This window comes from Desmodus rotundus, chromosome 6 (genome assembly GCF_022682495.2).
Source record: "Desmodus rotundus isolate HL8 chromosome 6, HLdesRot8A.1, whole genome shotgun sequence".
Taxonomy (NCBI): domain Eukaryota; kingdom Metazoa; phylum Chordata; class Mammalia; order Chiroptera; family Phyllostomidae; genus Desmodus; species Desmodus rotundus.
The window spans coordinates 120,948,791-121,058,861 of NC_071392.1; the positions used below are offsets into that span (position 1 = coordinate 120,948,791).

The window sequence follows — 110,071 nt, forward strand, 5'->3', positions numbered from 1 at the left end:
AAATTTATTCTGTTTCTAACAAGTATGACTATATTCACTGCTGCAGTTATTCATTCCAACCTTAAATTCTTTCTCTTTACTCCCTGAGAATGAAAAAAAAGTCCCACAGAAATAATTAAATCTTTTTTACCATTCAGACTAAATATTGCACAAATATGTGTTCTTTTATAATTATTATCATAAAAGACATAGGACATAATACAATATCCAAATGACTCACGCCTGGTAGTATTGTGGTTACGTGTTATTCAGGAGTATATCGAGCTGTGTTTCTTGACTTTATCCTATTAGCCAATTTATTATTCAGGTGTTTAGGACACTGGGGAAAAAATGCTTATTTGAAACACAGTACCTCTTAACTTTGGGATAAAAAAAATCTGTATGTAGTCTAATTAGCTATAATCACTTACAGCAATTATTTTCATTGTTCTTTTGTTTCTTTTTTCTTTTTTTTGAACGCACCCTTTGGCATTATGAGTGCTTGGCCATTCCACTGTATTATCTTTAAGGACAAAGCCAGTTAAAAGGCCTTCTTCACTTCTTCAATTAAAATAATGATAGTTCAAGGTAAAAATTACTAACATGTTTTGAATAGTCATTTTCCTGGGTTAATAACAAGAGAGTGAGTAATATTACGGCTTTCTTTTGCCTTTCTTAATTATAGAGAAAAAGTCCGCCAAAAAAGAAAGAATATTGAAAACAACTCAAAAAACACAGAATGTGTTCTTATAACCCTGGCTACTCACTACAATCAAGTCAAGCTTTTAAAAATTTTGGTTTTTATAACAAGACCCTTTTAACTTCATAAGAGGCACCAACCTCTTATGACTCAATATCAAACAAGCTCTGTTGTTCTTGAAACTGTGTTTATTAGCATTACTCCAACCTGTTTCCAATTAATACCTCTTTAATTGATTCACATTTGGGCACAAAGAGAAAATTTACCCCCAGATTGCTATAAAAGTAGTTTTGTACACATTGTATCATCCTGGAAGAAAGAAAAAAGAATATTTCTTTTTCTTTCGCCTCCATGGTATCAACCAGCCTAACCATACCATCTTTCTGAACTCCAACCCAGCCCAGAAGGAGTGAGTGTAGGAGATGACACTGCAGCTTAGCCCAATATACACAATAGCTGACTCCTTCATGGAGTCACCCTCACCACAAACTTTACCTTGGAAATTACATCTGAAGTGGCCGGATCAATCAATCCTTTCAAGCCACATATGTTGAAATTGTAGTCTAACTCCATGGTAACCATAGCAATGTTTATTTCATTACTAACATTTATAATGAACATAAAAAAACTTTAGACGTACATGTTTGGCAGCAATAATGAAATTGCCTAACTCTGGTGGTGGTTGTTTCATTGGCTCCTGGGAGACCATAGCGAAATATAAAGAACAAATAACTATGTCCTCAGTCAGACTCCATCATGAAACTATGGCTTAATTGAGAGATTTCCATTTGCCTTAAAGTTAATTTTTGTCCCACTTTGTCACTGACCAATTGTTTGAATTTGAGTAAGAAAATCAATCAATCTGAGAAAGGATTTATTTAGGTATCTTTTACATGAATTTCATCAATAAAAAGTATAAATTTTTAGTCTATTTTAAAAGTGAAAGAAAAGAAAAATGTGTCCCTTGTCCATTTCCCCCTCTCCATCAATTTCATCCTTGATCTAAATACTGAAGCTTTTTAGAAAATTTCAGCGACTAAGTCTGAATCACTAATGAAGCTTCTGGCTGCCCACCCCGGACATTGGAATTTACAACAGCTCACCAAAGTGGCAGACTAATAATTAGCCAACAAATTTTGTTGAGAAGCTACTAGAGACAGAGTGCTACATACAATTGGTTAATATTAGAGCTTCAATGGGAAGCATTTGTGGGGCAAGTGGTTGGTAGTCCCCTGTATAAGTGGAAATATTATTAAACAGGGAAGCCCATGGCTCATGGATCAAAGAAGAGATGGGCAGAGTCCTCTTATAGAGGCAGAGTATTCCTCCATCGAAACCTGGATAGTAATGAGCAAGGTGGCGTTAGCACACTTAAGAAAAGTGTCTCACAAGAACAGCATTAGTGAGCCTTAGAAATTCAGAGCTATGACCTTGAGAGCCTGTCTCTAGAACAATTCAGATCCACAAGTACCCATTCAGAGTGATTCTCAAAATTAAAGGGAGAACTATTGGGCTACATTATAACCAACATTTAGTTCTTTTAACTAATTCCCCTTTTGCCATATCCACACCCACTAAACTACCTTCCTATTCAAAATTGACTTCCCATGCATCTGTCTCTATTAAGTGTGGAAAATTTGGTCCCACTCCAGAATGTAGGAATGTATTTTTCTGATTGGGATTGACAGCTCTTGATGCACTGATAAATTTCATTTCTTGAGCTTCTCAAAGTGTTGCAAGAAGGAGGGCGCCACCTACAATAAATTTCTTAGGCTAGTAACAGACTTTGCCAAGGAACACCACACATCACAACCAGCTTCTTTTTCCTCAAATCTCAACACAGTTATTCTTTCTGTTTGGCCTTCTCATTCTTGTGTTCCTTTTCCTCCTCCAATAAAGGGAATGAACTGATGCTGTTCTGAGTGTTAAGAATGATTGGGATTAGACAGATGTTAGAAGAGGAAATTTTACAGAGTGGTACGATTAACTTGGGTCGGGAGGGTCAGTAGACCAGTCCAGCCCATAAAAAGGAATAGTAATGCCAGGTGAGATGAGACTAGAAACTTAAGCTGGATCCAGATCAGGAAGGTTACTAAAGGGCATTAAGGCATCTGGTCCTAAACATTTGACTATGAGAGTTTTTGAGTTTATTGAAAGGTAGTAGCATAGGTAGATTTGAATATTAGGAAGATTTTGCCTGCTATATAGAATCCTACATGAGGGAGTTACACTGTAAACAATATTTAATGCAAAAGGTATATAAGTTCATACTTTGAACTTCAAAGATATCACACATTTCTCCTTGGTACATGGTGGTAAGACACTTGGAGGGAAATGACTAAGACATTTACTCACAAAGAGATAACTAGGAGGGGGAGGGGAAGGATGTGGGCCTATTCATGAGTAATGAATGGAGAAAGGAAAAGAGAATGGAGATCTGTCTCATTCACCCAGTACCTTTCCTCAGGGGCTGAGTTTGCCTTCCAAAATGACCAACAAGTCAACACTGGCATCAACTCATCCACCAGAGCAATGTCCAGGAAGCTACTGGAACCACAGAAGACTTTGAAACACATGAGTCTGGGTTTCAGTGTTATTCCCAAGAAATGCCTGCAGACTTCCTCCAACACCTCCCACTATGAGGAATGGAAACTAGGGTGACACATGGCAAGAAGAGACAAGTGGACACGCCAGCTGAATCATAACATCTGGTGGTGACTTTTCTGCTATCACAGGACCTGAGAGATGCTTGATAATCATTCCAAGAGTAGCTTTTTCTATAGGAGGGTACACCAGCCTCTGTATTCCAGGTGAGTAAGAAAGGTGTCTGTGTGAGTGTGAGAGAAAGGAAGTGTGTGTGTGCACATGCACACATTTGTGTTTTCAAAGCAGAGCATGAACACAAAATCGCATAACCCTCTGGTGTGATGGGTTCCCCTGAACTGTTTCAGTGATGCAGTCTGGCACTGGAGCCTTCATCTGAGCTGAGGTTCCCTCCCTCTCTTTTTTGCTTCAGCTCAGTGTTTTGCTTGAATCTGAGTCATAAGCTCCTTAAGCTGGCAGGAAGCGGACAGTCGGGCTGGCAGCTCCCTCTCCCCTAAACAGAGGGAGTGTCTTGGCTGACACCTAAGCAACCTTTTCCATCCCCAGATTCAGGAACAGACCCAATGAACATTAGCAGAATGGAAGGCTGGGCTACACTCACAGAGCAGGAGAAAGGAGAAACCATCCTAGAGAAATCCATTAGTTCAAACCATGGTTTAAAAAAAAATGGCTTTATGGAATTACCTCAGCCACTTTCCAGGCCCTTCAGATGTTTCGTGTTTATCCCCCAAAGCTGGCCTATAGTCATTCTCTAGTCTGGCCCCCACTCCAAAACCCAGGCCTTCTTTCTCCATCAAGTTTCTGTGTGCATCTTTCCCAGAGCCGTCTCCATCTTTCCCTCTATTTCCCCTAAACCACAGCTGCTCTCACAGCTAAGTTCACATTCTCAGGTTTGGCCCTTACTCATGGCAAAACAGAAATCCAAAGGAATCAAGGAACTGCCTCTTTCCTGCCCAATTCCACTGGAATTCCCTCTTTACTATGTAAGGAAGAATATAAATGTGATCACGGAGGGAGGAAACTCTGAGACGATATTGGTCCCTGACACACCGGCCCCAATCAGTTGTCAAATTCAGTCCAGCATGGGTCAATGACATGAGCAAAGAAGGACCCAGATCTGGGGGAGGCAGAAGAACTGGGGAGAAAAGTTTGGAATAGGAAGGCTGTCCAGTGATGGCTGCGATGATGGTTGACCCTGCATGCTATAGTTCAGGCAAAGGGAGTGTGGGGTCTGAACACCTGGATGGAGACAACCTGCCAAAAGAGCTACAGAGTGTTGAAAGGTAACGGCAGAATGTTGGAAACGGCCCCTAGCTCCTTCATAGTTTCTCCTTCAATCATCCTGGCTTCTTAGATTTAGGACTGAGCCTTGGCAGGTTTGTTTGCATGCAGACCCCAACTGCAAAAGTCTGTCTTGCCCCACACAGCTCTGACATTCTGTAGGCCCCTCTCCCAATGCCTCTGTCTCCCTCACGACCTCCCCCCTCCATTTGTCTCCCTGGCTCTCACCCACTGCACCTTCAGCCCCCTCACACCCCACTTCTGACACGTGGCAAGACTCCCAGGCCCAGGGCCCTGGCCCACTTTTCTACCCGATGTTCCTCTGTTTCTTCCTGTCTGCACCTTTGCCTGACGCCTTCTGATTGCTCAGGCCAGAGCTCAGCCGTCAGTCAAGTGCTTGACCTCCAGAAGGCAATCTTTGGCCATCCAGTTTAAGGAAAGGAAAAACAAAACAGAACAGAAAAAAATCCCTAAGATATTTGAAATAGGTTCTGTTTGGAAATTAAAACTGTGAATGCTGAGGGTATAAAATAATATCTCCCACTGTCCTGGAGAGAACTTTGCAAAGCAGCTAGTTTTCCTATATTAGAAATATATGCAATTTTGTTATGAATTGAGCTCTTTCTTTTCACAGACACTAGCTCTTTGTTTACTTCAGATATGAGCAGCTACACAGCTGCTCCCAGCTCAATATTTGCAGCATATTAGTTATGAGAGATAACATTGAATTATTAATATAAATAATGTGTTAATATTGCCCCACCTGTATGTGTAAGAGGTCTGGGAAAATAGTCTCCATACCTAGTTGAAAATGAGTTTCAGGACCAAATTTTCAGAAAGGAGACGTGGGCACACTCATAAGCACCAGGCTCAAGTAAGTTCACTCTTCCCTTTCCAATCGGTTCAAGCAAGATATGCCCTGCGATCTGTTTCCATGTGGCCATTCTGAACATTTGAATGCCACCATCCTGGAGACAAATCCATCTCAGAGTAACTCAGCCAAACTAGAGACTTCCATATTTGAGCCTCATAGACATTACCTGACAGCTTCGGCTTAGGAATCTAAAGAAATAGAAGCAAACAGTCATGGAGCAAAGAACTTAGTAAGAAAGTCTTACTGACTGGAAGTGGAAGACACAGCAAGAAAACTTCAGTCATTCAGAGAGTTGAGGAAAGACCATTCTAACAAAATGTGACTTACAGAAGAAAGAGGCCAATGAGAATCCCCTGACACTCTAAATTCTTATAATTCTATCTCTGAGGTACGTCACATGAAGCAGAATGAAGTATTTTCTAAAGTCCCATAATACAGAAACTATGAGTACTGATAAAACAGTGAGGACTAAAGGTTTTCTGACATCCTATGATGGACTACCTTATATATCTCTTTAAGGTCAAGTTCAGAAAACAGTCAAATGGACACAGTTCATGCAAAAATAAGAACAGTCAAAATAACCTAAATTCTTTTTGGGGGGTATTTTTTTTTAAACTCCTTGAAGGCATCAGAATCTCCAGTAATTCTCTAAGAAAAAAAAATCAATTTTTTGCCCTCATCCACTGACTTAAGCACGGAAGCCACTCCCAAACAACTTTCTTCAAAATAGCAAGAGCATATTCCCCTCTAAATTCTTATCTCCTCCAGACTCTTATTCCTACTTCCCCAGTTCACCACTTCATCACTCTGTTCTGACAACTGATTGACTACCTTTTGCTAATCCTGTCCCTTCTCTTCTCGGCGTCCAGGTCCTATTCCCCTACAGTCATGCTCTGCTCCTCCATTACAAATGCCTTCTAGAAGGACTAGTCAGACCTTCTCAGATGGCAGAACTGATGGCACCAGCGTCCTCCTTAGCAGGCAGGGGCTGTGAGAGCCTGGGCATGTCCAGATGAATAGTTCTTCTCCATTACAATGATAGCTTGTGCATGCTCTCAAGTGGGAATGATATAAAAATTTTGTAGTATGTGCCAAAGGCTTTCCAGATAGAAGTCCTAAATGTTGATGAGTATGAAGAACTATACGTGAAAATCAGCACACTGGAGCTAGATGCATCGAAGTGCCTGATTCTCATGCATATATTTCTTTCCCTTCCAGTGCTCTGCCCTTTTAACACCTTGGTCTCCCCAAACTTTCAGTTCTGTCTTCTCTATTCCAACAACCCACCAAGCTCTGCCTGGGTTCTCTGTCCCTGAATTGGAGAAAGACTCTCTTAAGGCAGTAAACTGAGACAATCATAGGCTCACCACCTTTGTTTTCTCTCAAGTATCATTGTTCTGCTTTACCTGATGGCTAATGCCTTAAAACTAAGTTTTTCATATTTTTTGTTTGACTTTTTGGTTATTTCTGGTAAGCACATAAATACGTTTCTTCTTACCCCATCTTAGCTGGAAGGGGAGACCCCATCAGCCATGAACATACAGAAACTCAGGCTGTATATGGTAAATCAATGGCTAAAGCTCCGCAGACTCAGACACATAACGCCCCTTTGCCACCAAAACCAGATCTCAAAAGAGATCCAAAATACCTCATTATGCTTTGTACTTTTAAAACACTATGACCGTTCCCAGGGTACATTATTTGTTACAACAGCCTTAGTTTCGTAAGGCTGCTTTAACAAATTACTGTAAGCATGGTGCCTTAAAAGAAGAGAAATTTATTCTCTCACAGTTCAGAGGCTAAAATTTCAAAATCAAAGTTCAATTTTTAGCTATCTTGAGAGCAAAAATAGAGTCTTCATTTTATTCTAAGCCACATCACCTAGCTTTGCAATTTGCTCCTAAAATAAGGTCTCTAGTGTTTACATAAAGTTTAATTTAATTGTGATTCTCAAGAGGTTTTTCTGTAAAAGTAATTTCAGGTACCATTTTTTATGTAGGGATTCCTAAAGATAGTGCCAGGCATGCAATTCCAATATGCCTATAGGTGACACCTGGCTCAGGAACAAAAAGTAATTTTTCCACTTATGCAAAAGTTACTAGAATGCCAAACTGGAGAGATTTTACTATTTTATGCACCACAGGAAAAGACAAAATGGTCTTTATAAATTATCCACTAATGCTAAGACAGCATCAATTATAAAATGCATCCCTGACTTCATAGATAATTAAAATGTGAAAGATATTTGTCTTAGCATCAAATATGTACACTGTAGGTATATATTTTGTAGGTGAGTAAATGTAGACACACTTACATACAATAGATAACCTCATAGGGTTGCCATTTAACCTGTCCAGAAAGTTCCCCCAGCTTTCCACACTATGAGATTCGCCTACCCCCTAACCCTCTCGCCTCCCCCCCCAGCCACACCACAACTCACTGACCCAATCTGGCTTGGCCAATCATATTTGAAATTTAAAACAGAAGTACCAGAGCCTGGAATCTTTGTAGCCAAGTCACATTAATGGCAATTGTCTGACATATGGTGGAGGGATGTCTCGTAACTTTCCTTTAACCTACGCTTTCCAAAGACTTGGGGATTTAATCCTGATTCAATACCGCAAAATACCCCAGCATCCTTCCAGTAAATTCTTTTTTGTGGCTTAAGTCAGCCAGAGTTTATTTTTGTGGCCTGAAACCAAAAGAACCTTAACTAATGCAATGCCCTAAGAACATTTTAGAAAGATATACAAGAAATTAACAGTAATTACCTATGAGAAATGAATGGGAACATGGATTCCGAGAGTGCAGAGGGGAACTTCCATTATCACCTTTTAAGATACCACACAATTGAACACTGTGTTATTACGGTTTACTTTAGTTGGATCTGGGATGTTCATTTCTCATCATGAGCCTGTGTCACCTGCATGCACTTTTTTTAGCTAGTGTTTTTTTCTTATCACTATACTTGAAATAATATGATACTAACTTTCTAACTTTTCACAGCTCATATTTACCACTACTTGATTCTAACCCCTCACTTCAGGGTTGTACAACCAAGCCTAGAATAGTAATGGCATGGCCAACCATTTCACAGCGATCAGAACCGTGAGTCGGTTGTTTTAGACCAGCCCGAGTATATTCTTAGCTCATTGAATGGTGAATAACGATTTTATTTTGGGGTATAGTGTATATTAATTGATCAAACATCTTTCTGTTAATCTATTTTAACTTCTTCCCTTCCACTTAACACTCCAAATTTACTCAGTTTGAGATTCTTAATGGTTAATAAACTATTTTGAAAAGAATATCAAGGTTAGATGGATTGGTTATTGAGTGTTTCACACTTGAATGTGAATTGTCTTAATCACGTTAAATATATTCAGACACTTGGAAAAAATCACTCACAGAAGGAGTTGGAAGTTCTGATGGAACTGTGATAAATTTAGAATATTAGAAGTTTCATAAAAAGTTTCTAACTCTCCCCTCCACCTTTCCCCACTATGACTACTTAAAAAAATTAATACTGTCAGAAAAATCTCACCCCCTAGAGAGGAAATTAGCACAAGTCAAGACAAATGGACCAAATTAGCCGTCTGTGGAAATAGCCCATCCTGGGAGGTGACCTGTAAATGCCTCGTCGATGGGAGCAAAGAGTCTCCAGTCCTGAGAGGGAGCAGGAAACCCAGACTGGCATGCAATTATATAAAGCAGAAAACAGCAGTTGTATTTTACCTTGCTTAGGATGATGTCATGGTACTTTAGCAACTGATTTTAAAATAAGAATCAGAGAGTAGGAATGTGTCAGTGTTTGTCCAGAACTGTCTTGAAAATCAGAGCACTCCCCAGAATCGGTCTGATTCTCCATGAGGGATCACAGGACTTCAGACACGGAGCAGGTGTTTCCTAGAGCCCTGAACTGCAGGGAAACAGGGTCACAAAGGAGGAGAGAGAGGAAGGAGAAAGGGAAATGTGGAGGGAGGGACACCTGAAGACAGGGAAGAGCAGAGGGAAAGGGAAAGCAGTAGAGGCGAAGAAAAGGGGCAGGGAAAGGGAAGCCTTCTTCTCTAAAAACAATCATAAATTTGCTCACTGGATGTGTTAAAATGTTGACTGGGTGGGGCAGTTGGACCCTTGCTCCTTTCCCCCCTGGTCTACTGAAATAGCATTTTAACAGATTTTCCTGATATGAATATACATTGTTTCAGAGTGAGATCTGAAATACTGAAGTTATTAGCTCTCCCTTGCTTAAAATTCAGGACTGTTTCTCTGCCTCCTTTAGCACACCGTGGTTTATCCGTTAAGTCTGCCTTTCCTGTCTCAGGAGCTTCACCTCCCAGCCACAGGCCTCCCCAGGGCCCCAGGTTTTTGTTGATACTTGCAGTTCCCATAAATATGCTTTGCTTTTTCACACCCTTGAGCCTTTTCATATTCTATTCCCTCTAGGTAGAATGGAAAGTTTGCTTTTGAACCTCCACCCATCACCTCTCTTTTTCTTGCTGGTGAGCTTTTTAACCAGCAAGACTCTGCTCAAACAGTATTTCTTCTGTGGAACCATGAATGCCCTTCCATAAGAGAATAATTCATTAAGATTCTCTTGGCATTCATCAAATGAACTCCAGTTATCTGAGTACATCCCTCCCCTCCATTTAATTTTCAGCTCCTAAAGAACAGACACCTTCTCATGTTCACCTGTGTCTCCCAGTCTCTAATACCTGCTCATAACAGACCCTGAAAAGCACTTGAATTAATGAAGGAAGCAATAAAAACTCTTGTTGGGGAAATTCATCCAAGACCTGGAAATGATTTTTAATTACTTCTTGGCTAATTTAAAATTCTGTAGGGATGGCTATTAAATTTGTAGGAAATTAATAACAATGTGAATGATTCCTGCTCATAGCAGCACAAATGAATGATATAAATCCCAGTACGGCAAATTCTCATTCGGACCTGTTTTAGCATCTTACTGGTTCGCTCATTTATTAATGAGTTAAATAAAATATTTGACATGCACTCATTTTCCATTTGTATGAGTCATGACTTCGCCTTTTTGAAAATTATATTTTAACACTATAGAAGAATATCTTCAGTTAATGTATCATGCATGAACTACCAAATAGCATAGGTTGAGTGTGTGTTAATAGAATTTAGGGAATGTTTTATATGAAACAGCTTAGCATAATAGTTGCAAGGCAATATGAAAGCAAAATGAATATATCTGTTAAAATAATAACACTAAATGAAAATACCAACAGAATAATACAATAGAGCCCTTTAAAGCAGATGGTTGCCCAACGTATATGCATATGTAATACAGACACATGTGCACGTACATGTGCTTAAAAGTAACAGATATACTGTAGCCATATATTTTCCATATAGCAATTCTGGGTTTATAGCTTTCTGCATCACAAGTATGTATCACACTCTATTAAACATGTGGTCATGAGGGCACAATGTTAACTGCGTTGCTTAACTGTTTTAATCACTATTACTCACCCTTGTCTGCTCTTTGCTTTTCCATCATTCTCCCTAACTAAAGCATATGTATCATCCCTTCCCTCCCCCCCACCAGACATGGTCCCACTCATCCAAGAGGAAACAGGAGCATTTGCCCATAAAGGCAGCTGAGGAGACCACTTCAAGCAACAATCTAATGGTCCATTAGTCATAGTCAACTGATGATCCATTAAATGACTGACCAGGTAACTGGGTCAACTGGTTCGAGGGAAGGGTTTACTAAGCCAATGAAGCATTTCAGTGGGCCACTCAAGAAGCCCTTCCCCACCCTACCCCAAACCCACACAACCAGAAGATGTATGTATTCAGTGGGGTTGTCCATTCCATCTCCTAGAATGGGAACAGCTCTCACTTTCCTAAACGCAAGCACCCCAGGGTCAGCCTTCATGCACCAAGACAGGCTGTAGCTCCAAGATCCATGTGGCTTATTGCCTGTGCAGATGTGCACACTTCAAAAGAAAGCTGGTACCCCTCCTTCCTAAGACTGAAGTTCAGATTCCCTCTAGGACAGGGCCATTGCCGTGTCACCAGCCTACTTTGCGGGTTAAAAAAAGAAAAGCACCACATCACTTCTTAAGATACATATTACGTATGATTAGAACTATATTCTATTTTTCTCTCTCTCTTAGCTGGCATTCCTTGGGAGTGGAAAAAAATCAAAGGCATTCTCATACAAAAGTCCACATTGAAGTACGTTTAAGGGCCAGATTAAAACTAACAAAAGGCAGGAAACAGGGAGTTAAGACCTTACCCAAGCCTGAACTCACCCTATTGTGCCTAGATACCAAGGGGTCAGGAAAGAACTTTCAGGTTCCGAATTAGCTGCTTCTGTTTCCTTTCACTGCTGAGATATTAAACTTCAAAAAATATTAAATGCACAAGAAATCCCCAAGCACCCATAACCCATACAGGGTGGTAATCTGTGCATATCTCTAGCTTTGAAAGGCATGTTTCAACCTTATACCTTTTCAAAATTAGAAAAACATCTGTTCCCTTTGGTAAATTCCCTTTCCTACATATCTGTTTTCTGGCTGCCCCAAGTCCTTTCCCTTCCACTAAAGAAATAAACAAGGAAAAGAAAAGATGCAAGGAGTAGGAAAAAGCGGGGATTTCTTATCAGATAATTACCAGCAACTTATTTATTTGTTTGTTTTCTTATGTCCAGGCTTAATTTTCTAATCCAGGGTTACCTCCAATAGCAGGTATGATTCTGATTTTCCCTGGTCATTTTTCATATATGCCCTCTTGGTAATAATTTTAGAATGTCTCCAGCTTATCTGGGGCAGGGTGTGGGGGACTCCATCTCCTTTACAAAGGTAGACTGTTGGGGACTGTCCCTGGTTTGCCTGGAGCTTCTTCACCCCGCTGCTGGGATGGACACTGCTCAGGGATGACTGTGAGTCAGTCATGTGAAACTGAGAACACATTTTGTATTTTGTACAGTGGTAAATCCTAGTTAGCCTTCCACGGTCAGTAACACTGCTGAGGAAATCAGTGGGAGTCGATGATACTCTAAGCACCACATACAGCAATGGACTTACTTGGAGAGACATATGCAATGTTCTAACAACTCGGGGTCCTGAAAACCTTCTCCTCGGCTGCTCCTCATGATGCCTGACTTGAGACAGATCTTCCACCAGTAGATTTGTCCAGGTAGGAGAAACTGTGGATGACTGAGGGTTCCTGCCCGTACAAATCTCACAGGTGACTTCCCAGAGCAAGCCTGAGCCTACCACAGGAGAGGGCAGGGGACCAGCTCTCCTTTCCCACCATCACTTCTATCAAGTTCTCTCCACTTTCAACCCTCAGAAGAAGTGAGCAAACCACCACTCTTCCTTGGGCTGATAACCACGAACCCCTTCTTTCTATTTACCAACAACAGGAGCAATATGGGGTAAAAATGGCAAACATTGGGCCAACCACAAAGTTTAAATAAGAAACTAGTCCCCCATCTCCCTCAGTGGGGTAAACATTTAAAATTGCTTCCTGCTTATAAACACACATCTTTCATTTTCACTTTAGTCTCATGAGAAGGAAGCTCAGGCACTGAGGAGAATGGGTGCATTAGTCTTTAAGAGATATAGCTCAGTACTTTCAGGAGGTGATAAAGACTACAAACAGGAAGTAGGTAAAGATATAGAGAGTGGTCAGGTGGTTTATCAGCCAAACTGGTTCAGTTTTGAGAGTGAAAAGGGGTGGATCAATGCTAACTGGATCCAAGAGGCTTAGACAAGAGGCTTAGGTGGGACAATTTCAGGCAGACACGGATGTCTCCCTTCGGGGAAAGTTATAAAGGTGTCTGGAGTCACTTTCGGGTATTTGTTTGGCAGTGAGGCAATAGAGAGACAGAGAATCTTGAGCCAGATAGGGCCTGGCTGAACCAAACTTTAGGAAGAGCCTTAGAGAATTCAGATGCAGAATAGGTTTGAGGAGCCCAAGGAAACAGGTGCATATTTAGGTTCTTACACAAGACCCATGAGAAGTAGTTAAAGTTCTAACTGGCTCATACCAATGGGATAAATATGAGATATAATTCATGTAAAATGAATATATTTCTGCAACCTATGAGACATGGGAAACTTCAAATAGGGTGAATCAGAGGTGATTTTTGTATATAACTGAATGATACCATTAGCAGCAGGTTAAGCACTGCGCACAAGTTCTTCAGCTAATAACCACGTGGCCTTCAGGTCTACCCAGTAGTGAAAAAATCACTATATTTCAATGTGATAAGGGGTCATGTACAGGAGACTCTGATATCATAAGAGTTGCCTCTTTTTTTGCACAAAGTGGTAAGACTATAAATCTGAATATGTCCCCTGAGCTTTGCTTATTCAATCTCTAGCTTTATTAACTTTGGCAAATACTTGTCCTTTTATGGGACTCAGTTACAGCTTTTAAACCTCTGAAATAGATACATTGTTTCATTACTAAGTACCTTGGTTTGTGCACCTCTCAGTCACAGAATGTCCTTCCCTTCTTGTCTACTGAGAAGTCCTTTGTCACACCTTGTGTTACTGCCTCTGTGAGGCTTTCCCTGAAAAGTGGCCACTGGGAGGGATAGTCTGTCCATTGGTCACTGTCTGTTTCCTCCTGTGGCAGACACGACTTCCCTCTTCCTAAACACCAAGGGGTAACCCTATAGCCTCGTTCAGTCCAATGACACAGAGCAGAAATCTGTTGAAATGAAGATCAGGACAAGCTTTTACTCTCTGGTCAAAAGGGGAAGCTGTCACACCCTTTTGTTCTTTCCCCTTCCTTCTTCAAACTGCCTTGAACACCATTATGATTTGGGGGATGAACAAGCCATCTTTTAACCATGGAGTTACCGATGAGGGAGTGAAAGCCAACACGCTTAGGCGGGAAGCATGGAAGATGTGATAAGTGGATCACTATACCAGCCTTGTATCTAAGTTTACCTTCCTATTATATAAGACAAAAAGGTTCCTACTTTCTAAGCCCCTCTGATCAAGTTTTTTCTTGTTTACAATCAAAAGCAAACAAGATTGACATACTTTCATCCATTAGCTATTGCTGATTAACAAACAACCCCACAAATCAACAGGTCAGCTAGGCCATCTTGCTGGTCTGTGCCAGGCTCTGGAGCACTGGCAGGCCTGCCTTTCTAGGACAGTCCCAGCTAGGAAAAAAACCATCCTTGACTTCATGTTATATTCCATCTTTCACCTGGCCAGCCTAGACTTTTGCACATGGGAGCAGCAGGGCTATGAGAGTCAGTGGAGCATGCAGGTCTCTAGCATATTCTGTCATTGACCAAAGCAAGTTACAAGGCCAGTCCAGACGGAAGGGGAGGAGTGGAGAACTGGAGCCATTCCTCACCAAATCTACCTTGCAATCATAGTGTGAGAGTTCAAGGGCTGGGATTGGGAGATCATTTGTAACTCCTCTATAGGAAGGTTTCCCTAAATTCATTTTTAGCCAAATGTTTGCTCTGCTTAATTCACAGGTCTGTTGAAAGAACCCTTTGTTTCTGACTCCACAGCGGATTAAAGAGGAGGCCCTTGAAGAGTCAAAGAAACAAATACTTTACCACAAAGTGAATTCCTGCTGGTATAATTAGATCTTTGGATACACACTTGCCAGGCGAGGTTTTTCACTCATCTTCAGGGATTCTGGAAGGAGGGAAAGAAGGAAATTGATTGGCAGAAGAACTTCAGTTCCCAGCTGATGTGTGAAAGTTGAGTTAACACAGAGTAGTCCCTATCTTCCCCCTCAAGTAAAGACCACTCACTACCAGCCAGAAATATGTTGTAGGTCAATCACATAGTTAGGAGCATATTCATCTTTGCCTGGAAAGAAGGCTTCCCACCTGATCTGTAAATATATAGGACCCCCCAGAACCATCTTAAACAAACTTCCCTACTTAGAAAACTTGTGAGATGATGTCCTTTTAAAGGAACATTTTTGACCTTGATCAAGTTGGGACTAGACACCCCTGTGTCCACTATCTCAAAAATATCAATGAACCCTCTACCCTTGATACATGATATGTGAAAGGCTGGCTAGATGCTTATTCACCAACGAATTTCCTCTTCTTGGGCACACAGCCAAACTGTATCCCTCTGATACCCTCCCTGTAAGTCATTCTTACCAATCGAATGTGAAGGCAGTACATCCCTTTTGGTTTAATGCAGGGGTCAGCAAACCATAGCCCACAAGCCAAAGATGGCTCACCACCTATCTTTGTAAATACAGATTTTTTGGAACAGAACCACTTCCATTCATTGACACACTGTTTGCAGCTGCTTTTATACTATAATGGCAGAACCAAATAGTTGTGACAGGTAGTATATGCCCCACAGAGCCTAAAATATGTACCATCTGATCCTTTACTGCAAAATTCTGCAAACTCTTGGTGTAAGGCATCTTAAGACAGAGTGCCTGTTCCACTTTCTGTTCTCCTTATATGCTGTCTAGAAGATGTCAGGGCAATTTTGAAGCCATGATTGGACTTTGCAGAGGTCCATCATGAAAAACCTCAGGTCTCTGACTGACTATATGAAGTAGAGACCACTGTCCAAAGCACCAGTCCATCTGTTCTCTTGGAACCCGCATTGAACCATGACACATGTAAAAATTAAAACTTTAGTATGTTAAGGTGCCGGGATCTGGGGCTTATATTTCACAGCATCCAACACTACTCAACTAATATAGATGGGGGGGCAGGAACCTGTGCAAGTAAAATATTACAAATTTTAATAACTCTAGCACAAAAAATAAAGTCATTTGTTCAAGGGCTATATCAAAGCTTGGAAGAAACAGGAGATGAGTTGAATTGGCGGAGAACCACCAGAGACCATTCCAGTGCTAACCCTCAGGTCTTCCCCATGCAAAGCAACCTGAGGAAAACTGGAGCTTCGAGCCTAAAAGAATATCTCCCTGATGGCTTGTCACTAATACCTGGCTGTCTGTTTTTCATTATTAAAGGCTGCCTAACTTTTGTTGAAATATGAACATCCCAGAGAAGAATATATCAAAAATCATCAGTTATTCCATAGTAAGAAGGACTTTATTATAACCTTTTAAAGGAAATCTAGATGAACAAGCCAAAAATACATTTTTTATGATCTCAGAGATAAATTGAATCCTAAACACCTGGAAGACAGAGCTATGAAAAGAAATGTAGGTGCATCTTGGGAAAATGGAAAGTTGCCTAACTTTGCCTTCCTTGTGGGTAAAGCATGACTTTGGACTCTGAGATATTATAAGCAGGTATCAGAAACCCACCAATCGCCTTGAACTCAGAGGCCAAACTGTTTTCCCTGCCCATAGTGTCCTTGTCCTTCACCTGCTTTGTCACCTCCTCTTCACCAGGAGTCACTTCCTCTGGGAATTCTTCCCTGGCCACTCCAGGTATATCCTTCTTTTGTCTTCTGCCACCCTGCAATTAATAGATGCCTCAGAAAAACATTAATTATACTACATTACAAGTATCATTTTAAACATCTCTCTCTCCTACCAGACATCCAGCTGGGGCCATTCCCTGGCATACTTTCGGGAATACAGAATATACTCAATACATATTTGTTGGATTAATGGGAAACTGTTTCCTAGGAGAGTGGGTCTCCATTATCTATTGAAAAATTAAAATCACTTGAGAAACACACAAACATGTGGATTCTCAAACCTATTGAATCAGAGTGTCCAGGGGTAAGGCCACAAAACTGTATTTTTCAATAGTGATCGTGGGGCATTGAGTTCTATGCTCCGGTCCTTCCAGCCAGGAAGTCTTCCAATCCCAGGAATCTACCTGACATATAGCACTTTTATTTGGCATTGCTGCCAGGTCCTCGTACCACAGAAGTGAGCTGGGGAACAACATTCAGTCAGTCATTCCTTCTGTCAGTCAGTTACTGAGTGCCTCCTACGTGTCCAGCACTATTCTAGGCTTTAGGGATACGGGAGGGCGTAAAACTGACAACACTCCCTACCCTCAAGGAATTTCTACTCTAGGAAGTTAGGGAGTGATGATAAGCAAGTACAGTTTATAATATGTTTATAGTAAGTGTCAGAGGGAGACATTAAATCAGGAAAGGAATAGGAAGTGGTTAGAGAAGAGTTCAGCTCTGTACAGAGCTGCCAAGGAAAGCCACAGTGAGAAGGTGATGTTGAGAAAACAGCTGAAGGCATGAGAATGAGAATGGCATCTGGGCAAGGAGCGCTCAGGGAAAACACAAAGTGAGTCAATCCCGAGGAAGGCCCATTGCCGCTCAGTTGGAGAAAGAGGCAGGAGGCCTTGACTGCAGAGAGGAACAGAGACACGAATCAGAATTCCCAGGTTAGAAGGTCCTGATTCATCATACACATCAAACGCATCAAATGCATCAAAAGGGTTTAGAGGCCACTGGAAGGCTTTGCCCTTCTGTGTGAGATGGAGCACCAAGGGAGGGTTCTGGGAAAAGGAGTGACAAGGTCTGAAGTACCTTTCAACAGCTTCATGGTGGCTACTATGCTAAGCTTAGAAGGAAGTGGGACAAGGGTTGAAAGGGAAATCTGTTAGAAAACTATTGTCCAAATTCAGGGTGTACCCAAATTCTAAATCTTTTTTCAAGGAAGAGCTGATAGGTTTAGCTCGTAGATCAGGAGAGTAAGAAAGGGGGGAGGTAAAGACAACTCCAAAGTTTGGGAGCTGAGAACTGAAAGGATGACCTTGCCATTTCCTGAGATAGAGAAGACAGGACGTTGAGCAGATTGGGGGGTGTGAGGGGCTATCAGCAGCTCAGTCTGGAATCTGCAAAATTATAATACCCAAGTGGAGATCAAAATGAAGCTAGAGGTCGTCAGTGCTCTCTGCATTTCTTCCTTGCTGATCTCTGGCTTGGACCTCCAATACCCAAATTCAAATCTCCATTTCCTAAGAAAAAGGATAATTACATATGTTTGTGAAATTGCTTTGTGAAACCATAAAGTACTATAAAGTGAATACTATTACTGTTTATACATGGAAATAACAGTATGATGCCATCAGTCCCAAGAAGGGCCTTTTATTTGGTCTTTGGAAAACCAGGCTATAGGAAACATACAAGAGCCCATAATCCCTCAGGGTTTGGGGGCCAAAGGAGTACAGGCTGGGTTATTTGCAAGCAAACATAGTGCTCTTTCTGGAAACCTTCACAGTTTGCTAAACTTTTGGAAAATTAAACACCCACCATTAAATCATAACCTAAGGGTACGTGAAGTAACAACTAACTGTGCTCACCCACCTCTTCTTGCCCAGGAAATAAAAGCATTATGTACAAATAGAGGAAATAGAAGTTCAATTGAGACTATCTGAAACCCATGGATTCTTTTTTAAAGAAACCATAGTCCATTCTTTCAATCCATCTCCCACGTCCATCCCATCTTGCAACCACCAGCTCTGCCCTGGCTCCCACCCGTCAAATCTTGGTAGAAACAGCTGTCACCACAAAAGTCATAGCTGGGCCAGGACAGCCAGCTGGCTGTGTGATTCACAAACAAATTAACCTTGGGATTTTATTTTGAGCAAAGGGGCTTCCTATCCTATGTTCTTAGCGACCATCCATATTTTTGCTCTTGGATAAACAAACACCAAACTCAAATGTCACACAAGGCTGAGCCATAATGTGGGTTTTTAGGGCCACTACCAACTACTGCTTTTTAAAAATGTTCCTTCTTAATCAAAAGCTTTTATCTCTTAACAACTTTTCCAGTAAAGGCATATACCTGTCTCAGTGGCCTGATCCATGCCTGGGGGTTCACTTCTCAAAGAGGGAGGGGTGTGAATATCATTGCTCTATTAACAATCTAGCAATCATTTCTCAAAGTATAGGTGTAAGACATAGAATTAACAGATGACATAATATATTTTAAAATTTTGAGAAACCAGTAAATGTATGTGTTGCAGCACAGCACCATCTACTGACCAGATACAGAAAGAACGTGTGAGAAAGAAAGGGGAGAGAGATGGGAAGGGACAGGGTGAGAGAAGGAAGGTGAAAAGGAGAGAGAAGTCTAAAGGGGAAGGGGAAGAAGAAAAGGAAAGGGGGAACAGAAAGGAAGGACAGTAAAAAAAGGGGGGAGAGAGAGGGAAAGGAAAGAGAAAAGGAAAGAACTGTGGATTTCTACTAATCCCAGTTCTCATTCCATAAATAAAGAAACAGCTTAGAAAGTTTAGTTGAATTCACAAGAGTCAAAAGACTTCTCAGGTTATCTACTTATAAGAAAAATCACTTTCACATATTCACAGATTTCAAAACAATTAACCTGTTGTGGCATTGGAGGATGAATAGGCATATAATATCAAATAAATAGAACAAAGAATCCAGAAATAGACCAACACATCAAGTCTCATTTTTTTCAAAGGTATAAAGTCAATTAATAGGGAAATTATAGTCTTTTCAACAAATTGTGCTGGAATAATTGTACAAAATATATGCAACTTCAACCCATACTTCTGACCTTGTATAAAAATGGATCATAAATCTAAAAAAAACCCCAATAAAATTATAAAACTTCCAAATATAGCAGAAAATCTTTGTGATCTTTGGTTGGGCAAAGAAATCCTAGATGTGGCACCAACATAACAATCATCAAAGGAGGAAATTATAAAATGGGCACTTAAAAATTAATGATTTCTGTACTTCAACAGACACTGTTTAGAGACTAAAAAAACAAACCATAGACTTGGAGATATACTTTCAAATCACATGTCTGATAAAGAATTTGTACCCAGGATACATAATTAAACTATCAAAATACAGTAATAAGAAAGCAAACAACTGAACATAAAGCTGGTCGAAACACTTCAATATATAAAGTGCCCAACATCAGCACTCAAAAGGGAAAGTAAAGCCATAATGAGATACCACTGAGTAATAGTATCTGTAAATGGTACTGATAAAAATGTCTAAAATTTCAAAATAACTGAAAACACCAAGGGATGCAATGCAATAGGAAATTGTTTATACTACTGGTGATAATTTAAAAAATGTCACAGTCATTTTCAAAACAGTTTGGCAAGTTTTTTATATATCTGAGCATATACTTACCATGCAACACACCATCCTACCCTGAGGTATAGTCTGAGTGAAATGAAAGTGTATGTTTAAGAGAAGAGCTGTAAGAATGTTGATAGCACCTTCATTTATAATCGCCAAATGTTGAAGCAAACACAAATATTACACCATAGGTAAATAGATAAACAAACTCTGATATAATGGGATACTACTCAGCAGTGAAAGTAAAGGAACTCAGAAACGAAGCAGGGGACACTAGAAGAATAATAGAACCCACTGCATGAACAGCACCAAGAGTGGGCCCTCATGTAAACTATGGTCTGTGGGTGATTATGGTGTGTCAGCGTGGGTTCATCGATGATAACAAATGTACCACACCCGTGGGGGATGTTGGTAACTGGGGATACTGAGCATGTGCGGGACAAGGGTGAATGTAGGATATATCTGTAACTTCCTCTCAATGTTGCTATGAAACTAAAACTGAACTTAAAAATTGTCTTGAAAATACTAGAATAAAACTTCCTGTAGAATTATTCATGACCTAGGATAGCCTGGGAAAAAGTGAAGAAATCACTGACTCACCTAACAACCTGGATCAATCTCAAGTTCTTTATGTTAAGTGACATAAGCCGGTCTCAAAGAGCTGCATACCACATTATTCCATTTAACAAAATTCTGGAAAATTTAAAGCTATAGGGCCAGACAATATATCAGTGGTTGCTGGGGTAGGGTGTGAGGGACAGAGGGGAGATTGGGGGGAGAGAAAACTGTTGTAGATTCTGATTGAGGTGTTGATTATACAACCATATGCATTTGTCAAAACTCTCAGAACTATGCAATAGATAGAGTGGATTTTAATGTGTGTAAGTATACCTTAGTAAAAAATGTAAAATATAATTAACCTGTAGTCCAATATGTGACTTATGTGGAAAAAGAAAAAATGGAATAAACAAATGGGGTCTCATCAAAATAAAAGGCTTCTGCATGGATAAAAAAACAGCATTAAAATAAAAAGAGAACCAACCATATGGGAAAACATATTTGCCAATGATACCTCAGACAAGGGTTTGATCTCCAAAATATAAGAACTCACATGACTCCACTCCAGGAAGACAAACAACCCAATTAAAAAATGGGCAAAGGACTTGAACAGACACTTCTCCAGGGAGGACATACAGAGGGCCCAGGGACATATGAAAACATGCTCAGCATCACTAGCCATCAGAGAGATGCAAATTAAAACCACAATGAGATACCACTTCACACTGGCGAGAGTGGCCATCATAAACAAATCAACAAACAACAAGTGTAGAGAGGATGTGGAGAAAAGGGAACCCTAGTGCATTGTTGGTAGGAATGCAGACTGGTGAGGCCACTGTGGAAAAAAGTATGGAATTTCCTCAGAAAACTAAAAATGGAACTGCCTTTTGACCTGGCAATTCCAGTGCTGGGATTATGCCCTATGAACCCTGAAACACCAATACAAAGAATTTATGTACCCCAATGTTCATAGCAGCACAATTTACAATAGCCAAGTGCTGGAAGCAACCTAAGTGCCCATCAGTAAATGCATGGATCAGAAAACTAGGGTACATTTACACAATGGAATACTATGAAGCAGAAAGAAATAAGGAGCTCCTACCCTTTTCGACAGGATGAATGGAACTGGAGAACATTATGCTAAGTGAAATGAGCCAGGCGGTGAGGGACAAATACCATATGATCTCACCTATAAGTGGAACCTAATCAACAAAATAAATAAGCATGCAAAATATAACCAGAGACATTGAAATTAAAAACAAACTGACAGTAACCAGAGGGGATGTGGGAGGGAATATTGGGGGGAAAAGAAAGTATTCTTAAGAACATTTATAAAGGACACATGGACAAAACCAAAGGGAGTTAGGAATCACGGGTGGTAAATAGGGATGACTTGGGTGGGGGGGAGTGGGGGGGGGGGGAGTGGAGACAACTGTAGTTGAACAACAATAAAAAAAGTTTTAAAAAATTAAAAGAGAAAGAAAAGATGGAACTAAAAGTATTTTCTACTCTCACACACTATTTGTTTAAACTAATCAATTTATTCTTGAAAGAAAGCACTTGCTAAATAAAATCTAATACTGGCTCCTGTCTAAAATATTCAGCATTTAAAATAATAGATTCTGAATTGGTAAATTTTTAGCGTAACATGAACAGTTATATCACCTACATTTTAATGATCAAAATCTATTATAAATTAGAAAATTGTATGGACATTTAATGCAATCTTAGAGTACACTGTAACTTGAATGTTTATCTGCATGAAATGCCTTCAACATTTTCTTTCTGATAGCTTACATTATACAGATGTGTGAATACAGAGTTTTGAATGCTGTCCCTTTCATTTCAAGCTCCAAATTACATCTTATCTGCATTCTGGAACCATACATTAGCATTTACATCCCAAGTGACTTCGTAGAAGCAAAGAGAAGATTTCAAAGGTAATCCAATACAATAGTCATCTATTGTATTGGATTTATGAGGCCAAGAGTAAGTGTCAGCCAAAGGGGTGGGGTAAGCACTATAAAAGCCCTTGCAATATCAAAGGCCATTTACCACATTAACATCCACTTCATCTGTGGTTTGATCAGCTTTTCTTTAGGTTCTTCATTTACTAATACGATTCTTGGGCTATGTAAAATTCATTTATGTAATGATTATTATCTGTATTCTGTTACATAAGCTATGGGGCTAAAAACAAACTCTGGGTATGGTGGCAAATGGAGAGACAAAACATCTGTCCTAAGACAGCTTAGCATCTTTGCGCGGATATAGACACACGAAGTCAAGAACGATGGCCGGGTAGAATCAGTCATGATGGAATCTGAAGACTACAGGGGGGGGGGGGGGGGGGTCAGATTCCTCAAAGCAAGGCTCCCAACCAGGGAGGCTTGGTTAGTACGGGGAAAAGGTGAGGGCATGGGCATGAACCTGTTGGATGACTATTTACCATCCATTAACCAGGGGGATTGGGAAATACGGGCAATAAGAGAAAAAAATATGAGCAAAGTCCTAAAGGCTTATAAGTCTGTAGCTTTATACAGTCATGTAAGTAAGGCTTTACCATATGGGGGAAAATGCTTAGAAGACATTAAGACAATGACAATAAAACTTTGTAAAAATTTAAATCCATTTAATTGATTTGTAAATACGTAATTGAAGTAAACCAACTGATGCTGAGTGGAAACATAGGGAGCAAATCTAATTTAGAAAAATTCTATCTCCAAATAATATAATTAATTTGTCTTTACGAAGAAAATATTTTGGCATTAGAGTGACTTATATTACACTGTGAAATTCTCACAGGACATTGCCAACTGAGTAAGAGGCAAAGTGATTAAATAGTCGCTATAGCCTTGTCTAGTTCTGAAACTGTGCACTTGGAGGTAGATTCTGGCCAGACCAGTTTGTGATAAATGTCATTTTAAAAATAGATAGTAATCTTGTGCTTTTTATGCATTTCCTGCAATAGAACATCTTGCTATTTCTTTGCATAGAAACTTATTGTTCATAGAAAAACCATTCTTTCAACAAATTTTTATCTAGTGCGCAAAATAGGCTATGACCTAGAGTCCTGATTTGTGTTATGCACTTGAGTAATTGCTCTCATCAGTCATATAAAGGTCTGAAGATACAGGCAAAATTACTTAACCAGTAGCTTGAATGCTTAGGTAAGCTCTCCCTCAAACCTCAAAACCCATAATAAAATGAGGGCTAAAATGTCACAAACCTAACCATATTTTTGATCTGAACCATTTTTTAAGATAGAGTTTCAATAAATATTATTCCTTTAGCATGCCATAAATTCACTTCTCAATAGCTTCAAAAGTTTGGTCATAGTTTTATGGTTCTCAGTTTTAGTGAATTTGTCCGTACTCAGCCATCAGTCTTTGCCCTTCCAAAATATTCATAATAAATAATTCAAAAATATCATCCCTTTATATTTTTTCCTGGAAAATATTTTTCATTATTTTTCCTCCTCCTTATTTTAGGTCGCCTGCTCCCCTATTATCCATAGAGCATTCTGATGTTCAGTTGTGATGGTTACTTAGCAAAAACCAGAAGGAACATTTTTGAAAGTTTAAACTCATGACCCAATAGCAACCTGGCTGACATTTAGAAAAAGTTTAAGAATTACCAAGAAGCCAGCACCTTGACTGTTTTTTCAACAAACTAAGCAATAGTAGAAAAAAAAAAAAGATTTCTCTTCTTTCTGTGCCTATAATATTCTGCCAGATACTTTCACGTACGTTTACTTGGAAACCATTTCTTTGAGCTCCTGTTTCTCCGAAGCAGGATGTCCTTTCGTGCGGATAGCACATTGCTGCAGGCAGAAGGAAGCACTCCTATAATAAATCCTCGGGGTGGGCTGACTCCACAGTGGTCTTGAAAAGCTGAGAGAAACAATGAAAAACCCAAGTCTGAAATGTGAGGCAGTTGCCACTGCCAACACACAACGGTAAAAGCACTCACACGACTTACCAAATATACCTGCCCATGCTAGTGAATGGATCAGTTTCTCATTCACTCTCTTTTGTTTTTATAAACCAAGACAGGAACACAAGAAAAAAAAAATCTCACTTTTATATTTGTAACCCAAAAAAGAAAGGAAGGCCAAAAAAGAAAGGTGTATTTTGCAGATTACTCAGTTTACTTTGGGCAGTTATTGTTAACTCTCAGAAGTTAAATCATAAGAATTATGGGATTCCACCAATCCTGGGTGGTGCAAGAGAGTATATGGACGGACCTCACCATCAGACATCACAGCACCATGGAAGAAAGCAGCGTGCTGGGGGAGACTCACTCACTCATCCTACCAACATGGTATCTATAGATATTTTGTTCAAGTCCACTCTGTTAAATTTTCATTTTTGGATTGGTACCTAGTTTCCTTTAAGTGTTAATATTCCTTTCATAAGACTTTAAGTGTTGACTAGTGTTGAACCTATGTGCCATAACCCTTAAGTCCCACTACAACTAAGAAGTTTATATATATGAAAGATAAATAACTTACCTGAAGTTCCTACCCTCAATCCTACATCTAAAATAATCTCCCCCAATACCTAGGTGTTGCTTAGAGAACTGGTTATATAGCACGTGACTGCTATAGGGAACACAGCTGCACTCCATCCAAAGGCCCTTAAATTCCCTGTGCTGTGTCTGTGCCGCTTTTGGGCCTTGTTTCATGTGGTCTGCACCTGTGACTCTTGGACTACAGAAGCCACTGTGCTGCTCAGAGAAACCAGAACTGCCTGGGAATTTTACATCCTTCGAGGATGACCAACCAGCCCCCTTTGCATGAAACAGAAGTGTTTCTCAAGAGGTGGGATTTTCAGTGCTAACAGCAGGACCGCCCCAGACTAACTGAGGTGATTCGTCACCCAGTGCACCCCCAGTACCACTAGTGGGCAGTCCTTAGTCAATATCGGGCGAGTGCAGGAGTATGAGAGCCTAGTTCCTTTGCCTCATGTTGGGACAAATATTCAGGTACAATTAGGCTCTAGATCTTGCAAGATCCAGCTGAGGCTGGACTTTCCCTTACTTGGCATCTTCCCTTTTATATCTTGTTTCCTGGAAGCACTTCCTTCATAAATCACTTCCACCCCCTCCTCATCTCGGTGACACACTTCTGGCTGCCCCCACTGAGGATAGCTGCCTGTCCCTAAATGCTGGAAAATCACAGGATGGATCTGTCATCGACACCCACAAAGCAGTCACAAATTTCATTTTAACCGAATTCTTGAGCTTCCTCTCCTGAACTAAAACTTGTAATAGAGACATTAGCAGGTGGGAAAATCCTCTTATCTTGGTGTGTTTCCTTTTCTTGTCTCCATAGCCTTGGGTCAACCTGGAGGAGGTACAGATGGCAGAAATGGCAGGGGAGGATGAAGACAGCTAAAAGAAACAGTTAAAAGGAGACAGGCAGAATTTAAATTATAAACCCCAAATCATCAAGATTTGATTATTTCTTATATAGTGAACTCAAGGGGTGTTTTTCCTGAAATAAAAACTAAAATCTCTAGTACATTGAAAAAAGTAATTTCTCTACTATATTAGTAGAGTTATGTAATTATATTTTTATGTATATCTCCAGATACTTTTCTGAAACTCTACCCCAATAAATTATTAACCTGGCCTGGGACTGTCCTTTTCTTATATATTAAAAGCTCTCCTTCACTGACTTGCTCTCTCTTTGAACCACTGAAGTTTCTATATGATGCAATAATTTACCAAATAATAATAATAATAATAAGGTAGCTCTGTATCCTGTGTATTTGATTTAAGGAAAAGGGCTTCCCTTTCAGGACCCCATGAATGTACAAGGTTCAAACAAAGTGCGGGGCGCTAATGAACAGACTCTGTTTTCCTGTGCAGGGCCCCTGAACAGAATGACTTCATTCAGGGCTACTGCTCGCGCATGGAAAGTGTTGGTAAGAAATCCCACAGAGTTCAGACGACCTTTTCCTAACTTTCGTTTTTTTTTCCCCTGTTTGTCTTTCGGGTCTAAGCCAGGGATAACATAAATATTCATCAGCTGATATTTGCAGGAGCTGTGAAGTTATGAATGAGGCCATGCCGCTCCCCTCCTGTCCCAGCTACAGAATGGCAGCTTCTCCACTCAGCTCCTGGCCAAACGACATTTTCCAAAATCCCCACAGTGTGCTAATGGGCTTTTCAAATTCAGTCTTTGTTTTTTTTCTTTAATGCTCAAAGCAGAAATGCTGTCTGCTTCATGTTTACCCTGGGACTATAGAAGAAGAAAAAGAAAAACGTTATTTTGCCGAGCTTTAAACTGTCAGATGCTTTGACATAGCAGGCAAATGTGTTAGTAACTCAACAAATTGGCGACTTATATCAACGGTTATGATAGTTGCAGGTTTCCTTTTCATATTAAACACCAGACAGGTACCTGAGGCATTTATTGTGTGAAGAGCAGGGAAAATAACCCCAGCTTCTATTTGTTTCTGCTGTTTTGATAGTCACCTGGGCAGGTGTTGGAAAACAATTTTGAGTAAGACAACTTCAAATAGGTCCTTGAGGTTGAGACATAAAAACATGGAAATTGTGCCTGTCCTGGGGCCTGGAATGCAGCTGGTCTTTCTGTCATCCAGATTTCCAACAAATCAGCTCTTTAGAGTCTGGAGTTGTTTGGGGGGGTTTGGAGTTTTTTTTATTATTATCTTCCAGAGCCTCTCATTCAAATAAAAACTAAGTACAAAGTAAGTTGTAAGTGGAAACAGAAGACTGTGTGGTAGCAATCAATGGATCAGTCCCCAGTAGTTAATAAACATAAATAAAACATGTTTTCATAGACACAGGATAAATATTGTCAGTGGGCAGTATTCTTTTTTTGACTTTGCTCGTCAGTGTGTCTTATTCAAAACCCAACACTTGGTCTGTCCTTGTCCCTGCAGAAATGTTACGCGTTAGCTGGGTAATTCTAGGACACGAGGATTATTTTTAAGAGGTGTTACTGCAGGTGCCATACTTGGAAGAATCTTCTTGGGAATGTTCTGTGTTTCTGAATTTTAAATAAGAATTGCAAATCAATACCTCCTATAAACACCGTTCTGTATTTTTGGGGTTCAGCCATCTTACCCATACCTGACAGTGGAAATAATTATCTAAACCACCAAACCCTAAAGAAGAGCAGGATCTCAGGTATTCAAATAAGGACCAGATCCAGCCTGGTGAGAAATCGTGGCCGGATTCCTGTCTCTGTCTTCATCCTGCAGTCTAGCTTTGCCAGGGCTAGAACAGAAGCCAGAGGCAAATGTTCAACTGTATTCTCCCTGGTTCCAGCCGTCTCCAGGATAAGACCTGGTGAACTACTGTTGGAGGGAGTCAAAGGCAATGACCTTCTGCAGGAAAAAACTGGACATTAACAGGAATGATGGATAGTCGCAACATACCCTAGAGACATTTGGGAGGCCAGATGAGTTGGAGCAGGCAGGAAAACATTTCCTCTCCCTCTCATCCTTTCTCAGTACTAAGCATTCTGCTTTGAAAGTGACAGAGGAGAATTACACGTTGACCTTTCTCTATAAGGGGATGGCTGGGGTAGGGGGATCAGTGGGGGGGAAGTAGAGACAACTGTACTTGAACAACAATTTTAAAAATGTGGAAAAAAAAGAAAAAGAATTCTTTTTTTCAAAGCACATCAGATCACAATGTCAGAGAATTCCAATTAGATACTCTAATGTTATCAGGGAAGAAAGTAACTTAATTCAACAGCGGTTTGTTAAATCTTGTGTATAAGTGATTGTATGTTTTGATCTTGGGCACAAGCAAGGAAAGATTTTTTTTAATTGGCTTATTTTCTATGTTCCAAAAGTACTATTTACATGTTAAAGACCATTTCCTGGGTTTTAGCCTTACTTTACTCCTTCTGGCCACTCTAGAATCTCTATTTTCTCCACCGATATCTCATCTTTCCAAATATAGAGCCAGAAGTTTCAACAGTACAAGAGAAATTCAGATCAGTTGAGGCATGTCACAAGTGTAGTACATATTGTTCCACCAAAGTGGCCCATGTGATTTATAATTCAAATTGGGAAACTTTGGACATAAACGGGGCATTTACTCCGGGAGAATGAGCGTTGAACTGAGACTGTTGTGGGCACACTGGGTCACATGATCACCTTATAAATGGAGTCTTCTAGCTGATTTTCTCTACTTTTATCTTAAGTTAAGGATAAAAGTTCACTTTTGTTCTCTGGATAATGAGTTACTTTCCTCAGGAAATTTTAATGCCACTTTATTTGGCTGCCACACCAAATTATCACCGTTTTGCCTTTTTCATCCTGCATCCTCCTGAGGTTGCTTTGGAAGAAAGAGGTCATCCACCTTTTGTCTTCCCTTTGACGATTTTAAGGATCTCTAAAGCACGGCATGTAAACAACTGTGTGCTCTGCCTGTATGTAGGGCTGGTACAATCTTAAGGAAAAGAGAAGAAGATTAGATTGTTTATTTCCCTGAGAGACAACTTGGTGGATACTGGATATCCAACTGTTGGTTCTTATACTGAAGTATGCTCAGCTCCTGATGGCAGGATCCAGATAACTGACTTCCATGGGGTCAGTGCCCACAGATGTGAGAGAAGAGCACCTTGATGGGACGGCAACTTCAACACATTGGTTTTGGCTTGAGGCCTCCATGATGTCAGCTGATTTCCTCTGTGGTGAATTTCTTTAATGTTTTGTGATCTTAAGGAGCCACTGTACCTCTCTTGCTTCATACTGTTCCTTCAGTATTGTTACGTGGAAAATAAAACTGTACCACTTCAAAGTTCATAATTTTTTCAAGGGCTAATCACCTGAAGTCTACAGATACTATTTAAACTGATGAAGGGTAATCAAACAGGGATTTGTACTAAACAGGATGTTTTAACTTTGTTTATCATTAAACTTTAATTTATGTTGTTATTAAACTTTATCAATTATCTCCAGCTCTGCTGCTATTAGTCGACTGAGCTTGGGGAAATCATAATCCTTTTGTATCAATTTCCTCAACTAAAGATGGAAGGGCTGGGTTTTTAGCATTTCTCACACTGTTATCCATCAAATTTTAGTTTTTTATTATATTAATTGTAGATATACATGAAGTATTTTTGGAAAATACATGGTTTAGCAAAGGTAATTAGATTTCTTTAATATAAGAGGAGATAAATTAATAGTAAGATGTGCCTTAACAAGCCACAAGACTTAACTTGAAATGCATATGATTAATTTATGCACTTCAACAATAAAGCAATCAAGAAGTTAACTTTGCAATAATGAACACACTAGCTTTGAAACAATATGTTAAACGTAACATCAAACGTTCTGTGGTCTTAAACGAACGGTTTGGTTCTGGATCACTGATGTGTGGTCAAGCAAACAAAGTAAGACACTACCCACGGTGGGATCCCAGGCAATTCCCTGGCCAGCATCGAATTTCCCAGTTGCCAAGTGATGCTGTACCCTTCAGATGTTACAAGACTAAGATCAAAGAACTCATTGGTTTCCTACGTAACTTTGTATATGAATATATTTGTAAAGAGGCCCACAAACTTAGTGCACACACACAATGTAAAGTGCCAAGTTACATTTGAATCATAGATAAACAGCAAATAATTTTTTAGGTTAACTATGTCCCAAGCATTGCATGGGATATACTTACATTTTCAAAGCATTTATTGCTTTCACAAGGAACACCTATTGTTTCGTTCCCAGTAAAAAAAACTCTGGAAAATCCCTTTCTCTTCCCTCTTTTCTCCACAGCAATGTCTGGGATTCAGAGCAGCCCCACATTCTTATTGTATCTTTACCCCTGACCACTTTTGATTGGTTAAGGGGAGCAAAAGTAACTCAGTTACAGTTCTGCTCTCCAATCCTCTTAAGGGAAGCTGGAACAGAAGCATGAATTCTCCTGGGTCACAGAGCCAGGGGATGTGAACCTAGGGAGCTGCAGGCAGCCATGTGACCCACTAAGCTGAGCTTGATGGTCTGCAGTGAAAAAGCAACAAAGCTAACATTCTGGGAGAACAAAGGGAAAAAACCAAAATGAGTCCTTGCTGCTGTCCCATCCCCACACCCAGGTTTCCCAAGGCCCAGCTGCATTCATGTCCTCCCCGTGGCTTGGCGGTCACTTCCTGTGATATAGTGATGTACTGAAAACCCTCCTCTGTCTGACCGTGGTTGAGTTGTGTTTTGTTGCTGTGAGTTGTGAAATCTCAACGGGACATTGTTTTGAATACTTAAACAAATGTGTTTTTTTTCTCAGAACTAAAGGAATATTAATCATTCCCCGCTTTTTAGGACCTAATTATTGCATAATTGAGATGTGGCACATCCACATCACCCAACTTACATGGCCACGAGCCAATTGGTCAGAGGGGGACCATCGGGCTTGCCCATTGAATACGAATATGTGTAACATTTGGCCACATGATCTAACATATTCCAAGAGCTCTAAAATGCTATGACCTAGTGACATTTAACAATTTACCAATCTCAGTTTGGTAGTTATTTGTTATAAAAATATGATCAAATAAATTTTTAAGTGATGAAACCTATTCTTGAGAAAATTATACCATTTAATATTATAATAATATCCCATTTTTTTGTTTGCAAATCAAACAAAACTTCACAATAGCATTTTATGAGCATAAAACACTCATGTATAAATCATGAGGACTTCCCATTAAATATTGTGATTTTAAATTTTCTTAATTAAAATAAATAAGGATTTGCTATATTTGATGCCAAACATAGAATGTCAGAATTGGTTCTAAAAAATACTCTAATATCCCTGACAAAAGCTCACTGATTAATTTATCAAACATTTATGGAATAACTACATGTCTTACTGTAGGTGTAAGGTGCTGCTAATACAAAATAACACAGATTCTCTGCCTTCATGGACTTGATAAACCAGTATCTAGTACTAGTACTAGTACTAGTATCACTGTCTCATAATTTTTCCATATGGGGTTTTGTTTTGTTCTTGAACATTGTACAATATAAGTTTATGAATATATTTACTTAACACATGTAAGGAAGTAAGGATCATTGCAAGTCAACCCCAAGCCTGGGGTACATTCTTTAAGCTTTACTTGATGTCCAGGCACCTTCACCATGCTGCTTGCTTTCCATTAAATGTGGCCAGAACTGGATGCAGTGCCATACGTGTAGACAGAGCAGAATTTAGGGAGACTCTTTCTATTGTTCTTGCATTATATTTTTGACAATACATGAGAGGGTTCGTAAGTATTACAGTTAGCAAAACTAGACTCTGTCCTCCCTGAGGTAAGTATTGAAAGCACCACAAAGCAAGGCAGAAAGCAGTGTGCCCTAACAGGAAGCGACCCTATCAGCAACACAAATACCTGGGTGGCAGCCCTCACACCAGTATTCATCGTGGCAGGATCTTAATGCTCAGAGAAATGTCTAGTGACATCTAGGCATCCTCTAGAAAACTAAAGGTCATGTCCACAAAATTCCACTCCCCTCCTCACTCATTTTACTGAACTGTTTCCATACTGCAGACAAGGTCTGATTATGAGCATTTTTAACAGGGTCTGCTGTTTCTCAGTTTCATTCTTTAACCTTAGTTCAGTGGAAGGAAAAATATAAATGAATCTAGATTGGGGAAACCATGTCAGCTCTTATACTAGATTGGACTTCTGAGAATACCCCATTTATGTTTTGCCTCTGACAGAGAGTCAAAAACTCACAAAGGAAAGCAGTACATCAAATACATCGAAATCAATGTAGAGTTGGGTTCTTGCACCAGGTGCGTCTTCTTTTGCTGTCCTTGCAGTTCTCTCACCTCTCATTCCCTTCTGTCAGGCACAGTAAAACACACTGGAGGACCATGTGGACCTTCGCCATTGGCAAGGTTTGGACACGCCACACGGACGTCAACATTAATCAACATTATCAGAGACCAAATAATTGTAATTACTTCATCATGAATCATTTTTAATTAACTTTAAAAATATACTTAGCTACTTTTTACTTATCCGAAGCTTTGAAGAATTTTGGAATTACAAGTGTTAACACAAGGGATATTTAGTAGAGTGGGGCAAGAGTCTCATTCCAAAGTCCTGGGAGGCAGCATTTCAAATGGGGAAGCAGTTTGGGCATTAACCTCTCATTCCCTTCTAACCACTCCCTTCTGGAAAAGGGACCAATGACTGAGGGGAGTGTCTTGTTTTCCAAAGACCCTTCTTTATGTGTTTATTTGCTTGCACTTACATCATCTTCTCAATCATCTTCTCTGCCCAATAAAGGATGGACAAAAGATGGCAAAAGAGTTGAAAGCCAATTGAATCATTCTGGATAAATTGTTAGCAAACCTGGAATAAGATTAGCCAAGAAACATTTAGCAAAAAGAAGAAAGAAAGAAAGAAAGGTTTGCAAGGAAATCTGTGGATTTCATTTAGATTGTGTTTAGATGACAATAAAGCATCTGGTCAATTTAATGGAAAGTAGGCAAATTGTTTATTGTTTATGCAGTCATGTAGATAAAATCATCAGTTGATCCAATGATTGCATTTTCAGATTCATGGATTCTGGCTTTCATATACACTGTCTTGCCCATAATCATGAATATTTAATAATTGCACAAATTAAATCCTTTTTCGTGTTCTTTTTCTTTTTGGTAGATTAGCAGTTTGCTAATGCATGAGTTCTCAAATATTTTTGTTGGTATATCAGGGTTTTTATCATAGATATATATGTGTGTGGTTGGGAGTATTGGAAATGGTGAATTTTAACTTTATTCAACAGATTATTGACAAAATTTTTAAAAGAGTTAAGTCATGACTGTGTCTTAGTGACTTTAAAAATTCACTACTTAAAACCAAGATGTTCATATCATGACACACATTATATTAAATTACTATTATTCAGAAAGTCTCAAAAAATCAGTAATATTACTCATTAATATTTAAACTAGATAGCATGGTTATAATATCAACTAATATTTAAACCAAAAATCCATTCTCAACTAAGGCAAAGCTATTATCTACTTCATTTGAATGTTTTCCAAAAATCTGAGAGATTTGCTTATTAATATTCCAACCAGATAACATGGTGTCAAGCGTAAAGGAAAAGCAGAATCAAAAGTATGTTTTTACTTGAGTAATTCAAGTTGTTTATATGGTAAAGAAATGTATTCTTCTGGTTCAAGGAGATGCCACAGTTCATAGAGAAAGCCTTTGGTACCAACTGGCCGTTTCAGATACAGGATTGTGTCTACAGGGCACACTTCAATATGTCTAACAAACATTGTTCATGCTTTTCAGATTTCCAATATGTCAGTCATCACCCTACAGGCCATATATTCTCATTACTGTCATTTTATAATAGCTTACCCTGCATCATTTCTTATAGGTTAGAAGGGCAGCAATATTTATTAGTACAAACATTAGTGATATCATGATTCCACCTAAACAATAAAACTTAAGATTCAGGATTATTTTTTCAAGATGAAATGCCCACTAAGTGGCTGGACTGGGCCATAAACTCAAGATTTGAGACAAAATTTGGGAGATCTTCCCAATAAACCATAACTGAAAAGAAAAAATTCAAAGCTGCTATAGGTCAACATAGGAATTTTCTTCCATATAACTTAAAACACTATTATATTTGTTACTGAAACAGATGTTCTTACTATACAGGTGAGAACTACAATAACATTCCATGTTTTAAATTGGAAAGCTACATTGAAAAGACTTTATGTGACTTGCCCATTGTAGCCATTTAGCAAGGTTGGCCTTGAGTCTATTCAATAAAGTTTACTCAGTGCCTAAGGTTGTTCTGAGTATCTAGATCTGTGCTATTCATACAGTACAAACTGGTCCATGAGGCTACTTAAATTTAAATTAATTAAAACTAATTTAAATAGTGACATGTAGCTAGTGGCTACTGTATTGGACAACACAGGTACAAAGTATTTCCATCATCACGAAAATTCATGGGACAGCATTGGTCTGGATAATTGGAATCTTTAAATGTTTGCTTTAATTTTTTAAAAAATGTCCTGAAACAAACAAAAATAGAGGACAATATGGTAAAAATATAAATTAATGATTTGTATGAGACATATGTTGGTTAAGTTGGGTTTTTCATATTTAATTAAAAATAAAACAATGTAGTAGGCATAGTTTGTTTTAAAATTGTGAATCACGTGATAATTAGCATTACTTCACTGAAAATATTGAAACTCAAAGATAAAGAAATACTTTTTCATGAATTCAAAGATAAAAATTTTTTCAGACCTCAGAGTGGAGTGGAGTTCATTTAACAACAGGAGAGGAAGGCAAGCAGGTGTCAATTTCTCCATACCCAAGTCCATGAAGAAGGCAATCCCAAATGTCTGCAGAAAGGGTGACCCAACAATAGCATGCTCATCTAACCTATCATTCTAATACAAACGCATCAGGGAGATTTTAAAACGCCCACAAACTCAAAGAACACTGCTATTGTTGGAAGTATAATTTACCTATGAAATCCAGGGAACCAGGAAGAAGGGAATTAGAGTTCCCCAGGGGGTGGAGAAGCTATGAAGATTAAAGTAAGTCTGGACCCATTTCAATGGAAACTAATAGTAAATAATTTTAGAAATTATTGTTACTGAAGACGTTTTATACTTTGATGATATAAAAATAATAACATATTTACAAAACTGGGACAGAAGGAGAGGCAATAGGAAGGAAGAGTGTGAAGTAAGAGGTGAATTTCTTTATTATTTATAGCAATGAGTGAATTCACGCTGTCTAAAATCGACACAAGCATGTGCCAGAAACAAAAAATTACCCTAATCACTTAAGTTTTTCATAATTTTTTAAATACAGGGCATAAGTTCTTTTAACCCTACTTTCTCTTCTACTAAATTCAAGTAAAACTGAACTGTATGTTTTACTTGAATGTAACATTTATCGTAAAGGTTTATTTCAGTAAAGTCATTTCTATCTCTATATCCAGCTGCTATTTATTATACATAGATAGCAGTATCTGAAATGGCATTCAGCTATACAAATAACAATGATCTCTGTGTAGTAAAATCTGTGGCGATTTTTATTTTTACTCTGTGAGTTGAATTTTTTTAACCAGAGTATTCAAAGGTTATTTTTAAATAAATCATATAAAAACAAAATACATAATGGAGCTTATTATATTATCTTGCCTGGTAATAATTATTATTAATAATACTTTAAATGTTGATTTATAATTCACGATACATTCTCAGATTTTCACCGTGCTATGTCCTCATTTCACAGCTGAGAATCTGAGGGTCATAAGGGGAAATAATGGTTTACCAGCTCATCAGTCACATCTCCAGAAACCTAACCCGTTGCTTTCAGGAGGGTTGGTCTTCATATCTATTTAGTGAGGTTAACAGTGAAGGACATTACCATAGATGACTCTATCAATAAAAAGATCCCACTGTTAAAACAGACTAGTAGTTTGAACATAAAGGGAAAAAAAATCAGCTTTAAGGATAGATGATCTAACCAGAAAATACAGGCAGGAAACCAAGCCAGAATCTTTTCCTCAATGATGCTGAATCAAAGGAACAAGCAAAATCAAATTTATTGCTCACTTGAATTCCAGCCCTTGTTTTGGCATCGTTCAGGGTAACGCAACTCTTCATTTTCAGAAGATCCTGGAAAATTTTCAGTTGAACCTATGCTCATCATCTAAAATAATATTCAGAAAAAATTCAGTAGAGAAACTGAAAACTGAATAAAAATGAGCATTTCTTATTTCTCCAACCAACTCTGGGCAACCCCATTAGGGAGGAAAGAAGATAACTGTTGCTTAAGTTAGGTTTGGATAAGGGCAGGAAATTGCATCTTTGGAAACAGATAAGCGTTTCCATCACATAAATACATAATAATAGCCTCTGTCATTTGGGTTAACATTTATATTACCTAAAATAAACTCTCCTCCTGATGTTGTTCTATAACTGGCATGTGACAGAGTACACACTGAAGGAAATGGAAATTCAGAAAGCATCTCCTATCTTTATGTTGTAAGGAACCTTCAGACTTTCCTAAACAGATGAACTTTGTTGTTGTTGCTATGCAACTGACATGCAGTGCAGTCGATCAGACAGTAAATAAATTATAAATTTTACAATGAAAAGTCTTTTCTCCCCGTTTGAGAACAAGCCACAACTTCCTTTCATGTTATACTAACCACCACATCCCTCTAAATCTGTTTCACAAACACCAATGTTTTGGCAAGATAAACAAATGAATGAATAACACGGCAAGGACAAAGATGCAGTTTGCAAACTGCATGCTAAGTAGCATCAATACCATTTGGTTCATTCCTCCAGGACTGGGAACCTGGGCTCCACAAACCCAGTGGAGAGAGGAAGTTTATTTCACAGCTGCATTCTTCCAGGTAGCAGAATATAAACAAGCTTAAACAGAAGAGATTATGGCAAATTCTGTGGGCAGTCACCCATCACTGCTGCATGTCTCAGGCATGATTCTATGGAAGCACATAAGAACGATTTTAGCCATCAGAGAAACATCTGTGAGAACAAGATGTTACAGACTTGGGGAACTTGTGACTCATGGGCCAGGCATGGGCAACAACCATATTTAATATGGCCTGCTCAGTGTCCAAAATGTGAAATATTCTCCAACATTTAAGACCTTAACAGTATAGATATCTACCAGCTTTTCTTGAAAATCACAAGATAACACAACTTGCAGCCCTGGCCAGTGTGGCTCACTTGGTTGGAGTGTCATCCCGTAAATGGAAAGGTTGCAGGTTTGACTCCCAATCAGAGCACATGCCTAGGTCATGGTTCTATTCCCGATTGGGGCATGTAAGAGAGGCAACCGATTGGTGTTTCTCTCTCACATCAACATTTCTCTTCCTAGATCTCTACCTCCCTTTCCCTCTCCTAAGGTTAATGGGCATGTCCTTGGGTGAGTATAAAAAAAAGAACATAACATGGCTTGCATTTTCACAAAAACTAGTTGGAATTGGCTTCTAGCAGAAAAACTGCAAACAATCCAAACATATAACAATAAGAGGATGGATAGATAAATGGAGGTATATTCATACAGTGACCCACTATCGATTGATAAACAGAACTGATACACTCAACAACACGAATGGACTTCACATGCATCGTGCAAAAGCAACCCAAACCAAAAATATATGCTGTATGGTTCAAAAACAGCCTAAGCTAGTCAATGACAATGGAACTTAGCGTAGGTTTACTTCTGGTACAGAGTTACTTTAGGGGTGCTGAAAGTGTTCTAGACCTTGATCTGGGTGGCAGCAGTTCCGTGGGTTCACATGTAAAACACATCCACCCATACAGTTAGGTTGGAGTGCTTCACACACCTCACTGTAAGCAGTTTATGCCTCAATAAGAAATAAAATTCAACAAAAAGAGTTAATCAACTGAAGAGTAGTTGGCCTTTGTAGGTGGGGCATGTCTCACACACAATAGCCACCTCATTATGTGATCTGCTTAGCAAATCTGACTTTTTAACGTTTTTATGGAATTTATTGGGGTGACATTAGTTAATACAATTATATAGGTTTCAAGTGTACAATTCTATAACACATCATCTGAATTGTGTTATATTGTGTGTTCGCCACCCAAAGTCAAGTTTCCTTCCATCACCATTTATCCCCCCTTTACCCTCTTCTACCTGCCCCCATCATTCTTTCCCTCTGTCACTTTTTCCCTCTGGTAATCACCATACTGTTGTCTATGTCCATGAGGGTTTTTTTGTTTGATCCCTTCACCTTTTTCATCTAGCCCCTTCAACACCTGTCCCCACTGACAACTGTCTGTCTGTTCTTTGTATCTATGAGTCTATTTCTATTTTGTCTGTTTATTTTGTTTATTTAATTCCACATGCAAATGAAATCATATGGTATTTGTCTTTCTCTGACTGGCTTACTTCACTTAGCATAATACTTTGTTTGTTGTTCCACTTATTTATGTATACATTGGTCGATTCTTGTATGTGCTCTGACCAGGGATTGAACCTGCAACTTTGGCACATCCAGACAAAACTCTGACCGAACTACCAGGCCAGGGCTAAATGATTCTTCTTTATCAGAAGAAGAATTAAATATAATTTCAGAACAAAAGATCAATGTTTGTGTCCATCATAGTATTCCAGAAGTCCCTGGCATTTAAAGAAAGAGAGAGGGAGCAAGAGGGAGGAGAGAGAGGGAGAGACAGAGAGAGATCTTTAATAATTAAACAATAAAATAAAATATAACAATCCTATTTTAAAGTTTTTTTTTCAATTGTTTCATTCAGTACTTCACAGTGGTTGAACAAGCAGGGAGATGGTGAAAAATTAATCTCAAAATTACACTGGCTATCAAGTTCACTTATGAACTCAAGTGAGGAGGTAATCTATCTTATGACTGGTTTGTGACTCAAAGTCACATGACTAGGGCACAGTGGACATGCAACCAGTGAAGTTGAACAGGACTCCACGCTCAGAAGGGAGCCTCCTGCTTGGGTTTAACCTTCTGTGGTCATTGGCTTGAAATTCTTAATAATTCCATTTTTGAGTTCAGGTTTTATAGGGAAGGGCCAAAGTGGGATTGGAGCCTAGAATCACACGTTGTCTCATCTCCCACTACCTCCCCACCTTCTCTGAAAGAGTTCTTGGCTGCTGGCTCACCCACCTGCTCAGTGACAGGGCCACCCTCCACCCCACAGGTCCTGGACCTGGGCACAGAGGAGCAAGGGGCTGGTCACAGGGTAGTTCCCAGGTACCTGTAAGGGTCACTTGCCCTGTGAGTGACATTGAATAGCAAATAAGAGAAACTTTGAAGAAAGAAAAAAGGTTTTTCATCCTTTTTGAACAAGGGGCTGACATTTTCATTGGGTGTGATCCACACAAACAATGTAACTGGCTCTGCACATGGCTGTCAATGGAAAGAAGCAAAAAGAATAAAGAATAAAGAAGAGGAACTAGGAGGTATGAGCATTAATGGGGTATGCCTGGGGGAACAGGGAGCTAATTAGCATTCAGAGGTTAACGTCGTTGAATTCCATATTGTTACAAATGGACCAGATACATTCTTTTCCAGCTAATACTTTATTTCCTTCTGATTAAAAGCAAAATATATCACAAAATATTCAGGCATATTCAGACACTAAAGATGTGAATGGAAAACCACATTCAAAGAACTAACATAGCTCAGGGTGTTACACAGTATCTAGAAAATCACAAATTACCACCAACTCATCCCAATTCTGTCAAGTGCTACCTACTCAGTGGTACGAATCCAATTCTCCCATTTTTGCCAGGCATGTCCATCCTTTTGAACCTGAGCTTGCAATTTAAGAACATTGTTTTAAGGAAATCTAAACACAATGCAGGTTAATAAACAGTGAGATCATTATCTTTTCACCTCAGCACTAGCTACCTCCAATTTGACCAAAGGATAGCTTTTGTTTTTCAGCACTTTAGCCTGCCAAAAGATGACGTTGTCTAAACACATTTCCAATGTTTTCTTTTTAACTGTTAATATATTTCCAGGATGCAAGTCCATTTCTTTCTAAAAAGTTCCTAGGACACCCATTGAAAAGTCAAAAGCAATGAACTAAAAGGCATTGCTATTTTGTTGGAGAAGAACGACACCCTTTGTATCGAAGTGGGGAATTACAGACTGTGGTCACCCTCTGCACAGTGTCTCTTTGTCAAGTAATACATGCTGAAAAAAATAATACAGATGGGAAAATATTGTGCACTGTCAGATCTTGGAAAGGGCCACAGGATTTTTCCTCACCAATGTCTTGTCGATGACTTTCACATTCTGGCACCCTGAAAAAATAATGCATACATTTAATATGAAATGAATGCAATAATAATCAGGCAGGTAATCGTTTTCCCAAGGAATGTAAAACTTGACAAATGTAAGGTTTATGATTCACGGTAGCCTTGCCAAATCTTATGTGGCATGAGACTGTTTTTATTACCTAAACAGTCCTTAACACAAAATGACTGGCACATATTTTTATTAACACAAAGAGTGTATTCTTTCTGCCACATTTAATAGAGAGTCGGTAGCTGAAAGCTCTCTTTTAGGATATGTCTGTAGCAAATTAAAAATGTGTAGTGAGGATTCACAGAACAGCATTCTTCTCACTCAAGCTGTGTCCACACAGGCTCAGCACAGTAGTGAGCAGACTGTGGATCCTGGGGATTCTATTCCACGGGGACAATCTGGGTGATACGGATCACAGAAAAGGAAACCCTCATTATCTTCAAAAATGGGGGAGTCGCTAATTAACTCAAGGTTATTCTTTGAATCTAGTGGTCCATCTGAGTAAAATTCAAAACAGTTACTAGTAATAATGGTGCTTATTTATTTGTTCATTCATCCTGCGCATGCTGGTTATGTGTCAGGCACTGCTCTGGACACTAGAAACACTGCCGTGAACACAACAGACCAAGACCCCCACCTTGAGCTTCTTATATTCTAGAGAGGAAAGAGATAATACATATAATTTGAAAGTAAAGTATATGACAGATGGTCTATAGAATGTGAGAGGTGCTGTGGTAAAACGATGAAATAATAACAGGGAGGGGAAAATGGAAGTTGAGTGGGTGGATGGAGAACAAATTGCATTTTAAATAGGGTTTTCAGGATGGAACCCTTTGAGGAAGTGAAATGTAGGAGTGGCTTGAAGGATGTCAGGGAATTAACCATGCAGATATTTGGGGGAAGAGCCCTACAACTAAAATGTGTCTGACATAGTCAAGGGACAGCAGGGAGATAAATGGAGCAGGGAGATCAAACAGGTGGAATAAGCGATGGTGACAGTAGCAGTTGAGGTCACAGGGGCAACAGAGGTCAAACCACATAAGGCCTTGCACACCATTGTCAGCCCTTCGGCATTTACTCTGAGTAAACCCAGAGCCATTCCAGGATTCTTACTGGAAGAGTAACGTGACCTGAAAAAACGTGTAAGGGATGGTGCTGAATGGGCTGGGAGGAGAAAGCAGGAAGATAGAAAATAACACCCGAGGGAAGAGAGATGATGGGAAGGGCACGCAGAGAGACTATCGCAATACTCAAGGTGAAGAGAGAAGAGGGTGGCTCTGGCCAGAGGGATGGCAGTGGAGCTGGTAGGTGAGGTCAGATTCTGATTCCTTTTTGTGGATAGAGCCTCTGTGGATGTAAGGGTATGAGGAAAAGAGAAGCCAAGAATGACTCAGGATTTTTGATCTGAGCACCCAAAACAATGGGGTGAACATGAACTGAGATTGACGAGTCTGCAGGTAAAACAGGTCTAATAGGAAAAGTTAGCAGTTTAATTGGGAACAGGTAGAGTCTGAGAAACCATGTAGACATCCAAGTAGAGGTATTGACTAACCAGTTACATTTACGGCTCACGTGTTATGAGAGAGGAAGGGTATGATGTAGCATTCACCCTTAAGGTACCCATCCAAATGATTCCATCTTCCTCCCCCCTCAAATTCACTTCTCCCCACCAAAGAGCATGGCTTAACGACCACTGGAAGACAAGAAAGTTGTAAATTGCAGTGACAAGTCTTACCACTCAGAGCCATGGCCAACCGGAATTCTTCTTTTAGTATCTCCAGGACATCTTGAACACCTTTCTCTCCCTATGCAAGTGAAAGATACAGATCTTTTAGGTAAGTCATCCTGGCTTGTTTCATGTATTCATTTCACTGTTGAGTTATCCCCCTTTATATATATATTTATTTTTATTTGTCTTCCAATTACCTGGGCAGCCAAGCCCCAGATGATCGGTCTCCCCACAAACACAGCCTTGGCTCCCAGGGCCAGAGCTTTCAGTACATCAGTGCCTTTCCGAACACCCCCATCCAGGAAGACTTCCACCTTCCCTTCCACGGCCTCCACAATTTCTGGCAGAGCATCAATCTGTGGAAAGAGGAAGTCAATGATGTGATGATACTCTGTGTAAAAAATTGTTACCCAACTCAACCTCCACAGCCCACCGACCATCTGACTAGGGCTCAGAGTAAAAGAAGCTAGGTAGGTTTAAAATCACCAGTAAATTGCTCCTGAACTAACAATTTTTTTTAAAAGGTGCACAGGCTAGGAAAAAAATTAAACTTGGAATTAAGTGGCTTATTTTTCTTTCAAGGTTCATAATATTTTTTCTGTTCCTAATATTCAAATACAAAGATCATGATTTTAAAAAATATAAACACAATTTTAAAACACTTAATGACTTTTTATAGCTATTCCTTATAAAATACATAAAGGTAAATGAAGTATCTTGTTCATATAAATTATTCTGAACATTATTTACTCCTGGACATTAGTCGGTTACTAAAATTCATGCTCAGATGGTAGTAGAAGCAGTGGTGTATAAAAATACAAACATGGCTAGGTGAAAAACTTAGTCTCTGATTTCCCTGTCCAACATGCTTTGCCTCCAGCCATACGTTAGAGAACTCTCCATGAAAGTATTTTTCTTGCTTTAAAGGAACATGATGACCACATGCACTTTGAAGGCCCTCATCTTCTTTGGCAATGGATGATGGGCTTTTGTCAGCACTTGAAACACAAGACCCTCACAGAGGTTGATCTGCTCAATTGCATCATTGTTCACACCATTCTGAACCCACTTATTTTTCAAGGCAACTTTGTAGTTTCCTGCTTTAAAAAAAAAAGTGCACTTGCTTGGTCCTTGACATTGGCCTTGGCCCTGCAACCTCCTTTGGCCAATAACATGAGCAGAGGTGGCAGAGTGTCATGGGTCTCGACTTTCTCTTGCACCTGTGCTGTATGCCATGAGAGGAGCACCCTGGGCAATGCTTCCCCTTTAGCTGGTCCCCAGGATAAATACTCAGGAAGCAGAGCCAGCCTAGCCAAGCCCAGCTGGACCTGAAACTGGGAGCACAGCCACGTAACCAGAACCAAGTCCACATCAGAAGACCTCCAGTTCACACAGAGTTTCACGGAAATAAATTACTGTTGATTTGAATCACTGAGTTTGGAATCTTGTTTTATACCATCACGTGGCAATAATAAATATAGTTGGCTAATAGCCGATATAGGTAATAGCTAATAGCTGACACAGTTGGCTACTTTGATGTAAATCTTTGCTCTTGTGAATGAAAGCAATTCCAAGGTGCTCTGTAAGTCAAAATCTGTAGAAATTAGTCACATTCATAACAACATATTTAAGTCTAAAATTAAATCCAATTCCCATTCAAAATACACGCTGAAAAAGCTACTGCACATTCAAATGTAGTTTTCCTCAAAATAATTGTGCCGAAATCACTCAAAGGCTTTCCCACTTCGCCCCTAAAATTTTAGAGGCTAAACTTTAAAAGAGTTTTATGTAAAAGGCTGAAGACCAACACCGGCAACAGATTTGGAGGAAGTGAAGGCAACATTTGGCATGCAGCCCCTAAATGTTTGGCACGTAATGTGATTTTCCCCTTTTCCTTTCGGCTTTTCTGACTTGCCAAACATGCTCTGGATCCATTTACATGTGCCCCTTTACCTACACATAGTCCTCCTCTTACAGTCGGGCCAGTTACATCAACACATAAATGCTACAATTTCCAAGGGATGATGCAAGCTATAATTAAGCGTATTTCCCCATTTGAAACCAGAACCAAAGAAAAATATTAGCTAGTTTGGGTTCGATACACATTTTCAATGTCATGCAAATCAAGTCTCTTTAGGTTATTTCCATGCCCAACTTGGCCTAAAAGGAAACTGTTAAGGATACTTAAAATGTAAATCCTGTGTTATACAGCGGAGCCCAGATTGGTGTCTCATGTGTCTGTGGACAAGGATGTTCTATTGCTATTTGTTGCTGAGGATTTCTACCCTTCCCCTCTCCCCTACCTCTTTTTTCCCCTTTACTGCAGTTTTGCTGGACATGTATTTCAGAGAATAATTCTGATCAGAGGAAATTAAATAAGTAAATGACAAATCCATTAGTTTATGTTGCCTTCTTTTCAGCTTGCTACCTACCTATGAGACCATTCATTTCAGCTTTCCTTTCCTTACTGGTTCTTCAGACAACTAGCTGTGGGCTTAACTCCAGTGGGGTTAATGTACAGAAAAATAAGGTAAGATCCCAATATACTATTGCTCATTCATCCATCCACTCATCAAGGACCTGATATATTGAAGTCACTATGCCAGGTGGTTTAAAAGATCAGAAAATAAAACATCAGAGAGGTAGAAAGAATCGCACATGAATCCAACTCACAGAGACTCCTCTTCCCTGTTCCTGCTCAAGTCTCACTCCTCCACGACGCTCCCTGTCCTCCCAGACTCCCACTCACAGGGAGCTCTCTCCTTTCTGCTTTCCTAGAGCATCCATTATTATATGCCTAATTTCTGACACTTTAGGCATGGAACCTTTTAAAGGTTTTAAACCAAAGCACTTGAACATACATAAAAGCAGATAAAACCAGAGTTGCTTTAGTTAAAAGCAAAGTAGACAGAGTCCAGGCCACTGTCCATAAATCCTTCCCTGACTCTCTGTCTTGCCCTTTGCACTTCACCAGGCATCCCTGGGAAGTTTCTACTAAGCCCACTTAGAAAATCTCTGGCCCATTTTGGCAAGCCCTGATTCTTTGCAATTGCAAAAATGGCCACAATTATTTCCTTCCCTATCTTTATTTCCTTGTAATGTGACATTTCAGCTCCTTCCATCATAGGGGAGAAATGGGGCCAGAAGAGTCTATTTCCTCACCCTTTGACCAACAAAATGTGAGAAAAGCAACAATGTGTCTGTTCTAAACTTAGATCCTAAGAAACCTTGCATGCTTGCACTTAACTCTCTAGGAAATCAGCCACCTCATGAGAACCAGCCCAGCTAATGTGCTGGGTGTGCAGCAATGCAGAGCTGTCCCAGTTGAGGTCACCTTACACCAGTCTGTCCAAGTAGACCCAGCAGTGGAGCACAGATGCATATGAGTAAGCCCAGCGAAGACCAGAAAAGCTTCCCAGTCGAACTCAGGCCAACTCACAGAATTATGGCATACATAAATGGCTATTGAATTTGGGCAAGTTTTAAAGCAGTTTGTTACACAGCAAAAACTAACTGATACATCAAACGTTTCTCAAAGACAGAATTGCATGGATCCCTTTTAGAAGGAAAAACAAAATCTCTTAGATCTCATAGAAGATGTACTAGGACTCAATTTTGCAAACACTTGACTTAGCAACCCAAATACTAATTTTATGAAAATGTTCTGCAGTTAAGAATTTTCAATGGAAAAAAATGAAATATTTTTAAGCTAAAATTAGTTTGGGTCCAGTTAGCATCAAAACAACAACAACAAAAATATTCTGCTATGGCTCAAAGGTTTCAGAGAATATGTGTTTAGAACTAAATTTGAGACGTTCAGGACTATGGATTTTGGAAATAGATTTGATTCTCTCATATTGTTCAGTAATTACTTAAATATCAATCTTGGTCACATTATTTCCTTGATGGTAAGGGCCCTGACATAAATGTAATTTTTAACTCTTTTGGGGTAGAGTAGTGGTCTGGCAGTCATTCTCACTAGCATGGTAGTAAGACAAACTGGAGTAGGACTCCTAGTGATAAGTATTTCCCCACCCAAGGGAACTCTGTGATTTATAGAAATGGACAATTCATACAGTCCAGCTGCATTGTTTTTACAATCAACACAACACTATGAAGAAGCTCTAACTGAAAAGCTTAAGCAACTTGCTCACCCAGGTCTCACTCCTTAGAAGAAACAAAATAAGGACTTAAACCCAAGACTCTGGACTCCTATTTCAGTGCTCCTCTCATGACATCACTCTGCCTCTTTGGCTTTGGCTTATGATGTCACAGAATCTGCAGGACAGAAAGTCTTTCTGTGTATCTACTGAGAAGTTTTACAGCATAGTCTCCTTCAAGCCTTTTGCCACTTACGTCGAAACCCACATAGTGGGGGGAAAAACATCATCATGTAAACCGAATCCTTTTTCATATTTCTCTCACCATCACGGGCCTTAAATTCACTCTAAAATATGAGGCAGAACTCAAGGCAAGCATCTCCTCTCTTGCACACAGCATGTGAAGGGGAGGGTCATTGTTTTTCTTAAAAGTCTCTGAGACCACAGCTCAAAAAGCCCTTTTAGATAAGTTTCCATATCCCCTCAGCCAGAGTCCAATAAACCACACCATTTAGGTATTTTTCCCCTTAAAATCTAGTTAGATTTGATTTCAGTAGATTTAGATTTTATTTTTAGAAAACAAACTTAATTTGGCCCGCACACTAAGTCTGTGTCTTCATACATAAGAGAGGCATAAATCTGCAAAAAAGCCAGGAGCTGTGACCAACTTTTTCTCCCTGCACAGAGGACGTTCTTCACTCTCCACTTCTATTCACCCACAGGCGACATTTAATATCACCCAAAAATATGGTCTCTATAAGGAAGGCTGAGTTGGAAAGGGTGGAAAACCTTCAGTTTTATGACTTAAATTGACAGTATAAGCCCTGGCCGGTAGCTCAGCTGGTCAGAGTGTCGTCATAATAAGCCAAGGGTGTGGGTTTGATCCCTGGTCAGGGTACATATAAGAATCAATCAATGAATGCATGAATAAGTGGAACAACAAAAATCAATGTCTGTCTGTCTATCTGTCTCTCTGCCTAGCTCTTTCTCTCTAAAAATCAATAAATAAAAAATTAAATATCCTCTAAAAAATAAAATAAATAAATTGAAAGTATAATCCTACAGTGTGCAAAGATTTGGTTTATTCATACCATCGGTGCTTTGGGAATAACTGTGACTACAGATATGGGCACCCAATATTCCCCTATAGCCACTGAGTCTGCTCTGAGACCTGCACAACTGTCCATGAATGTAGCTAAATCAACCTACTAGCTCAGTGAAACAACAATCCACTCCTACATAACTAAATTATTTGTTCTGCTCTACTTCCAGTTGTTGGAATAAATTCGACTGGTCATCCCAAGTAAAGCCATTCATTATAATAATGACGACTGAGTGATTCTGATACATGTGAAGGTGCAGTTCAGAGGTGGTAGTCTGAACTTTACCATCCACAGTGTTTGGTAAATAGATTTCTTTAGTTTTGTTACATGATGCTAGCTTACTTTGCCTATAATGATCAGATTTTAGGATGTTGGAGTGTAAAGGCACTAAAGAAATAATCTAATGATGTCTGAACTTTAAAAGACAAGAAAACTAAGGTTTGGGGTGGAAACTGACTCCCTCCGCCCTGTCACAGTTCAGGCCCTTCTCTTTCTCCTTGGCTGTCATAATTATCCAGGCAAGCCGATTGATCTTCCTGCCTCCTGCCACGCCAAAATCCAATTTATAAGACTCATTGTTGCCAAATCAAGGAGCTTCTATTGCACATCCAATGACTCATCATGTTCAAGAACCTCCTCCCTTACCTGTGGAAGGCATCCTGTATATCCTAGGATTCTCCCACCCCGAACAGACACTGCAAACCAAATGAATTACTTGGAATTATTCCCCAAACACATCCCATCTTTTCCCATCCCACATTTAGGCTTACACCTGTAAAAACAGGGGTCCACATGGGGACAGAGCAGAGGTGAAAGGTAATGGCAAAACCATCACTTCACCCAAAAGAATCTTGGCAAAATCCCCACAAATGGGTAGCATGGAAGACAACTACTTTTTAATACCCCACCCTGCCTCCAGCTCCTGACCCCATTCTGGATCATGGAGCCCTGAAAGCCACTCCTGGATATATGTCTGTCTCCATGACTTTGATCTATTTCTGGGCCCCTAATCCTTGACCTTAAAATCTGCCCCAGAGCTTCTGTTGGTCTTGGGATTAATTGCTCTCCTTTATGATTTTTAACTCAGCACCACACCTTCCAGCCAGTTTAGTTTACTTTTATATTTAGATTTTCGACTCTGAGTTGCCTAGCACAGTGTATACAATATAAAAACCATAGATGTACTTCGGAATCCCCCGGGGAGCTTTACAAATCACTGGTGCCTCTCCCCAACCCCCAGAGATTCTGATGAATTGATCTAGGGTGCAGCCTACCTACCTCCCTTCACCTGGGTCATACAATTTCCATCTCCTTTCTCGGCCATCCACCATCTCTGTACAGGTTGTCAACCCCCACACCCACAGGCAAGTACAGTCTTTCCCTCCTCCTGACTTCTTCTCGTGGTTGTGCCAATGACCTCAAACTCCACCAAAGCCTTTTGCAATTACTGCAACTGTCTGTTAGCTCCTCTTCTTTGGACTTTTATAGCATGATTATTTCTTTCATACTTCAATTTACTTTATACTTAGTGTACCTGTGAATACAAGAATAATCCCTGCCCACGAATGACTTATTATTTAACTTTTTAAGTTTGCAAATAAATGTATTGGACTAATTAATGATCTAACATAGGTAGTTATGTGCCACTAAACTTAAAATCTGAGCTCTCATATATTCACATACTCATATATTTTACCTTAAGTATTCACACAAAACCATATGCAGAGAAGAAGCAGACACAGAGATAAAACTGTGATGGAAATTGGAAATCCAAAAAGAAATCTCAGCATTTGATACAACTCACAGTGGCTGGCACCCCATCAAGTTGTCGAGCTCCATGATTCGATACCAAGATCCCATCCAAACCATGTTTAACTGCCTCCCTGGCATCATCTCCTAGAAAGAGCAAGACAACTATTACAAGAAAAAACTAGTTAACATAAGGCTGGGTTTACAGGTCGAAGAGTCCCAGTCAAAGGGAACCTGGCCTCAAACATATACCTTGCTAGGAACCCTCAGCACAGAAATACGTATATCCAAGGGTTAGAGCTAGAATAGTAGATGTATCTCGGTCAAAAAAAGATATTAGCAGTTATAACAGTTAAATTCTAAAGCAAAGTTATCAATGGATAGTAAATTGACATGTCCTTAAATTTGTTTATTTTCTTCCTAAGGAAGTACTCCTGCTAAGTATGTTTTATGATTAAAAACATCATAGCAGTAAGCAGAATTAATCCTCTACAATTTTGATAGCATAAAAGAATATATAAGTGGCAAGCACTTTAATAGGTAATGAACAAGTCTAATTCAAAAACATTATTTAATACAAAGTTATAACTTCAATAATTATTTTAATATATATTGTTCTATAATTATATGTATTTTGCCCATTGAAGTATATCAAAATCTAATATTAAAATTACATCTTAAATCTCTAATCAAGCTTCAAAATGTATTGAATTCTAAAAATAGATTAACATTACCTTAAATTAATTTCCAACATATATTTTAATATTTTATATTTTAAAGTATTATTCTCAGCATGTTCCCAATAACAAACTATTTGCTAACATAGTAATGAAAGTAATTCTACTTCTCAAGTTTAACAAAAATAGTTGGTCCAAGGTTGTAATGAAAGCCATATTTTGGAAACTTAAGCAGATGTATATAGAATATTCTACAAATTTATTAATTCAACAATGGAGATCAAGGGGAGATCTGATTAAGAATAAATTTTTAAAGACTCATAGGATAACCTGTAATTCTGATTATTTTTATATTTTATGCTAAAATACCATTTCACAACTGTGTTTCACAGAATACTAGTTTTTAAGTAGTCACATATTTTAAAATGATGCTAGTATTATTTTTCTTCTAAAATTATAGATTCATGAAAATGTTAAATCTGTGTTTTATGGGCTGAATGTTTGTGTCCCCCTGAAAGTCTTATGTTGAAGCCCTAACTTGCAATGTGATCGTCTTTGAAAATGTTTAGGGTTAGATGACGCCATGAAGTTGGGGCTCTCATCATGGTACTTGTAGCCTTATAAAAAGACACCAAAGAGCTTGCTCCCCGCTGCTCCCTCTACATCCCCACAAAGAAGAGGTCACGCGAGCACACAGTGAAAAGGTGGCCTCTGAAAGCCAAGGGAAGAGCCTGCACCAGAAAATGAGCGTTGTGGAAGCCTGATCTCAGACTTCTGGCCTCCTAAATTATAAGAAAATGAATTTCTGTTCTTTCAGCCACAAAATCTATAGTACTTTGTTATGGCAGCCAAGCTGACCAAGATATGGTGCCGTCATGCTATGGTTGCTGTTGTCAGAATCCATCTTTAAGTAATGCTCTCACAACCCCTATGATGCAATGAAATAGTCTGAAAGGAGTTCTGATGTATAAACATCAGTGTTTACCAACTACTTTGTGTGTATCTATTTGCCTGTAGGCCTGAACTATTATGCATTTTGTCATGTACTCAATAAATGACTGATATTCTATATTTATTCCACATTAAATATACGCTCTTATGTTTCTGTGGGACTGTTCTGGCTATCTGTTTCCATCCAAGCACACGTTACATCTTGTGAGATCTCACTGGCAGCTGTCGAGTTGCTGATAGGGAGGAGGCCCTAGCCTCAAGATGGAAAGATGATTTTTCTCCCAGACTTAATGAGTGATTCATATTTTACATTTTAATGTTGTTTTATATTTGGACCATATGTGTTTTATTATAGATATTTGTTTTCCTAGATTTCTAATTGCCTTTCTTTTCTCTTTTCTCCATTTATCATGAGATTTTGGAGTTCCCTCAACTTCTTGAAACATTTCAATTATTCTATATAACCTATTGAAACCACTTTATTTCCCTCTGAAGACACACCCTGAGCCCTCAGCCTTCCTCTCTGTCTGCCCTGGTTACTCAGCCTACTGCCACCTGTCCCTCCTATAGGATTGCTCCAACTCTCTTGGAGTTGAGTCTCTTGTTGTCAAGTTTAGGAATTCATTTGGTTTATGTTCTCATTTATAGTGCATTCCTTTGTAACTTCCTAAAAAAAGAAGCCTAAACTTACAGGTCACTTAAATAACTTCTCCAATGTTTGAATAATTGAATTAGACACAGTATTCTACATTGAAAAATCCTTTTTCCTTAGAATCTTGAAGACATTGCTCCTTTGTCTTCTAATGCCCATTGCTGTTGACAAGAAGATTAAAGGCAGTTTGACTCCCATTCCTTTGTGAGTAACCCGTTTTATGTTTGTTCTCTCTTTACACACATTTTTGCTCCTGACATTTCAAAAGAGATGTAATAAGCTGTGTTTCTCATGTTTCATGGAATGATGTATGTTAGACAATGCCAGCCCTCAGGCATTGTCAGTCTTTAGTAATCTCCTCCCTGTCTCTCTTACCTTTTCATCTGAAGACCTTGTCAGTTAAACATTGGACATTGTAAAGGGTTTTCAAGCCTCTCCTTCATTTAATCATATTTTCCTTCTACTTGTCTTATTGTTTGGCATTTTAGGAAATGTCATTGAGTCTACAGTTTAATCAATAATTTCATTCTTAATTCCAGAAATCATATTTTTAGAAATATTTGGTAACTTCTTTTTTACATTCTGATTTTATTTTCATGGTCTACGTTTCTTATTTAGGTATATTTTCAACTTCTCTTAGTCTATCATTTGGAATTTTTACATTTATTTTTCTTATTTTATCTCTTTCTTCTAGGATTAGCCTTTCTGTAGACTTATCTTGGTCTTTTATGTTTGGGTGTTTCAGATATGCCTTGTGATGCTAAATCGTCCATTTATACTTAAGGGAGAAAGACTGGGGACTACTACAGGCTTCCTGGGCCATTGTACAAACCATTTTAATTGCTACCAAGGCTTAGCCTGGAGTAGAAATTCTGTCTTGGAGTGTCGTGTGGGGCCAGGCAAGGAATGCTCGCTATGGGGCTTTTGGACTGCGAGTTCCTCAAGTGTCAGGATGAGGATAGCATCATGTCATACTGTTAATGTTACCTACCCATAGGTTTCCCCAGCCATCCATGCATTTCCTTAGAAGGGATCAAGCTACTACATGCTAAGCTGCCCACAAAAGGTAAGGGGGGGACAGGGTTGCTGGCTGGTGCAATAGTTTCATGAGGAAAACTCTGATGAACCCTTTTGCTTCCAGTCTCCACTTCTCATTCCCCACCCCCATCACACTTTCAGGTCAGACATGCAGAGCCTGTCCGATATATATTCCATTATCTATAACTTCCCCTGCCTCCTTTCAATGCTCTCCCTTACATTTTATTTCTTTAATACATTTCTCAAAATTTCTCTCCTGTTCGTGCCCCTCAGCTTCCTTTGCATTGCTGTCATGAGTCTTTTGTGTTTGGGTATTTCTGTACTGTAACTTCAGTGGAGTCTTAGGTTTGACGAGAGGCTATGGAAGTACTTAGTCCAACATTTTGAACCAGAATCCCAATAGTACCCTGTGATTCGAAAAGTTCAGAAAATGGCTACTAAAGATACAGTGTAATAAAGTGCAACAGAATGTTCTCTGATGACACAAATGGTCCAGATCTGCCCGGTTCCACACACAGTAGCCACTAGCCACACGCACCTATTAAGTAATGGAAACGTGGCAGCGTGACAGAGAAACTGGGATTGTACTTTTATTTTAATATTAACTAACTTAGCGACGTTTGGCGAGTGGCTGCCATATTGGGCAGGTCGCCCTTATTGTTTGCCTCAATTTACCTAATAAACTAATTCTAATAGACTTTATTGTAATAAAGAGATGTCATATGGTATTTTTTTTAAAGTCTGGGTATATACATAATTAACCGTAACAAATAATGTGAAATATATTTGAAACTGGTATAGTCTGCTCTGGTTATCTAGTTGTATATATGATTCCCAAACATTAAATCAAAAGTAAAAAATAAAAAGTCAAAATACATGATCTGTAATATTTTGTGAACCTCGTGACTGGGAATGTACGCAATCCTCCAGCCTACATTCAGATGTCTGCCCCCATGTAGCTGCACCCTATGTTTTGAGAAATTGCATAGTATCAGTAAACAGACCCTACATCGTATAAAAAAGTAACTGTTTGGTCTTAGTAGTCAGACCGCATGGATTTGAATCCCTTATCTGCTTGTTGTACAAGTGGCAAGTTACTTCACTTTGCACATAATTGTCCTAACCCATAAAATGGGGATAATAATCCACAATAGATTGGTTTGTGGATTAAATTAGTCAAATGAGTATTTAGAGTAACATCAAATGAATATTAACTATTATCATCACCATCGTCTGGTGGGGAAAGTATAAATTAAACAGGTGAATAGGTGGAGAAAAATTCAGTTGCTGGGTGCTCTGGCAAGTCTGAGTTTTGCTAATAACAATAAATGTTCATCCTTGTAAGGATTAAGATTATAAACAGCCTTTTGTTTGAAGTAAGTGCTACTTGAATAAGAGCTGGTTATCTTCTGTCATTCCAAGTGAGTTCCCACTTTTTCTAGGCAGTGTTGGCAATGCAGGAAACGGTTTGCTCAGAAGGCAGATCACGAGTATCTAGCACAGCAAAGGACGAAAGAATAATTTGTGAGCAGTAGGAGCCCCTTTTGTAGCTACTAATGAAACACTGTCCACAGTTTCATAGTTTATATTAACCTAGAGAGAAAACAACGTTGCCTTAATGAAAGGGTCCGAACGTTCTGATTTAGGAGAACATTCATGAATCTTTGGTTTATCGTTAATCCTCAGAGTGTACTAATATGGTATTCCACATTTGTTAGTTTGTCAGTCACTACCTTAATTGACAAAAACAACAAATAGTCAATAGAAAATAACAGTTTGCTCTCTTATTAATCCATTATTTCTATATTTAATTGAAAATACCAAAGTGAAATGTAAACGCTCAAGATTCACCCTCAAGCCCTTGGAGCTTTCGCCCTGGACTCTGCTGTCTCACAGGAGTTGAGTAAGTAACTACGAGGCACACAGCAGCAGTCTGAAACTGCCCGGGAACACTGCAGTGGATGTTTTCGAGAGTGTCTTGAAAATAACTGGATATAGAAAAGAGGTAGTTAGAGAACAGTTTTTGCAAAACAAAAAGCCACTCTGGAAGTAAGACAACCTAGTTTTAAGAAGTTTTTTAATTAGATAAAAAGAGAAAGCTCTAAAAAGCATTATGCTTTTGCTCATAAAGCCACTTGTTCATTAGTGTGAGTTCTGGTGAAGACCAAAATCTGTCTCAAATACCTGTTTGGAGTTTGTGTCAAAGTTTCCCAAGGGTAGAGTTTAACCACAGCAAGAGATTACATCTTGATCTCCAATTCACATTCATTAAAATGCAATTCTTAAAATGGTGGTAAGGGGGAATATTTCATTGATATCCTGCCAGTTGCCTGTGATTTTCTGTGGCTGCAAACATAACCTGTATCTTTCTGGTAAAAGGAAAATGAGAGCGTATGGGTAGCTCTCGCTCAGTCCACGTGACTTCTGGATGGAGATCTGTGAAATGGCGAGCCCTGGATTTCCCAGAACTGACACCACGGCCCACAGGCTCCCACCCCCTTCCCCACACTGAGCATGTGCACCGACCCGGTGCAGTTGTTGTCGTAGAAATGACTCTTGTTTGTTAAATAAATGAAATAAATAGTTACAGAGAAACTAGACAACGTAAACTGTATGCGTATAAATAAGTTATTTCCTTCCAGATGCCAGACGTCTCATCTCTCTCTTGTTTTTGAGCTCTCTCTAATTTATAAATTCATATAGTTTCTACTGAGGATTTTACTCAATAAACATTTGGGCTGTCTACTGCGTGCAAAACATTATGAAAATATTAGAAACAAGTCGCACAGTCCATATGGATGAGAAGGAAAGAGGTGATGGTGGTGATCGTCCCAGGCTAAGGTGACCACAGAATGAAGTGCTAGAAGCCAAAATATTTTTTAACATAACACATAATTGTAATGTCTAATTCAATAGATTTCCATCATCCCCTAGGGGACAAAATTGTAGAAAACAATATGTGTTAGGGATCTTAAATTGAAAAGTTAGTTAGAAAATTAAATAACTTCATTTTTATATTTGTTCTACACTGTACATGGACAAATATGGGACTCTATTAAAATTTTATTCTTTTGTGGTGTTTTGAAGCCAGTTGCCCTAGGACATCTCTGTGATGAGAGTGAATTAAATGCTGGAAACTACACCAGTTTTCTAATTCAATACAGCCTCTTACCTCCCTCAACTGAGCTCCAATTATCTCTTGCCTGAGCAACAAGTTTCCTAAGTGTGTTCCCTGACCCCGATATTGCCACATCCATCCATTAGGTCCATTATGCAAAGTGTGATTTTTCTAAAATGCTCATCTGATGAGGTTGCTTCCCTGATCAAGATCCTTAGTAGTTCTCAGACATCGTAAAGTCTACATTTTCTAATATGGTTTACATGTTTCATTAACTGTTACTCATAACTTTTCAAAGCGGAAGCATCACCTTTCATTCTGAAATGAAACCTTTCTTAACCCACTCTTGTAATTGTCCACACTACTTTAAACCCACCCTGATCCTGCACAGATTTCTCTCTCGGCACCTGTAACATCTTATTGTACCCAAGTTCTTGTTTACATATCCTTTTCCTACAGGAATGGGCTCTCCTTTTGACCAAGGACATCAAATTATTATTGTTTTTTAAAACAATATTATTGTATCACACAGTAAGCATGATAAATATTTATGAAGTGGTGACTGAGTGAATGACTAAGTAAATGGATCGATGAACAGATGAGGCAGAACCTTCAGGTTAATGTTCTCAGGACCTACAGCTGACTGTAGCTGCCAGAAGTAGCAGGAACAATCATGGACGATAGATACTCTGGATATAAGTAAGGTGAGTGAAACTTCTCTAAAAGTGTCTGTAACACCAGGATTTACTCACTGAAGTATAATTCTCAGAAATTGAACTACTACAATGATCAACAAGAAAGAGTATAACAATATTTCTCTAAAGCACAGATTAAGACAGATCTGGATTTAAACATATCTCCTCTACTTGAAAGCTTCACTGGGCCCATTATTTTTATTAGTTTAATTTCTGCATACATAACATTAAAAAGATAAAGTCAGAGGCATGCCTAGAGCTTTATAAATAGGGACCATGGGATTCACACATATTCAAGGAAAACCTATAAAAAAGTTTTGATTCTAAATCATTGTTAAGCCTGAGGTGGTTAATGGAATTCTCTCATCCTAGAGTCATTTACTTAAACATTCCATTTAAAATAATATGTTTTTGGCAGTTATCTATTTAGCCATACTAAAAATATGTTTTCAAAGGCAAGAAACCATATTTGTGGGTGAACACATCCACACTCCAAATTATTACAGTCACTGTACCTCCCTGCGGGACTGAACACATGCGGATATGGGGGAAATAGGCAAGCTCCTTAGCACCCACGACTCGATCACTGAGGTTTTTAGTGTTCTTGTCAACCATTCTTTGCAGGGAGGTGATATGGGATTCACCACACTCTGAAATCAGCCCCCATCTTTGGTACTGGGAAGGAAGAGGAGAAAAATATGAAGAGGTTCTTAAAATGGGTCTGGTTATCAGAAAATCATCTTTGGAGCTTCTCATTGGCCTGAGTCACTACTGCAGCTTTCAGCCAAAGCAGGACCTTCTACCTAAACCTCATTAAGCTCCATAATGTGGTGACAGCTGCAAACAAAGGCAGCAATATCCTCGACCTTGAAAATGGGTAACCTCTTCCTGCACGGGAGACCTGCTCTCCTTCAGGGCATTACCCAAGAGTGAGGGTTTATCTATTTCCTAACACCACGAGGGAGAATTGAGAGATGGAATGTCTCTTTCGATTTCCATGTGAATTATTCCTGATTATTCACCTTGAAAAACATTATAATCATGTCCACAAAGGATCATAAAAACAGTACGAAGTCAAGTGGAGGAGTAAACAAACCTCTCAAAATGCCTTTTGCGACAATCGGCAGCGCAGTCAACTGCCTCAGCCATTTAATATCCTCCCAGCTGATGGACGGGTCTATCGCTTTAGCCACATATGCAGCAAGTCCGCTGTTGTCTCCAAAGTCTTCCTTAGGAGAGAACGCTAAATCGTTGGCTTCAAAATTTTTCATTCTGAAACAGAGGCATATAAAATGAAAGACTCCTCAAAGTCAGAGGTATCTTTCAATGGCTCATTCTATAGAAAAAGAAAAGTTATCCTTTTCACATCAGCTGGGTGTTCACTCCTCAACCACCCAGCACAGTGATTTTCAGCCTTTGTCATCTCTTGTCACACATAAACTAACTACTGAAATTCTACAGCACACCAAAAACTCCACCACATTTTTGCCAATCTGACAAAACTGAATGGCTATTTTTGTGTTGGCGGTTGTCATTTTTTTTATTTGGCAACCTAAGGGACAACAGGTCAGTGCCCCTGACTAAATGGTCAGGGACTGCATGTTTTACAATTCTGGCAGCGCACCAGTGTGGCGCAGTGCGCTGGTTGAAAATCACTGATCTACAGGTTGTTTGCATGCATATTTTCCATCTTTGATGTAGGATTCCAGGCTAAAATGGAACAGTCTAGTGAACTTAATTGGTCCACTTAGAGTTTATTTTTCATCTTACACTGTTTTTCTGTAAATAAATCAGTTTCAAAGAAAAATATATGGCCAAGTTCAAATATCTCTATCTTCTTAAGCTAGTTTATGAATATAGACAAGAGATTTGATGTTACTTTCAGCCAGCAATACATACTAATCACAATGACAAACATTTGCATGGTGCATTACAATTTACGCAGGGCCTTCATATTCCAATATTATTGCAATTTTTAAAAATTTTAGAAAATAATATGGATACTCTTAATACCCACAGCTTGATCATTGATTCCTATTTCACATAGAAAAATCTAGCTAAGGCAGCATTTGGGCTCCACGCTGGGTCTCTTCACTCCTAATTACATTCTCTTTGTTTAGATCTCAGTTGCATCCTGGCATTTGCATTTGACTTCAGGAAACCTTGCCACGTCCTTGTGAAAAACTCTAGGGGAGACTGGAATTGCAGTAACCGTACTAACTGCTGTCTGTTGCCCCTGCAAACTCTTTCTTGCCTACTGTTGTGTGGTTGTGGGCACAGGGAAAAGGTGGGTGCTTCTCAGCAGATGAGCTCTCAGCTCCTGTTTTCCCTCCTCCATTTAGTTGTTCTCTCTAAAGCTCTCTGCCGCTGACTAAACTCCACAGTCTTCCTGACAGTCTGACCAGGGCATGAGATTTCCCTCATTTCTTTGTCTGTGATTAATTTTCCATGTCTGCTTGACTGGGCTAAGGGATGCCTTGATAGCTGGTAAAACATTTCTGGGTGTTTCTGTGAGGATGTTTCTGGCTGAGAGTAGAATTTGAATTAGTAGAGCTACTAAAATGATCACCCCATCATCCAGTATGTTAAGGGCCCACCTTGAACAAAAAGGTGAGGGAAGGGATTATTTGTTCTCTCTGCTTCAGCCGGGTTAGCCATCTTCTCCTGCCCTTGAACACTGGAACTACTGGTTGTCAAGCCTTCAGACTCAGACCAGGACTTACACGATAGGTCCCCTGGTTCTCAGGCCATCAGGATGAGGCTGGAACTGCACTGGTTGTCCTGGGCCTCCAACTTGTAGAGTGCAGATCATGAGACTTCTCAGTCTCCATAGTCCGTGAGCCAATTTCTCATAATCTCTCTCTCTTTCTTTCCTTGCCCCCTGTGCAGCAACCCAGGCTTCTGCTGCTACTATCTTTGTGTGTGTGATTAAGTTTAAAAACAGCTATATTAAGATATCATTCACATACCATACAGTTCAAGTAATGTTATACACACACACATACATACACATGCATATCCTATTGGTTCTGTTTCTCTGGAGAATCTGATTAATACATGTAGCTTCTCTTGTTCCTGGAGTTTGAGTCACCACCGATATAGCAGACTTATAGTGTTAGGTATTTTAATGTATAAATACCCTAGCTCCCTCACCCCTAGGTAGAGTAACTCTAAGATTATCTTCTACATGATTTCCCAGAATGTCCCAGCAGAATTAAGCTTCAGTCGCCCACAGTTGTAATTATCTTGACCACATGACCATTGCTCATGCCTTCCCTCCCATGCACCCCTTCCCTCCTCCTTCACCAATATTCTCTTCATCTTCCAAAGGAACCATTGGCACTTAAGCCACTGGCTCTCAGGCTGCTCCTACAGGAGCCCAAACTGTGGCACAGCTCCGCTGAGTTGCTGCCCTCCCTTACGTCTAATTTCATTAACTCAGCTTAACCCAGCACTTGTCTAACTTACCTCTAAGGCTCTGCTGCTGGCTCACTCTGGACACCTGAAGTCTTTTCCCTTTGTCAAAGGTCCTGATATCCTGACTAGATTTGGGCAGTTCCTTAAACTAGGGAAAAAGTATTTTCTGCCTGCACCTTTGATGACTAGCTGGGTGGATGGACATCTGGATACACAATGACGCCATCCATGTGACTCAGCTGCCTACAAACCCAAATTCAATTTTGAACTTCATTCCTCTGAAAGGCTGGCTTTGAATGATGGCCATGACTTGGATTCACCTTGCTCTTCTTCAAGTTTCGATTACCCTGCTAGCCAATCTTCTCTTTGGGTAAAAAATGCAGTTGTATATAGATCTCTGATTCAATCATAGCTCTGTCTCCCCTGTACTAGCTCTATCATTGAATATAGAAAGGATCTTGGAGAGATAGCTATAACAGTTTTATTTAATCACAGAATTACATAGGTGCACTATTTTAAAATTATTTTTAAGAGGATCACAGGGTTTCCCTTAATGTAAAACTAAGTTATATATTAGTGTGCTTTCAGCTAAAAAAAACTGCTCGGGTAGCTTTGGTGGTATATATTATCATAGAACATGAACATTCACATTCCACATGACTATTCAAGCCATTGGCAAAGTTTTCACAGTAACAATTAAACAATAAGCCTATAGTTTCATGGGCTTAGGTGGCCCTTATAGATCATAGAATATTCCAGCTCCAGGAGAGTCACACTAGTACCCATCCATTTGTTGAGCTTTGGTATGGATTTTATCTGCAGTACTTGACCATCTCTTTTTATCAGACCACTTAGGGTTGTACATTTTATCACAGACTTTGGTCTCCCATTGCCATCCTACCTTGAATTAAGCTACCCTTCTGGTCAATAAACATATCCTCATTATGGAGAGCTACTCTATTACTTAGAAATGATATTAAGGGATATTAATTCCAAACTTTTAAGTAATATAGGTAATAAGTAGAAGGTCTGGTCTGTCTCTTGTGTAGCAAGACCAGGGGGGGAAAAAAGAAAAACATCTGTATGTGTATATACTCCTCACAGCACCCCACCCCCCTCCCAAACAAGCTGCAGTGTTTCAGCAGGGGCGGGGTGAAAGGGTGAAATGGATAGGAAAAAACAGAAACATGGATAAAATTATATAAATAACTGTTGTTATTCTTGGACGGTGAAATGCAGATCAACACTTGAATGAATGTTGCCTTACAGAAATTTCAGTGCACAATGAAGCCTTGTTGTTACTCCAAAACGTTGTTCAAAGCCAGATGCCAAGAAAAAGTTTTCAGATATCTTGACAGAGACCCACGATGGAGTGTGTTACCAGTGGCTCCAAAGGAAACCTCCATGAACGCTATTTTTATTTGAATTATGACATATACACACAAAAACACTTAAAGCGGCTTCTGATAACCAAAGTATTCCATTTCGTAAGGAAGGAAAGGGGTAACATCAAAATAATAACACGATTACTTATGACTTCATTCTCTGAGTCCCAATCTATTTAATGACCTAAAGGCAAGGGATACAATTTCTTCTTTGTAAGGAGCTCATTGTGCCTTAAATGTTCCTCAAATATACTTTTTAATCTAATATAGAAATTATTTTAGCTTTTAGTCAGTTAGCATCATAAAAACAGTAACAACTACTAAAAGGAAGTTAAACATTACTGAATCACCAATAGTAACACTAGTAATAAATGTTATGGAGAAATATATAATATTATTTTATTTTATTTTAGGTATCGATAATATGATATTAAAGATAAAGCTACATGCCTCCATAGCGGGAAACAAATAAAATAACAGTCAGTAGAGCCTGGGGTGTCAACACAACATGAGAGAGACAGTGAGTTTCATAATATAGATAGGAATTGGGACATGGGCCACCAGCCTTAGATTCTGTGCTGAGGAAAACACTTGTATTGAGAACATAGCCCTGCTAATTTCTTCCTCCATGTGGCTGAGATGTTAGAACGATGGTTGAAAAAATGGATTTTAAGTTTGAGGTCAAACTTCTGTTCAACTTCCTACCAGTCATGTTTCATTGGTTAAATCTCATATGATCTAGTCTGTTTCTATTTAATGACTCAATATTACTTATTGAACACTACAGTGTGCCAGTGTTTTAAATATTTAGGATATATGTATAAATAAAACAGTCAAAACTTCCTGGCCATATAGGGTTGGCATTCTAGAAAGAAGATACAGAAAATAAACAATAAATATAATCAATAAGTAATTTATGGAGCATGTTAGATCATAAGTGCTATAAAAAATAAAGAAAAAAAGTAGAGCAGAATAAGAGGTGAATGAGCTAGTAAAAGCTTAACTTGAAAATTAAAATATGCTGATCAAACTTGGCCTCAATGAGAAGCTACCTTGTGGAGGAAATTAATAGACCAGTGTTATTGCGTATGCTTCTTGTTACTGCTATAACAAATGACCACAAACCAAGAGGTTTTAAAATGATGTATTAGATTACAGTTCTGGAGGTCAGAAGCCCATGGTACTACACTCCAGGTGTGGACAGGGCTGTCTTGCTTCCAGAGGCTCTAGCGCAGAATCCATTGCCTTGCCTGTTCCTGCTTCTAGAGACCACTACCTTCCCTGACTCCTGACGATATCACTCCATCCTCTGCTCTATCATCACATCTCCTTCTCTGACTCTGACATTCCTGCCTCCATCCAGTGAGGACCCTTTCATTACATTGTCTATGAGATAATCCAGGATAATCTTTCCATCTCAAAGTCTATTTTGCCTTATAAAGTAACATATTCATGGGCTCCAGGAATTAGGACATGGACATCTTTGGGAGGTCTTTATTCCATTTAAAACAGTTATATTGTGCATGTTTTTCTAACCAAAGAATTCAGAGGCTATTGGGTCATGTACCAAGTCTACCTTCCCAAAACCTTTCCAGGATCCCCACATATATTGTGTCTCTGTTCTGATCTCTACTGTTTATTTTTATTTTGGTTTCCCAAATAAAGACACATAGACCCCTCCCTGACATAATAAAGTAAGAAAAGTGAAGACATTCGTGGTGCATTGATGTGGGGGGAGAATGTTACAGGCAGAGGGAAGAATCGGCTCTGAGGCTCTAAAGCCCAAGCACGCCTGGCACGGTGACAGAAGAGCAGGGGAGCCAGTGTGGCTCGGGAGACAGAGTGGAGGTGAGGATGCTGGCAGATGAAGTCAGAGAAGTAATGGGGGGCTCAAAAGCCACTTTTATCGTGAGACCTGGGAAGACAATGGCAGTCTGATCTTTTTGTGTGTCTGTGATCTGTTCTGTCTGTCTGATTAATAATTCATCTCAGGGCTTCAGGAAGCATGTCTCCAAGCAAATCACCGAAAGGTATGTGTCACGATTTGCCTTGTACTCAGTCAATGATTGAAAATTATTTTACTCTCTTTCATCTGCCCTGGCTCTATATCAAATAGCCAAATCTTTACCCAGGGTAAATGAGGCGTCCCCATGGGGTACAGAGAAAGAAAAGGCCTCTGCCTCAAAGCCTCTGGAGTCGCTCTAGTGAACTGGCTCCATTCCTTGCTTCTTCCATGAGCAGATGAGCACTCTCCTTACTCCCCCACCCCTCAGTTTCAGGAACCTCTGGGCCATTCAGAAAGTACACACATACATGTGTTTTGCATATAGACCAAGCAGAGACTACCAAACTCCTGAACTTTGGCTGGTCCACGATGCCAAGAGTCAGAACCCTCCCCCACCCCAGCAGAGGAAGTAGCAAGCGCTGGAAGGAGCCACAGCTTTTCAGACTCATTCTCCCCTGGATTTCCTGCCTCCCTCGCCTGCCAAACCTCACTTCTGAAAAGCCCAGCTTCACCTTCTATGAGTCAGGTCAGTTGCAGAAAAGAAACCCGATTTCCTATCAGGCTGTAACAGATGAGCTTTTCGGTTGTATGTGGCCTCAGGCGGAAGCCTGGGACTCCCATTAGTGTGTTCTGCCTTCGGGCCCTGAATGTGGGCTTCAAGGAAGCAACCAGAAGGTGCTGGCCCTCCCCGAAATCCACTAGGACTAACAAGGCCAGCGGGCGCTCTGGGGGGGCGGGGAACCAAGCTATGGGGTGTTTCCTGTGTTCCCAGTAATCTGGATGTATTGCTCATTATTTGATCATCTTCAGACGGGAGATGTGACAAGCTGCTGAGCCCGGGCCACTCCTGTGCACATGGTCAGCTGAAAAGGGCCTTTGTCTCATGGTCTTTCGGGTCATCTGGGAGGGAGCCCAGGAGCAAAGGGAAAGGGGAAAAAGCAAATCAAGCTTCCGCTCCTGACTGAGTGGCCCTGGCACCAGAGGAGCGAGACATGCCAGCCAGAAGTAACAACTGTGTCATCTCCCCCATCTAAGTAGATACCACTGTGAAGACATTTTGTTATCCAGAGCAAGAAAGTGTTTCTTAAGCTGCAAAAACAATCCTACTGTTATTGTTATTGTTGTTAGTAGTAGTATCAACAGGAAGGGAGAAAATAGCAGACTCCAAAGGAAAATAATGTTTCCTGTTAGAAACCTAGAGCAAGAAACTAATTGTTTTAGAAAATCTAAAAAGTAAGGTAATCAAAATAGAGAAATAATGTGAATGCAGATCTCATATTAGGGAAGTTTGAAGCCATCTAATTTCTGATGAATTTGGGGGAAAATGTAGGAATAGGTCAGGGACCTTTTGCTTTTGTTTTCTTAGAAACACAAGGTGTTTGGATAACTCTGTGTCTGGGATGCAGAACACAGGTCTGAGCAGGAGAGCACTTTCTCTTTCTGACATTGGCCACTGAAGCTACCACATGCAGAAACGATATCCTAAGCCTGCCTGGAGGTAGATAACATCACACAGCTAGTTTACATACGGCTCCGCAGCAAGATTTTATGCACAATAGTTCATGTTCAAATAGGTGCATACTCAGCAGAGCTGTACAATAGTTACGTGACACAGGGAACTGTATACAGACTTATGTGCTAGTTGAGATGCATCCTATTTTATAACACCTGTGGAACTGCTAGCTTCCAACAACTTCTTGTCCTTATGTGGAATGCGGATTTGGTTTTGACTCTTCCAGATTTTGGATTTTTTAGAAGGGTTAAATTTCAATGTGGGCAGAGTAACAACAGCCCAGGTAAAATGAGGTCTAGGACCCAAAGAAGTCATCCCTCATTGTTCCCCATACTCTCATACAGGCTTTGAAATCTCATCATCACAATGTCCTCCATTACAACCAAGATTTTGATTCCCATTCAAATGCATTTAGCCTTGCAGGCTATCAGTCACAGATTGGTGTGAAAAAGCTGAGGGAAGACTTTGGTGGGAAACGGGGGAAGGAAAAAGCAAAAGGGAAGAGAGATCTGCAGCTTAGGGAGGTTGGGGTCTTTCTCAGGAAACTCCACTGAATTCCCAGTATAACTAAAGATGGTTCTCATCCTCAATTATTACAGGAAAAAGGACAATCCCTTGCCAATGGACAAGCTGAATGACCTAATAAAACCATCATTGTTCAGTTACAGATTGATAGGCACATTGTTTATGCTAAGATGACCAAGTGACAGAATGGATGGATGGATGAATGAATGAACCAGTGAATAAATGACTTAATGTTCATCTACAATTAAAGAGGGATATTGCTCGAAGAAGTAGTTGATGAGGGATCAAGCAAGCCACTTCTTTTGTCTCCACTCTAATCTTTCTTCAACTTCCTATCCATAGTTGTCCCACATACAATGAAATACAAAACTATTGCCTGGGCCGTGTTAAATATCTTCTATCCATATGGCAATTCATACTTTCCAAAGCCTTTAATTCACTGTGGTACATAAATTTATTTGACTTTTATAAGTATAAGCGCAATTTCTGTCTCTCTTTTATTCAACTCAAGTACATGACACCCACAAAAGGGGTGTGATTGGCTGGAAATTATGTGGGTATTTGGCAGTGAAACTATCTCTAGAATCCAGACTTTGTCATTCCGAGATAAGATCCCTTTCAGTCATACTTTGGGGCCAAGGTTCCGTGAAAAACTAATGCCCCAGGCCACACCCTCGGAAAGTGGAGAAAACCTTTGGAGCTGGCTCATGACAAGAGCAAAGAGAATTAGAAAGCCATCTCCAAGGGCCAGCAGATCAGAGACCCGCGGTTACCTGAGTTGGGGTGGCAGCTTGAACCTGTTACGCACATCATCCAAGCGGCTGCCAAGGTAGGGGGTGTCTACTGTCACAAATATGGCCTTGTAGCCCATCCGTTCGGCCCGCCGCACTAGCTGCTTGGTGACGTCACGGTCCTTGTAGATGTACAGCTGCAGCCAGCGAAGCGCCTCACGACCAGCCTCAGCCACTTCTTCGATTGAGGAGGTGGCCCAAGAACTCAGCATCATGCCAGTTCCCAGGGACCTGCAGGCTGAGGAAGAAGGGGGAAGATCAAGACAAGCCTGGCATTTTCCCATTCCAAAGATTTCTGCTGTAGCTCAAGGCTAAAGACACACACAAGGGCAATTTGGCAATAAGGAGTCATATCTTTAAAAAGTTAAAAATAGCATTCCCTTCCACACTCTCTAAATTGATCTTGAAGACAAAAATGAGTCAATTAGCCAAAGGTGTGGCATATATAAGGTGAAGAAGTTGGGAACCATCTGAACATCCAACCTTAGGGGACTGAACAAAATATAGTTTATATATAAAACAAAATATACATTCCATTAAAAAGGTAACTTATTTTGTGATGGTTAATTTTGTGTCAACTTAGCTAGCCCATGGTAGCCAGGTATTGGCTCAACCATGTCTGGATGTTGCTTTGAAGTTATTTTTTAAATGAGATTAACATTTAAATCAGTAGACTTTGAGGAAGGCAGATTACTCTATATGTGGATGGGCCTCATCCAATCAGTCAAAGGCCTTAAAGAAAAGACTGACCTTCCCAGAGGAAGAAGGAATTCTGTGAGCAGCCTTTCGTAGACTCAAACTGCAGCATCTACCAGCAAGATTTTGTATTTGCCAGGCTCCACACTATGTGAGCCAATTCCTTAGATCAGGGGTGTCAAACTCACTTTCAGTTGGGGACCACATCAGCCTCGCGGTTGCCTTCAAAGGGCTGAAATAATTTTAGGACTGTATAAATGTAACTACTCCTTAACTGTTAAGGAGTTGAAATTACATTCAGCCTTTTGAAGGCAACTGCGAGGCTAATGTGGCCCCTGGTGAAAATGAGTTTGATACCCTTGCCTTAGATAGATAGATAGATAATATTATTTAGTTTTAACTTTTAAACTTTTTAAATTTTATCTTTGAAAATTTTGTTAAAGGTATATTCTACCATTTATGTTGCCTTTTAAAACTTTATAAAATATACATGCTAGACATCTCAAGTAAACAGCAGTTTTCCCACATCCTTTCGAGCAAGATATTAAAAAATGAGCAAATAATGAAAATTAGATAGAATCCTCTAACCACTCGTCTTAGAAAACTTGAAAGAACGTGGGTAGTAATCTTTCCTCCAAAAATAGGTAGTACAGCTGGGGGTCAGCTTTAGTGGAGGGAGAAATGGATATCACGTTTTCATGCAAAGACGTAAATAATAAACATGGAGACTACACGACCCTGGGTCATTCAACTTAACTGTGTGCCCAGCACAGGTCAAGTGAGAGTAAAGCAGTCGGCCCAGGGACACATAGGGTGTGGAGGAGAATGAAGTGACATGCTGCTTAAAAAGCTACTTTAGGAGGTTAAACAGCCTCCACGTTTCTCAAACTTCAGGGAAGAGACAAATCTCCTGAAGTGTTTATGAAAACGCAGATAGCAAAACCCACCCCCCCAGCGTTTCTGACTCAGCAGATCTGAGACGGGGCCCAAGAACCAGCTCCAGGTGATGCTGTTGCTGCTAGTCCTGGACCACAGTGTGACATCTTCCATTAGCATCAACGTTTGATAGTAAAACTCTAAGTTCAAATGACAATAAAATGGATTTTGTTTTTGATAAATTTTAATTCTCCTATGCCTTTGAAGGTGTTTTCGTTGTCTTATCCCTGTTCTTCAGGGCATAGGCTGGATAAAGAAGGTCTGAGCTACAGATTATATCTTCTATGGATCACTAATGTGTTCCCTCCAAGTGTTCCTTTGATAACTTCTCTCATAGGGACTCTTGGCTTGTGAAATGTTGCCCAAAAAACCACATTTTATTAAGTATTAATACAAACACACATCAGGAGCACTGTGTGATTTTCACCAGTGGTCCTGGTGAAAAGATCTGTAAATATGAAAAATAGCTCAGGGCGTCCACTGTTGTTTGGAAGGAACACCGGGGGCACTGACAGTTTGGGTCAGAATCGTCTAACCATCAATTTCCCACAGAGAAGTTATGTCCTGCAGAGGATGTGATGTAACAAAAGTCCCAAAGAGATGGGCCACAGAGTGGGAGGACCCAGCACATCTGACCACTCCTCTGGAGCAATGATCTTTCTAGAACTCCCGGATGCCCAAAAGACTCGCCTGGTATCAAGCATAGGGAAATGCATTCCCCCAGTCCCTCAGGGTCATACCAACAGAGAAAGCAGGTTTGCCACACGCCCGAGGGACACTACCACTCTGCCAGCTCTGGGAAGGCATGGAAATGGAAACCAATGGCTAAGTCCTGTCACACGCTGGAAGAGCGGATGGGCTACATAGAATGGTCTAGCTAAAACGAGCACCCAATGACAAGGCCCCTCTGTGTAGTTTACACAAAGGCATCAGCAGCTCTGCCCACAAGAATCAAAAACCTTCAAAAAGATCTTTAATTTACAAGAAGTATATACAGACATTCCATACAGATCATTAGAATCCTATAAACCAGTGCATCAAAAATATTGACATCACCTGAACCGTGACATTTGCATGTCAGTGCTCGCAAACACTTTGCCCCAAATCCCTTGTGATATATGTCCAGGGAAAGCCAAGGCCAGTCCAGGCATCTATTTCCTGAGTCTCTTGGCTCCAGCACTAATGGCTCCTGATGTTATTGGTACTAAGTGTTTTCTTCCCAATGATTAAATCATGAGAGCTGAAAGTTTGAATTGGGGCCCCCCAAAATTCTAAGTTACCAGTTGTAGACATTCAGTGAATATTTGGTGATTTGATGAATTTAATGAGACTCTCTCCCTAGAAGCAGGGGGAATATCAGAGTCTGTGCTGACATATTATGAGCTGAGGATGAGATATAATTCCCAGAAGAGAACAGGAGCAAAACTTAGAAGCATCCATGCTCTTTGGAACATACAATACTCATCACTGTGATCCCCATTTGCTCGTGATTATTTGCTGTGATCAAGGAACATATTGATGAATTATATCCATTGTTTTCAACACAGCTTTATGTTAGAATGAAATAATGGAGCCTGGGGTTTTGCAAGAACCATTCAGAGAGGCCATCATAAATTCGTCTGGTTCCACTAGGAACAGATCTGGGATTAAGTGGGTACATACCAGAATAACAATGCTGCTTGTTAAAATACTGAAATACTTCCATTCTAATTGGTAAGGAACCATGGCTCTAAAGTAAATAAATCCCCTTCTGAGTCCCTTCAATGTGCCATCACTCCAATCTCTTGGCAAGGGATCCCCAGCTCCCTCCCCCAATCCAGCAATTTGCAGGTTAATGCCTGGCAGAGCTGGGGGCATCCAGAGCCATGTGAGAGCTCTAGAAACAGCATCTGAGACTCTCAAACGACCTAGCACAGTCAGACTTTGTTAAGAAGCTCTGATCGGAGTTATGCTAGTCTAGAGCTTGAAAGCACAATGTTTATGAAATCTGTTTTCAAAATCTGTTCTCTCTCCCTAATTCATTTTCCACAATGAAGTTCTGACCTGCTGCTCTGAAGAGCAACAACTTCCAGATTTTATTTTACAAAGGACAGGGGTCAGCTTGCATAGAAGAGACCTGTTTCCAACTTCTGGGTCAGTAACAGAAGACTGTGGTGCAAGCTGCATTTTTGCAACTCCTGGCAAAATGGAAATGACCTCTGAGGTGATAATGCTATCTAGGCCAGGCCTGCTCGTGATGAAGGTCTGTAGGGCGAGTCCAAGTCTAAAAATCTTGGCTAACATACCCAGGAGGCTATGCCATCAAGTAAACACTGATCCCACGACAGGACGCTACTCCCTTACTTCCACTCGCCCCCTTTTATCATCCCTAACATATATATTCCAGGATGGACACTTACACTTTTAATGCTCTAGGTCAGCAGTTTTCAACCTTTTTCATCTCCTGGCACACATAAACTAATTACTAAAATTTTGCAGCATACCAAAAAATATATTTTTTGCCAATCTGACAAAAAAATAGGTATAATTTTGATTTATTCACACCAGATGGCCATTGTTGTGTTAGTTGTTGTCATTTTTTTATTTAACCATCTAAAGGGAGAGAGATCAGTGCCTCTAACTAAATAGTCAGGTATTACATGTTTTAAAAATACTTGTGGCACATTGGTTGAAAATCGCTGCTCTAGATGATACGTTCAGACTATTTATATTTGACATTTCTCTTTTTTATTTAGAGGTAGCATTAATACATTATACCACTGATATTTTAAAATGCCTTCACACACACACTAAAAAAGAGATGAGAAAGTTCTCAGGCACTGAGGCATCAAAGGCAATGCCATATGTATAACCTAGGAAATAATATCTGTATCTCAGGAAAACAACAGGGCATAGTGCATTCGGGGTTGGAAGGCCTGGGCTACAGTCCCAGCCTTACCGCCCACAACACAGTTCATCTGCAAAATAGCTGTAAGTGCAGGGGCTGCCCCGTCCTCTCAGAGGACTGCTGGATAGTCCACTGAGGCAATGTTTGTGAACATTTTCTGTGTAAACTCTAAGGTCAGGCAATTGTTAAAGGGTTAAGTGAGAGAATACCTAACATCATTTGGGAAAAAAAGTTCTACGTAGCTTTTTAAATTTTTCCAAGACCTGAGTTTCTTAACATCATTATTCATAATCTCCATGCTCAGCTTTCCTCTGCAATGCTTTTGATGCTGAAGACACCCATTCCTCTTTTCTCTTGCACATAAGGTGTAAAATGCGCATGACCCTAAGGAAGAAAGCGATTAAAGGACAGAGGAGTTTTCTCCAAGCCAAGGAACTCCCTGCTAGGTCCTCTATAGGATGAGAACATCAAAGGACATAATTCCTACAGTCCCAGGGTGCACTTCACTCTGAAAAGCCAGGAGCAAACAACAGCAAATAATCTGAGAGGTGCAGCAGAAACATACTTTCGCCCCACCATGGTGGGAACAGCTAGTAGGTCTAAAGGGCTGTCAGTATTTGCTTAGTCCAGCTGTCAAACAATAATAGCTGGAAGAAAAAAAATTAATTTTCACTATATTCTCTTGTTTCTCTACTCTTTCGTTTCCCTGCTGGGGCACTTGGACTTTGTAGGTGTTTGGTGACAGTGACACCACAGACCCAAAGGCAAGTGCAGCAGAAGGGTGGTTTTCTTTTCTTTCTCTCCTTTTTGCCTTTTGTCTTACTTTGCAAACCCTATGGGCAGACTCCAAAATGAAGCACTAAAAAATGAGAACCCCAGGTCACAAAGCACTCAAACGGTTACTGGGGAAGAGCAGAAGACGAGCAAGCCATTGGTGCGAGTCTGCAGGAGCTGAGCAGGGCTGTTGAGGACAGGAAGTTGTGGACATCACTCAGTCACTCATAGGGTCTCCAGGAGTTGGAGATGACTCAGTAGCACATAACACACATCCTGCCATTTGCAATACAAGTGTTAAGTATAATTATATGGAAGTAAATGTGATCAATGTCACTGTTAACTATCACCCATGACCCTTATCGCCCCACCACCATGAAGCAGGCTGTCTGCTAGTGGAAAATGCTGGCCCATTCTGTTTCACAGAACAAAAGTCACCCTCAGACCCACTCACAATAAAGTTTCTTATTAGAGTTACATCACATGCCCTAGGGTGGGAAATGCTACAAGGGTCTACAATGAGCTGGCAGAAGACTGAGAGCAGTTCAGCGTGCCCAGACTATCATTCAACAGAGAGTTAACTCAATTTCCTATGCTATGAAACTTGAAATCCACTACAGAGTTTTATATCAACTCATACTAGATACAAATGCAGCCACCTCTGGGCTTGATGTAAACCCTAAACTCCAGTGTACAGTGATTGAAATGGACTAGAGCTTTGCAAAACAGCGTGAACCGGTCGAATCTTCTCTATGGCTAAGAAATACAATGTGCTTCTAGATTTTGGTAGGGTTTTGCTTTATCTCAGGCCTTAATGAACATGATTATTTCTGATCCAGGTAATCTGGATGTGGAGGAGAGAAGACAGGAAATCTCTTATGGACTTAAGTTTTAGGGGGCTGGACACTAAGCTTACCTGTCCCAGTTCTTTGAAAACCACTTTGTACACATCTGTCTCATTTATCTAGAGTCTACTTCTTACTTCCTGCTGCATTTTAGGCAGCTGTCCTGAAATCAGCTGGCTCTCAGAAGATCTTAGAGAGTCTTTAAATGGGAATGCCATTCATTCTACATTTAACACTGTTTCATCTTTGAGGGCTTGAGTTACACCTTTAGTCAGGAAGCACCAGGAACTTTCATTTCAGGCTCTTTCCAGTGCTTCTCAAGCTTTGATGTGCATAGGAATCACATGGGGGTGTTGATAAAATTCAGATTCAGACACAGTAGGTCTGGCATGGGACTTGAGAGTCTATATTTCTAACAAGCTCTCCAATGATACTCATGCTTTTGTTCGTGGAGGATATTTGAGAACAAAGTAGATATTTTCATTCACAAGCCCTCATCCAAGTTAATGGGAGGTATCTGACGGTCCAGGAAAAGATAGGACCTTATAGAAAAAGGAAGGAGAAACGTGTGGGTGGTGGTAGCAGAGGCAGTGGCTGGTGTGTGGCTTTCCAAATGCCAGTCATATCCCGCTGATGAATGCGTCTTTTCTCTCCACTGCTGTCCCTGTGGAGGGAGGCACAGATATACGTGCCACAATTTCTTATGCATTCGTCTCTTACTAGTTTTAAAGTCAAGGTATTAAATTGCACTATAGTAACAGCCCTTCAGCATACTTAACCATCATCAGACGTATTTTATAAGCTTGCTTATCTAGGATTAGCCCAGGTTCCTAGCTTTTAGGTTAGAAGCAAAAATAAATGACAAAATAAAAGTAAAATGGCAGAAGACAAGGAAGGAGAGAGAGAGGTTACTCAAAGCTGAGAAGGCACAATTTACCAATTGTAAAATTGCTTCCAAATGTTCGGTGTCAGGCTTACACATATAAAGAAGATGCTGAGTCATCAAGTAAAACTCAAGTTTGCCGTGCTATGATTGATGAGGAAGGGGGCTGTGACACATCTGAGGATGGTGTTCATCCACAGCCACTATGACAACAACAAACAGAGGAAAATATAAAACCTGAGGTATCGACGGGAGTAAATGTCTGTGATGTGGAGCATTGTTTCATGTGGGACAACCACATGCCCAGATTGGGGCAGAACAATGAAGCAATGTGCTACTTTGGGTCCAAATGATTCCTTTGAAAATAGCTCTCCTTTATGGGAAAGGTGAGTTAAGTTCCCAAATTATGTGTTTGGAGGAAAGAGGGTAATACCATCAAAGGGCCTCAAGTTTTTTTAAAGCACATTTGATTAAAAAGCTCCTGCAAAATTTAGTCATCCAAACAGCTGTGCTGAAATTTTGTTAAGAAAACGCACTTTGTCATCTGCACAGGAAGTCATTGTGTAATGGAGGAAATATGCAATGACAAGTACCAAGCGGTTGTGTGGTTCCCAACTCAGGGTCTGACACACTCACGTGTTTGCATCGACGTGAACCCTCACATCCACTGAGGGTATCGACCTTTCTTTGCACAGGAACTACCGTTACACAGGTTTGTTAAAGACACCGTTAACATTGTTCCAGGAATGTCTAAAATTACCATCGAGATTACTTAGAAAAAGAATGTTCTGAAGTTAGTAATCTAAGAGAAGAACAAAACTTCCACTACAATTATGCTTGCAACACTTAGAAGTGGTCAAGCAAATCTTAATTTACTATTTAGGCAACTCAGTCAATTTAAATGCTGCCAAGAAAGGCCAGGAAACTAGATTTCATCTTTCCTGTGCCTTCATCATGGTCCGTTGTCTGAGTTTGGGCAGTAAAATCATGAGCGATCACTCTGTCACTATACAGTGAGAACTCTTTTTCACTGTATGGAAATATTTTTGAGGAAAAGTTAGTCCCAATGACAACTTAGGCACCCCTTCCCTGCTTCCTCTTTATCTCTGGGCAGAACTCGGGAGCAGAATGAAACATTAGCTGTGTTGCCCTGATTCCCAGGTTACTGCTCTGTCATTGTATTGACTCGTCAGGTTTGGGCATAGCTGGCAGATGGAGACCACACCATAATAAAATGCCATTTTAAAACTGTTGGGAGGAATATCAGCTCTGCATACCACGATGTCCATCACCTCCCTCAACTGAACAGCCTCCGTGTTGGGACACACAGATGAGCCTCTGACTTCTCAAAGTCAGGCTTTGTCATCAGGCACACTAATAATTCCAGAAGAAGCAATTTTATCCTCTCCAGAAAGCTTCCCAATACAATAGCTCAAGTTAGGGTGGAAAATCTTCGAAGTCATATCTTGTAACGTTGGTCTTTAATATAGCTAACGTCTAATTTTTAATAGCTATTTAAACCCTGATTCTATAATTTTTGAAAAAATTTAGATATTAATTATACGATTTATATATGTATAATATATAAAGAAGTCTATAATCTTTTAATATATACATGTATGTGTGTGTACATGTACATGTATGTGTGTGTATGCAATGTGTGTGTGCAGAAGGAGCATTCCACTGAGTTTTGACTGTTGGCAAAAAAGGTCCAAAACATAAATCAGCTGAAGTAATTTAAAAATGAAGATGAGAAAAGGTGTGAATTGATGTTTTTTAATACAATGATGCAGAGGTATTTCCTGCCAAATGTTTCACTGATGTAATTTGGACAAAGTTTTCTCCATCAGCCCTCCTTACTTTTGTTTCTCAGTAAAAATTGATAAAAAATGAACAAAGACAAATAACTGGGTCCGACTCTAGAATGAAGCAGATCAAACCCCGCATTAACCACTGACCAGCTCTAGACCTCAGTCAAGGGTGTGCTTTTCCTCCATGTCCAGTGAGGGGAATGATAAATGATGATCGCCTTGCGGGTCTATTGTGAGGATTAATGATAGGAATGTGAAGTCCAAGCTTCTCGTGCATAAGATACTCACTTCAGAAAGAGCAAAAGTTTCACTTAAAGCAAATCTGGTGTTTTTCCTGGATTTAGGGAAAATTGAGAATAATGGGGATATTTTCCTCGTAGTTATGCTGAAATGTGTATCTACTAGGTCACCTAGTACAACACATAAATATATAAATCAATAAAGCTTTCAAAAATACATCGTTTGGGTCTGGAGCAAAGGAAATGACAATTTTTCTTGCTGAATGGTCTTTCACTCAATGTTAGGGTTGATCACTTAATCTCGGAAAATCCAGAAAATTCAACAGCTAAAGCTCTCACCTACACCCTAATTCCGTTCACTGGGGTCTGTATGGCTCTTTGTGTTCCTCCGCAATCTGTTCCACCTGCACCTTAATAGGTGGTCAAGTCAGAGCTGAGTCCCAAAACTTCACTTTGGAATGTTCTGGCCTTTTAGGCTCAAAAAGAAAGTGTTTAGATTTAATGGTTTTATGGCCCATCAAATCCTGTGCGGTAGCCTCTAATTGCATCCAGGGGCAGGAATTTCTTTTAAAAATCTTTTTTTTTTTCTTTTGACAGTTTAATAAGAATTTGCTAATACGCTGAGCATTTCTGGAACAGGGCAGGTGGGCTGGATTTCTCCGTATTTGAGGTCCCAGCGCTCCCTCCTGTGGCACTCGTCTGTATGGCAAGTTAGAAGCAATGAGACCAATGTGTGTTTGTTTAATCCCTTTTTTCTCTTTTTGCCTTTCCGTATTGAAGTGGAGCAAAAGAGCTAATGGAACTCCTGAGAGGGTGAAATAAAATTTATTACAGCCACTGTGCACAAAACCAGAGATAATTCCATGATAATGCCCCAAAAGCCTCAGGGAATAGTAAGCATTTATTAATCGGTTCCTTAAGAAGTCAGAGATGCTCTACTTATCTTGCAAGATGGAAACTTAACCTAAATACACCACCTCTCTTGTACGCTACTAGTATTTATGTTTATTAATGCTATTTCCTTCAATATGTTAAATAGTTGTAGAAATGATTTTATAATCATGCCTGACATTTATGTAAAAATCAAAAACCAACTTATTAGTTTCAAATGAGTGTGCCATTGTAAGTACAGGAATTCATATGACTGCTTAAATATAATGATTGTCAATTATCAAACTGTTGACTAGATAACTTACTGCAATTAATCTCTTAATCATAATACAACTCATGCCAAACTGCAGCCCACTCAGTGATTTCCAGCTGGCTTCCATCTTAACAGTTAAGATAGAAGGAAAATTCTTGTTAAGTTTTTGTTTGTTTAAAATTCGAGCCCCTTTATTTATGTTTCTGAATTTTATACAAGGCTCATACTTCCTAATGAGTTTCAGATACTTTGGTTTTGTACCATCCTTTCAAAACTAAAGGGATAAAACTATAAAAACAGAACATATGCAGTTAATATTCCAAGACTATGGCTTGGAGCTTGTCTCAGGGTTCTTGCTGCAGTTAACAACGCTGGGCAGTAGCAGTAACTGACCAGCATATTACTGGCAGCGTTGCATATGTGAGCAATCACCTTGAGCAAAGCATTTCACCTCTGCAAGCCTCGGTTTTCACATCCTCAGGAGCTGGAGAAACATCCTCTCAGCTTTGGGCTCACACATGTTCAGATGGTGCTCAGGGATAGATGAGTTAATAAATTCAAATTGCCTGGCACGCACTTATTGCTATCATTATTTTCCACAAGACTTTGAAGTATCTCTTTTAAAATGTATGTAGCATTTATTAAATACCTATTTGTGTTTTCAGGAAGGTCCAGAGATAATGCCTATCTACTTGCTCTCCTCTGTTCCATAAATGCAGCTACGAGAAAGGAAAATCAGAGGCACACAAGAGCTCTCTCCATGACCTGTGGTCTCCAGGGTGTAAAACAGGGTGCAGAAGATAGAGATGGGATTTCAAAAAATTAAGAAAGGTCAGCTCCCTACTTTGAATGTTCTTATAACCATGCACACTGGGCTTCGGCCACTTGGCACCCTTATATATGACCCAATGACTGTGTTTAGGGAAACAGGTTTTTATTAACAGGGTTCCAACCTTGGGGGTGCTGAGAGCACTCCTGCTCTGAGCCTTTCTCTCCAATAAGACCCAGAACTTCTCCTGCTCCCTGAAAGGCTAGGAGCCAAAACCATGCCCAGCAGTTCCCCATTTCCTATCATCCTTAAACCAGTCACACAAACAGACCTCCATCCTCTCTGGCATGTGCACTAGTGGGTTTCAGAGTCGCCATCCTCCCGCAGCAGCTCTCTCCTTCAGGATCTGGAGTGTGCTGCTCTCAGGCTCCATGTAGCAGTCCAGAAGCCGTGTGCCGTGCTGCCCTGGATCATGGCATCCCAGAGGCTGGAGTCCAGGGAGGCACATGTCCCAGTGTAGGACCCTGTCTCTAGGAGTGGGCTCCCTTCCTCTGCGAGGTCTAAGCCCCCCAGTGGGCCTGGCATCTTTTGGTCCCACAAGCCTTCCCATCCATGCAGGGAGCAGGGCCAGAGGCCCAGAACGTCCAAATGCCAAAAGCCCAGAAAGAGAGCTTGCACCAAGCTCCAAAGAGAGAGACTTCTCCGTACCAAGCACCTGTACCAGAAGCACAAGCAAGCGAGAGAGCAAGAGCTCACAAGAGAGAGCCTTTCTGCCCTTTGCTATTAAAAGGCCCTCCTGAAATCCCACATGCCCAGGAAGACAGTGGGAGTGTCCAGCTTTTCCTCTGGTGCGTCAGTGTCCGCCGCTTTTGTCAGCTCCCCAGTGTCTTTGGCCCTCTTTGAGCTGCCATTTATAGTCAGGGTGAAAGTTTCCAAGCCACGCTGAGGTGCACATGCATCTGTTAGTCCAGAGTGGGGCGTCCAGCGCCCCACAGCTCATGCAGGTGCTGTGTGAGCCTCCCCCGCCTCCCCTACTCCCCCCTGCCCTGCTATGTCACTAGTGACTTGACTCACAGTGCAAGTTCTCACAGTCATATTTTCTTTGTTTACAGTTTGCCCCTGGCGGTAGCCTCCTTCCCCAGCCCCTCCCTTCCAGAAGGCACAGGGCTGCTGTGTTACCTGCCTTTGTCATGCAATGTGCCTTGGGTACTGTGCCTTCAGCACCCTTCTGCCCCTCCTGCCTCTTTGCAGAATTGGGGGAGTTGCCCTGTTTTTCAGGGACCTCTGCTCCAAACTACTCCATTACAATCTCTCTTTATGTATTTGATAAAATTTTAAATGGGCACAAAACTAATGGATACAGGAAAAAATTATAAAGATCATCTACTCCTCTTGGGAATTTTCTGTTTTTGTTCTTTGACTTTTCTCATCATGAAGGGTTGTTTTGTTTTGTTTTTCGTCCTCACCCAAGGATATAGTCATTGATTCTAAAGAGAGAGGGAGAGAGAGAAATAGCAGTGTGAGAGAGAAACATGAATCAGCTGCCTCCCATATGCACCCTGACCAGGGTTGGAACACGCAACCTTTTTGGTGTAGGGACAACGCTCCATCTAACTGAGCCACCCAGCCAAGGCTCATGGTGGAGTTTTTTCCTTTGCTTTTGTCTTAGCAGCAGAACTTTTTCTTTAAAGAACTGTTTGTTTGAACTGCAACATACAAAGTAAGTAGAACCAAACTTCTCTGAGATCCTTGGGTACAACCCCAGGCTCCTTCGGACCCAGTAGGCAAACCACTGATCTCACTTAAGCAGCTCACTTTATCAATGAGGAAACGAGGTAATCCTAGAGAGCGCAAAGGACCTGTCACAAGAAGTGAAGCTAGTTAGTGGTGAATTTCCACATAAATCAGGTGTCCCAGCCCGTCTAGACAGCCCAAGGGACAGTTGTAGCCCACAAAAGTATTTGCTTTGGCCCACACATTGTTGCCCCAATTTTGATTTATTTGCCAACATTTAAAAAGCAGGAGATTGCACATAAAAACCAAGATTTCTGGCTTCTCTTAAAATTTTGAAGATTGGCAGCCCCACACCCTCACTCCCTTGGGGCACCCGTTAGCTAGCACCAAGCTAGGCTGCCCCCTTTGGGTGGAACCTGCAATCTCAGGTGTGCTGGTCTCCACCAGGGAGCCTGCATTGTTGTTTTCTGAACTTCCTCCCTCTCTGGATATTTACATTACCAGCCTGGCCGTTAAGGCCATTTTTTGAAGTTCCTGCATAAAGCGTAACAAACAAAAATGTCTTTAGCAAAGTAAAAAGAGCCATTTTCACTCCCATGGAGGCATAAATGGAGTGTACTTTTCTAAAAGTGTTTTTCATGTGTAGAAAAGAAAGATATAGGGGACTCTGAACTCTGAGGGGAAAATAAAAAGTACACCACCTTTTAGGAAGCTTTCCCTAGTGTTAATCTCATGTAGTCCTCACAAGAACCTCTAAAGGTAAGAGCTTTATTCAATTAGGGCTGCCACATACAGCAAATAAACATACAGGACACACAATTATAATGATTTGTTGTTTATCTGAAATTCACATGTTCATCGCCACTTTGAAAATTTAAAACAAAAAAGAGTCGCCCCATTGGCCACTCTGCCGTGTAAGAAAGTGGAGCTCTGTTCCTGGTTTATACTGGGGGTGTGCCCTGCAATCGTGAGAAGAAAGGCCAAGAGCCCTTGGGTCAGTGCCCTGTGAAGAAGTCTGGAGAGCCAACTGGGAAGATGAGATTGTGATACCATGGCAACTTCCAGACCTTTCTGGAAGCCCATTTTAATTATTCAGGCCAGACCATTTTCTGGGGATCTGAATAAACCCCACCTACTCTTACCGACCAGGCTGAAGGGGATACTTTCTCTAGAGAGAACTGCTCATTAACCCCAACCTCTTGAACTTGGCCCTGACTTCTTCTAGCTAGGGGCCAAGGCCCTGAAAACAGGAAACCTTAATTTGGGAACAGATCATTAAGAGGGTGGGAAAAAGAAGTCCTCTAAACAACTTCCGTAGATTTCACCATTTCCCCAAGGATCAGGCTTGCTTGAGAGGGTTTCCATATTTTGAAACAATAAAGTCAATCAAATATCAGCTGCCTCAATTCTAAATAGACCATCAACCCATAGGTGGTCACTGGAATATAGAAGAAACCCTTAAGGATGTTTAAATCCTGGAGGGAGGGTTCTACTACAAACCTACTACAAATCTGGAATGTAAGCTGTGATGGCACAGCCCAGACAGGACCCTGATCCGGAACAGATTCTCCTGGGCACTGCGTGTAACCTTTCATTGCTGACTCCTCTGTGTTCTCACTGCACCCCACCTTGGTTCTGCCTGATCCACCTCACCCCAGCATCTGTCAAGTATCTCATTCTCCTGGGGGACCTGCTTAGCGGGCTCTTCAGATGGTAAAGTAATTACTTGTAGGAGATTGTAACTCCTAAAATTTGTCCAGATAAATGGGCTTCCCCTTATGACATTCTATGGGATTTTTCTGGAAATTCAAGGTAAAGAGCCCAGACTCTAGAGCCAGACAGCCTGGTCTGAACCCCATCTTCATGGGTTGTTTTATGTGACTCTGGGCAAGCTGCTCAGCTGCTGTGTGAAAAGGGCTTCATAATAACACTACTTCTTTGGGTTGTTCAAAGGCTTCAACATTTTAATCCTTGTATTTAGAGTAGTGCCTGGAACATGCTACTTACTTTATAAGTGTTTGATAAAGAAATGTAGAAGAATAATACAACAGATATTTAATAATGCCTCGTGGTTAGGGCCGGGAGGAAATAATGTTGGATAAAATAGTCTAACCCAGGCTATCACATTGTACTTTTGAAGTAAGCTTTCTTCTCGTTTTTCTTTCCACCTGACCAAAAGTAAGGAGCACAGACCTTGGACCCACCAGAAGGGAGGAGGAGAGTAAGTCCTGTCACTTCATAGCTTTCTCTGGGACTCTAGCACTATGTCCACACAATGGGCACAGTGACACCTGTCACATATCAAATAAAGTAATACATATACAAATAATTTGCAGGCTCTAGGGTGTTTTACAAAGCGAGCCCTACTTACTGCCTTCTTTTACTTCCTCTGCTTCTTTTCCATTCTCTTCCTGGTCCCTTCTCCATTTTTCTCTCCTCTTACAAATTTAGTTTTTATTGTTTTCTTCTTACAAAATAATTTAAAGGAAATTTTATAAGTATGGACCAAAAGTAGGAAGAATATAAAGTCAGGAATAATCCTATCAGTCATATATACACACTTATAAAGACTCGTCTGGTTCTTAATCTTTAAAAATAAGTTCATTTTAGTGTCTTCCTATTGTTTGTAACTGCTTTAAAAAATTTATTGTATTGTCACTTCTCTCCACACCACTACACTGTCTACAATATGATTTTTACATAATTTATCCCATTTTTAATGCACCCTCTTTTTTGCAACCTATTTCTAATTGTGGGACATTTCTGTGTTCTTTTTCCAAATTCCCTATTAAAAGTAACAGAGACATGAACGCCCTTAGAGAAATGTCTTTCCTCAAAATCATTACTATTTCCTTGGAATTCTTAGAAGAGAATTTACACCATCGCAGAGAATTCACATTCTTCAAACTTTGATACACAGTGCCAAATTATTTTCTAGAATGATGATTTCACTGTACCCTCTTGTCAAGAGTACTTGAAAATACACATTTTCCCTCCAACCTCACCAAACTGTATAATCTTTTTTTTTATTTACTGATTTAGAGACAGAGGAAAAGAGAAAGTGAGAGAGAGGGAAACACAAATTTGTGGTTCCACTTATTTGTGCATTCGCTGGTTGCTTCCTGTATGTGCCCTGACCAGGGATTGAACCCACAGCCTTGGTCAATTGGGATAACTCTCTAACTAATTGAGCTACTTCTAACTTCTTAGATTCAAAAGAAGTCAAATAGACTTCATTCCCAACTTTATGAGTTTCTGAAGCAGAATGTGGGGAGATTAATCATTGTGCATAACTTCTCAAATGTCCACAGCTTCTGGAGGACTGGGAAGTTAGTAAATAAGCCCTAGTACGAAATTTCCTTACATCTTCTTTGAATTTCTCATCACTCCCTTCTCCTAAGGCAGATGGAAATGCTCCACTGGGAATATAACCCATTGGTTAAAAAAAAAAAAAAAATCGTGTTCCAAAATCATGGCAGATGACACAACCAATCAGGTTGCTGCATTTGTTCTTTCCTTGTGAGAATCTCAGGGATTTGGAGGAAGCAGGAAGGGCTTTGAAATAAGGTAGCCATGAGGTTAAATCCCATATCCGCCACTACCTAGCTGTATGACCCAGGGTGAGTCAATTTCTCAGGCCTCCATTTTCTAAGATGTTGAGATTAATACTCAAAATACACCTCAAAGTTATTGAGCCACTACTGTGTGCCAGACACTGTTTCAAGCACTTTAAATGGTATGTGCAACCCGAGGTGTTTTGTACTATTTTTATCCTCATTCTATATCTGATAAAACCAGAGCCTTACAGTTCAGAAACAGAGGAGCATATAATGTGCAAGGCCAGGCCTTCTGATGGCGCCGGCCAAGGGCTTAATTCCTCTGGCTATAAAAACATCCAGGGAAGTGATTGCATGGTGCACACAGAGAGGGGAGTCACTAAACGTTAGTCCTCTTCTGTCCCATGGGGTGAGGACCTTCTTCCTACCTCGCACTGTTGCAAGCTCCCCATCCACGTGAGCCATGCACTGCATGGCCGTGGCCCCAGCGCATATGGGCATACTGACTCTTTGGCCCAGAACAGAAGTCGACAGGTCTACTTCAGCAACATTCCGGAGCATCCGCGGATAGAGCTTCCATCTAGAGTTAAAAAAAAAAAAAAGTTTTAGAATTTCAAAAGTATAATTAGAGCTTTGATGTTACATTTTAGTTAAAAAGAGAAAATTTTCTTCTATTTTTTTCACCAAGCAAATTACTTTACAGGGCTAAAGGGGCAATTTGAATGTTTGTTAAGATAGAGAGTTAGCAATAAGATAATGAATTTCTCAAGCCATTGTTCAAAGTGAGGTATATTTAACATACAGGAGAATTTGCCCATTTGAGTGTAAAGTTTTTTGAGCTTTGACAAATGCATATAGCCTTATACCTGTCAAAACAACCAAGATCCAGAACAGTTTACTATCCTGAAAATTTTCCCCATTAGCCTTTGTAGTGAAACTCTCCCCTTAGACCTCCCCTAATAACCATCAGTCTATGGGGGGGGGGGGGTTCCTCTAGTTTTATTTTGCAAGAATGTCATGTAAATGAAATCATACAGCGTGTAGGCGTGGAAGCCTGTCTTCTTTGAGTAAGCGCAATGCATTTGACATTCATCCAGTTGCTACAAGCATGAGTAGATTGTTCCCTTTGGTTGCTGAAGAGTATTCAGTGGTAAGAAGGTAGCACAGTTCATTTACCCATTCCCCTGATAAGAGACATTTAGGATGTTTCCAATTTGGTACAATTATAAATAAAGTCACTATGAATGTCCACTTAGGGTTTTGGGGGGGGGGGCGGAACATAAAGCATTCATTTCACCTCCTCCAAGCCATGTGAAGATGGTATACAGAGGAACTGCCTCAGGCAGCTTCCTTTTAAAATTATGATGTTTTCTTTTTTCAAAATCCTTAAGCTGCATTTTGTATGCATTGAAGTATAATAATAAGGGAAGATAATTTTTTTCAGTGTAAAATTGAATCTTTTCTTCAGAAATGTTATTTGGCAAAGATTGGAGTTTTTGACTTAAAAAATTTTCGACAACTGAACATTCTCTTAAATGCCTTTTCCTGCAATTGTTTTGTGTTACAGTTAAAATTCCAAAACCAAGAACTAAAACTTCACTGGCAAAATTTACAGGAGAACTAGTTCTCTTCCCTCTCAGCAAAAGTTGTATCTCCTGTTTGTTCAGAATTATTTTGCATCTCATTAGTAGCTGATTTAAGTGGAAGAAAATGCAGCCTATTCTAATGAGCACTGAGACAATAAAGGTTTAGTACACACGCATACGCACCTATCCGGCACCTAACTTTCATTACCTAGCTTTAACTCTGCTTCCAGGATATCAAGGTTTTTAGTTAATGGAGTGAAGTGTGATTTAGTAATGGAGTAACCAAAATAAATAGAACCTCCAAAGTCTTAAGTGAAGCCTACTTCCTGTAGCGGAAGGGGAAATTCTGCCTTCAGGTTGCTTTGAGCAATAGCTAACAGCCTGTAACCTAACCCTTCCTCACAAGATGAAGTAAAAACATCCAGCCCTGAGAAGCGTAATAAAGAAATTTTACAGTGTGATTTCTTTGCAATTCCTTTGAACATCATAATTGTCATTATTTTCCAGCACACCACATGCTTGGCTGCTGGAAGTCTTTTCTTCTCCACTGACCCTCACTGCATGATTCTTTTATCTCCATTCTGAAGGGGGTGAGGCAGAAGCCTTAAAGGGAGTTTTTATTACCAATCACCGCTAAGTGTATTATTAGAATGAAAGAAAAACATTTTAATAGCAGTTATTGAAGTGCAGGTCTTGGAAGACATTAATATTTACTTAGAGCTAAGGAAACAATGAAAGTTTTTATGAAAAACACACGCAGAACTGCAGGGTATCAGCTGTGTGTGTGCGCGCGCGTGTGGCAGAAGGACGTTTTTAAATGTCCAATTCCCACGTATCCACGCAAGGTTCAATTCCATCTCAGGCAGTGGCTTTGCACTTGTCCACATGGGGGCGCAGTCACTTTAACTGTGTGCTCCAGCTTCCCTACACATCTTATTTTGTTCAGAGGATGACATTAGAGAGACTTACCAACGAACGTACAAAATGCAACTCCTAGACAAAATTAGACAAAAATCAGTAGAGTGGGAAAACATATGTTCTCTAAAAATTCCTCCACATTTTGATATTTTCCAAAGAGCAATTACAACTAACTTTGTCAGTTTCAGTAACTTTTCTAAACCCCACCCAACTCCACCCCTAATTTAAGTGATTTTTTTTTTACCCCAAATCGTACATAAAATAGGAGTTGACTATAACCATGGACTGTGCTCTTCCGAGACCTCCACTTTGGGAAAAGGATTATGAAGATTGACAAAACAATTGAACAAATTGAATAATAAACCATTTTTTAAGGATGGAATAAAAGATACCTGAGTAAAGGAAGTAAGGTAAAGATGGGAATCCTTTAACAGGACTTTCAACCCACACTTCACATCTAACAAAGGGCTCAAATTTTATTTATCAAAAAATCAGGTGACATACGCACTCCCCTAAGGGGCTACTCTGTTGAAGGAAGGCATTCGCTCATCATCCAGCTGTTTATGCTGTATACTGTCACTGAGTCCCACCAACTGAGCACAGTGAATTAATGTCTTATAAATCCTGTGAGGTGATCACATTGCATTCTAATTTTTCCTCATTATTTTTACACTAAGCCATTAAAACATAAAATATATTTATATAAAGTATACCACAATTTTTATAATCTTATTGTTTACCATTCATTTTTTAATGGTTTCTTCAGCCCCTTGAACCTCCTGAAATGGTGCATGATTGTGTGTGTGTGTGTGTGTGTGTGTGTGTGTGTGAGAGAACACTTGTCTGGATGAAGAAACCACGGCTGTGGGGTGGAGGGGGAGCAGTGGAAGGGAGGGGATGAAAGGATGGAGGAGAGGAGGAGAAGGAAAAAATAGAGTTGGGATCTGAAACCCCTTTCCATATGAATCCTCAAAACCAAGAGACAATTAGTTGCTTTTCATAATGCAAGAGCAAAAAGCAACATACTTACCCATTTTGCAAACTGGCTAGATGATTCTGTAACATTTATACTGTATGAAAAGGATACTGAAAATGCCACTGGTAACTTTATATTGCTTCTCAAATATTAAAGACAGAGAATGTTATCACTTTTACCACCTGTTATTTAGAAGTGTCAATAAGCAATACAACAGGAATGAGACTAGCTTCCTTTTCTAACATCATGAAGCTTCCAAATGTCCAAATTGTAGAATCATTTTCTACCAATGACAATTCCATAATAAGCCACAAAATATGTGAAAACCATGCTTGAGAAGGATACATTGAGTTAATATATAAGAGAATGAAATTACTATTTGACTTATTTATTTGATTGATTGATTTTTAGAGAGAGAGAGGAAGGGAAAGAGAAATATGGATTTGTTGTTTCACCCATTGGTTGACTCCTACATGTGCCCTGACCAGGGATTGAACCCACAACCTTGGCACATCAGGACAACGTTCCAACCAACTGAGCGGCCTGGCCAGGACAAATAACTGTTCTATTTGGAATTAAGTCCAATCAGGTCAGACCAAGTAAGATGTAGCAAGCTGACATTTGCTCTGTTCTTGTCAAGTTTGCAATAGAATACTCTGTTCTTCTGGGTGATTCTATCTATTTGACTTTATTTGTCCTTTTATTGAGGGGGACACAATAATATTAGAGTTCCAAGTGTTACCCAGAGATGTCTCCAAGTAACTGCTGGGTCACATAAGTGGCTCATGTCCCCACAACTGCAAAATGTGGTTGTCAGAGCGAAGTGCAGAGAGATAAAAGCTGTCACTGTGAATGATCTTCTGTTGTGCCTGTCAGAGGGAGAGGCACATAAATCTCATACGCGTCTTTCAAATACCCTGTCATCGTGTCACAACAGGCTACTTGAGGTCTGGGTGTTTTGTGGTCTTCGATTAAATCAGAATGAGAGATTTCAGACTGATTACCTTCATCCCATCGCCCCAAGGCCACGACAGTCCTAGCACAAAATCTGCCCTTAGTTCCACATGATCAGCTCATCACAGGGTGAGGGACGAAGGGCCACCCAGCAAGTTACACAGCCCGAGAGGAACTGAGGCGTCAAATAGGCAATGGCCCCGAATGTTTGTTGCAATGAAATCTCCTCAATGATTTTAAGCCCCTCCTCTACTCTTAGACAACTTTTCCCTTCCCATGGCTATTCCAGCATCTTTGCAGCTCATTTGGTTTCCAAGGAACATCTGAGACAAAGTCAAGGCTAAAAGGGGTTTGGGAGAGGCCCCAAACTTCACCCCATTGTCGAGCTCCTACACTGATTTTCAGGGAATCTATGCTACTTGCCAACGAACACCTTGGTTAGAATGATTTCATTTCTCCTAATTCATCCATGGAAAGTGATTTTGAGGGATTTTGCTCTAGACTAAAGAAGAAATCAAGAAGGAAGGCAAATTCTTTTACCTGGATATTTTCTGCCTTTTTTCCTTTAATTTATCACCATTGCTGAACACCCATGATACTCACTGGCTTCACTAAAGGCTATAATGTAAATGGATGAGCCTGAAAGACTAGTGTATTGAGGGCTCTTCTCGCCTACTTGAGCAAATAAACCATTTTCGTAACTGCTGAGAGATAAAATACTCTTTTAAAGTTATTTTGCTTCTTGTTTTTATTACAAGCCAAAACACATAAACCATGACACCCACCATCTTGTGCTTTGAAATATGAAAGTCGAGGGAAAACTAGCTTGGGAAGAGAGATGAAGCTCTTTGGAGGAGAGATTAAACAGCAAAGTTGAAAGATTAATGCTACCTAGACAAATTGAAATCTAAAGTGGAAGTTTAAACAACAACAATCAAAATGAGTGATAAGGGGAAGAGCCAGCAGGATGGGAACATTTGAGGCAACAATCTGTTGCGGCTCAACCAGGGAAGATCTTGCATTTAACGTTATCTTGCATGAAACGCTCCTTCGAACACCATGGACACACTCACTGCCACGCTCAGGGAAAGAGACAGTGGGGTTATCAGAATTCCCCACTGTTTTCACACACAGCTAAATTAGTTAGTCCATGTAATTCCAAGTGAGGGACCTTAGGGTTGGCTTTTTCAGTCAGTTGTTCAATATAGTCCCAGGTTTGAAATATTTTAAAATAATCTAAAGCCCAAGATTTCTCACAACCCCAAGAATTTTGCTAAGCATATATCTAGACAAATAATTCTACATCATCAACATTGAAACTAGGAGAACTTATTTTGGTAGAATGTCTTTGCGTAATTTTCACACATCTTAAAAATAAATAGTATTTCTTACCTGGAAAATGCTGCAATATTATCAGCCAAGGTTTCCTGATCATTTGCCCCAGACCTATAATAGTCATATATAGACTTCTGAAGCACCGATTTAGCGTGTCGTTCATAATCACTGATACAAACTAGCCGGGTGGACATTTTCACAGGTTATTGCAACCCCAGGTTGTTTTTATTTTTTTCCTGTGTTGCCTTCTACATCTTGATAATTCTGTTATTTGTCAATTATTAATAGACTTTTTCCAAAGTTCAGATTTAGTTCTCTGGTGTTACATTAAGTGAGCAAACATATGCTTAGACTTTGAAATTTCATTCGCAGCTATCGGTCAAAAAAGAGCAACACCTAAGCTGCAAGAATTGGGATTGCGGAGCCTGTAAGGTTGTCACCTTTCAAAGGCAGAGCATGGAGTTAAAATGAACGACTTAGAGAAGTACTCACGTGAAACCACTCTTGGCTCAGTTCTGCCTAAGGCTGCTCCTTCCACAGAGTGAGTGCCTTCGCTCCTTACTTGGTGCCCAGAATGGGCTGCCCCTCATTTTCCTTCCACACATGGGTCACGCACATATCATGTGAAAAAGAGCTTATGCAATGAGCTGGACGTCCAATAAACATGGAGTGTCTGTACACAATATGAAATTTGGAAGATTATAAACACTTGGCTTTAAGAAGGAACCTTAAGCCCAAATACATAACTTAATTCTTAAAAGGTCTTATCTAGCTCTGGAGAGGAAGTAAGGAAGTGCCATTCCAAAGGACCTTCTGGTTTCAGGCTGGAATTTCAGTTAATCATGGAACACCTGGAGGACTTCCCATTACTCAGACTTGATTTAGAAAGCAATGGCTTTGACATCAGTCACACCTGAGTTTCAATCTAGGCGCCTCCACTGAGAGCTAGCTGTTCAGCAGCTGAAGTCCATCTGCGTACACTTGTACAAGAATTTTCTCTTGAACTTGGAGCCTGCTGTCTTCCAAACATGTGACATACTACAGGGCTATGGAATCAAGACACCCTGGAACAGCCCACAACGAAGGACTTAAGGGAGTTGGTGCATAAAAACCCCATCCCTCACTCCTCTGGTGGCTGATTTGTACGTGGGATTCCACGGTGCAGGTGTCAGTTGTCCACAGTGTTAGCTGGTGCTTCCTTTTCAATCTCACTTCCCTACCCATTAATTTAATTTTGAAAGTTTATACTACTAGGATTGACATTTAATTATCTATAGGTCTGTTCCTAAAACTCACAAATGCTTACCTTTTGCATCAGTGTAGTGCCAGGTAATGTGACATTAAAATTGCCCTTGGAAGGAGAAAATGTGTTAATATGATACAGGATTCCTATAAGAAATAACTCAATTTCTTGGAGTTCTGGCCAAGATGGAGGTGTAGGTAGATACACTGCACCTCCTTGCATAACCAAAAGAAGGACAATAACAATTTAAAAACAAAAAACAACCAGAACTGACAGAAAATTGAACCGCATGGAAGTCTGACAACCAAGGAGACAAAGATGAAACATTCAATCAGACCGGTAGGAGGGGCAGAGACAGGCAGCCAGGGTGGACAGAACTCGCAGCAACACGGCTGGATCCAGAGACTGGCGGATTGTGGGATGAACGGGGCAGGCGGTGCAACTGCTAGCAGACCCTGCAGCCCCACATTCGCGCACAGATAAACCAAGAGGAATGGCGGGGCAGTGAAACAGACCACGCAACCCCAGACTTCAGCTCCAGGAAATAAAGCCTCAAACCTCTGATTGAAAACACCTATGGATGTTGAGGCGGCAGCAGGAGAAACTCCCAGCCTCTCAGGAGAGTTTGTTGGACAGACCCACAGGGGCCTAGAGCGTGCACGAGCCCACCCACTCGGGAATCAGCACTAGAGGAGACCAGTTTGATTATGAGTAGCAGAGGGAGTGAATGAAATCCGGCAGAGAGTGGAGCAGGCCCCATTGCTCCCTCTCGGCCCCTCACCCACATACAGCAGTGCAGCGCAGTGACCAGCATTACCCTGCCCCAGTGAACACCTAAGGCTCTGCCCCTGTATGTAACAGGTGCACCAAGACAGAAAAAAAAAATGGCCCAAATGAAAGAACAGATCAAAGCTCCAGAAAAAATACAACTAAGCTACGAAGAGATAGCCAACCTATCAGATGCACACTTCAAAACTCTGGTAATTAGGATGCTGACAGAATTGGTTGAATTTGGTCGCAAATTAGAGGAAAAAAATGAAGGCTATGCTAAGAGAAACAAAGGAAAATGTACAGGGAACCAATAGTGATGCGAAGGAAACTGGGACTCAAATCAATGGTGTGGACCAGAAGGAAGAAAGAAACATCCAACCAGAAAAGAATGAAGAAACAAGAATTCGGAAAAATGAGGAGAGGCTTAGGAACCTCCAGGACGTCTTGAAATGTTCCAATATCCGAATTATAGGGGTGCCAGAAGGAGAAGAGGAAGAACAAAAAATTGAAAACTTATTTGAACAAATAATGAAGGAGAACTTCCCCAGTCTGGCAAAGGAAATAGACTTCCAGGAAGTCCAGAAAGCTCAGAGAGTCCCAAAGAAGCTGGACCCAAGGAGGAACACACCCAGGCATATCATAATTAAATTAGCCAAGATTGAAGATAAGGAGAGAATCTTAGAAGCAGCAAGAGAAAAGGAGACAGTTACCTACAAAGGAGTTCCCATAAGACTGTCAGCTGATTTCTCAAAAGATACCTTACAGGCAAGAAGGGACTGGCAAGAAGTATTCCAAGTCATGAAAGGCAAGGACCTACATCCAAGATTACTGTATCCGGCTAAGCTGTTATTTAGAATGGAAGGGCAGATAAAGTGCTTCTCAGAGAAGGTCAAGTTAAAGGAGTTTATCACCAAGCCCTTTATTATATGAAATGTTAAAGGGACTTATCTAAGAAAAAGAAGATCAAAAATATGAACAGTAAAAATGACAGCAAACTCACAGTTATTAACAACCACACCTAAAACAAAAACAAAAGCAAACTAAGCCAACAACTAGAACAGGAACAGAACCACAGAAATGGAGATCACATGGAGGGTTATCAACAGGGGAGTGGGAGGGGGAGAGAGGGGGGAAAGGTACAGAGAATAAGTAGCATAAATGGTAGGTAGAAAATAGACAGGGGGAGGGTAAGAATAGTGTAGGAAATGTAGAAGCCAAAGAACTTATATGTATGACCCATGGACATGAACTATAGGGGGGAGAATGGGGGAGGGAGGGGGTGGACAGGATGGAGTGGAGTGAAGGGGGGGAAATGGGACAACTGTAATAGCATAATCAGTAAATATATTTTAAAAAGAAATAACTCAATTTCTCATTTAAAATCATTGTGAAAATTGATATAAGGGATCCTAATTGCTGCTGAGAATTGAATCATAATTTGCATACTAAAAGCATGAAATTTTATTTACATATTCATTTATTTGCAACTTTAATAATTATTAAAACTGTTAGCACGTTGCAGCTAATGTAATTTTGATGAAGAGGCTACTTAATACTCTAGCATGAATCTTAAGCAGGCCAAGTCCTGGTAAAACTAAGGAAGATAAGGCCCGGTGCTGCTCTAAGTGTGGCCTGGACCAGGAGCATCAGCCCCCTCTGGAAACTTACTAGAAATGCAAAGTCTCAGCCCCACCCAGTCCTGCTGAGTCAGAAACTCTACAGCCCTTTGAGCTTAATAGGACTTGCATGTGATTCTGATGCACAGTATCATTTGAGAATCACTGCTTTTGTAACCACTAGAAACTTCACTTCTTTAATATGACCGCTTCTCTTTTCTTTCCTTTTGATGCAAATTGGCCTCACCCAGTACCCAGACTCTCCTGCCTCATTCTCCCCTGCACGGCCCCTCCCTTAATCACTAAATCCTCAGGGCAGTGAGGTCCTGGCTGGCGTCAAATGATCTTAGGAACAAAGCCTGGAGTCTGTTGACCATAGAGACAGAGTTTAGGTCAAACTAGAGATAACATCGAGGCCTCAGCTGTTTCAGGTCAGAAACGCAGCAAAACCAGACGAAATGATGCCGTGGCTGACTTCAGGACCAGCTGCACTGATCAACTATCCCCTCCCTTGGCACTGACCAGTCGGGGGAGACCCTGACCCTGACCACCAGCCTAACTCCCTTAGTCACTGTGATTAATGATTTTCCCCTACGCAATCCATCCCCTGGAAGCCATCTGTGTCTCTGTGGGCTACTGCCTGAAAGTAAACCGTTCCTTTCTTTGCTGCAAGCTCCTGTGTGTGTCTTACTGGGCTTTGATCTCTGCAGGCAAACTGACCCCTTTAGTCTGGCAACACTTTGGCAAGATGGAAAGTAGAGGAGGTTTGTTTGTTTTATTTTGTTTTGTTTTGAACAGGCCTGAATTTTAAAAATACGTAAATTCTACTCTCATTCTGTATTATTGCAGCCCAGCGGCTGATCTGGAGAACCACCTTAGTGGATGCACTAACATAAAGCGCCCTCGTTGCTTAATGAAACTCTTGGTGGAGAGAACTGAAAGTGGCTGGAGTTTAGAACAGGTTTTGTTAATTACCTCATTTAAATACCTCACCTTATTTCAGAGACAATACCTTCTGGAAAACTCCTCTCTAGGCCGCAGTGAGGCTGAAACTGCAGAACCAGCTCAAAACGGTCCTACCCTGTTTCTAACAAGATACCGAGTTGCCTTTCAGAGACAACAGACTAACACTGCCAATCGCGCAACCAAACGCGTGCAGAGGAGAGAGTTTGACCTCCAGCTTCCCGGGGAATCAAAGTGGCCCCCACCCCGCCAGAACCAAAGTACCAGAGCATGACAGAACCTTGAACACCGAAACCGTTTCAGCAGAAAAGGGTCCCTTGTTCAGGAAGATCCAGGGCTGGAGCCAGTTACCATATTTTACCATAAATGGCCGAGTTCCAAACTTCTCCACTCAGAACCCACACTGCCAGTGCTTCTGCATGCCAGCCTGTTCCCCCCAACCTCTAACCCTCAATCTTGGCCTTTAAAAACAATTCAAAGACATTGAGGAGTTCCGGATTTAAGCAATAGTTTCCCATTCCCCTTGCAAATTAGACAGCTTTAATTGCTCCATTGCAAACCTGATGTTTCGTGTTTGGCTTTGCTGTGCGTGGGGTCGGCAGACCCTCATTCCGTTTGGTTCCATTACAAAGTGAGGTGCTGAGGACACAACATGACAAAACACCGTCCAGCCTTGCTCAGGCTGCTGGAGTCTGTGTTTGCCAGTTCCCCCACCCCTACCCTCTCCATCCTCCAATCTGGGAAGCGGGATGGTAAACGCCAATGCCAGGCATCTGCTGGAATTGAGCGTTCTCCTTCCAGTGGCCAAAAGAATAGGGATTTTTGGTTTTTTTACTCATCACTTAATTCAACCTTCCCTAATATCCAAGTAAAATGCCTCACCATCTCCACAACCCTTGGATGTTTCCCGAACCATGGAACTCTCCTCCTGCCTGCATCCCATGTGTGAGCTAGTGTGAAGCCACAGAACCCCACCCGCATCCTCAAAGGGATCTTCACTCTCATTTGTCTTAGGGTGTAATTCCAAGAATATCACTTGGAGAAATGCCTTATTTTCTGTTTTTATCTTTTTCAGGGGTTTTTCTTTGTGAATGAAGTGCAGTAGGGTTGGTATAATCTTACTCATCTCCAATATTCTAGGCCCTAGAAGGGGCTGTTTGAGACATTGCAAGCACTGATATTCCAGACAGACCAATACTGAGTGCCTCTTATAGGCCAAAAATTACTTCACTGTGGCTTTTCTTTTCATTTTCCTGATTGCTAATGACTTTGATCACCTTTTAATATGTTAATTGGCCCTTTATTTCTTCCCACTTTGTGAAATGCTTGCTCATGTCCTTGGCCATTTTTTATATTAAATTTGTTGTTATTTTCGGCTAGTAGAATTTCTCTTTATACTTTGGACACAGACACTTTGTGGTTATACATGAATGAGGTACATTTTTACTAACTTCTTGACTTTTTCACAGACAAATAATACCAATGTCAGCCTCAAAGCTGCACAATTAAAAACATGTGGTTAGATACCTCCATTTCTTTCTCTTCCTTCCTCTCTTTCTCCTCTTCTTTCCTTTCCCCTGCCTTTCTTTCTTTGTTTTCATCTTTAACTTAGTTTCCTTTGTCATGTTCTTCTCTTTTCTTTTCCTTCTCCTCCCCATAGTATTACTGTATTCCTATCCTCCCGCCTTGTTCTAATCACAGCCAACTCCTAGAAAGGCAAGTTGCCTCTAGCAAGGTGGACTTTGTTTTCTAGTTCACCCACTGAACATGTTTCCCCTGAGGTCTTGGCTTTCAGCTGGGGTGAAAGGATACGCAATTGTTACAAACTTCTGGAAAGTTCCCCTCATTCATGCGGTGCAACGGGGCAGGATTTTGCAAGCAGTCTTCTGGGAGTGTTCGGAAGATATAAAAGAGGCGTGCAAGGAGTTGCTTGTGCTTCTCCGCATCCCTGAATTAATATCCTTTTGAGCTTTTGAGAATCCACCTTGAAAGTGATGTTGAAACTGGAAAAGCCAGTGTTCATGCTACCTGTCACCTACCGGACCCAATAAGCAGAGAGAGGGATCGAATTTTATGGGTGCTTTATTCAGATGGCTGGTGATCTGAGGCGAGGGTGGGTTTGTGCCCCAACAGACCATCTTATATTTTCTTTCAAGTCAGCCTTTTCATAAGGGGGAAAAAGTGTAGATAAGGATTTGGAATTCAGGAAAGAGGTTAATCAGATAAAACCTGCAGCTGGGCAATTTCCCTAACATCCTCTCATCCTCTGACCGGTCATTTTCTTTATCTGTGTCCTGCGTCCTGTGTCCTGAGCAATTTGCTTTATCTGTGTCCTGGGCGGTGGACTGTCTCTCCCTGGAGCACAATGGCTCAGATACCACCTTGGTTGCCTGGTCTCTTCTACAGCACAGAGGTCAAATTGCTTGTGGTCTCTGAGGGTCAAGGTAGGCCGTACCTTCAGTTCCTGAAACAATAGCTTTTTACATGCATCAACCACTAGGCTTATTAACTACTATATTAAACTAAAATTTTCCAGCTGTTGAGTCCCCCATCAGTGTGGTTTGTCTTCTGCTCCCCCTAGGTCCATGAGGCTATTGAAATAGAGCTCCAGTACAGGGTTCAGCACATGCCCTTGTGGGGCAGAGTAGCTTTAGGACTCTGCTTACTTCTCTGCTCTCCCCCATTGTTTGGTCTGTTTATTCGGTACTGTTTTGTGAACATTCTGATGCCTGTAGAAATATGTGTGTTGAATTTAAAATAACAGTTGGTTAGAGCGTCGTCTCGATCAGGGCACATACAAGAAGCAACCGATGAATGCATAAATAAGTGGAACAACAAATCAGTGTTTCTCTTCCTCTTTCTAAAACCAATAAGTAAAAATGACATAAAATAACTAAATTATTTCAGCAGGATTATTTGAATTCACATATTTTATATAGGTTACTCAGTTAGCATGACTATGGGTGACAAATCATTTGACCACTAACTACCGGCTGTGAACTAATGATTCAGTTTTGTTTTTCCTGCTGTCCCAGGTCCAGTATGTGGCCGCAGCTGTTTTCCTTGCAGGAAGGAATATGCTCTCCACTATCCTTCCACTGGTCACGGGGTCCCTCAGGTTCCCATCTTTATATAGGCGTCTCCATGGCTTCGTCTCCTCACCCCGTGGAGCTATGACACCAAAAGCACAGGGGACAGGCCTTAGTAGATGGCCGTTGGACATCCTGCAGCCTCAGTAACATTTGCCAGCTTGTTGGGCTTCTGATTGGTTCTGAAGTTTTTTGTGGGTTTGTGTGTGTGTGTGTGTGTGTGTTTATTTATTTACTTGTTTGGCTTCTTGAGAATACCCATTACTTCCTTGCCATTTCAGCAACACATTATAAAATGTGCTTCTCAAGTTTTATCTTGCATCTCTAAGAATTTTATGACTTTTTTGTAAACCTAATTCACAGTACTGTAAACTACTGATGTCTATGTTTTTTCTTTAACTATGGGTCTTTTATCATACAGAAATTAAATTTTATAATGTAGTCAAGTGTATCAATAGCTTTAGGGATGGCATGGGCTCTTTAGTCTTACTTAGAAAACCTCAAGAGGTCATAAAGGCGTCCTGCAACCGGAACTGATCTGCGTACACTGGGGTAGTCATTGCTCTTCCGGACCCACCTTAGGATTCTGTGCCCTGATTGCACGTGGCAAGGTTGCAGCATGACACCTGTTCTGGCCGGAGAATCGTGGGTGGGAGATTTGTGTCACTTCTGAGACAGAGCAATATTGCAAACGGTGGATCCTCCATCAGCCTGAGTTGCCAAACATGGGCATCATGAAGCACAAGCTTCTGTCTAGCTGATTCAAAATGGCTCAGTAGTGTAAGCAGGAATAAACTTTTGTCATTTTAAGACACTAAAATTTTGAAGATTTTATGACTGCAGAATAATCCAGCCCACCTAGATTAACTTAAAAAAATTATATTAGAGAGTGAAAACATGTTGGGTATTTTGTTAGAGGTTGAGTGGTAGGAAAACCTTTGCTGAAGGCAAGAAGGATGAAAATTCATGCCACGCAGCGGCAAAACCATGGCTATTCATGTCACTTGCAATAACATGGAGGGCAGACTGTGTACTTACTGAGCATGCACCCCTAAGGGAAGGAGCTGGGAAGCAAAATATGTAGCATGAAGTGGCTACTATTCATTGCATTGGGTGAATTATTACAAGAAAAATATATAATGTTATAAAGATTTGGCTGGTTTATAGACAGGACAAAAAGATTCTGCAAAGAGAAAGTCCAGAAATTTGAGACTTGAAACACTTGTGGAGACTACTGGTTCCCAAACGCTATCGATAATATACAAATTTTAAAAGGTGTTTAAATGATAAAGGACATTTCAAACTCAGTTCTATGCAAGCATCAACTCTAGGGCACGGCACTCACACCCCTTGTTGACACAACCAAGTTAAATAATCCATCTCAGAGCGAGACCCATGGAAGAACGTGATGCTAAGTAAATCCTTTCAACAGGACAAGGTGGCTTGGAGAAAAGAGTAAAAACATGTGGCTGACATACCCAAGGTATGCTGTTCTAGTTATTCAAGGCTATCTAGCAAATCAGCCCACATTTAGTGGCATAAAGTAACATCTGTTTCATTACACTCACAGATTTTGTAGGTAAGGAATTTGGACAAGGCAAGCAAGAATGATTTGACTCTATTCCATGATGTGGGGCCTCCAACAATATGACGTGAATGGATCAGGGCTAGACTCGTCTACACGCTAATCACTCACATATCTGGCTCCTGGATGGGATGTCTCGAGGGTTAGAGTCAGCTGGTGCTGTCATCTGGAGCACTTACTATGTGAGGCTTCTTCATGTGGCCAGGACTTCCTCACAGCATGGCAGCCTTAGGCGATTGCACTTCTTAGATGATGGCTTACTCTAAGAGTGAATGTTCTAGAAAACAATGCAAAAGTTACATCACTCTTTGCAATCCAGCCTCAGAAATCACATAGAATCATTTGTTCTACTTGTGGTCTAAGTAGTCTCAAGTACACTTAGATTAAAAGGGAAACAGGAACCTCAGCTCTCAATGAAATGAGGATCCAAGGACTATGCCACATTTTAAAACCAACATATATGCAACATATATTGAAGTCAAAAGAAAGACAAAGGGCAACACAGGGGCAAAAAAGGAAAAATGTGCAGCATTTTCCTCTTAAACATCAGCAATCTAAAAAAAGTCATAAATTGTGCAAATTGAGTACCTACTCTCTGTTCTTTAAATGGAAAAATTTACAGTATACTAAATGTCAACATTCAATTCTCAAACAATTTCCTAAAAACAGAACTAAAATAAAGTAAAACATCTACATGTAAGTTTTAAACCAGTGATTTTCAACCAGTGTGCTGCAAGAATTCTTAAAACATGCAGTACCTGACATTTAGTCAGGGGCACTGGCCTCTTTTCCCTTAGATTGTCAAGTGAAAAAGTGACAGCAGCCAACACAATAGCCATCCAGCGTAAGTGGATCAAAATTATACCTATTTTTGTCAGATAGGCAAAAAATATGTATTTTGGGGGTGTGCCACAGAATTTTAGTAATTAGTTTATGTGCCATGAGATGAAAAAGATTGAAAATCGCTGCTCCAAACTATCAGGAAGGATGTAGAGTGCTTAAAACCTCACTTCCTGGTGCGGAACCGCGTGCAAAGTTGTTAGCGGGGACTTTGTGCACAGGGAGAAGCCGCAGGTCCTGCAGACCCTCCGCACACTGGTCGAGACATCCGCACGTGTTTCCGCCGTTTCATAAACTGTGATCACAACGTAAGACAAGCCTTTTTACACATGTTATTTTGTTTAAAATGTTCAATTGCATGTGGGGGATATAAATATAAATGTTTCCTTGTGGACGGTGTCCAAAAATCAGTGGAAATTGTGTGTATGTTTTGTGTGAATATTAAGAACCAAAATGTGTTTTACTAGAAAACTAGATAGGACCTCAGAATTGCTGCAGACACAGGCCTACTGAGGTGATGCGGTCCCGGCCAGCAGGATCCTGTGCTGTGGCGGCAACACACGGACTACCAAGTCCTGTGGAGAAAAAGGGACTGTGCGCCGCTCTCCAAGTCTGAGAGAGGGCCCCAGACCCCCACCTGGACAGGCTTTTATTGTTTCTCTAGGCACATTACATCAAGATGGTCCTCATTTACTGTGCACAGGTTTGTTTTAGGTGGTTATCTTTTACAGACAACAAAGGAGAGGATGTTGCTAAATACATCAAAGAAGGATATTTGCAAATGTAAAGGCAAAAGTGGTTGAACCGGTTATACTCCATACTTGGGTGGTTTAGCACAGACTTTAGGAAGTTAAAGACACTTCGGTAAACATTTGCTGCCTCAATTCAGGGTGAGGGAGCTTTAGCAAGAGCAAGCCTCATAGCGGTCTAGGTACAAAGCAGGCCTGATTCCCCAGGGGAGAACCTATCCGTGGGCATGGGTCCTGCCCCCCCCAACCTCGCTCCCCACTGGCTTTTCCGAGTGGGGGGCTGGGCCACATTTCCTATGCTTGGAACGGTTCCCTATACTGAGGGTCGCCATTCTCCCGTTCCACAGTGCTTATTCGGTTACTGTCCCGCTCACTGTGTATCGGACAGTGCTCACCAAACTCTTTATCAGAATCACCTGGGGTTTAAGCATAGCTTTCTAGGCCTACCTTCAGCTGTTCTAATTTAGTGGATCTGGCATGAAGTCAGAGAATTTACATTTCAAATATTTGATGCTGTAGGTCCACTATTTGAGTACTTTCACTGCAGAGGAAGGGAAACTTGCTCTTTGGGGTTCATTGGTGTCCAGGAAAAGAAAAGCTACATTCCGATCCAATGTAGAAATTCTCATGAATCACCTCTGATGTCAAAACTCCCACAACATCACAGAGTGGAGATGCTGGATGCTGAGCAGAACGCTATTATTAGATGAGATTTTCTGTTCTTCTGCCTCAGAGAGAGAATAATTTTATTTTGCTTCAGGAGACAAATTGGGGTAAATATTTAGCTCAACAAATATATCCAGTTCACCCCTTCAGGCACACGGAAACATTGTGTGCTGATTGATTCCCTTGCGGCAGGGCCCTGCTAATTCTGGGCGTCCGGGTTCTGACACCCAGTCCCAGTGAGTGGAAGGGGGTTTCCCCCAGCACCACCAAGCAGTGTTCAGGGCACCAGCTGGGTGTCATACAATTCAACGCAACACAACTCTGGCAATATCTACTCATAGGTAGAATCAGATTCCACAGATACAGGGCTTAGTCTTACAAGACTGCCTGCCAATCAGAGGCCAATTGCAAAACCAGGTTATTACCTGTGCTTGTGACCAAGTGGCTATAAATCAGAGATTGCACAAGCCCCTCTGTGTTTGATTGATTTGCTAGAGCAGCTCACAGAACTCAGAAAACCCAGTTACTCACTGGATTACTGGTTTATCACGAAAGATGTTAAAGGATACAAATCAACCGCCAGATGAAGTGATACACGGGGAGAGGTCCCAGACAAAGGAGTTCTGTCCTTGTGCAGTTTGGTGCCTGGCATGGAGGCACATGGAAGCATTCTTGTTCCCCAACCAGGAAGCTCTCGAACCCCCTCATTTTGAGGGTTTTTTATTGTTGTTCAAATACAGTTTTCTGCATTTTCCCCTACCATGCCAGCCATCCCCATCTCCCTCCCCTGATCCCACCTCCCTTTGGTTTTGTCCATGTGTCCTTTATAGTTGTCCCTGAAAACCCTTTTCCCTCCCCCGCCCCATTATCCCCTCCCACCTCCCCTCTGATTACTGTCAGTTTGTTCTTAATTTCAATGTCTCTGGTTATATTTTGCTTGCTTGATTGTTTGAGTGGACCAAAAACCTATGGTACTTTTGAGATTTTATGGAGGCTTCATTAAACAGGCATGACTGATTAAATCACTGACCTTTGGTGATTTATTCAACCTCAAGCCCTTCTTCCCTCCCTGGAAATCAGGTGGGACTGAAAAGTCCACCCTCTGGTTTCCCTGACAACCAAATCCCTCCTTAGGTGATTTCCAAAAGTCATCTCATCAACATAACACAGGTGTGGTGGAAAGAACCTTGTTATAAATTAACAAGACACACATTTCACCTTTATAGCTTTGAGGCATAGTCAGGAACTGAGGACAAGAGACCAAATTTAAAATTAAGTATGGCTCAGTGAGTTGGGCATCGCCCTTCAAAGCAAGAGGTCACCAATTCGATCCCAGTCAATGCATGTGCCTAGGTTGCGGGCCGTGTGAGAGGCAGCCGATTGATGTTTCTCTCTCACATTGATGTTTCACTCCCTTGCTTTCTTTTTCCCTTTTCCTCTCTCTAAAAATAAATATATAAAATCTATTTTAAAAAAGATGCTCCTATTGCTGTTATCATTCAGAAAATTCCAAGAGTTTTGGGAGCTGTGAGCTAAGACCTGTGGGCCATGACCAAATACATATCAGAAATATATTTTGGTCATCTAAGTGACTAAATATATATTTCTTATAAAAACACAATATTGCAAGGGCCATATTGCAAAGTCTCAGAGGTAGAAGAAGTGAGCCAGCTAAGCTGTGTGGATGCAAGAAACAAGTTACAGAGGCAAATGAAGGGCTGTTAGACCTTAGGAGGATGAAAGGCAAAGAAAACGTGTTGTGGGAAGGGGAAGGGGAGAGGGGTGTGTGTGTGTGTATGTGTGTGTGTGTGTGTGTGTGTGTGTGTGTGTTAGAGAGAGAGAGAGAGGGAGGGAGAGAGGGAGAAAGAGAGAGAGAGAGAAAGTGCAGTCTGGAACCTCATTGTCCTGAGGGCTTATTGCTTAAGGGAGTGGTCATGCAAGAGCTTATATGGGAGTCTTACGAGGCTATTCGCTGGCCCCCTTGTTCCTCCTCTAAGGGAGTCTATCACGGGACTAGCAATGCGCCAGGGGAGGAAGCTCAGGGGAGGGCAAAAACCACATGACCAGCTGAAAGGTCAAGGGGTCTAAACCACACAAGCAGCAATATGCTAGGGGAAGTCCCACCCTAAAATACTTGTTTGTCCAGTTTTGCCCATTGCTAGTTACCCAGGGCCTTCTGCCCTGGTGACCTCCTGTACCTGCCCTATCCTTCCTACTCTGTGTCTGCTCACTGCCTACTATATCAACACTATGCATATAACTAATAGAATCTAAAACTTGTCCTTCTGAACAAAAAGCTAACTACGCACAGTATTTCCCAAATGGACATAAAGATGTTCCCAAAATTATCTATGAAAAAAGATGGATAATAAATGCTAGAATGTATGCTCTAAGCAGCATACAGAAAGTGTACACTAGTAACCTCCAGAGGGGACCGTTCTTTAAAAACAGCCGTCCTTGGAACACATGAGCAAGAGTAAACTAGCTAATAATGAACTGTCACACTCTCTGGTTTAAGAGATTTATTATCGCAAATGAAATGACCTCAAACAGTGTGGTTTTGTTTAGACTCTAGTTTTCTATTAGGAGGAAAAGCACTTGACATTAAAACACGATGTAATTCTTCAAGAATATAATTTGAAGCTGGACAGGAAAGATGGCAATGCGGAGAGCAGATTACTGCACTTGGGTGCACATCCTGGAATAGATCTTGTCCTAAAGCACCCTGTCTTAGCAGGTGAGAGAGAGGTGCATGTAGTCTTCCCACATGTGTTAACTAGTTGACAGTCTTATGTTATAGATGAGTATTAATAGCATATTCAATGCAAGTCATTTCCAACCACTAAAGACTGAAAGTCACATGTACGTGTCAAATGAAAAGCTCCTGTTAGTATATTTGAAAACTGGAAATTTGTTGGGGCCAGAATCTTTTGGGAATTGCTAAGGGATTATTTTTGTGAGCAACATGTGTGGGGACCAGGCAAATTACTCAAAGCAAGTGGGCTTGCAAAAAGGAACAGGTTGAATGAATTTGCATCCCTCCTTTCCCATTTTGCTGACAGTGATAGCTTGATAGAATAAAAAAGAACACGATTCAGTTTTTTAAAAGAATTATACATTTTTAATATTCTGATATGTCAACTCAATATGATATAGGCTTTACAAGGTATAATAATATAATCTCTGCTCTTCACTGTAAATATATTTGGTCACTATATTATATTGATTTGTACTATATACCATATACAATATTACTATATATAATATGGTAGCTTAATATAGAATATTATGACAAGCTAATTGAAAACATTTATACAGACCTCAGGCTAAGGCAAAATTGGAAAACTTATTATTACTTGTGAAAGGCATTTCTTGGTGGTAGCCACTTCTTCAGAAACGTTGGGCCCAAGTGGAATGAGGCAGGGGAGGAAATAACAGTAAGCTCCCTTCTCAGTAGTGCAAAACCAGAACCACCACCACAGCCTCTGTAGAGCAATGCCCTCCACTGGTAATTCCAATATTAGCAGATTAGCCAGAATTGTTTTTTTAAAGTTAATATTGTGTATAGGTACGACAGAGATCTTTCAAGTATTTGTGTCATCTAATTTTACATTATCAGGTGCTAGGAAACAGAAACAATAGTTAAGCTTTAGGGTACTGCACTATGCTGTCCCAGTGCTATGTGTTTCATGCGTTAGAAAGGAACAATCTTCCTTTCCCCTCCCCCCTTCCCCGTGGCCCCCACCTTGACGACCTTCCTGGAGGCTGCCTCTGCTGGCGCCTGCTCTTGCCTTCCCCACCTCCACTCCTCTTTATGCCCAGCGTGCCCAAAGCTCCAGTGCCCACCTGGGGACAGGGGCTGACCTGAGGATGGAGACCAGAGATGAAGGTAGCAGGGCAGAGACAAGAAAACTGGATCCTGAGGCCCCAAAAAGCCGCTATCCAACTTCAAACCGCCTGTTTTCTGACTTGTGTTACATAACAGAACATCACCCTTCATCTTTTTTAAGTTCTTCACATTTGGGGTGTCTTTTGCTATCATCCAGACACAGCTCCTCAACAGGCTAGAACTCAGTCCATTGGAATGCCAGGAAAGGATGTAATAGGGTAATAAGATATATAACCTATTGTATATACATATATATATACACACACACGTATGCTATATATACACATACCATATTTGCATATATGTAAATACATGAAATTGAACTTTATATAATAATATTGACTTGTGGTTTATACTTAACTGAGAATTAAATGTAACAACACAGCATTTATAGAACTTGAGACATTAGAATTCATTGAAATGAGCCCCAGTACAATCCCAGAAAAACTCATTAGTGTTAGTTCTTGTTCTGTTTAATTTTCTACAAATTTATTGGATAAGCGTGGGTTTGTGTGGGTGTGTGCTTCTGTGAGTTTGACACTCAACGTGAAAAGAAAACTTCTGGTTTGAAGATTCTGTAGATTCTGTGTTGGTTCTCGTCAACTGAAATTCTTCCGTGTAACCACACACCATCAGTGTGGAGGACAGAGACGAGAATACCGACAGCTGCTGCTCCTGGTGCTGCCCCAGGGGGCGTCTAGTTCCTCTCCAGTTTCTTACAAACTACTCTTTTAAAGCTACGTGCTACCAGACTGGAGGACCTCACAGTTTCTTAGATTGGAAACAGATAAAATATCTAATCAACCAGGTCACTTGGCTTTTTAAAATTCCAACAGAAGAGTGTTCTGTTCTGTACAAGAAGATAGAAGACATATATTCTGACCCTGCACCCCACCTCCCCAGGTGGACATGAACCCTCACAGCTGATGAGGCAGAGTAGCGTTAATGTGATTTTTGTCCTGAGTAATTACCCTTTATTATCTTAACGAACCCATCCAGCAGCTGTCAGGGTCAAAGAAATACTCTTCCAATCTGTTGAGGGAGGCCTTTACTATCCCAGTTCTCTCCTCAATAATAAACAAAAACGGAACGTTTCCCAAGGTTCTGGAGGTTATTATAAATTTTTTCTCATGCCAACAGCATCCTTATAACCAGAAAAACAAAGCTACTCTTCATCTTTCATGCAGCCCTGAGTGAAGTCTACCAGTCAGTTCATTACAGAAAATAAATGCAGACAATTTTTCAGGTGTTCACTTCTTTACTTCTCTGTAAAGCCCTAGCGATGAGCAGCCAAGGGAGTGAAAAGACAAATCACAGGTCTTTCACGGCCGGCTCTTTCCAGATGATGTTATAATAAAGCCTTGTGGCTCTTTTCTTTTCTAAGCCATGCTCTACCCACTGTGGGATAACTCCTGGACGTTACATACATCTAAGCCATGCTCTACCCGCTGTGGGATAACTCCTGGACGTTAAATACATGGGCGTTTCAGAATCTTATTGGCGTCCTCGACTAAGAGAGAGAAAAGTCCTGAAAAAGATAGGAGGCATTGGAAAGAGTATGGTGAATTTGCAGCAGAATGACACACTGGAATAATCTACCGTAGTTTTCTCTATCACATGAGGCTTTCAAAACTGTCCCCTGCGAGCTCTTCTGTCCCTCCTGAGAACAATAATAACGTGTCAGCCCTGGACTTTTCTCACAAGTCAGCAGGCCCGTGTCTGCCTCCGTCTTCTCCTAGTCTCCACATTCATCTCTTCAGTTCAGTGAGACAACACTGGGAGCCAGGCCAGCCCCATAAGTCTCGGCCCTTTTACCTTAATACGATTTTCCAGAAATCGTGTGGACGTGGATCTTACCAGTTATGCTCTTCGTCAGCTCTCAGTAGCAGGAAAGCGTCTGTTAATGAGATTTCAGGACTGACAGACGCCACCATTTTCCAGAAAGGAGATGGCATCATTTTCAATGTGCAGGAAACAATTTCTCAAAGGATAATCTAATTTAAAAAGCACAGGAAATATAAAATGATAGACTGAAAATTATGGTTTCATGGGCAGGTTATTTATTTTTGGTCAATATTTCTCAGCAGAAATAGATTGGGTTTTATTATTGTTCCAGTCCAAAGCTACTGTCTACCGCTCCAAAAATCAACATTTGATAACAATAAATAATTCCTGCCCACAGAGTATATGTAAGTTGTCAAAATATTTGCCTACGTATCAAATGAGCAGTACCTGGAGTTCAGGTTCAACTCATGAGACACAATCTAGTTTACATATGCCTTTTTTCCCCATTCCCCTTGAATGATGCTCAAAATGGATAGGCAGCAACTTCTAAAGTCATTTCTCAAAGTGGGTTCCATGAATCACTGATGATACTCCTTGACAGAAATATCTATAAGAAAAAACATGTGCTTCAATACAAACTCTGGTTGTTTAGGTGATAACCTTCCAGGTTATCCAATTTTAGTCTCCCGTTGTCTTTGGGCGGTTTTAGAACTCTGCACGCTGCAGACATCCGATGGAAATGCACAATAATTCTCGTCTGTGGGTGAGCACAGTCGGTCCTTCCTGTAGGAGATCGACAGACTTCCCTTCCCTCCTTCAGGGAAACCACACTTCCATGGACACATGCATGCTAATGCTCCTGACGCAGAAGTGGGGCTGCTTTCTAATCTTTTCTGTTTGCTTCTCTCATTGATTATCAGGTAAATAAAATCTTTAATGTATGTTCATTTTTATATCTGTTTGTGAGTCATTTTACCCCTTTATAAAAATTACCTTTTAATGTGTGTACCTGTGTGTGTGTGTGTATACTTGTATGTATGAGGTCTGTCCAGAAGGTATCCAACCATGTACTAGACATTTATTGAAGAAGATACAAGATACAAGAAACATTATACACAGGACAATGATGCCTCAGTCCCCTTCAAAGCAGGCACCTTGGGACCTCACACAGCTCTCCCAATCGCTATCAGCTACCCCATCATATTTTCCTGAATCTCATTGACAGTCTGAAATCTCTTCCCTTTCAAAGGTGATTTTAGTTTTGGGAAAAGCCAGAAGTCTCAGGGTGCCAAATCTGGGCTTTGGCAGGGCTGAGTCACCTGGGTGATTTGATGTTTTGCCAAAAACTCTGCATGAGACATGATGCACGAGTGGGCACCTTGTGGTGATGAGGCTGCCAGTCACCAGTTGCCCATAGCTGCAGCCTTGTGAATTATCAGAATAGTTTCCACAGAGTAATGTTCAAGCTTAATGCAAAATTTAATGTGGATTTGTTGCTGTACTTGTTCAGTCATTTTGAATGTGACGGCCACACAGTACACAGGCTCACTCAACAGTGTCTACCGCTGCCACTGGCTAGTACAGTGAAGTCGTCATTGTTCACGCATGTGCATTCCAATCCACTCTCCTTTGCTGCCAGGTTACATCGATGTCACACAAACCATTCTTGTTGTATTAACCATGGCTGGACTTCCCCCAGACAGTTTGGAAAAGGTTGATAAAGAGAAGCTGAGACTCTGAGACCTGCAGTTCTTTTCCAGAATACTTTTTATTTCAAACAGAATCAAAAGTAGAGAGAAAAGTACAATGGCCTTCCCTTCAACTAACTACTATCTAGCTTCTGCAACTGCCAGCTCACAGCCAAGCTTATTGCTTCCATCCTCTCCCCACAGCTTCTTATGGGATTATTGTGAAGCAAATTCTAGGCATTGTACCATTTTAGGTATCTCTAAAAGATAAAGGCTCTTAAGAAAACATAGCTCCAATACCATTATCATACCTAAAATTTAACAAAATTTTCTTTACATGAACAAGTGTTCAGTTATCATTTAAATTGCAATTTACTGACAAGTCATTTTCTGGCTCTGATCAGCACTTCTTTGTCAAAGAGACAGAATGCCTAGGACCCTGTTCATCTCTGCCGTGCTATTTGAACATGCATCTTCAGGGATATCTTGCTTTTATGCAATGGCTACACTTCCCAAATATTGAGCTTGGTGAAATTTTAGAAATCAGACACTTGTCCAAATGTACCACAATGAATTACTACTTAAAGAAAACCAGCAGCAAAGAATTTTGATTGAGCATCTCATATGAATGTGTTTATATATCTAGATTTTGAGGTGTCAGCTCTCCTAAAATAAGCCATACCTTCACTGTTGATCTACTTTATAAGAAGTGTTATAGAATGGCTATATTTCAAAACCACAAGCAATAACTAAAATTACAGTGTCTCAATTGCTCTACAAGGCCATGAAAGTAAGAGGCATTCACTTGACACATTTAGATTTGCCTGTGACACCAATGGGAAGTACTCTGGAATTAAGAGATGGAACGGTCTTCACTGTTAATTAATGGCAACTGTCTTAAGTCATCCCAAGCAAAGAAGAACGTAGGCCTCTGGAGAGATTTTTACCTATAAAATTAAATTCATACAGGAAAACAAACAAACAAATAAGCATTAGTCATTGCATACTCTTTCTTGGGAACTTATGGTGACTGAGGGAAAGAGAAGGGTAGAGAAAAAATTCTTCCCAAGCTGGATTTGCTTTCTCTACATTTTCAAGGCTAATTCACTCTGGGAAAATAGAAAGAATTGAATGGAATTAATATCACAAATGTGGGAACTCATTATGACATCTTTAACTTAAATGTAAAACTTGCTGGAAGAAAACATTTTATTTCTAGTTTTAGTCTGGAGACTCAAAGTGTCGAACTTAAAGAGAGAGAGAAAAGGGGGAAGTGGAAAAGGAAGTTGTGGGCAAATTAATAGAGAGAACAAATTCTATCAGCTGTAATGTATTATTTCTTTGTAGTGGGATTTCTTTGTAGTGGGACAATATATTAATTTATGAGCATTTGATGACGTCCCATAGCAAGGAGTAGCATAGCTGTAACTCATTTGTCCCTTTGCCCTCCTCCTTACCCCAAGACCTTATCATGTAAGTTTAGAACAATCTGGTGGAGAAGGGAAAAAGAAAGTAAGGGATAAAAAAGATTTGCAGCAGAATAAGGGTGAGATTTGTTTGTGAAAAGAGAAAAAAAATGAGGCATGGAAGAAAAAGGGAAGAAGGAAAAAAAGTATGCAGAATCCAGGGGCAAGTTTGTGGGGAAGAGAATGGAGAAAGAAGTGGAAGTTAAAGGGTAACTCCACGTACCCATGTTAAGAAATAGTAGGAGAATAAAATAAATCAAGCGTAGCTTTTAAGAAACCTCAGTCTAGACAATGAGTTGGACTTTCCTTAGTGTCTTTCTAGAGATAGAATTAATTGTTTATATGTCTGGTTCCCGGGCTGAGTTGTATTGGCTGGAAGGGCTGAGCCATGTAGAGCCATTGAGTTTAGATGGGTTACATTTTGGGAGTGAATCTCCAAGTCTTTGGATTTGTGATGAGACATGCACCTTGAATTAAATTATCCCCTGAGTCAACAGTGCATTTTGGTATGAAGGCCAGAGTCTTGGAACAATGAAATAAATAGTGGGTTCTTGAATTAACTCCAGAAAGTCAGAGCAATGTGGTTGAGGCTTTGCTGAAATGAAAACTGTAATTGGAAGTAGGAGAAGGAAAAATAGTTCCAATTTGGAAATCAGACTTTTGAAGTAAATAGAATATATTGTTGAGATTGCCTTTAAAACAAACAAAAAAAAATTGCCTTGTGAAATTGCAAACTGGACATTAATCTTAAGAGAGATTCCAAGGCCATTTAACTTCTTAAAAATCATATCCTGTTCTCAACAGAAGGAGCGGGCCTGCGTCGATCCCACTTGGAGCAATCAGCAGGGGCTGCCTTGCTCCACTGGTGGTGAGCAGGCTCATTCCAGGGGGCTCTGGCTGCTGCCGTGGACGTCCACTGGAAGCAGACTTTGGAACCACTGGAGCAGGATGATAGCTCCCGGAAACTTGAGATTTGTGGTAATACTGTGCCAGAAAAAGGCCAAATCAAAAAACCTTGAGTCGTGATTTAAGCATCCCACCAAAATGATAAAGATGTACCTCCTTATCAGGCCAGCATCTAACATTCTACACCAGGGGTGACTTATGAAGTCAAAACTAGGAAAGTTGTCATTAGTGTTATGGTTTTGACAGAATGTGTCCAGAAGAAGTAAGTGGCTGGAAGAATTCCTAAAGTGAACCGTCTGCCAGGGGTGAGGAGACTTGGCAAATCTACTGATTGGAGCAGGTAGGTGAGTGAGCCAGGGTCTGCTGGGTTTTAATCCTGAAGCAAGAGCTTCATGAATTTTCACTATCGGTGAAGCAGACCTAGGCTGAGGTGGATAAAGAATAGATTGCAATGGACTTAGAACCAGCTAATGGGCCTCACACCAGAGACCTTGATCAGACTGGA

At 40.4% G+C, this 110,071-nt stretch overlaps 1 protein-coding gene across 1 annotated transcript; it reads right to left on the reverse strand.

Moving 5' to 3' along the window:
* Nucleotides 1–40,078: 40,078 nt before the first annotated feature.
* HAO1 (hydroxyacid oxidase 1) lies at nt 40,079–88,563 on the reverse strand. The gene is made up of 8 exons (XM_024559712.3): nt 88,368–88,563; nt 82,970–83,121; nt 66,249–66,504; nt 57,727–57,902; nt 49,555–49,646; nt 42,745–42,903; nt 42,554–42,623; nt 40,079–40,814 (listed from the first exon to the last, which is right to left on the reverse strand). Exons 1-8 carry the CDS (start codon nt 88,502–88,504, stop codon nt 40,744–40,746), a joined length of 1,113 nt encoding a protein of 370 aa, XP_024415480.2. The 5' UTR covers nt 88,505–88,563; the 3' UTR covers nt 40,079–40,743.
* Nucleotides 88,564–110,071: the final 21,508 nt, after the last annotated feature.

Bases quoted from the DNA above. Each gene is read 5' to 3' on its own strand.
- HAO1 (XM_024559712.3), bottom strand. From the start codon at position 88,504: ATGTCCACCCGGCTAGTTTGTATCAGTGATTATGAACGACACGCTAAA. The intron at 57,903-66,248 runs GTAACCGCGGGT...CCTCTGTTTCAG, and splicing joins AAGCTGCCACCCCAACTCAG to AATGAAAAATTTTGAAGCCA. The intron at 42,904-49,554 runs GTGAGTTGTATC...CTCTTTCCACAG, and splicing joins TTGATGGGGTGCCAGCCACT to ATTGATGCTCTGCCAGAAAT.